This window comes from Sylvia atricapilla, chromosome 14 (genome assembly GCF_009819655.1).
Source record: "Sylvia atricapilla isolate bSylAtr1 chromosome 14, bSylAtr1.pri, whole genome shotgun sequence".
NCBI classification, from domain to species: Eukaryota; Metazoa; Chordata; class Aves; order Passeriformes; family Sylviidae; genus Sylvia; species Sylvia atricapilla.
Window position 1 is genome coordinate 1,771,729 of NC_089153.1, and position 140,023 is coordinate 1,911,751.

The following is a 140,023-nucleotide window of genomic DNA, read 5'->3' on the forward strand; positions in this document are numbered from 1 at the left end:
TTCAAGCCCTGTCTAGAGGCTCTCTAGGAGGCTCAGAGCCATGCCCTCCAGCCAGGAGGGGTCAGAGCCAATTGCCTGGAAGCAGCAGCTCTGCCCAGGGCTCAGATGTCCAGGTTTCAAGGGCAGCCTCCAAGTGCCCAGTGCTGGCTGGAAAACGGGTGAGGGGCTGACCCCAAACCATCTCCCTGGACCCAGCAGAGGAGGAACACACCCTGGCCCTGGATGAGGGATGGGGGCCTGGAGAGCTGCCAGGTGCCCACACCTGGAGGCTGGCACAGCCCGGGGCAGGGCTGAGGGTGAGGTGTGCCAGCCCTGCTCCAACACATCCCATGGGAGCTGCTCCTGCCCGGCTCCAGGGCTGCTGCCACCTCCTCCAGGCAGCTGTGGCTCAGGGCCATGTGGCAGGTCCTGGGGACAAGGCAGGGCATGGAGCAGGAGGGAAGGTGGAGCAGGCAGGGGATGGAGCAGGCAGGAGGGTGAGGCTGTCAGGGGGAGGAAGAGAGAGGGAACCCAGGCAAGGCAGGGAGATGAGGCAGGCACAGGGATGAAGAGGAAGAGGAAGGGAATGAAGCAGGAAGGGGATGAAACAGGCAGAGTATGAAGACAGAGAGGATGGTGGAGACACCAGGAATGAAGCAGCAGGGAATGAAGAGGAAGAGGATGAAGCAGGCAGGGGATGAAGAGGCAGGGGTTGACGAGGCAGAGGATGAAGAGGCAGGGGATGAAGAGGCAGGGGATGAAGAGGCAGGGGATGAAGAGGCAGAGGATGAAACAGGCAGGGGATGAAGAGGCAGGGGATGAAGAGGCAGAGGGTGAAGAGGTAGGAGATGAAGAGGCAGGGGATGAGGCAGGTTGATTTTAGTCCAAGCAGCCAAGCCCTGCTGCTGCTGCTGCTGCTGCTGCAGAAGTTTCCCTGCACTGATTTATCCCGGGCTGGCCCAGATCCCTGTGTGCTGCCTGGGACACAGGGTGGCCTGCAGGGGCTGGAACTCATGGGAGGCCCAGGTGAGGAGGAGGCAGAACCCTGGGCAGCAGGGTGGCACTGAGAGTGGCACCGAGGGTGGCACAGGAGGTGGCACAGCCAGGTCAAAAAGAGCAGGCCTGTGCTGAGGAGCTGGAGCCCGACCACGCAGGGACACGGTGACACTCACGGGCCGTGCACACCAGTGTCCCTCATGTCCCTCTCATTTGGTTAATGGCCCCTCTGGACAGCTGGAGAAATTGTTGGACTCTGCAGTGCAAGAGCAGAGATTGGCAATCATGTGAAAAATAAGGCGAAGGGTTCAGTGAAACCCTGGCACTGTGAAATTAATGGAATTAATTCAAAGGCAGCCAGGCCACGGTGTCACCATCACCACGGGCAGGCAGTGCCCTGCGTGGGGAGAGAGCAGAGCCTGGGGATGTGGGCATGGCCCCATGGCCACCCCATCGATCCGGGCAGGAGCCTGGCCCTGCAGGAATCCGGGAAGCGCCTGGAGCTGCATCTGGCAGCTTGAACAGGGGCGGGAGCGGATGTGTGAGAAATGCCGAGGGCTGGGATGCAGAGCTGGGGGCCAGGGCAGTGCTGAGGCACAGCCTGAGGGAAAACAGCCCCTGTGGGGCTGCAGGAAGAGATGGGGACATCGGGGACAAGGAGGAACTGCCACAGATTTCACCGAATTGCCCCTCTGGTGACAGGATTGGGTTGGCAGGTGAGCCACGAGCAGGCTGTGTCCCCTGCAGGCGCTCCAGCAGTGTGACACAGAGTGGGGATGTGCGTGGGCAGCGGGGTCAGGCTGTAGCCAAGAGCTGCAGTGACAATATTTGCTGCTGCTGCTGTGTTTGTCACCTCAGAGCAGCTCCGAGTTCCTGGCTGGGCACAAAATGATTCCATTTCACGAGAACGGAGAGAAAAGCCCAGAGCAAAAAACTCATTGAAGGACAAAGGGGAGCTGTCAGCACTTTGGAAATGAAAAGGAAAGCAGCACCAAGCAGTTCCCAGGATGCCAGGTGGGCTCCTCCAGCAGGATCTGCAGGACAGCTGGAGGGGTGCAGGGATCCAGGCACGGATGGGGTGGTGAATGAGGGCTGGGGGATCTCATGCTGGAGGATCCCCCCATAAAGCCCCTAAGTGTAGCCCAGCAGGGCTGGAGGAGCACGGGAAGCTCCTGGGATGGTCTCTGCTGGGCTTCCCAAGATGCCTCCTTGGATATTTAAATCCCCTCTGGCAGCTGGTTGCTTTCCAGCCCTACCCATGAGGGTCTCCAAACCCTTCACTCTTCAGACCTGCATGGATTTGATTTCCAGCCGTGGGCCATGCCAAAGGATCACAGGGCTCCTGTGGCAGGATCAGAGCAGGGCACGGTGATCCCAGACTCTGGGATGGGATCCAAAGCACTCCTGGACGGCTCCATCCTGGCCCTGCCCGTGGTGTCACCCCAGGTGTGCCTTGGGGTGTGCACAGGGATGGGGGCACTGTCCCTGCTGGATCAGCTGCCTCCCATTTGGAAGTGGCAATGGGAGCAGGGAGGAGTCAGCAGGAGGAAGGATGGACATTTCAAGCTGAACATCCCGGTTTTGCCGGCTGAGAAATGGGAAGTGACAAAAGCCAGGCTCATTTGCCGAGGCAGGAGATGTTCCTGGCACGAGCAGGCCACTCAGCATTCTTCAGGGACACATTCCCTGCCCCAGGCCCTGCCCTGGAGCTGCTGCCACCACGGCACAGGCAGCACCCGAGGATCCCCTTCCCTTGCAGGGATTTGCTCCTGCAGCCGGCCAGGCGTGGGATGTGTGCGGATCCTGGCACCAGTGACAGACCTGCAGGTCCTGCGTGTTCTGTGTGCTCCAGCTCGTGCAGGAATTTTGTGTCTCCAGCCCAGAGCACTCAGTTTAGCCCCAGAAAAATGTGGCTGAAAACTCCAGAGGTACCCAAGTCTCCTGCAGAAACTCCAGAAGAGACCAGGATCTGTCTGCGATCTGAACATGGAAGCTGAATTTTCCAGCCTTATCCCGCTCCTCCAGCCACTCATACTGGGATGTGTTTGGAGGCTGCAGCCTCTGCTCCCAGGGAACAGGGACAGGAGGAGAGGGAACGGCCTCAGGCTGGGCCAGGGCAGGCTCAGGGTGGACAGCAGCAGGAATTTCTCCATGGAAAGGGTGCTCAGGGATTGGAACTGCCCAGGGAGGTTTGGAGTGCCCATCCCTGGAGGTGTCCAAGGAAGGGCTGGAGGTGGCACTGAATGCCCTGGGTGGGGACAAGGTGGGGATGGGGCACTGCTGGGACTCCATGGGCTGGGAGAGCATTTCCAACCTCAGGGATCCTGGGATTCTGTGCTTCCACATTCCCTATCCTCACATGATAGAGAGAAGGAGGAATGGCAGAGGATCCAGGGATGGAGATGTGCAATGGGCAGGAGCTGCTCCCCATGAGCAGCCTCTGCTTTGGAGCTCCCTGTGATTCTTGACTTCAGGAGCTGCTCCAGTTAATAGGCATTTCCAGGCTTTTGTTGGGAAGATGTGGTGAATCCTTCCTGGCTGGAGAGCACACACAGGAACCGGTGTTCAAAATCCAGGCTCTGAAAAGCTTCAGGAGCTCCTTTGACCCCATCAGAGGAGTTTCATCCCCCAGTTCAAAGCCGTGTGATGTTCTCAGCACTTGAGGCTGCGTTGGGAACCGACCAGAAATTCCACCTCATTTATTTATAATCAGCTCCGAGTTTTCCCCGGGATCCATGGAAGCTGGCAAGGGGACATGGCTGTTTATTCACCAGAGCTTTGCAAACACAGAGTGCAGGGGGAAGGGGCTGGGAGGCTGCAAATGGAGCTTCCTGATCCAAATGTTTGCTCTCCCTTTCCCCCCTGGGTCTGCACACTGTGGAAAGAGGGTCAGGGAAAAGCGTCCCTGCTTTGGTCACATTCCCATAGGAAGCATCTGCTGCTAAACATATGGTGTGGGATAAAACCCATCCCAGAAACACAAACACAGCCTTTCCCTTGGTTTCTGCCTCACAGAAAATTCAGGAAGGAGTTCTGGGAAGAGGGGAGATGGCCTGTGGGATGTAGGTGGCACAACAAGCTCAGAGTGGAACCGCTGGGGGCGGGATCAGGATCAGGGGAACTCCCCATGGATCCATCAGCTGGAGGTCAGGAGGGAGCCCTGAGCTATCCCAGCTGTGCCAGCTCCCCACAAAACAGAGCAGGAGGAGATGGGAATGCTGCAATGGGAAATCCAGGGGCTGTCCAACCCAAAAAGGGCCTTTGTCCCCTTTGGGCACAGGGCTGTGGCTGCTGCTCAGACCTTGGTGTCCTTGCCCATCACCCAGAGGTGGGAACACGATTTCCATGGAAGCCTGGCCTGGGTGTGCAGGGATAAGGCTCTGCACCCTCAGAGCCTCCTGCTGCAGGTCCTGGACTGGGAACAGAGCCAGAGCTGTCCTCTCCTCCCTGTCCTTGGCCAGGCACAGCCAGGCTGACCAAAGGGAATTCCACCCCTGGAACATCAGATCCAGGGTGGAAATGGAGGAGTCACTGGGAAGGGGCTGATCCAGGTTCCAGAAGGGGGCCTGGCATGAGCCAGGGAGTGGTGAGCAATTGTTTTGTGCAGCACTTGGGTTTTGCCATTATTGTGACGGTTCTGGCTTCTTTTTCCCTGCTGACCTTGGGATTAATACACAAGAAATGCAGATTTCAAGTTTGGACTTGGATGTTTATTGTTTCTTATCTATTTACAGACTCACAAGCCATGAGCTGTAACGAGGAGGGTAGAGAAAGGAGGTAAAATGGATGCTTCTAACTCTGTCCAAGGTTATTTAAGTGCTAATCACCCAAACCCGAGGTGACAGGTGACACCTGTTTTATTTATATTTCTGACCCAATAATGACCACTCAAGGCCCACAGTGGGGACCTTTTTCACCCAATTACAGAAAACCACCCAAACCCATGGAGAAGAAGGAAGAAAAAGGTGAAAAAGAAGGACTTAGACACTGCCCAAAGCCCTCCATCTTGACTGACACACATTACTATATACTAAAACCCCAAATTCTCAATTTCCAGAATTCCAACTATTTATTATTATTATTATTATTATTATTATTATTATTACTTACCATCACCATTTACCGTAATTACTGCAATTTACTTTTTTTTTCAATTACTGAACTGAAACACACAACTTTTATTTTGATTCTCCCCATTCCACCAGAGTGGGTCACATCTGGGAGGCTTCTCCAAGCTCTCCAACCTTGCCCAGGCTGGGTTCCAAATAATTCCCTTTTCCTGTGCTGTGTGCCTACAGGAATCCTTCCCTGGGATGAGGAACTGAGTGACCAGAAACAGGGAATAAACAAAGACAACTTGAGATCTGACCTGAGCAAGAGGCCAGACTTTAGGACAGACTTTAAAGGAAACTGTAATTAAAAGCACGGAAATAAACAGCAAAAGGGATTAATTCCCACGTGGATTTACCAAAGGCACTCCATGGCAGGTTGGCTTTTTTTAGGAGAGTAGCTTTTTTCCCAGACAAAAGAATTCCAGGAGATCTCATCTCTCTGAACCTCAGTCAAGCATTTGATGTAAGGCACAGGAGAAATTATTAATTAAACTGGTGAGGATGGGGATTAATGGAGAAAGGAACCTGGGAAAGCTGGGAAATGCCCGGAGGGGAGGTGGCAATGGATGGAGTTAAACCAGCAAGCTCAGAGCTGCAGGCAGGCTGCTAATGGAGTTCCTCAAAGATCCATTTGGGCTCTGATTTTCCTTAATATTCCCACTAATGATCTTTGCACAAAAGGTAGAAGGTTGCTGATAAAACCTGTTGGGGATTCAAAGCAGAAGCCAGCGATGGCAGCAGTGGAATATCAAACAGAAGAGCTTGGGTGACCTCAAAGGCTGCAGGAAGAGGCCTGGAAGGGAATTAAGGAGCACAAATGGAGGGTCAGGGGCTCAGGAACTGATCCAGGGACTCCAGAGCTGCTCCAGTAAAGGAAAAGCACAAGGAGCTGCTGGGGAGTCACTCAGAGAAGGGCCTTCAACTCTGCTGGGAGCAGAGGGGAAAAAGGAGCTCCAGGAGCTCCTGGGACAGAAATCCTTCAGCTCCAGGACCAGTCCTGCCACCCCTGCTCCCTCCCAGCCTCTCCCTCTTGGAAGGATTTGTCCTCCCTGCCCACCAGGATTGCTCTGCCACCCCAGAGAGCTCCAGGGAGGGGATGGAGGAGAATCCCCTGAGCTGAGGGGGCACAAAGGAAAGCAGGGTTGGACAAGTGATGAGTCTTGGAATAACAGAGGGAAGAGGGCGAGTTCCAGCAATACCTGTTGGACATTTGTGTGACTCTGGGAGGGCTCTGGGATCCCTCAGGATCTCCAGCCCTGTGGCCACACAGAGATGTGAACCCCATCCTCCAGGTTTGCATAAACTCAGCAGGAATTTCTCCATGGAAAGGGTGCTCAGGGATTGGAACTGCCCAGGGAGGTTGGATGCCCGTCCCTGGAGGTGTCCCAGGAGGTGGCACTCAGTGCTCTGGGCTGGGGACAAGGTGGGGATGGGGCACAGCTGGGACTGGGTGATCCTGGAGGCCTTTTCCCACCTCAGTGGCTCTGGGATTCCGGGAATGAGCCATCGGGGGCAATGCTCTATCACTGCTCTCCTCCCTGCCTCCTGCCAGAGGTTTGGCACTGAGCTGGGCACAAGGGACAGCGATCAAAATGTGTCACCCCCTCTGTGTCACCTGGCTCTGCTCCAAACCTCACAAGGTGACGAGGTGGCCCAGTGTCAAGGTGGGCCAAGGCCAAATCCCTTCCCTGGCCACTCCTTGGGAGCGCCTTGGCTTCTGCCGTGGGTGACAAAGGCCCAGTGGTTCCCTGAAGGCCACACATCCCTGACACCCCCTTCCCTGGGCTGGGGCTGGCCCCTCTCCCGGCAGCTGGAGCGGCACAGGCTGTGAGGTGACAAGGCTGACATGTCCCCGCGCCATGGAGGTGACAGCTCTGGAGATCCATCGGGGCTGGCAGGGCACACACGGCCCGGAGCCGGCGCCAGCTGCTCCTGCTTCCACTCCATCACTCCTTGGAGCCGCTCCCCGCCGCTGGCAGCAGCTCCGTGATCGGGAGCAGCTCCTGGAGGAGGCCTGGGCGTGTGGCAGGCTGGTGACAGTGACAGCCGGGCTGCCCACGGTGACACGGCCCCATCGCCGGGGCAGGAATGTGGGCTGGAGGGAGAGGGAAAGGGCAGGAGAGAGCTCCAGGTGCTCCCAGGGTTATCTGGAGGGGATGTGATGCCTCGGGAAGGCTGCCCTGGAACTGAGACTGGACAGAGCTGAGAATAAAGCAGAGATTTATTGAAAGGCCTTTAGGGCTCACCTTGGGCAGGACAGAGCCTGGCCAGGGCCACACCCAAGGTGGACCCAAAATGGGCACAAAATTGTCACAAAATGGACAAATGGTCACGAGGTCTCACATTTTTATAAGTTTTGGTCCATTTCCATATTGAGGTTTAATTGTCCAATTCCAGCTCCAGGCTGTGAGGTCTCATCCTTCTTGTTCCTCCCCTCAGCCCACCCTTGGTTGTGCTTTTGGGCTGAAAGTTGCCCTTGGTGTGCAGCAGGAGAAGGATTTGTTTCGTGTCCCTGCTGTGTGCAGAGCTGAGTGACACTGACTGTGAGCTCAGAGCTGCTCCCTGGGCACCACAGAACATGGAATACATGGAAGCTGCAACTGAAGGCATCAGATGGGTTAGAGGAAGAACCCTCTCCCTGGGCAGAAGGTGCTCCTGTCTCCAGGAGATTTCCTGAAGGGAAGCCCAAAGCCTTCACCTCCTCCCTTCAGGGCCTCTCCCTCCTTCCCTGGAGGACATTCACTCCGTGTTTTCAGCTGGAAACAGTCCCACTGTCACTCCAGTGATCCCAAAGTGCCATTAGCCTCGATTGAACAACCGCCCCTGGGCTGCCTGGGCCCTGCTCAGGGGAGAGAGGAGCCTCCCAAACATCTTGAGGGAACAGTGTGATCCTGTGGGGTGCACATCAGGTGGAAAAGGAGCTCCAGGAACCCGCTGAGTCTCACCCTGAGCTGTCCTTAGGCTCTTCCAGCTGCCAGCTCAGCAACGCCATCCTTGTTTGCTCCAGGGAGAGCTCGGGGATGGGTGTGGATTGTGAGATGTATCCCCGGTGCCGAGGACACGCCACATCCCTGTCCCCTCCTGCAGCTTCCCTGGCACCCACCATTCCCATTCCCATTCCCATTCCCATTCCCATTCCCATTCCCATTCCCGTTCCCGTTCCCGTTCCCGTTCCCGTTCCCCTTCCCCATTCCCATTCCCATTCCCATTCCCATTCCCATTCCCCATTCCCGTTCCCATCCCCGTTCCCGTTCCCGTTCCCGTTCCCGTTCCCGTTCCCGTTCCCGTTCCCGTTCCCATCCCCATTCCCGTTCCCATTCCCATTCCCATTCCCGTTCCCATTCCCGTTCCCGTTCCCTGAGGGATTACCCCACTGCAGCTGCACTGCAGCGCGTTCCCCTGCCCCTGCAGCCCTGTTCCCACACCCCTGCTGTTCCCCCAGCACCAGAAATGGGAGCTGAGCTGCTCGAAGCCTGGCTGGGGACTCAGTCCCACACCCACCACGTGCTGTGTATCCCAAGGAGGTGAGAAGCAGCAGGGAAGTCATTCCATGGATCAGGAATTCCCAGCAACCTCCTTGTGCCAGGAGCAGCAGGTGTGCAGCTGGAGTGGAGGAATGTGCCCTGGGCACGGGGAAGAGCTGGGAATGAGCCCTTCCCAACCTTTCCAGCCCGTCCTGCCGAGCTGACGGTGTTTGCACAGCGGTAAATATTGATCCGCGGGCTGAGAGGCACTGGGATGACGTCTGTGCTGGAGCAGGGAAGGGACTGCCTGGAATGAGGCTTGGAGTGACGCATGGACCTGCCAGCACCTGGTGTGACATTGGCTTGTCACAGCCCTGCCTGTCACCAGCGTGTCACCAGCGTGTCACTGCCCTGCACTCACACGGGCACATTGTTCCTCAGGGTGCAGCGAGCCGTGAGCCAGCCCTGAGGGGCATTTTCCTGCTGCTTCCCTTGGCCCTGGAACTCCAGCCCTTTCCCCAGACCAGTCTGCTCCTCTCCCATCCATGACTCCCTCTCCTCGTTGTCTGCTCATGCTTGGCTGCTGCTCTCAGGGCATCCCAGTCCTGGGTTGATAATTCCTGCTTTTCTCCAGCTGGAAATAAATCCCTGGACGCCCTGACGTGCCAGTGTGGCCCCACTCCGGGCCGCAGCCACACTCCTGCCCGCTTCCAGGGATGGGATGGGGCACAGGAATTCTGCTCCTGTGGGAATGCTCTGTGTGCCCCACAGGGCTGTGCTCGTCCCGTTCCTAGTGGATGTGCTGGAAATGGGAATGGTGTCTCCTCAGCTCCACCAGCACGGCAGATTTGTGAAGGGCCAGGACTGGAATTCCAGCATTTCCCATGGGATTTGGGCTCCTGGCTGGCTGCTGCCCAGGATCCCAGCCGGATCCATCACCGGGGGGATGCAGGGAGCAGGGAAGCAGGATGCTCCTGGCCTAGGGCTGGCTGGGACACAGGGCTCCCTCCAAGGCAGGGGCTGTGTTTTCCAGCTGCCAGCAATTTCCATGAAAAACCTCATCAGTGCAGTCAAAACACATTGGCTGAAACTGCGCAATTTTGAGGGGGAAAAAAAAAAAGATATTTTAAGCAATGTCTTGGTCAACAGAAAGAAAACTTGGGGAGCCTGGAGGAAGAGATGTGGGATACAGTGAATTTAAGGGGAATTTTTGCGGGCAGGGGAGCTTGTGCGGGTGGCTGAGCCCACAGAGGGTTGAAGACAAGGCACAGTGGTGACAAAGTGACCCAAACCTTGGTGTGGGGACAGGCACTGCAGTTGTGAGGAGCTGTCACACGTGGGAATTCCCAGCTTGGGAATACAGGGATGGATCTGATATGATCCTGAGCAAATCCCATGGGAAAGGAGTCCCAGCTGCTGCTCTGCTCTGCTCATTCCGGGCAATCTGCGAACACAATTTCGCTGTGACGGGCCCAGTTCCTGATAATATTTTTCTCTCCTAACCTGACTGTGCTCTGGAATGAAGTGGCCCAGGAGTTCATCAGTCCCACCACACTGGAGCTGTCCTTGGGAAGCAGCTTTGGAGCTCCCAGGGTGCCCAGCTTGGAAATGAAGGAGCTGCAGCACTGGTGAGATCCAAGGTGCTGTGACACATTTCTTGCTCAAGAGATCAGCATTTCAAGGCCTGTCCCAAAACAAGGGAATTTTTTGGGGGTAGATTATTCCAGAGATTCCTCAGCACATGGTCAAATATTGGATTATGCTGTGGGGACACCCAGGACACCGGGGCTGAGCTGGATCCTGCAGGATGAGGGAGTGGAGCTCCAGAGTCCCTTCCCCTCTCCTGACCAGACATGGAATAAGACACCCAGAGAAGCTGTGGCTGCCCCTGGATCCCTGGAAGTGTCCAAGGCCAGGTTGGATGGGGCTTGGAGCAGCCTGGGTCACTGGAAGGTGTCCTTGCCCATGGAGCTGACCCTTGAAGTCCGTTCCAAGGCAAACCAGTGTGGGATTCCATGATCCGCTCATTGCCACAGCCCCAGACGCCTCCAGCACAGAGCATTCCTTGGAGCATGCATCATCTCTCAAACCATTTAGGATTTTATCTTTTATGGTGATTTTGCCCAAATCAAAGGAAAAAAATACTAAAATATGTCTATTCCCATCTTATTTTATTTTAATAGGATTAAGTATCCTTGTGCTATCAAAATGTCTGTTTCAACATTTGCAGGCTGAGGAATTTCTCTCTCTGTTGCAAATGACATTTAGGAACAAAATTGAATCTAAGTGTTCCTTCTACTTGTGTTTGAAACAGTCCAAATTGCAGTGACGTATTTGGGCTTTGTTGACACGGAACATTTGGATTAATCCAAAAGAAACACTTCCCGAACTTCATCTCCAGAAAACACTCAGACTTTGATGGGCCTGTTTCATTTGCAAATGAAGGGAGAATAAAAAAAAAAAAAAAAAAAGGGAGAAAAAGTCACATCCTCAGCATTTCCTGGGAAAGTGCAGCTCCTTTCCTTCCCCGTGGTGTCTGAGCACGTGGGATGTGCTCCAGGGAGGAACCAGCTGGATCCTGACCACGGGATCATGGATCATGGGCAGCTGGGGCCGCCGTGCTGGGCGGGGTGGGGGGACAGTGCAGGTGGCACGGGGCACACTGGGACCACTGGACCTGGGACTGGTGGCCCCATCCACCAGTGGATCCCAGTCTGATCCAAGCTGGTTTTCAGCAGAAGCCCAGAGAGGCTGGAAGTGTCCAAGGCCAGGCTGGACAGGACTTGGAGCAACTTGGGATAGTGGAAAGTGTCCCTGCCAATGGCAGGGGCCAGAATGACATGCATTTTAACATCCCATTCCATGATTCCATGGTTCCAGGATTCCAGGATTCCATGGTTCTGTGATTCCAGGATTCCAGGATTCCACAATTCCAGGATTCCAGGATTCCAGGATTCCATCATTCCATGGTTCCATGATTCCAGGATTCCACAATTCCAGGATTCCAAGATTCCAAGATTCCAAGATTCCAAGGTTCCAGGATTCCAGGATTCCAGGATTCCATGGTTCCATGATAAGCTGTCCCAGAAGACGCCTCCCACCCTTCTCCCAGCCCTCAGACCCAGTTCCGGCAAGCTCGGCCACCAATGGATCAGCCATTGCCACATTCCAAGTGATGAGAAGCTTTGGATACTACTTCAGCCAGCCCTGGAGCGCAGCAGGAGCATTTACAGCAGCTGGAATCTCGTGGCCAGCAGGGAGCATGGGGCAGTGATGGATCCAGTGAATATCTCTGCTGCTGTGGGTCAGTCTCAGGGTTCCTCTCCCACTCCAGGGGTGTTGTTTGCTTATCCGTGTGCTCCATCCATCAGCTGTGACCTCTGTGTGCCAGGGCACGGCTCTTTAGGAGAGATTTCACACAGTCCCAGGATCCCTGAGGCTGGAAAAGTCCTCTGAGATCATCCAGTCCCAGCAGTGCCCCATCCCCACCTTGTCCCCACCCAGGGCATTCAGTGCCACCTCCAGCCCTTCCTGGGACACCTCCAGGGATGGGCACTCCAAACCTCCCTGGGCAGTTCCAGTCCCTGAGCGCCCTTTCCATGGAGAAATTCCTGCTGCTGTCCACCCTGAGCCTGCCCTGGCCCAGCCTGAGGCCGTTCCCTCTCCTCCTGTCCCTGTTCCCTGGGAGCAGAGCCCGACCCCCCCGGCTGTCCCCTCCTGTCAGGGGCTTGTGCAGAGCCACAAGGTCCCTGAGGCTCCTTTTCTCCAGGCTGAGCCCCTTTCCCAGCTCCCTCAGCCTCTCCTGGGGCTCCAGCCCCTTCCCCAGCTCCGTTCCCTGCCCTGGACACGCTCCAGCCCCTCCAGGGCTCTCTCAGGAGGGCCCAGAACAGGACACAGCCCTCGAGGTCCCCAGCAGTGCCAGCCCTGGGGACAGGCCGTGCCCTGGTCCTGCTGTCACACTGGGTTTGATGCAGGACAGGTGCCCATGGCCCTTGCCCACCTGGGCACACCTGGGCTCGTTGCTTCTTAAGTCTGATGCTGCTTGACCTGCTCAGGCTGGGCTGGAATTCGCTGGAATTAATAAACCAGGGAGGCACAGCCCCTGTCCCCACCCCTCCCTGGGTGGGACATGTCACCAGGAAGGGGTGGCATTTTTGGGGTGGGATGAGCAGAGCCTGACATATTCCCTCAACAACAGGGCAGCTTGCAGCGAGGCAGCGAAGCAGGAGCAGAGCAGGCAGCAGGAACTGCTGGGAGCTGTGATGGGCTGGGACGTGATGTCCTGGAGACAGGGGGACGGTGACTCACTGCGACCTGCTGGGCTGGGGGAGGGGAGGCAGATGAACTCATGCGGCCAAAGAGGGGAAGGGGAATCAGATGGGTTTTACAAATATACCAGGGGAGTCTCAAATACTGGCGAGAAAGTAGAAGCCATTAATAAATTAGGAAGAAGATTAAATTAATGATGACTCTCAAATGGCTGAAGCACTGCAGAGCCTTCTAAAATCTGCCTTTAACCAAGAAAAAAAATAAAAAAAGAAGAAAGGGAAGAGAAGAGAAGCTAAAGAGTTTCTGTGGACAATAAAAAAACAAAGGAAATCTTGTCAAATTGTCACATTTGAATCTTAAGGAAAGGCAGATGAAGCTGAGCAGGGCTGGGGCAGGCAGAGGGCCCGGGGTGGGACCAGGCTCCTGGAATAAAGCAGAGCCCCACAATAAAGTCGTTTAAGTTACAGAGGAGCAGGGAATTACCCGAGGGGCTGGGGAGAGGAAGTGCAGCAGCCTGCATGGAAGGACAGCAATTCCAGCAGCGATAGCTGCACGGCTCCATCTCCAGCCCAACAATGGGGAGCCGAGAGCCAGGGACAATTCTGGAAAATACATGGATTGGGGCAGCATCCCAGGGCACTGTGGGGACACAGGGGACCAGCCCAGCACCCACAGCCCCTGCAGATGGCTTTGCTCCAGGACTTCCCCACAGAATTCCTGCCCTCTCTCCACACTGCCCAGGGAATTGGAGAAATGGCTCTTCCTTCCTTTTTCCTTCTGGAGCTCCCAGTTCAGTCCTGCTGCTTCCAGTGGAGCCACTCTGGGCTGCTGGGTTTGGGAATCCACTGGGGGATGCAGACAATCAGAGGAGAAGGTGGAAAGCCTTCCCTGGGTACAGAGATGGGAATAGCAGCTGGAGGTTCAGCTGCTGGATGGTTCTGGAATAGGAATGCTGATTTCCATGGCACCTGGACAAAATGTCTTATTGCACAGGAATGGGAGAATCACTGAATGACAGAACATGCTGAGCTGGAAGGGATCCCCAGGGATCATCAATCCAACCCCCGACCCCGCCCAGACCCCCCAACAACCCCCCCTGGGCATCCCTGGAATGGTGCCCAAACCCTCCTGGAGCTCTGGCAGCCTCGGGCTGTGCCCATTCCCTGGGCAGTGCCCAGCACCCTCTGGGGGAAGAAACTTCTCCCAAAATCCAGCCTGAGCCTGCCCTGGCCCAGCTCCAGCTGCTCCCTGGTGCTGGCCCTGTCCCAGAGCAGAGCTGGAGCTGCCCCTCGGGAGGAGCTGCAGCCCCCAGAGCTCTGTCCTCAGCTCCTCTGAGAACGAGCCAAGATCCCCCAAATCCCTGACCCCGAGGAGCAGGACAGATCCCATTCTCTGACCTGCTGGGTCTCTGCAGGATCCTGGCTGGATCAGTCCCACATCCTCCCCTCCATCAGCCTTCACATCATTTCCCATCATTTCCCCCACAAACACAAGAACCGTGGCTGGCTTTAGCCCAGAGCAGGGATTTTGGCCCGGATTTGCAGAGGGAAACCTCTGCAGGAGACAATCCCAGGGACTGCCCAGGAGAAGCCCTGCAGTGCCTGGAGCTCTGCTGGGGACAGCAGGATGCTGTGGCAAGGAGGGGATGCTGCAGCACCAGCACGGAGAGAGGGACGATTCCAAAGTGTCTCGTGGTCTCTCTTCCCACTCTGGTGCTCTCCAGCGGTTCCCTTCAACACTCATCCCAGCACAGGAGCTAAAAGTGGCCTCAGGAGGTCACTGAGGACCACCCATCACATCCCAGGGTCTTGGTGCTGGCAGAGAGACTCCTGCAGGCAGAGGGGACAGCACCGGATGTCCCCAGGCATCCCCGGGGACCCAAGCACCCTGCAGGGTCAGGCCACACACCCCCAGGGCTCCCAGGGGTGCTGCTGGCAGCAGCATTCCCACCCTCTGTCCCCAGGAGGTCCAGCCACACCAGAGAGCACCAGGGAGGTGCTGGGGGGGCTGAGGGCTGGGATTTGGGAAATGAAATGAGATGAAATGAACTCAATCTGTCCAGCTCTGCTGATCAATCACACAGGCAGAGCTGGATCACTGTCTCCGAGTGCCTGAAGGGTGGAAACAGAGGGAGATGGGAATTGCTCACTGCACCGGGGGGTCGGGGGAACGGGGAATGCCAGGGCTGCTGACTCAGCTCCTCCTGCCCTCCTGATGGTCCTTCGGGGGCAGGGGTGGGGCTGAGCCCCAACCAAACCATGCCTGGGCAGCGGGGGAAGCTCCTGGCCCACGGCTGCAGGCCAAGGAAGCCATCTGGGATGAGGGGATGGGAAAATAGTGGAAGGAGAGAAGTGGGGTGAGGAAGGTGGGATGGGACAGGGAAAAGCTGCAAAGGTTGGACAGGTAAGACTCTGCCCAGATTGGAATTTGTGTGGGATGTGTGCTGTTACAGACCCCGATTTGGCACCGTGGTCCTGTGGGATGTTCCATCAGCCCTGCAGGGAGCTGCTCCTGGGGATGTTGGGGCAGGAAGGCCCAGGAAAAGGGAATGGGGTCCCTCCGTGCAGAAATCCACACAAAGGGATGGAGTTATTCCAATACCACAGGAGCAGAGGTCACCCCAGTCCTGTCACAACGGGAACATCATCCCAGGGGTGTGGGGAGGGCTGGGGTTTGGATCCACCCCTCCTGGCACCACTCCCAGTCCAGGCACATCTCCAGTGCTCTGTGTGCCCCCTTCCCTGTCTGGAGCAGGACTGGTGGCTTTAAGGTGTCCCCCCCTCAGTGTCCCCCCCTCTGCCCCGCTGCTTCTCGGGGCCTCTGGCAGAGCTCTGCCTCGTTCAGGCTCTTTATCTGTTTTCATTTTCTATGCACACCTCTGGGGCACTGCTCAGACATAAAATAATCAACATGACAGTCCCCAGATAAAGGCCACTTCTGTTAGGAACACACCAAGTTCTCGTGGAAAAGCACACAAATGGCAGTTTATTTTCTACCTCAGCACCTCTCGGGCCTCGCAAGTGTTGGATCCAAAGGAAAATCTCCTGGTCAGCTCTTTCCCACCTGTGAAACATGGTGCAGTGCATAAAGTTCAGAGGCAGGAGTGAATAACAGCGACTTTCATTAAGTGTCAAGTGAAAGCAGAGCCACGCTGGAGCCTAATTCCAGTTGGGACCCGTTCAATAGCAAATTAACCTGCCAGTGATCTCCCAGGAGGCTACTGAGCAGAGCAGGAGGAATAATTTGAAACCAGGTTTGGAGAGCGAGGTAATATCTTTTTTATTAGATCAGCAGATAATTTGTAGCCAGATATTTATTCCGCGAGCCTCCGTGTTCGTGAGGAGCCCTCTGCCTCCCCCTCTCCCTCCCAGATCCATGAAAACCTCTCCGGATATTCCATCGCAGAGGCAAAACCCGGGCAGGGGGTCGGGGATGCCCCGGGAAGGGCACGGGAACACTTTTGGGCTCTGGTTTCTGTGACCCTTCCCTGGCCGTGCCCGGGGGACGGGAGGCAGAGCGAGGATGGCCTTGGGGATGGCTGAAAAGGCTTTTTCCCCCCGATTTTTGGTGGGTTTTTTTTTTTTTTTTTTCCTTTTTCCCTGGATGCCGGCAGGGAGAGGCCGGGCAGGCGGGCAGTGCCGGAGCAGCATTACCTCACCAGCGCCGAGCCGCGTTGGCTGCAGCGCCCGAGGAGGAGGAGGAGGAGGAGGATGTTATCTCCTGGCAACCCCCGCGCCTGTCACATCCATCACGGCAGTGGATGCAGCGCAGGACCCGCACCCGGGTGCCACGGGGGTCCTGCTGAGGAGGGCTCCTCTCCCTTGGGAAAAAAGCCCTTGGAATGGGCTTTGCTGGGGCTGTGGGCGACAGGGATGGGATGGGCAGGGATGGGATGGGCAGGGATGAGGGCAGCAGGAGCGAGGGCAGCGTGGAGAAATCGGGCTGGAGAAGATGGGTCCTGCCCAAAACTGAGCTTCGGGGGCCACGGTGGCAGAAATCCCGAGGTTGTCCCAGCTGATGGGGCAGGACCCCCCTTCACCCTCAGGGAGGGGCTGCTGAGGGTCCTTCCTGCAATTCCAGCCGTGATTCTGTCCGTGCCGGGACACAGAGAGCTGCCAGCACTGTGTGCAGGATCCCTGCAGGATCAGGGAGCCAGCAGATCCCATCTCCACCAGCCCGGGCCGGTGGATCCATCCCCAGCCACAGCCCGGCCACTCCATCTTCCGAGTCCTCCAGCACCGCGGGTCCTCACCTCTCCCTCCCCAAAGGAGCAGGGTGGGGGGAAATATTTGTGCCCTGTCTGCTGGGGGATGCAGCCACGTCTGCAGCCGCCCTGTGCCTTTAGCCACAGGCTCCTTCCTGAGCCCCCAGCCCCGGCTCTGAGCCCCCCACGAGCGGTGGGTGTCTGCGGGGCCCTGCCGGCGGGAGCAGCACAGACCTGCGGATGAGAGGCAGGAAAAGCTGGGGATCGGCCTCTCCTGGCCACTGGCAAGCTGCCTTCAGCCTCTCCCAGTCCTCCAGCACCAGTCTGTGAGTGACTTCAGCGGACAGGGGAATGGGAATGAGGCCCCAGGCAGCGCTGGGATGGACTGGAGGAGGAGAGGACGGACGGGGAAGCAGCAGCAGAGCAGATCCGAGGGGATCCAAGGAGATGTTGGCTCCTCCTGAGCTGCTGCGAGCCATGGGCTCCGTTTGCAGCCGATTCAGCACCATCCCCGCCAGGGCGGCGGCTGGAGGCGCTCGGCATCCCCGGGATGCTCCTGGCAGCTCCTGGGCAGGGCTGGAGCCGGAGCCGGAGCTGGAGCTGAGGCGGGCTGGCCCCGCACTCGCTGAGCGTTCCACGCCGTGCGGGAGAGGGGATGGCAGCGAGGGAGGAGCGGGGGAGGGAGCGCCTGATGAGGAATCCGGGAATGGGAGGCAGACAGAAAAACTAATCGGGGATGATTGAGGGAGAGCAGGAGGATGAGTGAAAGATTGAGACAGAGTGATAAAGAATATGTCAGACGGACAGGAAAACTAATAAAGAATAATAACAGCCCCTGGCCCTGCACAGCAGCCACGGCTGCCTCGGGCTGTGCGGGGGGAGCCCAGGCTGGGTGTGACACCCGCCTCCTGCCCAGGGGACACACGGGGACAGGCTGTGTGTGTGTGAGTGTGTGTGTGCGTGTGTGACACCCGCCCCCTGCCAAGGCGACACACGGGGACAGGCTGTGTGTCCCCCCGGACATCTGGTCCTGCACACAGCAGCTCAGCCTTGCACTCACAGCCCTGTCCGTGCCCCTGGGGAGGACGATGGGGGTGTGTGGGGATGTGCAAACCCCGGTGGCACTGTCCCCACATTGTCACTGTCCCCAGGCTGCTGTGGACACCCCCAGCCCAGGCAGTGGGAGAGGCACTGGGGGAGCTTTGCCCTTGCCAGGTGCATCCTGGGGGTTGGAGGCACAGCCAGCTGGCCAGCCCAGCATGCAGGACCCCACAGAGCCCTTCCCTTCCCTTCCCTTCCCTTCCCTTCCCTTCCCTTCCCTTCCCTTCCCTTCCCTTCCCTTCCCTTCCCTTCCCTTCCCTTCCCTTCCCTTCCCTTCCCTTCCCTTCCCTTCCCTTCCCTTCCCTTCCCTTCCCTTCCCTTCCCTTCCCTTCCCTTCCCTTCCCTTCCCTTCCCTTCCCTTCCCTTCCCTTCCCTTCCCTTCCCTTCCCTTCCCTTCCCTTCCCTTCCCTTCCCTTCCCTTCCCTTCCCTTCCCTTCCCTTCCCTTCCCTTCCCTTCCCTTCCCTTCCCTTCCCTTCCCTTCCCTTCCCTTCCCTTCCCACAGATCCCATCCCATCCGGCTCTGTGTGTCCCTGGGGTTGGCTCAGGGCACTGGGGTGGCTGAGATCAGCCTGGTGCCAAAGGACAGGGATGGGGGACAGATCTCAGGCTGGCCAGGCTCCGGCTGGTGGCACATTCTGTCACCGGGGCTGGGGACACCCTGCCAGGAAAACCAGGACCTCTCCAGGGGCCAGACAGGCTCTGGGGACCCTAAGGAGGGGATGGAATGACAAACCCAGGGATGAAAGGCAGGAGGGACAAAGCTGGAGGTGACATCCCACAGTTCCAGCATGAGCACTGTGGGATTTGGTGTTTCCTGGTGCTCCCCAGGCAGGGGAGGAGCTCAAGGAGTTCACTTTTCCCTGGACAGGGGAAAACCAGCGCCCCAAAAGCTCAGGAGGAGCTGATTTTCCATCACATTTGTGACTTGTCTGGGATCCCACTGTGTCCCCAAGGCTGCCTGAGGTCCCAGCGTTGCCTCCTGTGCACCAGCCCTGCCTGTGCTGGAGCAGATTCCAGCATCCATCGGCTGGAGGTGGAGCCCTGGAACAGCGAGTGGGATCTGATCATCTCCATCTCCTGCACGTTCGAGTCAAGAGCATAATTCAGCAGCTTCCAGGCTATGGGGAGGCCGGGGAAAACAGCCCCTCCTGGGCTTTTCCTCCTCGGAAATTGCCTGTCCTTCCCCACCTGCCGCACCCGAAGCAAAGACGTTTGGGGTGCAGAGGATGCTGTCACCTTTGGGATGAACTCCTCCACACAGCGAGGGAGCTGTGCCATGGCAGAGCTGCCCTGGCAGCCAGAGAGGCCCTGGGAAAGGTGCCACCCTCTCCAGCAAACTGGGAAAGGCCTGGGATGTGCAGAGATTTCCCAGGAAAGGGATGCCCTGCCCTGATATAAATTGGTGCTGATACGAATCCTGCAGGACCCACACATGAGGGAGTCGTGGATCTGCTCTCAGGGAGCTGGGATCTGTGTGGGGGTGGAGGACCCAGACCTGCCATAGTCCCAGAGAACCAGAGCCAGGAGCAGAGACTGGGATGGGACGGAGAGCATGGGGAAGGATTTAGGGATAAGGAGGGCAAGAAAGCTCCATCCATCCCTCCTGACACTTTCCCAGTGCTTCCCCACACCCCTGCCCTGCACACCAGCCCTTCCCAGGGCTTTGCAGATCCATCTCTGCTGTCCTGGCTCCATTACACTGAGTTCCTCTGGCACCGCGCCCTTCGCTTCCTTCCAGGCTTTCCTTGAAGGCCTCGTGTTCCTTTTAGCTGGCCTCACGTTTGGAGCACTCAGGATGCTCAGGGTGGGTGCTCAGTGAGAGGGCCAGGCCAAGGTGGCCTCTGTTATCCATTCCCTAGGGATGCACATCCTCCTTTGGCAAGCCCCTGCTCTCTTTGGGTAGAACGAACTGAATTTTGGGGCTTTTCCTGGATTTGTGGGTGGTTTTTGTCGGAGATTTCCTGGGTGAAGGAGGTGCCACTGGAATGTGGTGTCACCATGCGGGTGAGGAGTTGTGAGTGGGCAGAGCAGCCTTCCCTGATGGTTCCTGCAGATCAGATCCATGCAAGGAAACTGAGGAATGATTCAAGCCAGTTGATTCCAGAGCTGTTTCTCAAAACTCACACAAAGTCCTGGGACCACTTTCTGCTCTGCCACATTCCACAGGAGCAGAGAACATGGAATCGTTTGGAGGCAACCTTAAAAATCAGTTTGTTCCACCCCCTGCCATGGCAGGGACACCTCCCACTGTCCCAGGGACACCTCCCACTGTCCCAGGCTGCTCCAAGCCCCAGTGTCCAGCCTGGCCTTGGGCACTGCCAGGGATCCAGGGGCAGCCACAGCTGCTCTGGGCACCCTGTGCCAGGGCCTGCCCACCCTGCCAGGGAACAATTCCTGCCCAATCTCCCACATGTGGCAGTGCCAGAGGAACAGAAATCTCTGCCCTGTGTTTGCAGGGCGACACCACAGTGGGTTATGGGGGATTCCTCGATGTTAGAACAACACTAATTAATCACTGGGCCTGGCAGTTTTCCCATGGGATCCTCCCCGTGCTTCCCAAACTGAGCCTCGCAGGTCTGCAGAGTGTCCCTGCAGTGCTGGAGCTGTGACAAGGCTGCTGCAAAGAGGGAACTGAGGAGGGCTTGGATGTCCAACCCCTTTTAAAACCTCCTTTTTAAAGGCTTTGGGAAAGAATGTTCTTCCTCCGGGGTCAAACTTTGCAATCCGGGGCTGTTTCAGGAGCGCAGGACTGGCTCAGCTGTGTCCATAATGAGCCCAGAGCGGCGAGATGGGCTCAGGGAGCCGGGAGATCGCATCCATCGCCGGCGTTAATTTGGAGCTCTCCAAAGCTGCCTTTCCCCAGGAATGTGGGTGCTGGGATGTGATTGGCACCTGCGGGGCTGATGGACGGGCGGGGAGGGAGAGTGGGCACAATTCCCTCTGCCGGCTCCCACTGCCGCTAATCCCATTAGGGCTGCTCGCAGTAAGCCCCCCGAGCCCCGCCTGCCCCACGAGCGGCTGGGCAGGGACGGGGACAGGGCGGGGACAGCCCTGGGGACAGGGCGGGGACAGCCCTGGGGATGGGGACAGGGCGGGGACAGCCCTGGGGATGGGGACAGAGTGGGCAGAGAGCTCTGGGGATGGGGACAGGATGGGGAGAGAGCTCTGGGGATGGGGACAGGATGGGGAGAGAGCTCTGGGGATGGGGACAGGGCGGGGAGAGCCCTGCGGATGGGGACAGAGCGGGGACAGCCCTGGGGATGGGGACAGGACGGGCAGAGAGCTCTAGGGATGGGGACACGGTGGGCAGAGAGCCCTGGGGATGGGGACAGGGCGGGGAGAGAGCCCTGGGGATAGGGACACGGTGGGCAGAGACCCTGGGGATGGGGACAGGGTGGGCAGAGAGCCCTGGGGATGAGGACAGGACGGGGAGAGAGCGCTGGCGATGAGGGCACCGGGACAGCAGTGTGGGGGATGATCAGCTGGCCATGGAGACTCTCCGTGTGTTGGAGGACGACAATTCCCTCCTGCCCGTGATTAGCTGCTGGTGGCAGCACCCCAGCCTTGTCCCCATCAATCTGCCTGTGGGAATAAACGGAGCCGTGCGTCCTGCCGGGGCTGCAGATCCAGAGCCCCCCGGAGAGGGGGCTGGGCTGGCTCTAAATCTCCTAATCCCCTTCATCAGAGTGCCAGACAAGCAGAGACACCGAGCAAACTGCCTGGGGCTGGGCCCCCTGCCTCCTCTGAGCTGCTGCAAATCCCAATCATCCTGCGGGCGATTACAGGGGCTTCTCCTGGAGCACAATATCCAATCTCCCCCAGAGGCCACCACAACATATGCAGGGCCAGGCTCCGGGGCCACGGCGGACTTGTCTCTGGCTCATCCTATTACCGGAGTGCCTGCGGGGCTGTGGGGGCCCGGCACCTCCCGGGGCCAGCGGGGGAAGGAGGGAGCGGCTCCTCCGGCACTCCGGGCTCCGTTCCCGGCTCCGATCCGGCCGCTGCAGCCGCGCCCTGCCCTCTCCATGGTCCTGCTCTGGAGGTTTCACAGCTGCCCGTGGGAATCGTGGAACAAAACACATCCCGTGATAAAAAACCGTGGTGTCAGCTCTTTGGTTCTTTTGGAACCTCTGCCCTGAGCACTAGGCTGGCTCAGCGGAGATCCAGAGCCCTGCTTCCACGCCAGGAGGGATCCGTGGCCATCAGCACAGCACAAAGAGCTGTCCCATCACTCATCCAAGGAAAAGTCCACCCTGCTGGCCACTCACTGCTCAGGCAGCTCTGGGCAGGGCTCTGCTTGGCCCAGGAACCAGCTCAGCATCTTTGAAATTCAGTGAGGATAGATCAGGCTGCTCTGAGGTTCCACCTGGCTCCCTGTTTCCAGCTGCCAGGAATGCCCATTGCTCTGGGAGCGAGGAACTTGGAGAAGGGAACACCAAAGCACAGATGGGAATGGGGGTGGGGAGGCCCTGAGGGTTCCCAGAGAAGCTGTGGCTGCCCCTGGCAGTGTCCAAGGCCGGGCTGGACAGGGCTTGGAGCAGCTTGGGACGGTGGAAGTTGTCCCTGCCCATGGCAGGAGTGGGACTGGATTATCTCCAAGGTCCCTTCCAACCCAAACCCTTCTGTGCTTCTCTGATCCTTTGGCCACTGAAAACACAGCTTTAAACCTCTCAGTGCTTAGGGCTGAGAAAAATCCTGCTGGGAAAACCCTCAGGAAAGGCAGGCTGGGAGGAAATGGTGCCACTGCACTGCTGGAGGCAGCCAGAGATCCCAAACCTCGTCCCCATTACCATGCAAGCCCTGGGAATGACCCTGCCAGGTCTGTGCAAGCAGCTGGACAGCTGGGGCTGCAGGGTCAGGCCCTGGGGCAGCACAGGAATTAAATTTCCCGTCAAAATGGATGTGCCTGGCCTGGCACATTCCCAGCTCCTGCTGTAAGCCAGGACCCAATTAATCCAGATGTACCTGGAAAAGCCAGGTCACAGCAGGGCTCTGGCACCAGCCCAGCCCAGTCCATCCCCTGTCACATGCTGTCCCCACCAGCCACCCTCACCCCTCTCTGTGCTGCCCCAACACCAGGGGAGCCACCAAGGGGTGGCCAGGAGCTCCCATCTCCTCCCCCTCCAGCCAGGAATGAATCCCCATGGCCTGAGCAGGGACACCGAGGCCACATCACCTCACCCCACAGAGCCCAGGCAGGTGGCACAATCCTGGGGTGGAACATTCCCGTTTCCCAGCCCTGCAGGGCTCCCTGGGCACCCGATCCCATGGCCAGGGTGGTGCTGATGGGATCCCTGTGTCCATTCCCGTTTCCCAGCCCTGCAGGGCTCCCTGGGCACCCGATCCCATGGCCAGGGTGGCGCTGATGGGATCCCTGTGCCCGGGCTCTGGCCGTGCTGGGCAGCTGCAGCATCGGCAGCACCAGCAGCACCGGCAGCATCGGCAGGCCCCTTCCCAGCCGGTAATTGATGTGCGCTGCCATGGAAACCAGAGCGTTCCAGCCCGGCTGGATGCGAGCTCAGGGCTGTGCCGGAGGAGCGGGAAGGCTCCGTGTGCCAGTGTGGGGTGAGGGGAGAGCAGAGGAACGGGGAGGAGAGGCAACGAGGAGATGGGGAGGGGAAGGAGCAGGTGGGATGGGTGGGAAAGGGCCAGCAGAAAGGGGCAGGAGGCACAGAGGGGGTCAGGGAGGGGTCTGGATAGGCTGAGGAGGAAGAGGAGGGAATCTGAGGAGCAACTGCAGGGCATGGAATGTTCAGGAAGGACACGGAGGGCTTGGGACTGTCTCTGCTTAGGAAAACGCCCTTTGGTCATCTGTCCTGGGGGCAGCTCTGCCCCCCGTGCCAGCTGTGCCAGCCTGGCACCATCCTCAGCGTCCAGATTCTCTTTCCTTGGGATGGCAGCAAAGGGCACTGGGCTCCCCAGGATCCCTGGAGACACATCCCTGCTCCCAGCTGGTCTGGGCTGCCCAAGGGGCGCCTGAGACCCCCCAGCCCTCACCAGCAGGGGTGACCCCTCTGGAATGGGGCCATTGGATCTCCTCTCACGGCCCTTCAGAGCCCTGGGCGGGGGATGGCTCCAGAGGAGTCTCTGCAAAGGGGAGGGGAGGCTGAGCTTCATCTTCACATGGGAACTCTTCCTCCCTGGAGCCTTCCAAGCTGGGAAGGAGTCCTTGCCTGGTAGTCCCACCGCAGCGAGCCCAGAGCTGAGCAGGGAGAGGTGCAAGGCTGTGTGTGAGCCCAGCACAGCCCAGAGGTGTCACATCTGTATGGAACCCACCAGAGAGGACAACAACTCTACCCCGATCCAGGAAACCTCAGGATCACGGGATCCTGTGCAAAGGCAGGCAGGGAAACCCCACAGCCAGGGCTGGAGGAGCTCCCTGCAGCTGGGGTGGGAAGAGCTGCAAATGTGCCCTGGTTTGGAGTGGCCCAGATGTTTCCAGAGGGTCTGAAAGACCCAAAAACCCGCAGCCATGCCTGGGAAAGGAGATGGTGAAGTGGTGGGAAATGGAGCAATCCTCCAAGGAGTGTTGCTGGAGGTGAGAGGGGATCTGGAGAGCTTTGATGGGATTTTCCCTGATTCCCACCTTGGCTGGTGACAGGCAGGTGGCCTTGGGGCTGGAGATGTTTTTTTCATTGAAATATTTGGGTTTCAACCGTAGAATCACAGAATCATGGGGTGACTTGGCTTGGAAGGGGCCTGGGAGCTCATCCAGCTCCAACCACCTGCCATGGGCAGGGACACCTTCCACTGAATGATCCAAACCCCATCCAAGGAGTCTGGCCTGCGGGAAAGTGCTTTGGGGGCTTCTCCTCCTTGTCCCTGTGCAGGAACTTCCTCAGGCTGGAAAAGAGGGAGCCAAGAGCACGGCAGGAAGGCAGGTAGATCCCAAAGCCTCCCCAGCCCTTTCCTCCCCCCAGGGTGCTCAGGGGGACGCGTGGGAAGAAGCAGGCAGGCCCAGGCAGCCGGGTTTTCACACTTTTATTGTAAAGCTTTAGGAAGGGCTAATTACAATGGACTTGGTCATCTTGACAGCTCAGCAAACGAACGGAACAGGGGAGAACGGAAAGGGGGCTCACGACGGTGTCATGCTCACGGCTCCGAACAGAAAGAGTTACAAGGGAATCAATTGTGCTCACAGCGCCCGGGGAAAGCCAAGCCCAAGGCCCGGGGGCTTCCCCGCACAGGGAAATGCATCACACATTGAGCAGTACAACCTTAGCAAGAGGCGTCGCCTTAGACATAGGGCACCATCTGAAAAATAGTGGGGGAACTTTACTCTGCCATAGGATTTCTCCTTTTAGAAAAGCTACACCTGCATGTACATAAAACTGTACAAAAAACAAGGCATCACAAGCAAGGAAATGAAATCTCGTATAAATAGAACCAACACTGAAGAGCTACAAAGGGGTCGCTTAGATCCTTCCCACGCAGCCCGCCTGCTCCCTGGCTCCCACCTTTGGTTTTCCCCCTGGCTTGTCCTAGTGCAGTGTGAGATACAGTGAACCCTCCTCCTCCCTGTGCTTGTCTAGACCGGAGCCCGTGGGGAGCTGTCCTCCCCCCACGTGCACAGAGGCTTGATCCTTCTGGCTTATAATTGTGCAAATGAGCTTCTTCTTCTTCCCACAGCACCTCTTCCTCGCCCTCCCCCAGGACTGATCCCCAGCCACACTGGCAGCTTCCCCCCGGGACAAATCCCCCCAAACCCCGCTCCCAGGACTGGTGTCCAGCGCCCTCTGTTCCCCAGGGACCCCCCAGCACCCCAGCACCCCACTGAGGCCCCACTGCCCCCTCTGGCCTTCCCCACACACCCGCCCAGTGCCCCGAGACCCCCGAGCCCTCTGCACCCCCAGACACCCAACCCTGGCCCCACTGTGCTCCCCTTCAACCCCCCCAGCCCTCTGTGCACCCCCCCAAAGCCCCAAAGCCACCCCCAAAGCCCTCCCCACCCCATCCCTGGGGCACCCCTCGGCACTCCCCCCTGCCCCCGCACCGTGCTCGCACTGAGGACATCGCCAGCTGCTCCGGGAGACAACACAGCGATTCCAGCCACAGGAATTCCAGCCTCGGGATCCCTCCGGAGAGCCCAGCACAAAGCAGGGAGCCCACCCGCCGGGATAAGGTGGTCTTGGACAAGCCCCCCTCGCCCGTGGCTCTGCCGGGGGTCCCCAGGAGGGACACCGGACACTGCCACTGCCTGAGCCCAGGGGAGGCGCGAGCAGCCGAGTTGGCAGTGGAGTCAAAGATCGTGGCCAGCACGGCCAAATTGCACATTCTGCCCAGTTTGGCCCTGAAACTACAGAGCTACAATAAAAACAGGTCAGGAGCGGCACCTGCTCAGGCAGCGGGGCCGGGGAACGGGCCCCGCCGGGCAGAGCAGGAATCCGGCCCGCATCCACCGGGAGCATCCCGCCCGCAGGGACGGGAGCGGCAGCGGGAGGCCGGGAGGAGGGTCCTGCCTCCTCCGGGGGGCACCGCCGGGTGCCGGGGCCATGCGGGGTGGCAGCGGTGCCACCCGGGGAAGGCAGGGCTGGGGCACGGGGGACACGGGGGACGCGAGGCGGCGGGCGCCTTCCGCCGCCCTTCCTTTGCGGCCCGGGCTCGGCCGGCAGCGCGTCCCCTCGGGGAGGCGGCCGCGTCCTGCCACCGGCCCATCCCAGGGAGAGGAGCTGGAGAGGAGCTGCTCAGAGCGGGGAGGAGGCTGGGCACGGGGTCCCGACAGGCACTCGAGCTCTGGCCTGGCCCCGCGGGGACGCGCCGTGCGCCCGGGGGTGACCACAGCGCACCCGTCCCGCCGGCCTCGCTCCCTGGGGAAGATGCCGGAGCTGGAGAAGGGAAGCACAAGGGCGCGGCACGGCCCCTCCCGCGGCCCGGCGGGCCAGGACCGGGGAAGGGCCACCCAGGAATGAGGCGCGAGTGGCCCCGACCCTCCGGCCAGGGGTGCACCCCAAAGCCAGCGGCGTGCCCCGGCCGCCGAGGGAGCAGGGCCGGAGGCAGGGTCCCCTCCGGGGAGCCCCGCGAGGGGCAGGAGCTCCGCTCCGCTCCGCACGGCAGCTGAGGGCGGCGGGGACGTGCCGGGGAGGCCGGCGGGCCTTTGACAATGGAAGAGAAAGCTGGACCCCGTGAGAGTGGCCCTGCGGCCTAAGGGCAGCGGAGTCCAGCGGGCAGGGGCTCGGCGGCCCCCGGTGTGACCCTGAGACAAAGCTCCTCCTCACAAAGGCAATGGTGGCTTTACAGGCGGACGGGACGGAGGCGGAGGGCACGGCACAGCCCGGCCTCGTGGGCATCCCCTGCCCCGGAGGGGGCCCGAGGCGATGCGCGGAGAGCCGGAGCCGCCGCCGCCCTCCCTGCCAGCAGAGGCGGACTGAGGGCTTCTCCGGACCCTTCCCGGGGACGTCCCCTCCCCGGACCCAGCCGGGCCCTTGACGGGGGGCTTCCCCAGCCCTCCTCCCCCCGCCAGGCGCAGGGCCACCACCGGGGACCCCCCCGCCCCCCAGAGCAGCCCCCACCTATGGCACCGGGCAGTCCCTAGGGACCCTGCAGCTTGTGGGCACAGTGACAACGTTCAGAAAGAGATCCAGGCTGAAAAATAGCAAAGTCCCTACAGTCCAGCCAGGATGCTGCCCCTCTCCTCCAGCTCCCCAGCTGCTGTTTCAGGGACTGATCACATCTCTATTTACAATATAGAACATGAGTGCGGGCTGGACGCTGCGCTCCCAGGGGCTCTTCCACGCAGGAAACCATTCAAAGCTGGAACTTGCTCCCTGTGGTTTGTTTTTTTTTTTTTTTTTTTTTTTCTCTCTCTCTCTCATTTTTTTGTTTTGTTTTGTTTTTCCTCTTTTTTTTTTTTTTTTTTGTCTAGTTTTTTTTTTTTTTTCATTTTGTTTTCTCTTTAAACGTCTTTTTTGTTGTTGTTGTTTGTTTTGTTTTGTTTCAAGGACAATAAAAAGTTGCGATCAGGCAGGACTTGAATGTCATTCCTATAAGATTCGTATTTACAGGAGTCTACAGCAAAGAGACAGGCAGCTGGCTCCCCGTGCTCGGGGACACTCCTCGTCCTATGCCCCAGGAACTCCACCAGCTCTGCGTGGACCTTTGGTACGTAAGCCCTTCTCTCCCTTCTCCGTGCCCTCCGCACCAGGAGCCTGCCCAGCCCTCCCCGGCAGCAGTTCGGGATGCTCGGCAATCGGGGTCGGGATGCTTTCCATCCTCCCCACCCACCCCCAGCCCCGGGCAACACGGCGTTAAAAAGGCGCTCCTCTCATCCCTGCCTCGCCCTGCCCTGCTCCCCGCAGAGCGCCCAGCCTGGAGAAGCGGCCGGAGCCATAAAGCATCGAAGTGGAAAACGTTCCTCTGGCCTCTGCTCCCTGCCCCTCTCGCCCAGCCTCACAGGTAGATCTCCCTCTTGGTGGTCTGGGCCGAGGGGGTGGTGGCCGGCTGGAAGTCCGAGGTCTGGGTGAGAGGAATTTCCTCCATGGGAGAGTCCTTGCAGGGCTCATGGCTACTATTGGAGAAGGCACTGTACGTGGGGAGCAGGCGGAGGTTGGCCATTTTGGTGCTGCGCTCTTCAGACAGTCTGGGGCTGCCGTTCCCGACTTGCTCTTGGCTCCCTCGGTCTTGGTAAGGCACAAAAGTGGAGAGTTTGAGGGCGTTCTTGGGCCTGCGGCTGGGGGAGGACTGCCCAGGCATCCAGCAGGTGTCGGAGTGGCCGAACTCTGTGCACTCCCGGGTGCAGGTCCCAGTCATGGCTACATCGGGCAGAGGCCGGAGATCTGCGGGGACAAGGGACAGCGGCGTCACCCTGGGAACGCCCTCGGGATGGGGGATGGAGCGCAGGGACCAGCGGCAGGGACGGACACCTCTGTCCTACCCACACTGCGAGGGACAGCTGGACCCACAGACACTCTGGGAGCAGGACCCACGGACAGCCAGGGAGCTGCACCCACAGACACCCTGGGAGTGAGACCCATGGTCACCCCGAGAGCCAGACCCACAGACACCCTGGGAGCTGGACCCATGGACTGCCAGGGAACTACACCCATGGACACCCTGGGACCAGACCCACAGACACCCTCGGAGCTGGACCCACGGACACCCTGGGACCAGACCCATGGACAGCCAGGGAGCAAAGCAGAGCTGGGAGGAAAACCCAAAGCCATAGAGAGACAGGAGACAGAGCATGGGGCAGAGCTCCCTCAGCTCCTTAGGAGACCAGGACTGCACAGGGAGGCTCCACAGCTTGCATTTGCACAGCAGCACACATGCTGCCACACCAGGCTTGTGACCCCAGAAGTTTAGGCACCACCTGGAACCTACTAAGCTCCAGGAATTCCCACTGGGCACCTGATGGCCTCACAGAGACAGAACTGCCCTGGACTCAGGCCCAAGGCGCAGCTGTGTGTCCTGGGCAGCATCCTCAGGCATCCCTGCCCTGCTCCCATCAGGCATCCCAGGCCACATTCCATCCTCCCCTGGCACCCTCAGCAGGAGCCACGAGCCCAGCCAGAAGTCCTGTTCTCCTGTGAAGCCTGAAATCCCTGAGCACATGGAGGCAAAGCCATGCCCCCCTCCTCAGAGGCTGGAGATGCCCTGTGGAGCAAACCCCAGCACCTGAGGGCACCACAGTTGCCTGCTCCTGGCCCAGCCAGGTCACTGAGCACCAGTTAGACCAGTCCACGGACTGGTGTCCTCACACACCAGCCACCCCTGCCCCAGGTGTCCCTGAGCCTTGGCCAGGTGTCCTCGGCACAGGCAGCACCTGGCACGAGGCTTCTGCGGCCGAAATTTGGCACTTCCGTGAGAGCTGAGTGTCCCTCCAGAGCCATCCCAGTCATGAGCCATTCCTTGATTTCTGCCCCAGTGTGGGACACCACGCGATGTCCTGGGACATGTCACTGCCTGCTGCCACGAGCACATCCAGCCTGCTGCTGATGCTGGGGTGGAAGCCGCAGCTGCTCATGACCTTGAGGCTGCTCAGACTTCCCGATGTCCCTGTGGTTCCCAAAGATCCTCTCCATGTCTCCACCACCGTGGAGCTCTCTGCACTGACAGACCGATGGAGGGAGATGCTAAGGAGCTCTGGGGGCCTGAGACATGTGGGGCACCCCTTTCCTACTGGACACACACTGGTGCACACAATTCCCACCTCCCAAAAGCAGGGCACGCCCACGGGCAGTGCCTGAGCCCTGGGAAGAAGCAAACCAGAGCACCACGGTGGGGTTTCTGCCCTGGCCAACGCTCCCTCCTGCCACCAGTTGGGGACTGCCACACACCTGAGTCACCCTGGCACAGCCCTCACACACAGGATGCAGGAGAAGGCTCCAGACAATGCTGGGAATGTTTGACACCAGCATGGATGAAGGGCCAAAGTCAGCAGCCAACCATTGTGTGAGCACATCTTGCCCTAAAACAGCCCCAAGTGACTGTCCCCAAAGGCAGCCCTGTTTCCCCCACGAGCCTGTGCCCACGTCCCATCCCTGGCACCCACAGGAACTCCCCCTGGAAGCTGGGATACCCTGGCAGGAGGCACACGGACATACCTGCTGGCAGCCCCCCTTCACAGCCTGCTCCGCTCAGGGGACTCTGATGAGGGGCAGAAAAAGGACGACAGCGTCACGTCAGTGCACAGCCCCTCCACACCCCCTTCAGCCTCTGCCACCCCATGTCCCCCCTGTCCCCACTGCCTCCTCAGCCTCTCCTGGCCCTGTCCGGCCTCCTGGAGGCCACTCAGCCGCCACTGCTCCTCCCTCACGCCTTGCTCCAGCTGCATCCTGATCCCTGATCCTGGTCCCTGGAGCCCCGTGGCCTTCATGGGACCCACACGGGGACACTCAAAGCCACCTGGGTGGTGACAGCAGAAGCTGAGGGGTTGGGGCTGTGCACACACAGGGACACTCACATGGACACACACACATGGATACATCCCAGCAGGATGCTGAGCCATGCTCACATGGCGGGGACAAGAAGCAGCACAGAAGCAGCTCAGGGGACACACGGCAGTGGCACGGGCAGCACGAGAGCACAGCTCGGCAGGGCACGTCCTTGGGGCTGGCCATGCAGCAGCTGCCCTGCTTTCCTGGGGAATGCCTCCATTCTCTCGCCCATGTGCGGTACAAACCCAGAGGCACCACAGCTCCGTTTTCATCTCTGCTCTGGGCAGGTCCAAGCAGAGGATGGAATCTGAATCCAAGAGGATCCATCAGGTTTTCCTCTCAGGAGCACAGTGGCCAAGCAATGGCTTGGTCACTTCGAGGTCCAAGAGGGATTACTGCCATCCTTCCCTGCTTTCCTCCTGGACATCCTTTCCTCCTGCAGAAAGGCCCTGGTGCTCTGTGCTCCCAGGGGGGTGGATGGGAGCCATCCCCTCTTCCTGGGGCGGGAGGAGCTTTGCCGAGCCCACAGAGGGGACTGGCAGGGCTGAAATAAAATCCACCTCTGCAGGGAACAAAGCGACGGAGATTTCCTCGTGCCAGCAGCAGCTTGGGAATGGCAGGATCAAGCAGGAACGCTGTGTTCAGGGTCTTTTATTCTGCTTTGCCCATTGTCTGCTCCTGGCACTGAAGCCTTTTTCCAGCATTGTCCCCTCGCTTGCGGAGCCACTGAGCAGCGGATTCTGTGCCATGAGCCCGGAACGGGGCAGGGTGGAATTCCTGAATAGCTGGGACTGAGGGAAAACACGACCCCGTGGCCTAATTCCCAGCACATGCTGGTGGCTCAGGGACTCCCATGTGCCACCAGACAAGCACAAATCCCTCTTTGCTGGGAGTTTTGCCCATCCATTTTCCCCAGTTTTGTGGGGTGGTGAGGCCGGCCCACACCTCGGGGTGCACAGAGGGTACTCAGGGTTTCGGATCCCTCCTCCACCCAAAATGCCCTTCTGTGCCTCTGAGGCCCTGGAATGTGACAGCATTCCCAGAGGATGGAGAGGATGGCCGTGCCCTCTGGGCTATCAGGGTGTCCTGGCCACACCAGGTAAAGCTTCGTGCAGCTGCCGTGTTTTCCTGAGCTTTGGCCCATCCTGTTATGGAATACCAGGCCACCACACTGTGCTCCCCAGGCAGGGAAGTGGTGGATGGGCACCCACAGCCCTCACATCCTCCTGGCTGCTCCAGTCCTGCAGTTTTGCCTCTCTCTGGTGTCCCCTTGTCAGCTGCCTCGGGGCTCTCCTCCTTAGGGATGAATCCGGGCTGGAAAAGTTGGATCCCTTTGGTTTCCTGAGGGCCACGGTTGGGGGTTTACACCAGGATCTTTACACCCTCAGAGATGCCAGGTTGGCTTCTCTGGGAAGAGGCACTAATTGGCGCTGCTGCTAATTATTCCTGTCTCCCTCTCTGCCCACATGGGGCAGGAGCTCATCCGGTCACAGGCCTCCTCCAAAACCTTCCTGGAGATTCCAGCAAAGCCCTGGGGCACTTTGGGAACATGAGGAAAGCAGCAGCCTCAGCCAGCAGTGCTTCCCTCTCCTGCAGGAGACGGGCAGAGGTTCCCTCACCCTCTGCAGGCCTGGGAGCTCCAAGCAGAGGCTGAGCCAGCCCCCAGCACGTTTTTTGTGCCACCTTCTGCCACATCCCTAGCCCGGTTTGGTCCTGCTGTGTCTTCCACTGGTGTCAGTGCGGGGAGAGCAGGGATGGGTGATGCAGCACAGAAGTCTTGGAAGGGAGGGGATGTGCTGGAGCAGCTCTGGGAGGGGAGGCAGTGGGGCTGTGACAGAGCAGAGCACGGCAGAGGATGCAGAGAAGCCCAGGAAAGGGGAGGAGGGAAGCACAGCATGCCAGGAGGGGCTGGAGAGGCTCGGCCGTGTGGGGAAATGAGGAATGAGAGTGTGGGGAGAGCAGCTGGGAGGAAAACCAGATGCTTTCCCAAAGCTGGGATGAGAAAGAGCCTTCTTCCCTCCCCAGGGAGAACTCATCCCAGCCAGCTGCCCCAAATCAGAGCCCCAGAGCCCCGACCTGTGCTGGGCCTGGCCTCAGAGGGACGGAGCAGGGCCCACGCTGCACCCTGGGGTGCCAGGGATGCCAAAGGTCTGTCCTCAGCCAGGAAAGGGACAGTGTTCCCAGGAGAGGCAGCTTGGCCTCCGTGCTCTGGACACCTGGGAATGCCCCTTCTCCCATTCCAAGCCCTCAGGGCTCTGCAGACCCCTGTGGGATGGTGGTGGCCTCCTATGCCATCGCTTCCCAGCAGCACTGTCCCCTCTCCCTATGCACCAAGGACTCCCTTCCTGCCCCGCAGCTCCTGGCAGCCGGCACCATTCCCTATTCCAGCATTCCTGGTGCCGTTCTCCTGCCCCACTGCTCCTGCAGGAGCCATTCCCAGGAATCCTGCTCCCCTCTGCCCAGGGCAGAGCTGCTGGCAGGCCCCATCCTGCCATGTCAATGTTCTCCATGGGTGCCACTCTCCCACAGCGCCACTCCCCACAGCTGTGTCCCCCACGGGTGTGTCCCCACAGGGGTGTCCCCACAGGGGTGTCCCCACGGGGCACTCCCCAAGGCAAGGCTCTCCCATGGCGCTGCTCCCTCCAGGTGCCATCTCCCGCGGCACCATTCCCGGGAAGCGCCATCCCCCACGGCGCCGCTGCCTCCAGGTGCGGCTCCCCCGCGGTGCCACGTCCTGCAGGTGCCACGTTCTGTGCTGCTGCCGCCTCCAGGTGCCGCCTCCCCCCGCTGCTGCCTTCCCTGCAGGCAGCGCTGCTGCAGTGCAGCCATTTCCTCCAGGTGCCATGTTTTACAGCACTGCTCCCTCCAGACATCACTTCCCTGCGGAGCTGCTTCCTCCAGGCACCCGCGCTGCTGCTCCCCTCCCTCCTCAACACCCTGCGGAGCAGCTGGGATTGTGCAGCCCAACATCCCATGTTCTTACACTGGCTAGCCCCATTGCTGTCCTATCCTGTCCTATCCCATCCTATCCTATCCCATCCCATCCCATCCCATCCCATCCCATCCCATCCCATCCCATCCCATCCCATCCCATCCCATCCCATCCCATCCTCCACACCTATGAAGGAATGTCCTGCATTATCCCACTCCTTTATTCCCACCTCTCCATACCAGGCCCAGTAGCCTGGAGAAGTGCCCACAGCGGCACAAGAGATGCTCATCATCCCAGGAGCTCTCTGCAGGGAACAGGAGCTCCATGGCTCATTCCCAACACGTTTTCCCCTTGCCAGGGCTGTTGGGAGAGGGGAGCTGTGTTTTAGCTGCCCCTGGAGCCAGGATCTCCTTCACAGGGCTCAGAGACAAGGTCCGCCTTCACAGTCCCCAAATGAGAGGGGCACAGGCAATGCATTATCCCAGCAGGGAATCATGGAATATTCTGAGCTGAAGGGACCCACAGGGATCATCCAGTCCCACCCCTGGCCCTGCCCAGACTCCCCCACCAATCCCCCCTGGGCACCCCTGGCAGCGCTGTCCAAACGCTCCTGGAGCTCTGGCAGCCTCGGGGCCGTGCCCATTCCCTGGGGAGCCTGGGCAGTGCCAGCACCCTCTGGGGGAAGAACCTTTCCCTGCTCCCCATCCCAAACTTCCCCTTCCAGCCGTTCCCTCCTTCCCCGAGCTCTGCCCTCAGCCCCTGTGCTGCAGCTGGACCAGCCCAGTGCCCTCACCGCTCCTCGGGTGGCCCCTGCAGACCCTTCCCCAGCCCCGGCTCCCTCCTTTGGCCGCTCTGGAGCAGCTTTGGCTCTCTGATCTTGTGGCACCCAAACTGCCCCAGCACTGGAGGTGAGGCTGCCGCAGCCCAGAGCAGAGTGGGACAATCCCTCCCTGAGCTGGTGTCCCCAGGACACCCTTTGGATGCAGGATCCTCACCCGTTCCTGGCCCATATTCCCAGGTGGACAAGCCCAGAGCTCAGCGATGTCCCTGCGGGAAGCGGGGCTCGGGATGCCCGGGGGCACGGAGCTCCCGCAGCCCGGGGCAGCCGCAGCTTTTCCCAGCCGCGGTTCCCTCGCCCCCTCCCCGCTCGCAGACGGTTTGCAGGACCATTCCTAGCACTACAACACCCAGCCAGACGGCTGCGGGACCAACTCTAGCGCTACAACACCCTGACAGATGGCTCCCCAAACTTCCCACCCTCGCTCCAGATGGCTCCCGGTATCGGAGCCCGACCCGGCACTGCCCACCGAGGTGCTGACTGCGGCTCCGAGCCGCACCTCCGGCTCCCGGGGCAGGAACGAGCAACACCCGCTCTCCCAGCACATCCCCAGGGCTCCGCAGGCTGCCGCACAGACGGGGTTCTCCTGGAACACACCCCCGGCATCTCCCCCGGCCCCTCCAGCCCCGCTGCCTCTGCGGAACAGCAGCAGCCCCCAGCAGCACAGACAGCTCGCCCTGAAGTGCCCGGGCCGCCTGCCCCTGCAGGATATCCCAACACTCCAGAACTGCAAACGGCTTCCCAGCTCCTCCCAGGGGATCCCAGCACGGCCCAGGAATGGATGAGGACAGATGCACCCACCAGGCCCAGCAAAGCCGGCACAGCTGGGGCTGGAGTGCTTTGCCTGGCTCCCAGGGGATGTGTTTTCCCTTGCCCACTCCCAGGAGATGTGTTTTCCTGTACCCACTCCCAGGGGATCTGTTCCTCCCTTGCCCAGCACCCAGAGAATGTTTTCTTCCCTTCTGACCCCCTGGGGATGTGTTTTCCCTTTTTTTCAGCTCCCAGGGGATATGTTTTCCCTTTGCCTGGCTCCCAGGGGATGTGTTTTCCCTTTTCCCGGCTCCCAGGGGATGTGTTGTCCCTTTTCCCGGCTCCCAGGGGATGTGTTTTCCCTTTTCCCGGCTCCCGGGGGATGTGTTTTCCCTTTTCCCGGGATGTGTTTTCCCGTGTGTGCTGGAGGAGCCGCCTCCCTGCTGCGGTCACCCCACGGGCACCGTGTGACAGCGGCCACATCGCCACGGCAACGGCAGGCAGAGCACCCAGATGGATGTCCCTGGACACTGAGCGTGTCCCTGCAGGGCCCAGCAACACACTGAGGGCTCCCAAAATCCCCCTCACCCCACAGCTGCCTTGTGATACCCAGGACACAAATTCCACCCCCCTAAAACAGATTTTGTGCTCGTGGTGCCACCCCCATGATCCCCTACCCTGGCAGAGAGGGGTTTCAACCTCCACCGGACTATAAAAAGCAGAATTATTACATTAAACTGCTGAATAATTATGTTAAGAAGCACCTTAATAGGATTACAGGGTTCAAAGGTTAGGAAATGCCAAAATTAGGATTGTCCAGGCAGCCTTAATTCTCCTCCTGAAAGCGCTTTGTGATGCAGACCAGAGTCACACTCTGGTGGGAAATATTTCCCCTGAGGTCCCTTTGTGGCTTCCAGGGAGAGCACAGAACCACCCGGGAGATTTAACAGGGAAGGAGCTGCCTTGCCAGTGAGACTCTGCCCCAGAGGCTGCAGAAACTGGGGAAGGTACAAGGAAAGGCTCAAGAGATCACAGAAAATTCCTCCTCTAAAAAGGGGCTGGAGAACAGCGGGTGTTGCTCTCCTAATGAGAAAAAACAGCAATTTTCTCTCCTCCTTTTGGAAAAGAAATATCTGGGCACATTTCACTGGCACTTCTCAAAACATTTGGTACCTGGCACATGCCCCGTATGAAAAATGGGGTCCTTGCAGCTAAAACTCAGAGCAGCCAAAAGCAAAGGCAAGGAATGAGCATTGCTGGGCAATCCTCCTCACTCACATTGCACAGAACAACCCAATCCAGGTCCAGAATGAAATCCTGGATCCATTAATATCCCGACATTATCCTCTGGATCCATTAATATCCCGACATTATCCTCTGGCCGTCCAGATGAGAGAATCCACGAATATCCGCCAGAAAGGCTGGGGAGTCCAAATCAATCCACGGAATCGCCAAACCCTCTTCCCAGCACTCACTCCTGCAGCATCCCGCTGAGTAACAACGCCTGAGGTGCCTTTAGGAGCGCACAAAGATCCCAAACCCGTGGAATTCCGGGCAGTGGAGCTGCCCTCCTTCCTTCCCTGCCCCAGGAGCGGGGCCAGGTGGGAGCACAGGGCTCTCCTGGCTCGGCGCGGTCTAATGATGGTTATGTAAATCCCACGGGAGCCGGCACCACCTGCCATCCCCGGGGGCTGCCAGCTCATGCATACCTCGGATGCGCATTCCTGCTGCCCAAATTCCTCCGCGATTGCTCCTGCCTGCGCCCTGCATTCCCACCTCGCCTCTGCCGATGGATGCACGGGATTCTGCCCCCGGGGGGCTGTGGGGATGGCCTGGCCCCCCTCCAGGCAGAGGCTCCCTGGGGACACGGGAATGGCCCTCCCAGAGCTCCCTGGGGACACGGGAATGGCCACCCCAGAGCTCCCTGGGGACATGGGAATGGCCCTCCCAGAGCTCCCTGGGGACACGGGAATGGCCACCCCAGAGCTCCCTGGGGACACGGGAATGGCCACCCCAGAGCTCCCTGGGGACACAGGAACGGCCACCCCAGAGTTCCCTGGGGACATGGGAATGGCCACCCCAGAGCTCCCTGGGGACACGGGAATGGCCACCCCAGAGCTCCCTGGGGACACAGCAATGGCCACCCCAGAGCTCCCTGGGGACACGGGAATGGCCCTCCCAGAGCTCCCTGGCACACTCTGGGTACCCTGTGCTGCCAGCCAGTGTGACCACAAGGAGCCAGGTCACCAGGGCAGTGTCACCAGTGCCACTCTGACCACCCACTGACCTGGTGACACAGGGGCCACAGCCCAGGTGTCCTTCCCAGCCCTCTCAGCTGGACCTGGGTGAGGGACAGGTGGTGGCCCTGGTGGCACCAGGTCCTGGGGAGCTTCCAGTCCATATTGTCATGGGTTGTGACGCAGATTCACTCTTACCCCATGTCCCCAAGTGCCCAGCTCCCAGAGCATCACTGCTCATGGCTCCAGAGGGGCTGGAGACCTGAGCCATGGCAGGATTGTGCCCTGTGGGGCTGGGGACGGTCCCCCCACCTGGCAGGGGGATGTCAGAGCACCAAATGCTGCTCCCAGGAGGAACCTGAGCACATAATCCTTGAGCTCTGCCTTGTGCCTGAGCCTGGGAAAGGCCAGCTCTGACCCTCCCGGACCTGTCCCGTCTGCCCTGTGCAGGGGGAGACACAGAGGGTCCCCATGGCACCATGGCACCCCTGGGCTGGCCTGGGCACCCTCCTCCCGCTGCATCCCAGCGCTCATCCAGCACCTGCAAGGGTTAATCTGCCTCTCCAGAGCTTCTCAAAGCTAATTAGAAAGAGCCTGGGCAAGTGTGGTGGCAGACACCAGTGCACTTATCTCCCCACTTCCGGGGCTCTGCCCTTATCATTTAATTAAAGCTGCAGCCCTGCTTCCCCGGCTGGCAGCAGCTCATCACAGAGGGCACTGGAGCTTGAGGCAGCCTCTGCCAGCTCGCCGGGAAGAGCAGGAGAAGGGAGGGAACAGGCCCCAGGAAGGACAGTCAAAGGGAGAAGAAGAAAAAGGAGGAGTCCCTTTGTGCTGGCTGGGGACTGGGAGGACAGTGAGGGGTCCCAGTGTGCCACCTCTGTGCCACGTGTGGGGGGACGTGGGGCTCCAGGGGACCTGGACAGTGTCACAGCCTGGGAATGAGGCAAGGAAAGGCCTTGGTGGGAGGCACTTCTGGCTCCATCTCCCAGAACCTGAAAAGCAGCTCTCTCACACAGTCCCAGGGTCACTGAGGTTGGAAAAGTCCTCAAGATCATCCAGTCCCAGCAGTGCCCCATCCCCACCTTGTCCCCACCCAGGGCATTCAGTGCCACCTCCAGCCCTTCCTGGGACACCTCCAGGGATGGGCACTCCAAACCTCCCTGGGCAGTTCCAGTCCCTGAGCGCCCTTTCCATGGAGAAATTCCTGCTGCTGTCCACCCTGAGCCTGCCCTGGCCCAGCCTGAGGCCGTTCCCTCTCCTCCTGTCCCTGTTCCCTGGGAGCAGAGCCCGACCCCCCGGCTGTCCCCTCCTGTCAGGGGCTTGTGCAGAGCCACAAGGTCCCTGAGGCTCCTTTTCTCCAGGCTGAGCCCCTTTCCCAGCTCCCTCAGCCTCTGCTGGGGCTCCAGCCCCTTCCCCAGCTCCGTTCCCTGCCCTGGACACGCTCCAGCCCCTCCAGGGCTCTCTCAGGAGGGCCCAGAACAGGACACAGCCCTCGAGGTCCCCAGCAGTGCCAGCCCTGGGGACAGGCCGTGCCCTGGTCCTGCTGTCACAGTGGTTTTGATGCAGGCCAGGTGCCCATGGCCCTTGCCCACCTGGGCACACCTGGGCTCCCAGCAAGGCGTCCTCAGGTGCAGCCTGACCCCAGAGTCCCAGGGCAGGGCCATGCTCAACCCTCCCAGAGGAAAAGGACAATCCCTGCCCGCTGTACCCAGCATTCCAAAGAAAACTGGGGACCACAGAGCACTGGGAAATGTCCAGGAGGGAGGCCACCAAGCAACTGGATGGATTTAAATCAAGGAACAGGATGGATGTCCTCGAAACAATGGCAGCAAACCCTTGCTGGTGTCCAAAAGAGAACATGGATCACAGGATCATGGAATCACAGAATAGTTTGGGATGGAAGGAACCTCAAAGCTCATCTTGTTCCCTGCTGTGGGCAGTGACACCTTCTACTCTCCCGGGATGCTCCAAGCCTGGCCTTGGATACTGCCAGGGGCAGCCACAGCTTCTCTGGGCAACCTCAGCCCTCCACCACTCTCACAGGGAAAGATTTTTTTCCTGATATCCAATCTAAACCTCCTCTCTGTCAGTTGGAATCCATTCCCCCGATGGAAAAGCTCTGGGATGCTGTTGTGTGAAGGCCACACAGGGCAGTGTGGGCGTGGCCCCCCAGGGATGTGTTCTGCTGTACATTCAGAGCACATTTTGGGACAAGCAGCCCCCAGCCGCTGCTGGCAGCTCCCATGCCAAATTCCACACCTCCCTCTCAAAGCGTGGTTAAGCTAATGGGTCTTGAAAGGAAATTTTCATAATCACTTTGTTAGCAGGGCTGAGGCAGCACGGCGTGTTCTCCAAAACCAGCTGGAACAGCTCCGCTAAAATTTAGGAAAAACAGAAGAAAGAAATCAACCTGAGGGAAACCCAGCATGGAAAATTGAAGCCATGGTGCTGGAGTGCAGCTGAGGCGATCAGCGATGGGAGAGGAGCCTGAACAGTACAAAATGTCAGAGCCTGAGGCTGCGCAGTGCAGGGAGTGATCCTCGCTGCAGCCTCCAGAGCTGCTCCCAAGGCACAGCCCGCCTGGAGCCCTTGTGGAGCAGCCTGGGAATGGGAGCACCGGCCTGGGGAGCAGCTGAGAAAGGGGCTCAGCTGCAGAAAAGGAGGTTCAGGCAGATCTTTGTGGCTCTGCACAGCTCCCTGACAGGAGAGGGCAGACAGGGGACATCAGGAACTGCTCCCAGGGGACAGGGATAGGATGAGTGGCCGCAAGTTGCACCAGGAGAGGTTCAAGATGGACATCAGGGAAAATTTCTTTGAGGATAAGGATGGAAAAGGCCTGGCAGAGCTGTCAGGGCAGTGGTGGAGTCACCCTGGAGCCACGTGGATGGCTTTGTCACCCTCAAAGCCACGTGGATGTGGCACTTGGGGACAGGGGTTAGTGGTGGTTTTGGCAGTGCTGGGGGAACAGTTTGACTGGATGACCCCCGAGGTTTTTTCCAACCTTAATTCCATGATTCTGTGCAAAGGGTGGTTTCTCCCGCCCCCTGCTCGTGTCCTAATCACACAAGCCAGTGTTAGCGGGCAATATTTGTACTTTTTAAAATCAATTTTCAGCAGGGCCAGTTCTCTCACCTCACCTACAGCCACGGGGCGCACTCCAAGGAGCACCAGTTCATGTGCTCAGGGATTTGGGAACACTGGCCTGGCTTTGTGAATCCTCTCCAGTGTTTGCTCCTTGGTGGCTGCCTCTCATTGTTCCCGGGTATTAAAGCTCTTGTGTCAAGGAGAAAAGAAGTGGCGTTCGCATGTCTGCCTTTGAACAAAACCATTGTTCAGCTCCATCAACAATTTAATAATCCTTCCCCGGCAGGACAATGGCTGGGGGGAAATCGTTGATGCAGGGGGGCAGGAGCCACAGAGCCAAGTGCTGTTCCCGGCCTTTGAAGTCAGGGAGGTGTTTAAGTGACAAAAGAAATCACAAGTTTATGAAAAGGGCTCATCTCAAGGAGGGGATCTGCAAACAAAGGGAACCGAGACCACTCGGAGGGAAGCAGAGAAGGGAGAAGGAAGAGCCCTTGGAAGAGAGTCAAGCCAAACCCCAAGGAAACCGGGAGAGGAAATGACAGTATGGATTTGCATGTGGACGCTTTGTTTCCTTGCCACCGATCTTTCCTGGGCTGCTTCCGAGGAAAGGGAGCACCCTTACATCACTCCAGCTCTTTTACAGCCTGTCCTGAGCCCGCCTGAGCTGTCCTGCAGACACTGAGGGGGAGGAGGGAGATGCCTGCAGGAATTTTCGGTGGCTGTGAGAAGGATCAGAGGACGGGCACTAAATGCAGGGTGAGGCTCCTGGGCTGTGCAGACGGGGAAATGTCTGTCCCCGATGGAGGCACACCGAGCCCTAGGGAACAAAACCCACCTGAAATCCCACACACAGCAGCCCAGGTAGCCTTAGGGCAGGGACACGGCCGGGGAACTCGGCAGGAATGATCCCACACCAAACGGGGCCGTTTCCCTGCTGATTGCTCGGAGCTGCAGAGCCCGAGCCCCCGGACTGCCGAGCCCCTTTCTCCGCAGTGCAGCCGTGCCACAAAGCAGCAGAAAACGCTCCTTATTGACGCCTCCAACGCCCACGGACTGCCAGGCTGGAAATCTGCAGTGGGAGCGCCACGGGGAGAGGTTTTGTGGCTGGCACGTGGCAGGAGCAGCGCCGGTCACATCCTCCCGTGGTGCGGGCAAAATCCACCCCAAGAAATGAACCTTGCCGCTTGAATTGGACCATCTGCCCGCCTGCTGTGATTCCCCAGCAAGCACTGAAAGGATCCTGCCCTAATGGCCAGGGCTGGGGAGAAATCCCCTTCTCCTGGAAAAGCGGGAGGGATCAGCACCAAGGAGCTGAAGGCGCAAACACGGGATACGGGGAAGTTTAGGAATGGGGCAGCTTGCTGATGACTCATTTGGGAAAAAAACCCCAAAATACCGATCCTGATGAATTTTGCTGTGCCCTGTGTTTGTTTTTAGGATGGCAGCAAGAAGCCCTTGCGGGAAAGCAGGGAAAAGACGGATAATCGCTTCCGATCGGGAAGATCAACTTCCAGCTACCCCTGGGTGCTGCAGTTTACACGCTGCTGGAGGAGAGATGCAATAAAGTTTGCACCACTCGAGGGAGGCCCGCCAGAGGCAGTCCTAAAGGCTGCCATGAATAAAACACACTTTAAAGAGCCAGCGAGGATTACAAAATCCTAAAATCCAGGCGGGACAAGCGGGATACATCATCCCCCACCCCCACATCAGAGGCAGGTTGGCAAAGGGGATTTGCCCAGAGCACAGCGCCAGGCAGCAGCAGGATGATCACGAGAAGATTTGGATTTCACGGTCCAACAGAGATGGATGAAAATTTCCAGAATCGGTCCAAGGGCATCATTTTTAGCAGTTATTTTTCCAAAGGGAGGAGACTGGCAAGAGCAGGTCTGCTCCTCATGCGAGGGAAAATCCATGTGCAGCACGGAGCAGAGCGGCGTCTGTGCCCAGGTGGGGAGCTCCGAGGGATCCGCGACTGGAGAGGTCCAGGCCGGCAATTGACCCTCTGAAGGAAGCCGTACATCATCATTAAAGAGCTCCGCGTCCCGGGGGACCCGGAGGCAAAACAACCCCGGCGCTGCTGTCCCGGTGCGGGAGCAAACAGGGCTCCGGGAATGACAAATGGAATGAGCGTGGGCGGCGGGGTTTACCTGCAGCCCCGAGCACGGGAAGGGCTCGGGATCCGCTCCTCAGGGAAGCTGATAGGGGAACAATAGCCTGCAAGTGGTATTGTTTGCAGGAAAGGCGAGATATTTGCCTTTTCTCGCTGATGTTGCTGCATCTCTGTGGGGGCCCCTTCCTGCGTGGCTAATAAACAGCAAGACGCCAGACGTGCAATAGAAAAAAATTCCTTTGGCTTTGATTCGTTTTCTTTCTGGATAGAGTCAGCCTTACTTTTGTCAAGATCCCTGTTGTCTGTGTAATTTCATCTAGAGATCCTCAAGGAGCAGAGATCTCCACATCACTCCTAGTTTAATATCTCGGTTTGAGCTGGCATATATTCCAGCAATAATTTATACAGCCAAAGAAGGGGGAGAAGAAAAAATTACTTCTGTCTAATTGGCATTACACTAATTACCAGCAAAATACATCAGGAAAATATCACATCTCCTCAGTCTCTGTCATTTTGCATTCCCTGCTCCATTTTCTCTTTCCTCGGCAGCAATAAAACAACACAAACGCCATTCCGACATCCCTGAGCAGGGATCACATCCTGACCTCCTCCTCCTCCTTCTCCTGCCACCTCCTTGTTTCCTTACAGCCAGGCAGGTTGTTCTAACCCAGACACACACAGCTGTTCCTGGAACCTGAGCATTCCAGCACCCTGCTCTTCCCTGCTGGATCCCTTCCCCAGCCTCTCCCACGCTTCTTGTCCCGAGGGTTCATCCTGGAATAGCATTTTATACCTGAGTAATACAGAGCACAGACTACAGCAGAGTCACAGGTCTCACCCATGGGCCACCTGAGCTGGTTTATTCCTGATTCACAGCATCCCTACCAGTCTACCGCAAATTATTGGAAAAATGATGTTATTTTAGGCTGACAACACCAATCTCATGCTGGAGTAAAGGTGCCAAATGTAAATCCAAGCATGTCCAAGACCTACCAGGAGCAGAGTCCTCCTCACCCAGCTCATTCTGAGCTCCCTGACAGACAAGAGCCCTGGAACAGGGCACTTTGGAGGGATCCTTCCCTGTTCTTGTCCCCCAAGCCCAGGAACGAGGTCTGCATGTTTGTTTTTAGGGATACAGCCCTGGAAGGAGCATCCAGGCAGGACTCGATGTCCATGACACCCTGGGAGATTTCCATGCTCCCACCAGTGAGGTTCAGCCCTCGTTTTCCACGAGGATTGAGGCTGAAATGCCTCACAGGGATCATTTGGGAACCTTGTACCCCGTTCAGAGGCACAAGCCCCTCTCCATCCCACTGGGGACAGCACACACAGACAGTGTTCCCTGCGTGTCTCTCCTGGGACAACGGAGCCTTCCAGCCACCAACACAACAATCTCCCCCCTTCCTGCTTCTTGGAAGCTTCTTGTCCTGCTCAGAGGTGCTGGAAAGGGAGCCCAGCTCTGGCCACACTGGCCAGGGAACAAGGACTGAGCCCCACGTGGCCGCTGTTGTGTCCCTGAGCGAAGCGTGGCCGCCTCAGCTCCCGGGAAATGAGCCCTGGATGCTGGCAGGGAGCTGAGCTCTCGGAAAGGAGAGGCAAACGCAGGGGCTGCCACGGTTTGATAACCTCTGAGGCACGGCAGCCTATCCCTGGGATGGCTGGCCACATCCATGACTAATGGGAGATTTATGGAGTGTCCTCTCCGCCGGGGAAGCGCAGCACTGGCGTTCCAGCCACTTAACGGAGGGGACTTCAAATCAGGATGGATGAGAGCCCGTGGGAAGGAGACAGGAAGAGAGATTCTTTAATGGTGAGAGCACAAAGGATCAAATCCCGGGGAAGAGCCAACAACTGAGACTGACACCTGACCTGTCTCAACAGCAGAGCTGCCATTGATTTCACCGGGGACAGGGATGAATCCCTTATCCTCCATCTCCTGCCGGCGAGAGGGATTTTCCATGTGAGGGATCCACACCTGACCGATCCTTCAAACTCAGCCACCTGCTATTTTTATGAGAAAGAAACCGCGGTGTGGAGTCCACAGCAAGCTCAAATGGGAGACTTTGTAAGCTCCTCTGGCATTAAGTTTAAATCCCACTCTAATGCAGGTCCCTTGCACGGGCAGAGGCAGGCAGGTTTATGGAGACATTCCCGAGCATTGGGAGGCAGATAAAGGGGGAATAACTGCGGTAGATCACACAGGAGCTGGAAATGGCACGTCAAATTACTTCAAAAGGAGCTTTCTAAGGAAGCAGGTCTTTGAAAACAACAAATAGTCTGGAGCTGCTGAGGGATCCTGCCTGTCTGTTGCTTTTACACTCGGTGGCTTTTTCTGGTTTAGACGTGTTCTAAAGCTGAATGCCAAGCTCAGAATCCCTGCCTCCCGCAGAATCCCGGCTTCCTGCAAGTTCAGCTCTTTGTGGAGCCACGGAGCAGGCAGGGTGGGAAAGCTGCTCTGTCTGGAGAGCAAAAATGGCCAAGAAATGTGACCCAGCAAAACCTCAGCCTGGTCACTCCCCTGTCCAGTTGACCATGGAGCTGTGCTGGAGCAGCGGGATGGCACAGGAACAGGAGTGAGCCAACCCAGACAGAGAGGAGGACCTTCCTATTCTGCTCCCAAAACACACAGAGGGTTGTGGCTCAAGAGAAATCATCATTTCCATTCCTGGCTGTCTCCCACCTGTCCAAAGGAACGGCAGCAGGTCCCAAGTTCAAGCGTGTGTTTTAAAATGGGCTGGGAAAGACAAAAGAAGAGCCTGAAGCAGCTTCACCTAACCCCTCACTGGAAAATGAGGGGTTGTCCTCTCTGGAGAGGAACATGGGACAAGCAAAGGAGGGCCCCATCCTCCTGTTCCCATCGAGGATCTAATTCGGAAAACTCTTCCTGGAACTGGGTTTAACGAACTCGAGCTAAAGCCACGAATAGTTGGAGGCTGATGTAAATTATTTTTGGGAAATCGACTTTCTACCAAAGAAGGGATGTTGAGATTGGGCCCAGAGATAAGAATAGCTGTGCATGACCATTTGCATGGGCATTTGCATCGGAATTTGCAACCGTTGCCAGGGAAAAGGAAAATGTCAAGTCCTGTGTGGGTTGGGTTCCCCGTTTTAATGTCACTGGGGTCATGTTCTGCCAGGTGAGAACCCTTTCCCAGGCCTGCTGAGGTGGAATGTGATGGAAAATGTTCCTGCCTCGGACTGGAGGAGTTTCATGACACAGCTGGGCCTCCCTTGTCAGGGAGATGGGAAATAATCCCTTCCCTGGGACAGCAGAATTTGCCTTCCCTCAAGGAGCTCATTTATAATTCCTAGCTAAAAACTTCCATATTCCCATTTGTTTGTAGCTGATTCCCTTAAGGAAAGTCTCAAAGTTTGCCATGGAGCTGCCTGAGCCTAGCAGTGGGTCCAAGGAGCGGGGTGAGTTTGGGGTCAGCAGCTCCCAGCCCCGGGGGCTCTGCAGGATTGCACAGTGAGGGCAGGGGCAGCTCCCCGAGGGGACAGCACCATCCTGGGGAGTGCTTCCAGAGGGAAGGAGGAGTAAAGATCAGGAAAAAAGATAGAATTTTCTCCACTCAGTAAATTCAGAGCAGGATGAATGTGAAGGACGTAACACAAGCAAAGGGGCATTGGTGGATTTCCACCGGCTTGCCACAGACAGCAAGAGGGAATGGAAGAGATCCCAGCCCAGCCCAGGAGCACAAAACCCAGCAGAAAACACCCAAAATCCAATCCTGAATGCAGCAGGCTCATACAGAGTCATGGAGACCTAGATATTCTCCAAGAGGACACCTTCCCACTGAAATACGGAGTTTTTGTCTCTCGGGCGTTGACTCTGAGTGACTGCACTGCCTGGACCTTTCACAACCACACCTCAGGGCTCAGGGACAGAAAAGGGGAAAAAACCCAACCAGAATCCAACAGGGAAGTTTGGGTTCTTCAAATAACTTCTCTAAAGATGTCCAGGATCCGTCAAGGATCTTTGGAGAACTCGAGGACAGCCTTATGTGTGCGCTACCACATAATCCTGTGAGGCAAGAGAGGCAGATAAATTATTACAGCTATTTCGGACAACGTCTGAAGCGAGGAGCAGCCTTCTTAGAAGGTCTTGAGAGGATTAAAGGCACTCTCTGGAGCTGGGAGCAATGGGTTTGCTCCTGGGGCAGGGGAGCAGCCGTGCCCTGTTTACCCCGGGCTCCTGGGGACAATTAAGGGAGATGACCTGGCTGGTGGCAGGACAACTGCCCTGCCCTGAGCAGCTCTGGCGTAAGAGTCTGCCCAGACACGGCTGCTGGAAAACATGGAAAATAAGGAAATAGGGCTGGAATTACAGCTCAGGCAGAAATGTTGAAACCGGGATGGGGTAATCCAGGGCGATTTGCAATCTGCTGGATGTTGCCTGTCCTGATAAAAATCTTTTCCCAGCAGTGATTAAGCAAATCAGGAGCGAGTTTTGAGGATGAACCAACTTTAAGTGTGGAAAGGAGAGAAGGTCCCATTTTTTTCTGAAGAAATGCAGGTGCTGAGGATTGCTGAGGGACCCAGAGAGAATTTCCAGAGGCAGATGAGGAGCAGAACGTGGTCACAAAGAATGTGGACGCCCTAAATGCAGGCAGGAGTGAGAGCTGCTGCAGGACAAAAGGAATTCCAGCCCTGAAGTGTTTAAAAAGGGCTGAAGATCAGTTACAAAAACCCCAAACCCACAATGTCTCAGCTAGAGAGGAGTCCGAGCAGCTGCCAGACCTCAGCTCAGCTGGGCAGATGTGTGACCTGCTGGATCCCAGTCAGCAAAGACCAGGAATGGCATGGAGTCCCACATCCCAGACAAAGCCCACTCCAAAGCATTCCTCAGCCTCTGCAACAAAGCAGAAGTGCTGCATGGTAGATTTGGAAAGAAAACAACCGAACAAAAAACAACTCCACAGACTGCAAATGTGCCTGGAACTCTTTCTGCAAGACAAAAGGGACATTTAAAGATAATGTAGGAAAAAGAGAATAGGTTTTAAGATCTAGAGGAGTCTCTGTGCCAGGGAAGGAGACAGAATGTAATTTTTTTGTCCCATCTGTTGGCTGCGAGGAATTGAACAACAATCGCAGTGAGAACCTTAAAAAGCAGCTCATGACTGGCACTAAAGCAGAGGCAGGAGGCAGTGACTGCCCAGGGCTGCAAATCCATCCTCGTGGTGAGCAGGAAAGGAGGATGGTTGGCTTGGGAATACTCTAAGCCTTCCACCTTCTCAAGGAGCTCAGAGCTGGGGGTGCTCAGCACTGAGAAAACTCCAGGGAGAGCTCAGAGCCCCTGCCAGGGGCTAAGGGGGCTCCAGGAGAGCTGGAGAGGGACTGGGGACAAGGGCTGGAGGGACAGGACACAGGGAATGGCTTCCCACTGCCAGAGGGCAGGGCTGGATGGGACATTGGGCAGGAATTGTTCCCTGGCAGGGTGGGCAGGCCCTGGCACAGGGTGCCCAGAGCAGCTCTGCCCCTGGATCTCTGGCAGTGCCCAAGGCCAGGCTGGAGCAGCCTGGGATAAGGAAAAGGTGTCCTAGCCCATGGCAGGGGCTGGGACTGGATGGGTTTTAATGTTCTTTCCAAGCCAAACCATTCCATGATCCCACGGCCCTGCAGGGTGCACACACAGCCAGGTGCAGCCACATTTCCATGCCATGGTCACACTGTGAACACAAACACTCCCAGACACATCATCCCTGCACCTGGAGCTGCTGTGGATGTCACCAAGTGCTGCTGGGGGGCTGTGGGACATCACCTGGACACATCCAACCCAGCAAAAGCTTGAGGGGAAATTGGAGACCATGCAGAGAGGAATATGAGCTGGAGGAACGGAAGGCTTGAACTATAATCAGAAGTTAGCAAAGAGGAGGAGGGAAACTTCTCCCCAGACTGCCTCTGCAAGGGTTGCCAAAAAGCACCACACACATCCAAGATGTGCCAGATGTTGCTGCTGCCCAGGAATGAGGCTGCAGGTCTGTGGTGGTGGCAGCAGCAGATGGCAATGGCTGGGAGGAGCGCGAGGAAGGGTGGGAGGAGAGGAAGAGAGACCCAGCTGCCAAAATCTCTTGCCTTGGCTCTGCTCACAGGGAGGGACTTGACTCAGTTTTCTTTCAAAGGGATCTTTAAATGTTGAGTTGCCTGAATGGGATCTCCGAGTACACACCAGGAGAGGGAATTCTGGTGTTGTGGGACTCAGTGGGAAGAAAAGGGAGGAGCTGAAGCAGAGTTTAAGTGTAGACTGGTGAACCTGGGAGCAGAGAGGACCTTCCACTGGGAGGGCTCACCTGGCGTCTCACACACTGTGCTAACAAAGTGGGAATTCCTGAAGGGATGCTCCCAGCAGAAATCATGGGCTGGGATTTCATGGCTGTGTCACACACGGGTAAGACAAGCTGCTCCTTCTAGCTTTGCACTGCATCCCTCTAAATCTTCCCTGAAACCACGGAAACCCTGGGCTGGTGGGGTTTTATTGAGCCCAGCAGCCAAACCCGGGAAGAGGCGTCTCCATCCATCCACTCCAGCCGTGCCGAGGGGTTGGGAGGGCTGGGACAGCACCAGGAAAGGCTGGGCTTGGCAAAGCCCTGCTGATGAGGGTTTGAAATCAGCTCTGCCACAAAGTCCCAAAGCCAAGCTCTGCTCCTGCCTCGTACCTCAGCAGCAGCCTGGCTCTGGCATTCCTGCCTCTGGAGCACCAGGATCCCGACAGGGCAGAGGGAGGAGCTGCAGCTCATCCAGGGTCACCCAGAGCAAGCAGCCACCTCTGAAAAATGCAAATTGCCATTTCCTATTTCATTCCCCACCTATGGCGGAGTTTCTTCCCTGGAACTGTGAAGATAAACTCATGAACATCTGGGAAGTGCAGATCCTACGGCACCGAGAGTGTTGGGAAAGCTCATGAGGTGTTGTTAATTCCATACTCTGATCAGGGTTGTAACTGCATGCATTAAAAATGGCATGGGGTCTCCACTTCAAATAACAGCCATAAAACAGATTTTGGGGGTGGAAAAACACGAATCAGAAATGCCTCATCCAATAAATCACAATCTCAGACACATTCGCACCACACAGGGACAGAGGGAAAACAGGCTCAGGGTAACAATTCCTAAATTGCTCATGCTCAGTCCTGAAATCCTGTTAAATTCCCTTGATGGCTGAGGGAGGGTGACTGGCACTGCCCCCATCCAAGCCCTGCGTGCACTGTGGCAGCAGGGCAGAGCCTCCACGGAGCACCAGCACTCCCAGGCTCCTTCCAACCAAAGCAAATCTGGGATCTGGGGGGAACAGATGTCTTTGGGAAAAGCACCGGGTGGCCAAGCAGGAGACTGAGCTTCATTCCCAGCTCACCGTGCCCCACCAAGGTGGGGAACAGCTCAGGGAAGTGATGGGGAGGGAGCGGTTGGCAGTGAGGGAAAATAGCAGGGATGACAAACGCCCGTGATGACTGAGGAGCTGCCACGTCAGTGCCAAGCTCCTGGAGAAGTCTTCACCAGAACCAGCGTAATTCCTCCTGCAAAGGGCCTGGCTCAGCCCCTGCAATACAGCATTTTACTGCAGTCTGCACAGCAGAAAGGGTCCAAAAAAGGAGGACACTGAGATGTGTGTTAATCAAGTGAAGAACCATCTACAAAGAAAAGGCATGGATCTGTCTTCCAGTTGAAAAGCTATAAATAGCCTTGCATACTTGCTTATCAGATTGGTTCGGCTGCAGGGATAATCTCCTGGAGAAAGCAATGGAAGCCCTGTTATGTTGGATATTTATAACCAGATGAAAGCTGAGAAAATGCACAGCCGTGTCAGCCTGGCGCTCGTGCCGGGGATGGGGGAGCGGGATCCAGCGCGGCTCCGCGGCTTAACAGAAGGTCAAGAACGGCTTAGGCTGCCCAAAAACCCAAGATCAGATCTCTTTGAGGGGCTGGAGCTGCTGATGAAGCCAGGGCAAGGACATGATGGGACAGTCCCCAGAATGATGGTCCCACATGATTGGAGAGGCTTTGCAGGAAACAAGTCATGATCCTCCTCTGGACAAACAAGGCCTGGTTGGAAGCACGGATGTGGATGTGCCACACCTCGGGCAGGGGATGGAGCAAACAACTCTGGTGAGCTGATCTAACACCCCCAGCACCTCCTAATCCCCAAATCACCTGTTCCAGTGCCAGGGGTCCCCCACAGTCTGATTAGAGGATCACGACCCTGACCCCAGCTCCTCAGGTCCCCTCTGAAGTGCCATGACGATTATCTGCAGAGCACCAGGACCAGCTGGGGATAATGCTGCTGGATTCCCAAGAGCCCTGACCTGCCACGGCCTCTGCACCCAAAATAGGTCAGGACAGATGCTGGAGCCACTGGAGCCCAATTCCCAACCACTGCCATGGGAACAGAACCAAGACAGGACATTTTGGGGATGGAGAGAGGAGCAGTGTTCTGGTTCTGCCCTGGGAGCCTCTGCAGTGTCTGTACCACACATGGATCTGTGGATCCATGGGTCAGGGCAGGGGTGATTCCTGCTCTCCTGGGAGGTGAACATACACAAGGCACCTTGTGCCAGGACAGGGAGCTGTGATGCAGGGCAGGTTTGTGATGCTGTGGGCAGGGAGACATTCCTGGGGGCTCCAGGCAGTGTCCCTTGGCCTTCCTCAGCCTTGTTCATCCCTGTCAGGCACACAACAAACATTCCAAGGAATATCCCAAGACAATCCTCTCTCCATCTTCCAGGTGCTCCTCTCTCTTTCCCCTTTCTACTTTTAGTCCTGCTCCTTCCTCAACAGCTCCGAGTTTCCTGTCACATTCCAGGGCTCAGCCTTTCCTCTTCCAGGTCCATCAGCCCCATCACTTCACTGTATCCCTCAGCTCATCCATGAGGCATCTCCTTGCTCACCACCCTTCCAGCCTCTCTTCAGGGAAGCCCAGTACTGTTAGTTCATGCCAGGGCTCCAGGAACTCTCCAAGCTGCTCTCCCCAGGTGACTGACTGCCACTTCTCGGGAGAAAGTGATCTGCACAACACTCGTGGCAGGAGGGTGAATTTGGGAACCCCACCACGCCTTACTCCAGTGGTTGTAACACAGAGAACTCCAGTGTTACTCCAGGAATAACCTGGGAATTGGGAATAACCTGGGACCTGTCCATTTCCACAACAGAGGGACCCAGCAGGTTTGCAGCTCCCTAAAAACCAGCTGAACACACGCTCAGCCATCTTCCCACCACACACACACCTGTCCCAAAGGCAAGGATGCTCCCAGAAACATGAGGAGACTTCAGGAGAACCCTCTGCCACCTCCTCTTCTTCCCTCCCATAAGTTTCTTTGACCCTGCCACCTCACAGCCACCTCCCCTGGGGACACGAGCACAGAAGGCAGCAGGTACAGGAGAGAAGATGTTATGTGCACAGCCAGAGCCAAATCCAAGGGAGCAATGGGAGCTGGCCGGAGACGACAGCTGGGGGTGGGCTGCAGCCAGGCAGGGCAGCACAGAGGCAGCACAAGCAGCATGACCGCGGGTGCCATCGGGACAGGGGGAAGCAGCTCTCTGGCCGTGACCCCACAGACACCTCCGGGGCCTCCCAGGGGCAGCTGCACCCCACTGGGAGGTGACCTGAGGGGCATGGTGAAGGACACGTCGCTCTGGGGTTTGCCACCACACTCCATGAGCCTCCACCCCGCGGATCTCCCAGCCCAGCCTGTGCCACTAAACCTGCTCTGCCCCCCGCCATAGCTCTGACCCCAAACACACCTGGGGAGCTCCAGCACACCCCAACCCCCCTGCAGTGGGGACGGGCACCCGTGGGACCCCTGAGTGCGGCACACGAGCTCCCCACGGGCTGGGATACAGCCCCTCTGCTCACCCCTGGGCTGTCATCTCAGACCACCCTCTCGGTGGTCATTCTCTCTTTAGTCATCCCAAATCCACCTGTCCCCCCCCACCCACCTGCTTCCTGCCACACCCACCTCCTGCCACACCCACCTGCTTCCTGTCACACCCACCTACTTCCTGCCACACCCATCTCCTGCCACACCCACCTGTCCTCTGCCACACCCACCTGTCTCCTTGACTCTCTCCATCCCACAGCTCGCCCAGACCTCCCCTCCCTCACCCACCTCTGTCCTCCCCACCACTCCTTGCTGCTCTTGCATTGAGCCTCACCTCCATCCTCCCATCCCCACCAAGCCAAGCATGTCCCAGCTGAGCTCCGTGTCACCCACAGCGGGGACATGGATCATGGAGGACCAGGAGCCTTGGGGACAGGTCGCAGGGGAGGGGACAGGCGCGAGGGGCAGGCACATACCGTTCTCAGGGTGCTCCATCTCCCCGATGCTGCCATCGGGCGTGGTGCGCTCATAGTGGTCCTCGGGCAGGGCCAGGGGCCCGATGCGGGGCCCTGATGAAGATTTGCTGCTGGGGGTCTCGGATTCCTCCAGCCCACTGTCGTAGTAGCTGTGCTGGGAGGGGTCCTGCAGGTCCTGAGCCTGGCTGGCTGCAGAGAACGTCACTCGGCGATGAGGTAACTGCAGACAAAAGAGAAGCTGTTGCATCACCCACCCAGCAGGTGAAGGTAAAGCGTGGGGTTATCCAACTGACCCCATCCTCAGCCCCCAGAGCCCTCCTGACAGACCCAGCACCAGGCTCCAGCCCAGCCAAGAGCTCCCCATCACATGTATGGACACACTTTGCACGGTCCCTGTGCTCCCCCAACCCATCACTCTCCCTCCATGGCTGCGTCCCGGCCTCTTCTGTCACCCAGATGTCCCCTCCCGTGGCAGGACAGCTCTGGAAAGGTTTCCCCATCACCACAGCCTCCTGAATCATTGTCCCTACTCAGCAGGTTCCCAGCGTAACCCCAGAGCCTCGTGTGGCCAAAGCCACCCCAAAGCCTCTCTGATGGCATCACTGCCAACACAGAGCCACGGTGACATCCTCCCTCCCCTGCCGCCCGTGGCCTGACCCCATCTCCATCCTCAGGGTTCTCCACTCAGGGCCACCCCCAGCGCCGCTTTGGTGTGCTCGTTAAGCGTTTCAAAGACCCCACCTCACACTTCCCTCCCCAGCTCTGCCTCCTGCTCCGAGCAGCTCCCTGCCAGCAGCCGCTAAGCCACATCATTATCCCGCTCCAAATCCTTCCACCAAATCCTTCCTTGGCGTGATTACCAAGGAGTGGAGAGGGCAGCATGAGTTCAAGGGGCAAGAGCGAGGAATGAAACACAACCACCGAGAGCAAGGAAAAACCCACCACAATATTTCTCCACCAGAAACGCAGGAAGAAGCCCAAGACAGGAATTATTTGGTGGGGATCTGAAGGTGATGAGGTGAGAGAGGAGCCAACACATCGTTTAGGCTGAATACCTTTTTTGTGCTGGTGTCTTTACTACAAATCAGTGGCAATCAGGCGTCCCACACACAGCGAGCACCGGCCAGGAAGGGGAAGGAATTGAGACGAACAGAGGGAAGGAACACAGAGGGAGCATTTAGATGAGCTGCTTTAAGGTTGGTTGGACCTGATTAAATTCACCACAGATGCTTAGAGACCTGATTTAAGTAACTTCAGAGCTGTTAGGGCTGCTGCCTTTTTTTTTTTTTTTCCCAAGACTTTTTTTTTTCCTGAAGAATTTGTACAGAATCAGGGAGCTTCCAGAAGACTGGGAGCGAGCTAAAATAGTGCCTGTCTTTAATGATGAGAAAAAAGAAGAGCTGGAGAATTATAAAACAGTTAGCTTAATTTCAGTTCCTGGAAAAATACTGAAGCAGATAAAAGAACTCTTTGTAAGTACCTACAAGATAACAAGGAAATGAGTAACAGCCACTGTAGGTTTGTCACAAACAAACATGTCAAGCCATTGAACTCCTTCCTTTGAAAAGACAGCAGGCCTCGTGGAGGGAGGAGGAGCAGTAAATGTTCTAGCTCGACTTGAGGAATTTTTTTTTTTTTTGACACTGTTTTAGCTGATTTTCTCATAAGAAATGCAAGCAAGCAGTGGAGGTGCAGCATGGTACATCCCTGCCTGGGTAGTGTGGGTGCAAATCATTTGGAACTATGGAAATCATGGAAATGAAAGGCAAATCATTCGGCATCATGAAATCATGGAAAGTGTTTTTCCCAAAAGAAATTACTGCAGACAGTCTCTTCAGCTGGGATCATGGATCAAATTAAAGCTCTGAGTGCCCCGAGTCCATCGCTGGGATATGTTCTCATTAACTGCTGGCATGCAGATGTGGGATGGATCTGCAACATCTGCACCCTCGTGAGGAGTAATCACAGCTGGCTGAGGATCACTGCACATCACGGGCTGGGGATCCACCCCCGGTGCCAACCTCCCACCCAAAAATGCATCAATATCGGGATGTGTGAACGGGCTGGGTGTGCCAGCTCTGCTGGGTGCCAGGAGGCTGAGCTGGGCTCCAGTTCTGAGGAGAAGTTCTGCCCCGTTTCAGCAGAGAACAGACAAGCAGTTGTTAGAAAGCATGACAAAATATTAAAAAAAAAAAATGAAGAGAGAATAATTAGTTGAGGGAAGAGAAGGTTAAGGGTGAAAAGAAAAAGCCTCTGCTTGGGACCACTGGCAGATAAGAAGGAGTAACCTTACCCCTAGGGTTAATCACTATGGCAAAAACCCCACAGCGGTAGCTTTGGCCAAGTGCAGTCACAGAATCATGGCACGGTTTGAGCTGGGAGGGCCTTAAAGCTCATCTCATCCCACCCCTGCATGGGCAGGCACCTTCCACTACCCCAGGTGCCTCCAAACCTCGTCCAGCCTGGCCTTGGACTCTTCCAGGATGGGACACAGGCACCCTGTGCCCTTGGGTTGCCAGAGCAGAGGATGCAGCCCCTGTCACTAAGGCACAGCCAAGCCTCTCTCAGAGCGCTGTGGAGGAGCTGAGGACAAGGCAGCGCTTCCCAGCTTCCAAGGACCTTCTGGAGTCCCATCCCAGCTCCCAGGGATGGTGTAAAGCCTGGCACTGCCCTCCCCCCGCACGCTGCCCACCCTGCTGAGCCCGATTCCCTGCCTCGCCACGGCCCATCCCGAGCCCCTGTGTTCCCTCCGTGCTGGCAGAGGGGCCGGGCTGCTCGGGGCGCCGCAATAACGGGAATTATCCACCTCCAAAGCCTGTGACAGCCACCACCCCCCTGCCCGAGGGGCTCCATCCCCACTGCAGCGCTTTTACCTGAAAAAAAACAAACTCAAACCTCTAAATGTCACCTCCTGCCAGGCAGCCGTGGAAAGGGCTCCTCTCACTGCGGGGCAGCCAAGGCTTGTCCCCTGCAGCCCCCGGGCACTGGCATGGTGAGTGCCATCTCCCCTGTGCCCAGCCCCACCAGTGGGTGCCCCGGGGAGCTCTCCCCACAGCCCCGCTCCGCAGCCGTGGAAAGGCACGGAATCCATGTGTCTGTGCCTGGCAGGAGCTGGGCTTGGTGTGACCTTTCTGGGGGAGGTTCAAGAGCCTCTGAGCAGCAGCAGCCCCTGCACAAGGAGCTGCTTGCGCAGTGCAGTCGAGGCAGGGCAGGGCCTTCTGTTTGAGGAGCTGAGCACAGCAGGTCCAAGTCACAACCTGCAAACAGCAGATCTGTTTTGGGGCCCTCATCTTTGCTTGGCCCAGTTTTTCCCCGTTCCTCATCAGAGGTGACCTTTTCAAGTGCCATCTCACCAAGGCTTTCTCCAGCACCTTCCTGCCCCTCCACCTCGCAGGTTTTTCCACCTGAGGTCTGTGCCAGCCTCTTAACCCTGAGCTACTTGTGCAGCGTGACCCTTGGATCCATTTTAAAGCCAGCACTTCCCAGGATATCGGCCAGCATTCCCTGTTTCTCCGCACAGCTTTGTGCCGGGCTGCGTTAAAATGCACTTTGTTTAAATGGACCCAGTTTACCAAGCAATCTGGATTGCTCTGCATGACTGCGCCGTGCTCAGCACCCTCTCCCACTCCACCAGTCTCCGTGGCAGCCACAGGTTTATCAGCAGTGATTTCAGATTTCCTTCCAGCCCATTGATTACGGCGGTGAATGGCAGCGGGCACGGCGCCGCTGCTGAGGAGCAGCTCCAGGAGAACCTCGCATGAGGAATCCCAGCCAAACTTCCCTTCTCTAAGCTCTGGATAAACCAGATCTGCCTCACAATGCTGTGCTGAGAATCCCAGAATCCCAGGGAGGAAAAGGCCTCCAAGGTCATCGAGTCCAAGCTGTGCCTGATCCCAGCCCAGAGCACCGAGTGAACATCCAGGTGTTCCTTGGACACCTCCAGGGATGGGCACTCCAAACCTCCCTGGGCAGCTCCTCCCAATCCCTGACCACCTTTTCCATGACAAAATTCCTGCTGGTGTCCAACCTCAGAGCAGTGTTCATGCAAAAATATTCAAAATAATAGTAATGATAATGATAATGATAATGATAAACCCCCATTATCAACTGAGCACATCCATCAGTCTCCAGCTGCTCTGTACCCAACACAAACCAGCTCTGCCTCTCCAGCCCCACAGGAATGCCTGGAGCAGCCCTTGTTCCTCACGGAGGCCAGGACCATGCCTAAGGAAAGGTTTAAAAGCCAGACCTGTCACGTAATGCCAGTGCCCAGTGTCCCCTGCCATCAGCCACAGTGACTGACGTCAGTGCTATTTCCATCAGCCATTCCCTGCTTTAGCCATTAATCCAGTTGTTCCCTGGGGCTGCCGAGGACAGTGAGCACTGCACGGCCCCAGCCAGCTCTTCCAGCTGCTCGTGGCATCACTGCCCTCCCAGTCCTGCCCATCCCGGCCTCCTCAGCTCCATGGACACCTCCGGAGCAGAGACATTCCCACTCTTTGATATTAATTATTCCATCCAATTATGTCAAAGATCTCTATTTTCAATGCCTTTGCTGGTTCCCACCACATGGGCAGGTCCCACATCCTACATTGTTATGTCTCAGCCCAAATTACTCCAACTATTTAGTCAATACTTTTGCATTTTTCTCCATAATTAACAATTCTGCAATCTCCACTTGGAGTTGACAGTTCCTGAATTCCACCTCTTCCCAGTGCATTTTTTAAAGTACTTATTGTGTTGACTTTGTAATAATTGATTTTCCCCCAATGTCTTTGGCTTTGCTTGTTAATTTTCTACACTCCAGAATGACTAATTTCTCCTAATTGCTGTAACTCCCTCCTTATACCCCCAGTATTTATTGGTTTCCTACTTCCCACTGCTGCCACTGTGCTGGAATGAGTTTTGGGGCAGAGCTGTCTATTTTCTCAGCTGAGAAATTGTGGCTTTGGATAAAAAAAACCAAACACACATTTTCAGGGCTCTCCAGTGCTCGCTGTGATATTCCTGATGGGGGCACTTGTGCCAGCTCCACATCTGAGGGACAGAGCGAGCCCCTGTCCCCTCTTCCCACAGGGATGCTCTGATGGGGATGTTCATCCCCAGGAAAATCCTGCAGGTTCTGTACTGCCACAGCTCAGGGATTTTTCCCAAGGAGGAATCATTGGCAGCTCTCCCTCTAGTGACCCCCATCTTCTGTGAAGTGCTCTGCTGCTCTTTGAGGCTGTGCCTGCTCCGGCCTCTGTGGATTCCAGCAGCAGTGAACTCCCGGCCCATGTGCTCGCTGCAAAAGCTCTTCCCTTTGCTCCTGCCTCTGCTGCCTGCTCACTCTGCCTTGAACTTCTCCTACCTGCAGGGTTGTGAGGGAACAGCAGTAATTGCTCCTCGCTCTGCCCCTTTCCAATTCCACAAATCTGGGCTGCATCCTGCTCTGCCAGGTCCTCCCGCAGACACCAGGCAGGTCTGGCCAGCTCTGCTGCCCTTCCCTGTCCCCTTTCCTTCCTGTGCCCCACCCCTGTGCCCCTTCCAGCTCTTCCCCAATTTTCCAGCCACAGGGAAGCCAGGCCCAAACCCACGGCTCCAGTTTTGGGGCTTGTCTGGCAGTAGCAGGAACTCGTTTTGGTGAGGAGTTTTCCTGGGCTGTCCCTGACCTGCCTGGTCCTGGCTGCAGAGCCCAAAGCCCCCAACACCAATCCCTGACTGTGCCGATTCCTTCTGCATCAGGGCACATTAGGAAAAATTATATTGGGAGAAATTTCTTCGTGGAAAGGGTGGTCAGGCATTGGAAGGAGGGTGGGGAATCACCAACCCCGAAGGTGTTCAAGGAATGACTGGAGGTGGTATTCAGTGCTCTTGGCTGGGTGACACCAAATCTTGATCTTTTCCAACCTTAATGATTCCATGAGGATTCCCACTCACGGATGCTGGATGGGGCTAAGGGGACCCCACACTCCTTGACCCCTCTGATCCCTCCTGCCCCTTCCTTCCCTCATTCAAACATCTCCAGCTCCCACAGGACCTGCACCAGGCTGATTCTCCTTTCCAAACCCAGGGAAGACACACTCAGCCCAATTGACAGCAGTGCCAGGAGGGAATGGGAATTTGGGATGTCACCATGTCCCCACAAACCCACGGCATCACCGCCTGTGCAGAGGGCAGGCACCGAGCAGCAGGAGAAATTCTATTGTTCACAAAGGAAACCATAAACTCTGCCCTGGGCACCCTTTTCCTGCTGCCAGGGATGGAGGGGAGCCACCCTGCTCCCTCCTCCCGAGCTCAGCGGGGAAAATCCAACCCTTGTTAACCGGCTCACTGCTGATCCCAAGGCAGGATCCGCGGCTCCTGTGCTCCTCTGGCAGCTCCTGTGCCTCCCCACACGCCAGAAGCTCCTTTCAGGCAGCTGCCAAAGGAGCTGCTTCCCCAAGAGCTGCCACAATGCAGCAACTCACAGGGCCGGGAGTGAAAGGCAATGTCAGAGCCAGCGCCCGGAATATCAAAATAAGTGACAAGGGGGCCATTGTGGCACGGGAGTTACTCAACTTCAGATGGATTCATGAACCCCTCTCCTTTACAAACCAACCTGGAGCCATGCAACATCCCTGGATAGCGAGACAAAGAGAGAAAGATAATCCCGGGGACCATGCTCACAACGACCCAGAGCCAGCTCTCCATGGGCAGAGGATTGGGAATTATTCGCTTTGCCTGTCGAGGAGCGGGGCTCCGGTGCAGTGCGGCACAGCCTTTGGAGCAGGAGGCTGAGGGGAATATTATGTCCATGGAAACCAGGGCAGGCCTCGAGGAAAGCTGGAGCTGAATTGCCAAAAGCACCCAGGGCAATGCTCAAGCTCCAGGAAACAGGACGCAGGCTCAGCTCATCCTGAGCCGACCATTTCACAGCTCATCTGGGCCACGAGAGCTCCTGCTGCCGTGCTGGGGTGAGCATGAAGCTGAGACAGCTCTTCCCGTCCTTTTCCATGACCCTCCAGCAGCACACTGTGCAGCCACTGCAGTGATTTTTGGAGGAGAAGCCCCCCAAGAGCCCTCCCTGCTCGTTCTGCACTCACCCTGCAGGTGATGGGAAGAGCTCAAGGCATTTCCTGGCACAGCAGCACCCAGAGGGACAGGGACAAGGGACAAGGCAAGCCCTGCCCTGGCTTGGTGTCACCTCCTGGCATCTACAGTTCCCCTGTGCTCCTACTCTTGGTGGCCTGGGGGTCCTGTGTGCCCCAAAGGTCCCTCCCTGCCCTGCCCCACCATCTCCAGGTGTTCAGTTGGTTAAGCAGACCCAGCTGCATTCCCAGGGTCGCTCCCTGTTTGCACAACACGAAGGAATTGAGGGAAGGGCTGGTGCTGAGCAGAGATCAGGTCTCAGGGGCTCTGCCTGCTTTGGACAAGGGAGGGAGATGGCTGGGCCCATCTCTAAGCCAGGATGTAGTCTGTAAACACGTGTGAGACCCACCCTTTTATTCAAAACACTCCTTCAGGCCCTGCCAAGATTCTGTCCCTAGGGTGGTGTCTCCCAAAGAACCCTGGCAATCCTGGAGCACAGTTAAAGGCCCAAATGTGTGACCTCCCAGTCTGACTTAACTGGGGTCACCTCCAGCACAGCCCTTGGTCTCACAGGGCACATCACCATGGGGTGACAGCTCTGGCCTGTGATGCTCACGGGCTCTCCTGTGGTGGCTGTGTCCGGCCCCACAAATCCCTGTGTCCATCCCCAGTTCCCAACAACCCTTCAGCTCTTTCACTGTTGGCAAACCAGAGAAGGAATCCACAGCTAGAGAAAAACCACATAGGAATCCATGGAATCCCACCTCCCAAACCCAGGTATTACCCCGAAAAGCACCTGCTCCCCCTCCTGAGTGGCTGCTCAGCTGACAATTAGCGAGTGCTGACCTTGCAGTCAGCAGAGCCAGTCTCCAAGTCCTGCCGAAATAATGATAGCAGAGCAGCCAGCCTCAAATGGACATCAGCTCCCGAGGCACTATTTAATGAATAAATCCAGGGAAAATGCGGGCTGACTCCACATAGGTGCCCCGAAGCCTCCTGAAATTTGCATGATGCTCAAAGAAGCCGCCAAAGCCCGGTGCCAACCTGCCCGGTCAGATCGAATTTATCTAACTCGGAGCAAGATCTAACGCAATTAGAAACCCATTTAGGCAGCCTGGGGACAGAGCCTGCCTAACCTCAGCCTATCCCAGCTCTGAGCCCATCCAGGAGGTGCCATTTGGCTTTTCTTTGGGTGAAATGAAGATGGGCAAGGAAAATACAGAAATAAATCATCAGAAGGGCGAGCGGTAAAATCGAAAGGGGTCATTATCTTTGTGGAATGATGTCTAAATTGGCCTGGCCGTGCTGTCCTGGAATGTCTGTCACCATCCAGCTGATAATGGAGCTATTCTGGAGATGGTTGGTGTGGAGTGGAAATTGCCCTGGACGCAGCAGGAGGCCTCATAATCACGTTAAAACCATCTGAAGATCCCAGGGAGAAAAAGCTTCCGGAACCAGGAGCAACACTTGAATAAAACCCTCGAGGAATCCAACAGCTGCAGAGTGGGAAAATAATGCTGGGAAAATAATGAGCTAATCTGGCTCCCAGTTGCACCCAGTGGAGCTGACAGGGAGGGCTGAAGGCTCTGGGGAGAGCAGGGGGTCCGAAGCTGTAAACTCAGGACTCCATTAAAACAAAGGGAGATAACCAGGAATGCTTCCATGGAAAACCTGTCAATTTGCTGAAACCAGATCATTATTCAAGCGAGCTCCTTGTTTCAGGGTTGGGGCGTGGGGGGAGATCTTTGCTGACACGTGAAAATGAAAAAGTGATGCTCTTGCAAAGGTACCTTTCACTTCAGGACTCCAGCCAAGTATTAATTATGGAGCTCAACTCAAAAAGGTCAGGAAGAATCATGCCTTTAAAAATTTCTAGGAAAAAACATTATCTATAATATGTATTCTGATTGACTTGGGAAATGGGGGGAAGAACTGTCAATTCTTCCTGATTTGCTTTCAAATTGAAAATTTTCCTCTGAGGGCAAACTTGTTTTGCAACCAGCTCGATTTCCACAGGCGAAGGGCAGCAGCTTTTCCTGTTTGCCCAAGGAATTGTGCCTGTTCCAGAGGTCTGGGCACCCACACCCTGCAGAGATGGGCAGAGCCCTCACGTTAGTGGTCTGCACCTCCTGATGAACGGTGATACCGGGTGAGACAAACCTTCCTTTGGAGACATAAAACAGGTAGGACAAGTCATAGGAAGGCTTCTTGGGGCCACTTATCTTGCCTGCACTGCTCCAGTTCCCATTCCCACTGGCAGGGACCCCTGGGATAGCGAAGCTCCTCAAATCCCTTGATTGCTGTCACATCCTTGGCCAAACCAGATCCTGGCTCCAGACAAATTTCCAGCACATTAGCAAAGCTTTCTGAGCTCTCTGGGCAAGAGACACCCTGATAGTCCCTAATAAAACTGTGATCCACTGGAAATCCTTGGAAAAAAAAAAAAAAAAAACCCACCCAAGCTCCTCCAGTCACTTGCAGAGCCTGGAATCACAACACCCCAAAAGGTCTTGCCCAGCCTGAATGAGAACAAAAGGCTCTTCAGACACCTGAAACACGGGTTTTGCTTCCACGGGGCTAAAGTGCTTTTGATGAGCGAGCGGGAGGATGAATGGAGGAGGGTGAGAGGAGCATCACAGCGCTCCAGCAGGACACTTCCAGTAGGATCTCACTCCAGAGCTCAGCCACCAGGTCCCCCCAGCAGGGCCAGATCTCAGGCAGCTGTTCCCGAGCGCGGGGAGCTGGGAGGATGTGGAAAGCAGGCCGTGTGGGAGAGGAATAGCTGCAGGCTTCCAAGTTGCTCAGGCCTTTCAAGATGTCTCCGAGGAGCTGAATCAGGGCACGCTGCTCTGACAGCTCCAGAGCGGGATCAGCTCCCAGGGAGAGAGGTGGGGGCTCGCTGCCCTCCCCAAAGGACACCCCTGAACTTGGATGGAACGTGTCAGGATCCCTGGGCCACGTGTGGATGGGAGATCAGGGCGGGTGTTTTGCAAGCTCAGGAGGATGTTTACATCCCAGGAAAGGGGCATCCTCAGGGATCTCTGGGCAGGACCCACAAGGCCTGGCTGTGAGTGCCTGAAGGATGGAAAGGATGAGGTGCTGGAGCTTCCTCCTGCTCTCCTGGCAGGTCACAGCCCAAGCTCCCACCACAAACACACCCACGCTTCCCTGCAAGCAGATGAAGGGCTGAGGCAGTAAACAGCTTCCACCACACAAGGCATTGATGCAAAACAACCAGGAATGTTTTGTAAGGGATCTGGGGGAGTTGTTTTCTTTCTGGTCCTCTGCCTGACCTCCTCTTCCTCTCCAGAGGGCTGGGTTGGGAATCACAGTGGGAAAAGAAGCCTTTACTACAGGTAGGACATGGAAACCAGGTCCTCAAGGGTGCAGAGACCTCCAGAAAGTTCAGAAAGTCAGAGAACAGAATCATGGAATGGTTTGAGTTGGAAGGGACCTTAAAGCCCATCCCACCCCTGCCATGGGCAGGGACACCTCGCACTCTCCCAAGCCCCAGTGTCCAGCCTGGCCTTGGGCACTGCCAGGGATCCAGGGGCAGCCACAGCTGCTCTGGGCACCCTGTGCCAGGGCCTGCCCGCCCTGAGGAATCATTCCTTCCCAGTATCCCATCTAAATCACTCCTCTTTCAGTTTAAAAGAGTTTCCCTTGTCCTATCACTCTCTGCCAGTGTAAAATCTCTCTCCGTCTTTTTCGTGGCTCTCTTGAAGTACAGAAGGGGTCAGGACAAATGATAAGGTCAAGGAAGGACCTGCTGGGGGAGAAGTTGAGTCTGAGTCGCAGGTCTGACTCCAGAGGTGAAGCCAAGGCTGAGCTTCACCCAGGCTGGACTGGTGGGTGCTATGGCACAGTCAGAGGTGACAAGAAAAGGGACACCAAGATGCCAGAGGGTGACCTCCTCACCCCTGTTCAGTCCTCCTGTGCCCCAGTCAAGCTGTCTGTCCTTCCTGGGATGCTGAAGGATCAGGGCACTGCAGGAAGAGCCTCCTTTGGAATAATCTCCCCTGACCATCTTGGTTTCTCCCAGGAGCAGAGCTGGGTTGTGCAATGGCAGCACAGCCGTGCCCTGGGGATGGGCCGTGCCCAGGGCTCCTGGCAGGTGCTCTCACAGGACAGGGGTGTGGGGGTGAGGGCGGAGGGGCAGGAAGGTGATTCTGGCCTGGCATAGGGCTCAGCATTCCAAAGGATGTGCCAACCAGAGGGAGAGTTGCCAAGGCATCACAGGGGCTGAGTGTCCAACACCCCACAAACCACAGAGGGACTCTCTGGGAGCTGCCCTGGCATGGCCCCTCACAGGGAGATTCACTCTGGGGGTCCCAGCTGGCCATCAGCTCCAGGGACACCAGAGCACAGCAGCCACCCCTTTGCTGTTGTCCCATGGCTGCCAGGGCAGCCCTGACACAATTCCAGCCGCTCTGTGCCCTTTGCTCCAGGCATTCCTTAGCCCTTGTTCCCTCCCTGGCCTGTCCTACATCCTACACCCTCTCATTACTCCAACCTCCTTCCATCCCATCCCAGAACATCCCAGCACATCCCAGCTCTGCCCTCACCCAAAACACCCCACCCTCCACCGCCTCCAGCTGCATCCCACCCTCTGTGCTTCATCCCACCCACAGCCCCTGGGTGCTCCGGGGGCTGAGAGGGCACCGAGTGCCTGGGGACACGCAGGGACCAGGGGACACGCAGGGACCAGGGGACACACAGGGACCCGGGGACACAGCCTGTGACAGCCCCGGGTTCTGCCCCAGCGTTTGGGTGTCGGGTGAAGCAGCCTGCAGGGCTGGGCCCCGCTCCAGGGAACAGCACTGCAGCTGAGAGCCCGGCCGAGCGGGCAGAGCAGTGCTGGGAATATCAATCAGGGAGGGTTGGAGCGGGCGGCTGCACACACAGCCAGGGCTTTCATCCCCCAGGATCCACAGCTCGGCCGGCAGAGCCAGCCAGGGGCTCAGCCCTGCGCTGGGAGGGCTCAGCATCCCTCTGTACTGGGGCCAGCACGGTCAGGAGAGAGTGGGGAAAGCCAGGGTGAAGGGAGAGATCAGGAGAGAGGGTGGAGAGGAGCAGACACAGCTGTGAAAGACGCGGGAGGATTTGGGGGGGATAAAGGAGGAGTTCCCCAGATCCAGGCTAGGAAAGGCCAACGCTGGCTCCAAGGCATCAGGAAGGAGAGAGGCTGAGGCTGTGAGAAGGGAGGGGAAGAGGAGGGCAGGGAGCAATGAGAAGCAGGGAGCAGTGGCAAGAGGGAAACTGGGCAGTGCTGTCACCCAGCCCCATGTGGGGAGCCCCAGGCAGGGAGAGCAGGCTGGGTGAGCCTTCAAGAGAGAAAGGACGAGATCCCCAGCGCTGGTGGGGCCAGGGACTGCCAGGCAGGAGGGACCCTGGTGGGTTAGGGACGGTAAGAGCCACTGTCCCTTTGCAGACACTGCTCACAGAGCCGTCACCTGGCCAAGGCTGCCCACCCTGCTGTGACCTGCTGTCACTGTGTCCACCCCACTGCCACCCTCCACACAGCACAGCCTCCCTCTCCCTGGGGCTGTGCCCCCTCTGTGTCACCTCCTACCACAGTCCAGGCTGCACGGTCCCCACTGCCACCTCTTTGGGGACAGGGGTTGTACCCTGCCCTGGGCCACCTCCCCCCGGGGAGACTCCGGCTGCATCCCCTGAATTCCCTGCCCCTGACACACAGCATGTCCCTGCCCCCGTGTCACAGAGACCGTGCTCCCCTCCGTGCCACCCGCACAGGGTGCTGGCAGTGGCATCCCGCTGTCACCTCCCACGCAGGGGCGCGGGCTGGGTACACCCCGCTGTCACCTCCCCCTGCAGCGCAGCCTGCGCACACCCACGCTGCTCTGGCTGCACACCCAGCCTGTACTCGGGGGTCGCTCTCCTTCCGTGGCTGAAGCTCCTCATTTTGAGGTCCCAAATACCCCACGGTGCTCTCACTCCCTGCCATCAACCCATGTCCCCAGCACTGACGTGCCAGGCGCCACCACACCTTCTTCTTGCCTTGCCCGTGGTGCCCCCAGCATCCTCACCAATGCCTCAGCACAGTGCACGACCCGCCCCCGACCCCGTCCTGTGCCCCTCCAGCTCCCCCGGGCACCCCAGGGATGCTCACAAGCTGCTGTGCTTTGACGCAGCCAGTCTCCCAGCAGATCCAGGGATCTGCAGCCCCTCAGCGACACCTCTCTCATTGGATCTCAGCCCGGCAGAGCCACATCTGACCTCAGCCCCGTGGATCTCAGGAGCAGGAGCTGATTCACGGTGTGGAGGAGCTGCTCCCAGCACAGCATGTCTCTGAAACTGGGGAAAAGCAGGGCAGGTCCCCCATGAACCCTCAGCTCCATCTGCAGCTCCATGCTGGATCCATTTATCAGCTCATTCCACGTGAACGACCTTGAGAAAACCCACTGACCCAGGACAGTGGGAGACTTTCCCAGACATCTGCCAGCACCTAAACCTGCAATTTATGGAGACTCTGAGCTAAATTCTCAAACAAGACGATTTCATTTCTGTCCATTACAGCTACAATGTTCCTCTCCTCCCCTCCCGCAGAGAGTAATTAATGCTGCACCGCGCTCCCAGCCCGCGGGCAGGTGCAGGAACCTCTGCTGAGCTCGCTCAAGTTCACACCACTCCAGCCACCTTCCCGGGTGGTGGGGGGCTGTAAGGACCCGGGGCAGCTCTCGGGAAAGGATGTAGGATATCCCCTCCCGGTAAAAAAGGATGGAGCCTGGAAGCCAGGCAGAAGAAAGAGCCCCTCCCCACGCCAGCGCCTGAGCTCTCACCCCAGGTTCATCAAAGAGCTGCTGAGGACAAGGAAGGAAGGGAAACTTGTCTCAGAAAGTTCCCAAAGGGAAGCAGATAGCAGGGCTGAGCCAAGCCCCCAGACTGCCCTGCCCAGCCCTGCGGGGAGCACTTATTGAGGTGGTTGTTGGTGTCTCCTTTCCTCCTCTGCAGCCATCACATCTCCCCGCGGGTCCCAGCCCTGCCTGCCCAGGAGGCCCAGACACTTCCTGGATGGTTCAAGATAAAACCTTATGCTGTTAGCAAAACAAACGAGGAGGCTGTGAGAGCCAAGGCTGGCACAGGGCTCAAACCACCGAAGCCAGAACCACTGGTTTCCCCAGCTGATCTAATCTCTCCCAGCGCCAGAGCTCCTCAGGCCCGGCAGCCTGGTGAGGCCACTGGAGGCCCTGGGGAAGAGGTGAACTGGTGTGACAGGAGCAGGGATGGGCACCCCAGTTTGGAAGAAAAACCAGGAGAAACAAGAACGGATGGCCAGGGAGGGGGTCCCTGAGATGGGATATTGGGATGGTGGGAGAGGGCTGTTGGACTGTTCCTGCCTACCAGGATCCATCTTTTCTCCAAACAGCTGGAGACAAGACCCTGAGCGAGCCCCATGGCACTGGCATCACCCCCATCCATCCCGCCAGGAGATCCCATACAGGGCACAGCCATCTGCATGGGGAGCAGCAAGCCTTCCTGAGCGGATCTCTGCTTCCCATCACCTGGTGGGGTGGGGGAGTGCCGGGATCCAGCACTGCTGACACGCCGAGGCTCCATCTGCAACCGCGTGCGCCCTCATTGCAGCACTGCGGCGCGCGGAGCCGGCGGCTGCCAGCCCGCACCGGCGGGATTTGGGTCAGGCTAGCCAGGCACAGGGATCTGCTCCACACGCTCAGGCTGTGGGACGTGGGTGTGGCTCAAGAGGATGTGGGCATCAACCAGGAGAAGCTTTGAGGGAGGATGTTGGCGTGAAATGAAATGATAGCTTGGGCAAGCCGGGCCATGGTTCAGACTGCGTCCACATCTGAGCCTTTGTGTGTGTGTGTGTGCAGGTGTTGGGAGCCCTGTCCTGAAGGAACATCTTCAGAGGGCCAGGTAGTGACTGGACATGGGACATGTCAACCTGGGGATGAAGGGTCAGCATCATGAGGCCTCTGGACTGACCACGCTGGGATGTGCTGGAGGGTTTGTGAAGATGGCCGACACACATGAGCATCACTTCTGGCCTCCATAGGGCCTGAGTGCTCCAGTGGCCAAGGACATGGGAAACATGCCTGGGAAATTGCTGGGAGTGAGAGCCTCCTCAGGGGCAGCAGGGAAAATAAGGCACAACTGGTCAAAAATAGAAAACTTTATTGAAGTCAAATCCAACAGGGCAGCTGAGCTCAGCCCCACGGCAGGAGCCCAGCCTGCCGCTCACTGGGGTACAAAGAAAGGGGCAGGGATCTCATGGGGCACAGGGGGTACAGCACTGGGGGGGAGTGGGTGGTCCTCACCCATGGGGCCCCAGGAAGAAGGCAAAGCCACAGGCACTCGCTCCCCCTCTCCCTCCCTGGCTGGTTAAGGACAGAAGTGCCAAAGCAGAAACGTGGTGCAAGCTCCTAAGTGGCCAGACAGCCCGAGAAGGAGGGTCCTGCAAGCTCTGTGCTCAGCCCACGACCTCGTGGCTCAGCTCCAAGCTCCAGTGCACACCAGCGAGCAGCCAAGACCTGCCTCCGCCCTGCCCCGCACGCAGAGAACCCCCCGGCGACACCAAGAGCAGTGACCCGACCGCAGCAGGGACCCCAGTGCCCCTCTCCCCCAGCCCCCAGCATAGCCCCAGCCCCACCACATGGATGGGCCCTTCCCGTGCCACCAGGATCTGTGGACCCTCTCCCGCAGAGCCACAGCTCCAGGCCCAGTGCTAAGAGAAGCCCGGATTTCACTGCACCGGCTGTGGCAGAGGGCCCGTGCCTGGGGGAAGCCAGAGCCTGAGCCTGGGAAAAAGGCAGAGCTTTGCTCCTCCACCCAGCCCCACCTGCCCGGGCAGCCGCAGCGGGCGCAGAGCTCCCTTTGAGGCGCCTGGTGCAGGGATGGTGGCAGGTTCAGCCACACCAGCAGAGCTGGGCTGGCAACAGTGAGGCCAGAGCCTTCCCAACCGCTCCGTGGAGCGGGGCAGAGCTGGAACCCGGCTGTGGCAGTCCCTCCTCCCCATGAGCCAGCCCAAGCAGAGGGAAGGTTGGGAGGGTGGGCATCACCCTCCTTGGTGCTGTTAGATTGGTCCCCAAAGGGGATGCAGGCTGGTGGCATTCCCTGCCCGGAGCCCCACATGCAGAGCCACACACATGCAGTGCCCTTCACGTCACCGCCACCCAGGCAGCGCCACCAGGACCCAGCCCCGGGAGCTCTGACAAGGGCTTGGACAGTTTTTGGCCTCTCCCACACCATCCCTGTCCCCTCCCTGCACCACGCCCAGGCTCTGTGGCTCGGCTCCGGGGTAGTCCAATGCCAGCCCCCTGGGCCACACATGCAGGGCTGGGGGCGAGTCCACGCTCACTCCCACACCTCTGTCCAGATGGCTCCCCGGTGCAGCGGGGGCGCCGCTGCCGGCCTCAGGATAAGCTCTCCTACCTGCTTGTTGGTGTATTTCTGGGGGTTGGTGCGGTAGCTGTAGTCCGAGTACTGCTCGGAGCCCGTCGAGTTGTTGTCCCCGGTGCCAACAAATGTGTTGGTGGCCGGCAGGTCCTGCACCACTTGGTGCTTCTTGGAGGCAGAGGGTGACTGAGGCTGCAGCTGGATGGAGGGCAGCGGCGAGTTGGAGCGGTAGTGGCGGCCCAGGTCCGGGCTGCCCGGAGGGTAGTTCAGGGGCAGGTGGATCCGGGGGCTGTCGCTGACGGAGTCGTTCATGAGGTTGAACTTGAGCGATTTCTGTAGCCCTGTCTCCTCCTCATCCTCCGTGGGTTTGGGTGGCTTGGGAGACTTGCTCTTCTTCACCTTGCTCTTGCTCTTCCCGCTCTTGCTGGCCTGCTTGGGTGCGTACAGGTCCTTGGTCTCCTTCTTGCCCGCCTGGTAGCCGCTCTTGGCCTCGCGCTGCCGGCAGTAGCGCACCAGGACCACCAGCACGATGACCAGGGTGACGGCCACGATGCCAGCGATGACCCCGAAGAGGATGTTGCTCCGCTGCTTGCTGCGCTCGTACTCAGGGTCGCCAGCGATGTCGATGTCCAGCGGGGTGTCCAGGCTGTGCCCCACCAGCGTGTCCAGCAGCGTGCGGTTGGCCAGCGTCTCGTTGACGTAGAAGTGCACCAGGGCCGTGCCGTGCCGTGAGGGCTTGCCCTTGTCGTTGACGCGCACGACCAGGCGGTGCAGGCCGTGGTGCTTGCGCAGGATCTCCTTCTCCAGGGTGATGTCTCCGCTTTGCGGGGAGATCTGGAAGAGCTCGAAGGGGTTTCCTCCTGTGATGCTGTAGATCAGCTCGGCGTTGATGCCAGAGTCGATGTCCTCTGCCTTGACCTTGCTCACCTGCTGGCCGGGGCTGGTGTGGGGCAGGATGTGCTTGTAGGTGGCGTTGGAGGGGGAAGTGATGAAGGGGGCGTTGTCATTCTCATCCAAGACGTTGATGGTCACCCCCACGTAGGCAGACCTGGGAGGATCCCCACCGTCCACCGCCTTGAGTCGGAAGGTGTAGGTGCTCTGCTGCTCCCGGTCAAAAGAGATGCTGGAGAGGATGGTGCCAGTGCCATTTTGGATGACAAAATCCCCGTTGTCTTGCTCCACCGACAGCTGGATCCGGGCGTTTTCTCCTTTGTCAGCATCGATGACCGTCACCATGCCCACGGGGCTGAGGGGTGGCATGTTCTCCATCACTGAGAAGTTGTAGCCACTCAGCATGAACTTGGGGTCGTTGTCATTCCTGTCCATGACGTTGATGGCCACAGATGCTGTGCCCTGCTTGCTGGGGCTGCCTTTATCTTCTGCCACCACCAAGAACTCATAGCGTTCCCGCTGCTCTCGGTCCAGCACTGCCTTCACCCGGATCTCCCCTGAGTCAGGGTCAATGGTGAAGGCACCCTTCGAGGAGGGGTCTGTCACCAGGGAATAAACCAGCTTGGCGTTGGACCCGCTGTCAGCATCAGTGGCACTCACCTCCATGACCAGCTCATCGGGCTCGTTGTTCTCAGGGAAGGCCACCTCAGTGAAGCTCTGGCTGAAGACAGGGGCATTGTCATTGACGTCCATCACCTGCACCTTCAAGGAGTTGGTGCTGGAGAGGGGCGGGTTCCCCGAGTCCACGGCCACAATCTCAATTGTGTACTCCTTCACCGACTCATAGTCCAGCGGCGTGGTGGTCTGCAGGAAGTATTTCTTCTTGCTGTCACTCCCTGTCTCACTGGCCTGGCGCAGCTGGAATGGGACGTCACCGGCCACCACGCAGGTCACCACAGAGTTTTCACCCTCATCTCGGTCAGACACCTGCACCAGAGCCACTGCTGTCTCTACTGGCACGTCCTCCGAGATGTTGGCCATGCCATCCTGGTGGGTGACCAACCCTATGCCTCGGATCTCTATGGAGGGCGCGTTGTCGTTCATGTCCTTGATGGTGACCACCACCTGTGTGCGGGCGCTCTTGGGGTTGGCGCCCTTGTCCTTGGCCATGACGGAGAACTTGAGGGTGCCGATGTCCTCGCGGTCGATGGGGCCCTGCACGGTGATGAGCCCCGTGGCACGGTCCAGGCGCAGCAGCCGCCGCACCATATCCGAGGCCTGGTGGAAGGAGTAGTCGATCTCGGCGTTGGCACCCTGATCTGAATCGTTGGCTTTCACCTGGGGACAGAGGGACAACCCGTGAGCACAATGAGGGCACGGCGGAGTGAGTCCCTCCACTAACTGCCACAGCCTTCCCTGAGGACAGCCAGGGGAAAAACCAGGATTTCCTCTTCTGGGGCCAAGGACTGTGGGGCAAAGACCCTGGGACCGGCAGAGCAGCTGGGAGCCGCCCTCAGGCATGGAGGCTTTGCCTCGCTCTTCCGGAGAAACCGGCTGAGCCGGTTGGCTGCACTCCCCTCCCGGCCGGCTCCGGCATGCAGGGAATCCTCTGGAGCCATGGAACTGTGCTGCTGAGACCCAGCCAACAGCAGGGAGGGACAGCTCCAGCTGTGCCCCCGAGGAGGGGCTGGAGCAGCTGCCTGGCTCAGGTGAGGGCGAAGAGGGAGGCAGCGATGTGTGGAGCTGCAGCAGCTCCATCGTGGCATCCGGGGATGCAGCCAAGCAGGGATTGGGGCTGCCTGGGCCCTGCACAGCACCGTCCATCCCTGCCCGCCCGCCAGGAGCCCTGCATCCCCATAAACCTGCCTCTACGCCTATTATTTGCTTTCTAAAGAAGATGAGGTTTGTCTAACATTTGCCTCCCTAATCGGCTCTCTGAGCAGCCTCTTCTCTGCACCATTTGCTGCTCTGCCGTTATCTTGCTCAGCAGATTTGGATGGAGAACGAAAGTTGTTAAATGTAAATTCCACCTTTTACCTCCACTCACAAAACAGGCGGAAGTCATTTTCCCCCTGAAAGATAAAAGCTGAGCAATGGCAGCAGCGGCGTCTCAGCCCATTCTCCTCCCGGCCATGCAGCTCCCTTATCTGCTTCCAACTCCCATTCTCTTAACAGTGAAAAATGAATTCTTAAAAAATTCACATCAGAATTAGCAGGCAGATGAGAGCTGGCCGCGCTCCGCTTATTAAGATGGCAGCTGCAGATAAACAGATGTCAACTACTATCATCTCAATGCCCCCTCCAAGCCAAATCCACCAAGATCCAGCCCCTTGGGCTCTCCAGGCCAGTTCGCAGCGCTGCCGGAGACGAGGCAGAGCTCCCGCTCCCCGCAGACAGCAGGGCACCTCCGGAGCCATGGCCAGCCCTGTGCACAGGCAGCAGGGATGCTCCCTGTCCCCACCTCCTGAGTTTCCATGGAGCGGCCAAGGGAATGCAACTTATGAAAGGGTCTATGTCTTGTTTGCAGGCAGCACTGAGACCACCCTGGCCCCAAGCCAGACTCCTGGTGGCCCTCAGGTCCCAGCCTTCCCAATAACTCAGAACCCTTCTCCCTGCAGCCTTGCTGCTGCCCCTCAGCCGTGTCCTGCAGCCCCACTCCAGCTGTGCCTTCCTGCTCATCCTCTCCAACCTCGCTCGAGCAGATGTGACATCAAAGGGACCTGCCTGCCCGCTGGCCCCGGGTGACACTGTGGGCTCCTCCATCCAACCCTCCCTCCTCCCTGGTGGAACCATGGCTGTGTGGATGCTCCTGGCTTGTCCCTGCAGCCAGGCAGGAGGAGAAACAGTGAAGAGTCCCTTGCACTCACCTGGAGGACAGAGTGCCCCACAGGGCTGTTTTCAGAGAGCTCTGCCTCGTACAGGGCCTTCTCGAACTTGGGCGCGTTGTCGTTCATGTCCAGGATGGTGATGCGGAGCAGGGCGCTGCTGGCCCGCGGGGGGTTCCCTCCATCCTGCACTTTGATGGTCAGGTCGTAGGAGTCCCACTGCTCCCGGTCCAGGTTCCCCATGACGATCAGCTGAGGCTGCTTCTCGTCCTGGTCCTCGGCCACCTGCAGCCCAAAGAGCTCCTGCGCCTCCGGACCAGCCATCAGCTCGTAGGAGGCAACGCCGTTGGGGCCCGAGTCCCGATCCATGGCCAGGGGGATGGGGAAGAGCGTCCCGATGTTGGTGTTCTCGGGGATGGAGAGGGTGAGGACGGGCGAGGCAAAGTTGGGAGTGTTGTCATTGATATCGAGCACCTCGATCTTCCCCTCGAGCAGGCGCGGGCTGCTGTTGGCGTTCAGGTTCGTGATGGACACCTCGAACTCCAGGAAGCAGGGCTCTCCGGGCAGCAGGTGCTGGCACTCCCGCAGGTTCTCCCGGTCGATGGAGGTCTCTGTGGTGTAGATGTCCCCAGTCTTGCCATCCACACGGAGGTACGGGGCCCCCACCTCCAGCTTGTAGAGGTGCCCCATGTCTGGTAAGCCGTAGTCAGCGGCCAGGCTCCCTATGAGGCTGTTGGGGGGTTGCTCCTCCTGCACTTTGTAGACCACACGTGTCCCCGAGGCCAGGGCAGGGAGCTGGCAGAGGAGCCACAGGCCCAGGCAGGATGCCAGTGGGTTCATCCTGTGCTGCAGGGGAGCTGGAGGAGACACAGACACCGGAGGTTAGGGACCAGCCCAATTCCCTGGCTTATCCCACTGCGCCATGTGGGGCTACACATGGTCCTGGCATGGCTCCCGAAGGGAAGGGGCTGCTGGCGCTGCCTCCTGGCAGCTTCCAGGGCCCTGAAGGACCCGTCCCAGCTTGCAAAGTTCCTGCAACGCCCTGCTGGAGTGAGTAACCCTGTCATTGAAACCTCAGCCCTGTCACTAGCAGGAAGCCACTCCTGCCACTGTCCACCCTCTTCGTCACCACACCAACTGTAATTAGACCCAACGAGGCACAGTAACAGGGTGGACTGCAGGCAGCCTGCTGCCAACAACCCGATGGGAGCCGGCCAGACTCCGAGACAGCTTCTCACCACCCAAACACAGGAGCATTGTGTGCCACCAATGCAGGGGCACTGCCTGCCACACACAGCAGGGACAGGCAGGCACTGCACGCAGCTGCCAGCACTGCAGAAACAGGAGCACCAAACGGGGAGTTCTGCCTGCCCTGTGGGGATGTGGGGCTGACACCCATCCAGCCCTGCAGGGATGTGGGGCTGACACCTATTGGCCCTGCAGGGACATGGGACACTGAAGGGATACAGGGCTGACACCCACCCAGGGACACAGGGCACTGCAGGGATGCAGGGCTGTCACCCATGCAGGGATGGAGGGCCATGGCTCGCTGCAGGGATGCAGGGCTGCCATGCACCCAGCACTGCAGGGACACAGGGCACTGCCAGCATACCGCTCCCTCCCATCCATCACTGCCTGCACTGCAGGAACAGCAGCAGCCATCACTTCGAGGACACAGGACGCTGCAGGAATGCAGGACTGCTGCCCATCCAGCACTGCAGGAACACGAGGTGCTCCAGGGATGCTGCCTGTCCGGCACTGCAGGGCTGCAGGGCAGTGCAGGGCCACGGGGCGCTGTGGAGATGCAGGGCTGCCACCCCTCCAGCACTGCAGGGCCATGGGGCACCACTGTGGTGGGACAGGGTAGCACTGCCCTTGTTGCACTGCCAGCGCAGTGGCACTGCCAGCCTCGCACTGCGAGGTGCCTCGCACAGAGGCACCACCCACCCGGCACTGCAGGGATGCAGGGGCCCTGAGCATCATCCCTCCTGCACTGCCTGTGGAGCACTGCCACCCCCGGTGCTCCTGGCAGTCAGAGGGACAGCGGGTCCCTGTCCAGGCTGTGCTGCAGTGCAGGAACCCCCCGGGCAGCCCCCGACAGTGCCCAGCCCTGGTGCACTGCAACGGCAGCACAGCATCCCCCTCGCTGCACAGTCCCTAGGCAACCCCACACCCTGCGCCAGCAGCTCCTGTTCCCTTCCTCACTGCAGACACACTGTTCTTCCCGTTCCCTCCCACTCCAGTCTGGGACATGGCACGCACTGGGTGCCCACCCTGTGCCAGTGCCGCCCCCCGCTGCTGCAGCGGCGCTGCCGGGAGCGCTGCCCCCTGCATTGCAGAGACACCCCTGCACTGCTGCACCCCTGCACCGCTGCCCCTGCCACTGGCACCTCTTTCCTGTGCCCACACACTGCCCGGGCCATGCCAGGCACACCGCCAGCCCACAGACTGACCCCTCCTGTGCCAAGCCTCATGCCCTGCTACCAAGCCCCTGTCTGATGCTGTGCTTGGCCACCAGCTTTCCCTTTCCCTGGTTTCTGTTCTGGGAACATGCTTTCCTCCTCCAGGGTCCAGAAGCACCCACACAGCTTCTGCTGAGCCGTGAGCATAAAGGGGTTCAACGTAACTCACTGGCACCCAAAACCAGGGATTGGGTGCCCTAAAATTACCAGCCACAAACATCTGGCAAGGCCCACAGCATCACCCTGCTCTCACTGCTCCCATCGCTCCCTCTCTCCATACTCTGTACCCAAGGATAAGCAAATGCTCTATGGCCAAGCCCTCCATCACCACCCCCCTCCGTGGTGCCACACAGCAAGTGCCCAGTTCCTGGTTAGCCTGGCACTGTATGGACCATCAGCGAGTGGAACACGCTGCACTGTCCTCCTTGGTACTGCCCACAAGCCAACAGCTCCCAGTCCCTCCACCTCTCAGCTTTCCCAAGGACATGGGACATGGAAGAGATGAGCCTCTGCCTCCACAGTGAAAATACATCTCCGTGCCTGGAGAGGAGACAGTGGTCCTGAAGCTTGCCTCTGTTCTGCCACTTCCTTCGTGTGCAGAGCAGAGCCATTCTCAGCTGGCTGAGGCTGTGCAGAACTGCCCCCGCTGGCACTGGGATGTGTGATTCCAGGAGGAAGGGATGAGGACAGCAAAACCTCTTTCATCCCTAGGCCAGGCTGAGGATGGAGGAGGTTAGGAGCTGAGCAGAAACACAACAGATCTCTGCACCAGCACAGGCAGTGTGTGCACACGTGTGTGTCTGTGTGTGTCTGTGCTGGGTGTGCACTGTGAGCACTCCAGGGGTGTGCACCTGCCCGGAGCACAGCTCTGTGTCCATAGGGAAAGGCACATGTGACACCTGTGCTCTAGCAGGGTGTGCAGGTGTGTCACACAGGGCAAGGAGCACATCCCTGCCTGCCCTGGGCCAGTGCCCCAGGTGTGAGCCAGCGCTCCTGCACGTGTGTGTCCCCATGGTGTGTGGCCCCCCACAGTGTGTATGTCCCCCACAGTGTGTGTGTGCCCTCACGGTGCATGTGTCCCCACAGTGTGTGTGTCCCATGGTATGTGTGTCCCTCATGGTATGTGTGTCCCCACGGTGCGTGTGTCCCCACGGTGTGTGTGTCCCCATGGTGTGTGTGTCCCCATGGTGTGTGTGCCCCCTCATAGTGTGTGTGTGCCCCCTCATAGTGTGTGTGTGCCCTCATGGGGTGTGTGCCCTCACGGTGTGTGTGTTCCCCTCACGGTGTGTGTGTGCTCCCAATGGTGCATGTCCCCCTCACAGTGTGTGTGTGTCCCCACGGTGTGTGACCCTCATTGTGTGTGTGTCCCCATGCTGTGTGTGCCCACATGTGCGCATGCCGCTGGCACGCTGCCTGTGGATGTGTGTGATGTCACCGTGCGGGGGCACTGGCACCTGGGTCACGCTCGTGTCTAACACACCCGTGGGCTGTGCTCACTCCAGACCCCCCATCCAGCTGCCTCCACGGGCGAACCTGCCCTGGGCTCCACCAGCCCTGCGCTCTCACCGGGGATGGCTGTGAGTGGGGACAGGGAGGACGGCCAGCTCCAGCTGCTGGGAAAGGGCTCCCAGAGGATGCCCAGGCTGGGAGAGGCACCGTGCCCGCCGCTGGGCTGTTTGCTCTGGGCTGGGCTCTGGCTTCTGGTGACGTAGCCACGTCCTGACTAAACCCTGTGCCAGGTGAAAGATCACAGGGAAAGGGGAAAGTCTCCAGGCAGTGCTGATGCCTCACACGGCTCAGGGAGCTGGGAGGGACGGCCTAGCAGCTGAAAACGCCACGAGCCCTGTGCCAGCCTGGAGGAGGAAGGGTGTCACCCAAAGGTGCCCAGCACCCAGGATTTCTGCTCCAAAACCAGGGCTGGAGTCTGAACCCAAGCCCCATTCCTGCAGGTGAAGGAAGGAACCCTGCAGAGCAGGGGGGTGGGAGGAGGAGAGGGGCTGAGAGCCTGAGGGGCAGTGCTGGAAGGCACGAGGGGCCCTGGACTCGGCAGGATAAGGAATCAGCAGGGTCAGGAATCCTGCTGAGCACCCAGGGGTGCAAACGACACAGCGCAGACGTGAGAGCCCAGAGCTGGGCGTGAGGAGGAGGAGGAAGAGGAGGAGGAGGAAGCCTCCACAAGCACGTCTGTGCAGGAGACACAGGCTTCCCAGGGACCAGTCCAAGGCACCAGGCTATTTTCCCATGGGATCTAAGGACCATCCCACACTTTCTTCTCTAGTGCCAGGCACCTTTTTCCAACCTGCTGGCAAAGCACAGAGCACTTAAAAATAAAAACCCCTCCCAAAACAACTATTCCTCCACACACACAATTCTCCCTACGGGGAGAGTGTGAGAGAGACTGAACCACATGAGAGAGGCGTTAGTCACGCTGCTTAATGCATGACTGGGAAGCTCTCCGAGGACAGTGGCATGCAAAATCCGACAGAATTCAGCCGTCCCCACCAAAAAAAAAAACAACAAGCCTAATGAGAGAGAGGTTATAAAGCACCGCGAATTTAAGCAACTGCTTGAACAAGCCTGTGCTCCCTGTGATTCCCACAGCCTCTGGCCCCGTTCCACGGGAGGCAGCACCGCTTCGGGAATGGGCACCAAAGTCCAGCCTCTCCTTGCTCCCAACGGCTGATTGCGTGGCTCGCAGCCACGGCTTACAAGTCTGTCCAAACCCTGCGCTGAGCACACAAGTGCTAATCCCTCGCCCCACGCTCCCCCCAGCCCTGCTCCGACACCCGGAGCTGGAGCAACATCCCAGCAAGCAGCAGCCAGCTCATCCAGCTCCGCGCGGAGATGAGGGATCGTGTGAGCCGAGAGAAAGGCCGCTGATGGTCAGTCCTGCGCCGAAGGCACGGCTGGGCTGAATCCTGGGTATTCCGTAGCACGTCCCAGGATTTGCTCCAGCTCCGGCGGCCACTGCGGCTGCTCGGCGTTTCTGCAGGCTGGGCCCGAGCGCCCGGAGCCGGAGCACCCCGCGAGGAGGAACCCACTGGCCTGGCAACAGCGTCACCCCAGAATCATCCCTGAGGAGCTGGGCAGTGATGAAACGCCAGCGAAGCCCAGGGCCCTCCCTCCTCTTGCTGCCTTCTCCACATCCCTTCCAACTCTGGCAGCCAGCGAGGCAGAGACCTGTCAGAGCCTCCCTGGAGCGGCACCCGCCATCCTCCCACCCGTGCGTCCCCCACAGCCACTCCGGGCTCCTGTCCCCTCCCGCTGCCATCTCACCCCGGCTGGAGAGGGGCTCTGGGGGAAGACAAAATATCGCGGGCCTGAAACACCCCGGCAGGGCCGCTGGGAGCTGGGCACAGCGGGAGCGGCTCTGCCCGGGGATGCAGCCGGGAGGGTTGGGGGACCTTGGGGGAAGGGGGACAGGGTCCCCGCCGGCCTCCCAGCGCGCCGGGGGAGCCGCTGCTGCGGCTGCGGCGGCCGGGAGGGAGGATGGAAGCCGGGCTCCGCCTGCCGGCCGCCGCGCCGAGGCTCCCCGGTCCCCGCGGCGCTGCCCGGGCTGAGGCTCCGGCTGCCGCCGGCTCCGGCTGCGGGCACGGAGGGGAGCGGAGACCTCGCTCCTCCAGGCGGCTCCGCCAGCCCCGCGCACACGCACAGAGACACGGACACGCACACGGACATACACACGGACACACGCACGGACACACGCGCAGACACCCGTGAATAAACCACGGCAGCCGCTCTGCCGGCACCGGCTTCGCGCTCAGCCTCGCGTATCGGGAAACAGGGATCCTCCGCGGCGCAGGCACGCGCAGCCCGCTGACACACTCACCCGCACACACAGCCCGCTGGCACACTCACACACAGCCCGCTGACACACTCACACACAGCCCGCTGGCACACTCAGCCGCACACACACAGCCGCTGACACACTCACCCGCACGCTCAGAGCCAGCTGACACACTCACCCGCACACACACAGCCGGCTGACACTCACCCGCACACACACAGCCCGCTGACACGCTCACTCGCACGCACAGCCCGTCACAAACACACAGCTCCGCACACAGACACGCGCAGCCCACTCGTGTCCCCGCACCCCGGTGTCACACGCACCCCGCGGACACCCCGGCACGGCCCCCGGCAGCGCCCCGCGCCCGCCGCTCCGGCTCACGCACAGCCCCGCTCCCAGCCGGCTCCCGGCTCACCCGCAACTTCTGCGGCTCCCACGCAGCCGCGCACCCCGCGGGCGCACACACCCAGGCTGGACGAGGGACACACGCCCAGGGCCAACCCCACGCGGAAAATAAACACCCCGAAACACGCGAGAACCCCCCGCCACAGCCGCCCTCCCGCAATCACCGCCGCCCCTGCGCTGCGCGGGGCTGTGCGGGGCTGGCCGCGCTCCCCTCCGCTCCGCTCCGCCACAAAGTGGCAGCGCCGGGCGGGACCGGGGACAAGCGGGAGCCGCCCCGCTGGCCGCGGAGCCCCGCGCAGCCCGGCGCGGAGGGGAGCGGAGGGATGCGGGATGCTCGGGAGCGGGATGCTCGCCAGCGCCGCTCCCGCCGCCGCCCGCCCGCGCTCCCGCCCGGCGCCGAGCTCCGGCGCGGGGCATCCCGCACCCCGCCGCGGCTCTGCCCGGCTGCGGGCGGGGGTCCCGGCCCCACCGCAGCTCTTACTTGGATGGTGCCGGCGCTGCGCTCCGTGCCGAGCCCCTGCGCGCTGGTCCCGCGCCGTCTCCATCGCTTCCTTCCCGCCGGGACCGGGCTCCCCCCACCCCCCCGGCTCCTCTCGAGCGTTTATCCACGGATGAAAACCAAACGGAAAAAAAAATTAAAAAAAATTAAAAACAAAAAGGGGGGGGGAGGGGGGGCAAAAATATATAAATGTCCCGTGGGAACCGCCCCCCTCCCCGGGCCGGGGCTGCGGCTCCTCCGGCGGAGCGGCGGCTGAGGCTGGAGGCAGCCCGGTGGGCAGCTCGGTCCGTGCCCGCCTCCGTCCTCGGTGTGTGTGAGGATGTGCAGGGGAAGCGCAAGCGCAGGCACGGCCCCTTTCCCCCCCCCGCCCGCCGCTGCCTCCGCCTCTCGCCGCCACCACCATGGGAGGTGGAGCTCCGGCTCCTTATCAGATCCCGAGCCCGGCCGGGCTGCCGGGACGAGCGGGCAGCGGCTGCCGGGCAGAGCCGCCCGGCCCCGGTTGGCGGCACCGCGCCAGCGCCGGGCTCGTGCAAAACGGGGTCCTCGGTGCCCCCCGGGCCCCTCGCCCCGGGGACCCCTCCGCTCCCTGCCCGCACACGTGCGGCTCGGGTCTCCCTTTTCACTCCCCTCTCGGCGCTCTTAATAATTAATTCGCTCGTTTATTCTTCCAGCCGGCGCTTCCCAGCCCCACAGCCCCCCTGCACAGGGCCGGAGACCCGGGCCGGCGCCGCCGGGAGAGTCCCCTCCGTGGCACCGAGCTCCCCGGGGGCTGTGCCCACCCTTCCCCGGCCCTCCCAGCCCGGCAGGGCTGCGGACAGGCTGCACAGCTCCTGTGCTGGCCGCGGTGGTGGGGCTGGAGCGGCCGCTGTGCCCTGCCGTCCCAGCTCGGTGAATCACGGCTTTATTTATTGCGGGGTGTCGGGGCGCAGGCAGGCACGGAGCACCTGCGACTCCCAAAGCACCCGCGGGCTCTTGTGATGCCTTCACAAGCTGTTGTCCCCCAGCTGGCTCCTCCGCTCGGCACCGGGGCTGGCCGGGCAAAGTCTCCCGGGGGCCTGGGGACAGCGTGTTCCGGGGCTGCCCCTTCCCTCGCCGCCTCCGCCGCCTCCGCGCTCCCGCAAGGAGCGGCCTCGGCCCCTGCCAGGGGCTGGAGCTGCAGCCCGACCCTGCCAAAACCCTCAGCGCCCTCCGAGGGTCGCGCAGCCCGTGGCGCTGCCCCTCACCCGCCTTCCGGGCCGGCTGCGGCGCGGATTTCTCGCCAGGATGCTGGAAAGTCCTTCCCGCTCCGCCGCAGCGAGGATGGGAGCGCGTCTCCCCGCTGAGCTACGCCAACCTGTTGCGCAGCGCCCTTCGCTGCACACATGCTCAGCTCGGCTGCATGACTGCAACATCTAGAGGCTGCGCCTGCCTGCTTGGAGCAGCCCGGCTCCATCTCACCCCCTAAATCACCCCGTTTTCCCCCCCAAACTTGCCGTGCTTTTCGCCCAAATCTCCCCGCTTTCCCCGGCAACAAGCGGGTTCAGCCGTGGCAGGGCTGCGTCCCGCCAGGCAGGACAAGGGGGCTGGAGTCATCCCTCAGGATGGAAACCCCAGCTCTCTCCTTCCAGACTTTCGGCTCCTCCGCGTCCGTGTGCGGGGCTTTTTTTTCCGAGTGTCAATTCACATGAAGCCAATACAGCAGGAGATGTGAAGTGAGAAGCCAGGGAAGGTCACAGCCCAACCTTTGGGGCAGGGAGAGGAGCTGTGGGGTTTGTCAGCCTGTGCCGTGCTGATCCAGCCTGAGCTGGGCAGGGAGAGGGAGCAGAATTCTCTGGAGACAAGGGGAGATTTGATGGATCGGTAACTGGCAGCCCTCCTCGGAGGGACGGAGGGCTGGAGCAAAGGGAGAATCCAAGGGAGTGACCCCCGTGGATCCAAGGCTGCCCATGAAGCAGGACGGCAAACTTTAGCGATTGCTGGGGACCAAAGGTTTGCATTTCACAAGAGTCACGGGGCAGTCGATCGGGGCGGCACAGGGAGTGCCGGGGATCACAGGATGCCGCTGATTTGTGGGACACTGGTGACTGTTACCTCAGCCTGTGCTCAGACACGTTTCTGAGGGACAGGTGCAGGCTCTAGGAATGCAGGGCAGAAGTGTCCTGGCACCAGGAACCACTCCTGAGCGGCCCAGAGGAGCAGCCTGGCAGAGCCCTCTGCAAGTGCCAGCAGCACCTGTGGCCTTGCTGGGCTGTCCTGGGGGGACACCATGTCCAGGCCACGGCTGGCCTGGCATCCAAGGCTGCCTCGTCCATCTCTGCTTTCCTCCTCCACCCCACTGCTTTGGAAAGCCCCTCCCAAAGTGCTCCTTGCCCTCTGACAACACAGGAAGCTTCGCCATTCCCTGTACTTCCTTCTCCTGGGCGTTATTGAAGAATTCAGAATGGGTTGGTTGGAAAGGACTCAAAGACCATCTCATTCCACTCCTATCTGGCGGGGCACCTTGCACCATCCCGGGTGCTCCAAGCCCTGTCCAACATTGCCCTAAACATTTCCAGGGATGGAGCATCCACAGCGTCTCTGGGCAACCTGTGTTTCACCACCCTCACAGGAAGAATATTCCATCCTGATATGTACCAGCTCAGATGAGTCACCCATCCTCACCTTGTCTTCACCATTCCCAGAAAGCAGAGCCAGTCTGAGCAACAAGAAACCCTCAGGCTGCAGCTCTGTCTGCAGAGTTATTCCATGAGACCCTCCAGGGCTGCCAGTGCTGCTGCCCCTGGAGCTGCTGCTGGAGGCTCTGGCTTGCCCCGAGCTCTAGATCCCCTCGTGCTGGGCTGCTCCAGGTACCTGGGCTGCTCCAGGTGTACCCTGTGCTGGGCTGCTCCAGGTACCTGGGCTGCTCCAGGTACTTCGTGCTGGGGCTCCAGGTACCTGGGCTGCTCCAGGTACTTGGTACTGGGCTGCTCCAGCAGCACACGGAGGCAGCTGCTCCGTGGTACCGATGGGGCCTTGTCAGAAGAACAAAGCCTGCAAGGGAAGAGCATCCAGCTAAATCTCTGGGAAAGCGAGAAGAAAGGGAAACACAGAGAGCAAATGAACCTTACAAGAGAATAAATACCCCCTCCCCAACACACACATGCAGCAACCTGGCTGCCGTCTGCTGCTAGGAGTTCAAAGGCTCCTCTGTTCTCTCTCATCAGCTCTGGGCTCCGCAGGAGAAGCAGCAGCTCGGATTTGGGCAGCAAATGCTAATAACACAGATGTTCTGACAATCCGCTTGTTTCTACAATTAAAAACAAAAAGATCCTCAAAACCCAAATGCGAGGAAATGAGCACATTAAAGAACTTCTCCTCCGCTCGCCTCCTGCGTCACCGAGGGCTGCAGGTTTGCGGGGCAGGAGCCGGGTGGGCGCAGCCCCATCCGGAGCGTCGGTGGGACGGTGTGGGAGCAGCAGAGCCCTGAGCCCACGGCCCCGCTCCGGCCATGGGCCGAGGCCCCAGCCCCTGCCGGGATCCGCGGAGGAGCCGCGGGGCTCGGGTCTTCGCCGCCCGCCTTGCCTGTGGGATGCTCGCTGCCAAATTATTGGGAGATTGTTTTTATTACTGTTTTAACTCTTTTTTTAACCTTGTTTTCTCTTGGCTGCTCTTTCACTCACTCATTAATTTTGGTATTTTTCTCACGGTATATAACCCCTGTCACGGCTGCCATGGCAACAGGAGGGAATGTGCTCAGCGCTAAAATATCCTCTCAAAAATAACAAAAATAAGACAACAGAGGCAGCTTCTGTGGGCTGCTGCAAATGCAGATCTGGCCTGGCTTTGTGGTGACGGAGGATGAAAGATCCTGCAAGCTGGGGAAGCCCCTGAGCCCTGGGCCTCCCACAGCGCTCGGCCCACCCCACATCCCGGCTGGGAGCTCCTCCTGGGATGGACACTGGGGCTGAGCATCTCCAATCTCCTCATCCAGCCCTGAAAGCTCTTCCCCATCCTCAGGATCACTGTCCCTTGTCCCTCAAGGCCACATGAGCTCCACCATTGCCACACTGGAGGTGTCCTGATGGACATTGTGACTGAGCATCTCCAGTCTCCTCATCCAGCCTGAAAGCTCATCCCCTTCCTCAGGGACCTTTCCTCAGGGATCACTGTCCCTTTGTCCCTCAAGGCCACATGAGCTCCACCCCTGCCACACTGGAAGCTCCTCCTGGGATGGACCTTGGGACTGAGCATGACAGAAAGCTCCTCCCGTTCCTCTGGAAGCACCATTCCCCCGATATGAGGAGGAAAGGTGGGTCTAGGCTTGGAGAAGGTGGTGAGGGGATTGCTGAGGGGGGGTTGCTCGTGTCCCATGGGTTTCCATACACATGGATCCCTGACAAGGCCCACCTGGTGACGTGATGTCCCCAGGCTTGGGAGCTGCAGCCGGCGTTGGTGGCAGGGCCAGCAGGGTTGTCACCCAGAGCTGTTGTCTCTGTGTGACAGATCACCAGGCTGGGGGAGAGAGACACTTGTGTTGATAGAGCACACTCGGATCTCCCTGAGGCATTTGACTTCCTTCCACCTGACATTTTGATTAAAACTTGCATTAGAAGGAATTAACAGGGCACAGATGAAATGGATTCAAACTGCTTCCCTGGCAGATCTCCGAGGGGGCTGCTAATGGGGAGAGAGCAGAAAGGAGCATTATTCCCACCTCCCTCCCCCAGGGCCCGTGCTTCGTCCGCTGCTGTGGAACATTTTTATCAGTGATGGAGATGAAGAGATGAAATCTTTGCTGGGAAGGCTGGAAAATGACACCCAGAGTGATGAGACAGAAAGGGAAGAGGATGTTTTCACCTGGTTAAATGGTCAGAGGGTTTGACTGCAGATATCCGGAGTATGTCTGGGACTGAAGTTTGGATTTGAAGCCCTCAGGCTGGATCTTGGAAAGCAGTGACTCTGGACAAGCCCATACAGGCTGGGCAGAGGAACCCTGGCTTTTAACCAGCAGCCAAGGGAGCTGTAAGTTTAAGCCCTCCCAAGAATATCTGCCTGGTCCAGTGATGCAGACTTGTCTGTGAAAGAGTAATTAGGCATCATTGTGTACTGGTGTGTGGGGGCTGAAATCAGTGAATAGCAGCCTGCTGGAGCTCTTTGTCTGGCACCCACACTCGGGGATGTCAGGGGAACACCACGAGAGCTGCAAGGAACACCACAGCCCCGACCACAGGCTGGAAAAGCCAGGCTTAGGGGTGTGATGTTGCTAAAACTCTGTTATCAGGTGATCTGAGCTCCTGGCCTGTGTCCTCCCACGTGGAAAACAGAGCAGGGAACCCTTAAATCCCACAGCAAGGAGTAACAAGAGCAGGGCTGGAGCTGAAGAGAGGCAGATTCAGCCTTGGATTGAAATCCAGCATCCAAGTGGTGAGAGCGTTTGAAGGCTGGAGGAGCTTTTCTCGGGGAGATGATGGGCTCACAGCACTGCTGCAGCTTTTGTCACCAGATTAGATCTCACTTTAAAAAAGAAACCATTTAATCCTGGGAGCAGCTCTGAGGCTGAGGCAAGGAGGGCTGGGGTGAGTGACCTCCCTGGCCGATCCTCCACCTCATCCCTTCCCTCCCCGGGCCATTGGGAGCAGAATGTCTGCAGTGCCCTGCAATTATTCAAGCACTGATTAATCAATGCCCTGCTCCAGGGTTCAGGAAGGTTTCTCCAATCCCCACCCACCCTCTGCGGCACCAGAGATCTCCTCAAGAAGAAGCAGCAGGGCCCCTGAATGAAACCCTGGTGGCTGATGGAGCTTTAGTGCTCAGTGCCTGAGCTGATCCTGGGATTCAGACTGGAGAGGAGCTTTCCTGGCACTCCCAGGCTGTTGGAAACCTGTGGGATGCTCCAGCAGCTTCCCCAGGTTGGGAGCCACCCCCAAGGGGCAGCTCCTGCTGTTCCCAGCACTGTGCCCATGCCAGTGGTCTGGGCTGTGGTGGCCTCCCTCCCATCCCCTGTCTCTGGCACTCTCTTTATTCCCAAAATACTCAAATTCAAGCTCCTGGGGATAAGGAAGGAGAGAGTGGGATTGTACATAAGGTATGGGATCACTGAGTCATGGAATCACAGCATGGTTTGGGTTGGGAGCAGCCTTAAACCTCATCTCGGGCCAAACCCGGGGTGTCACCCACTAAATCACATCATTCAGGTCCCCAGGCCCCCAGCCGGGCTCCCCATGCCTGGCAGGAGCAGGTTTGGGATCAGGCACCCTGGCCGGGACTCTGGTGGTTCGTGTCCCGCTGCTGGAGCTGGCAGAGCTGGGGAGGGGCTGGGGAGCAGCAGGAAGGGGGGAGCTCTCAGGAAACGCAGCCCTGCAAGGAATGAGCCGACTCTCTGAGCTGGCCTCGCCTCCTCCCGGGATCTGCTATTCAGTCCTCCTCCAAAGGAGAATTACACCAATTTCCTGCTTTTGTTAGGGTCCAACGGTCTCCTGCCTGAAATCCCACCTCCAGCTGCTGCTGGGAGATGGTCCAGCCCTGGAGACCAGCAAGCAGGCACCGGGGAAGGGAGGGTTCCACATCCTCCCCTCGGGAGCTGCCGGGGAGCCGTGACGTCCCTCCACGGGATGCTGCGGTCCAAGGGAGCAGGAGGAGACTCAGGGAGAGACCAGACCAGACCTGCCCTGCCCGTGACTGGCACGGGGATGGGACACACAAAACCTCTGCTCAGGCTGCGACTTGTCCCTGGAGTCTGGGCTGGGCAGGAGGAGCTGCTCCGGGCATGGAGAAAGGGAGAGGCTCATCCCTCATCACTGGCGAGGAGGGACTTGGGACCCACGGCCAGCCGAGTTCTGTAGGGTCCAGGGACAGATGGGGACCATGGGGGGGTCCTGGGTGTGAAAAACGAGATTCACTTTTTGGTAGATTTTAAGAAATAGATTTTAATAAAGAAAAAAAGACAATTAGGAGATAAGGAAAAAAGCAAAGTACGGCCGGCCACCAATTGCTATTTCACAGGCTTTCTTTAAATACCCTTTCTGTTGTATCAGTCTGTTGAATATTCATATTTTTCCATAAACTAGCTTCCATATTCCAGGGACTGTTTTGCAGGGCCCACCTTGGGTCCGCCTTTTTAGAGCTGCGTGTTTCTGGGCTGTCTTCACCATCACCTCCAGCTCGGGCCTTGGTCCATGCTTTCTTCAGATGGGAGATGCTGATAGTGGTGCATCAATAGCAGAGTCTTCTTTACATGTTCACTGGATGTTATCCCAGCCAAACAGACAGTTTAAGCATACTCTATCACTACTACCACTGTGCCTAATTTTCTTTACTAACAGCAGAAATAAAAACTTATATCCTTACCACAAAGTTATTAATCATATAGCAAACATCTTACGAAAAGCCAACTTTATAACAGTCATTTATAACATGGGTGACAACAGCAGGTCAGGGACGGTGGTGGGGACAGCCAGGCCGTGCAGATGGACACCAGAGGGTGGAGAGCTCAGGGTGAGCCTGGATTTGGCAGGAGACGGCAGGGACAGACTGAGGGCAGTGCCTGGGGACAGCAGAGGAGGGGGCACCTGGGGGCAGGGAGGGGCCACAAGCACCAGCAGGGCAGGAGCAGATCCCTGTGGGCATGGAGGGCAGGAACAGGCAGCCCTGGCTCTTGGAGCGAGCTGGGAATGGGAATGCACCGAGGGCAGGCTCTGGGGCAGGTCAGTGTCCCTCTGGAGCTGGCACATGGCACGAGCACGGGGCCAGCGAGGGGCCGGGGTGGGAAGTGGTGGCAGCAGTGACAGACCTGAGTGACCTTTGCAGGGCTGGGGTTGTGTTTGCTGCGAGGGTTGATGCTGCCCCTTATCTCCTCTCTGTGTTTGCTCTGCAGTATCCTGGAGCCAACACTTCTCAGGGCAAAATCCAGAGGCGCTGGAGTGAGGATGGAAGGGGAATGCAGGGCTAAACAAGTGGCAGACAAGCTGGGACCTGCGGGAAAGGCCAGCCAAGATCAGATAGGGCACATCCTGAGGGGGAGGAGGGGCCTCAGTGGATGGCTGGAGGTCCAGAGTGGGGAATCCTGGTGGGGATCTTCTCTGGGGACTGGGGCACAGGGCCAGAGCTGACCCTGGGATGCAGTGGGTGGAATACTGGGGATGGGACATCGCTCCCATGTCCCCAAGTGCCACATCCACACATTTTTTAAAACCATGGAGTCACAGAATTATTTGGCTTGGAAGGGATCTTAAACACCACCTTATTCCAACCCTTTTGGTGGACACCTTCTCCTAGCCTTGGCTGCTCCAAGCCCCATCCAGCCTGGCTTTCAACCCTTCCAGGGACCCACAGAGCTCACAGCACATCCTGCTTCCCCCTGCGCCCAGGCTGGCATCCAGCGTGGACCTCCCTCCTGCTGAGGGACAAAGTCCGTCTGTGCCCAGAGACAGAAGCTGGGTGCCACACAGGCAGCGTGCCCTGCCCAGAGCAGGAAGGGTGGCAGGGCTGAGCGGGAATGGGGTGAGGCAGCTTTGGGGAAGGATCCTGAGGAGCTGGGAGCAAACAGGGAGTGCAGACTTTGCCCATGCTGGCAAACAAACAACATGGATCGCTCCAAAGCAATCCCTGACTCCACCGCCTCACAGACACAACCTGCGGGGCCCTGAACTTTTGTGTATTTATTTTAGGACAAAAGCATTAAGGGGAAAATACCAAACAACAAACAATCTCCGTGCGCACCGGCTTGCCAGACGTTCTCTGCTCCCCAGGGCAGGCTGGCAGCTACAGCCTGTGCTGCTGAGTGCCACATCACATGCCCACATCTGCTGTCCCCAGGCCCACTGCAAGGGTGGCGCCTCGCATTCACCCCTTATTCAGCCTCAAATCAGACCAGCCTGGGTGGGTTCCTCCAGAGGGCTGTTTATCTCCAGGCTCATTTCCTGCTCTGGCCCTTGAATTCCTTTTTCCCTTGCAAAAGGGCCCCGTGGGTCCTGGGGACTGGAGGATTTAAGCAGCCCCTCGCAGTGCAGGGTGTGCTTTGAACATCTCCAGCACCTCTACGTAATCCTCTCTGCCATCCCTTTGTTGGGTGCCTCTCACTGCACACAATTCCCAGCGTGGAGCCAGAATTCCGTGGGAATGAGTCAGGACAGCTCGGTGTTGGTGGGCTCTGCACGAGGGGCAGCTTCCAGCTGGGGGGCAGCTCCTGTGGCCACAGTGCCCAGCCCAGGGCACCCCCAGGCCAGTGCCCAGCGCTGCCCAGCAGCCCATGTCCCCAGGAGCTGCAGCTCAGCAGCAATTGCTGGCACTCACAAACAGCCTTGTTTCATCTCCAGAGGAAACTCTTCAAAGCCACCCAAGCACTTTGATTTCGGAAAGGTTTTCATTCCTGTGAAGATAAGAAAAGCTCCCTTGGCACGGTGCAAGGGCCCCCAGGAGGGACTGCAGCCCACATGCCTGGGAGGCAGCAGCCACGGGCTGAGGCTGAGCAGCCACACGAGTCCATGGCCAGCAGCAGCATCGCTGCGCCTGGCACAGGACAGGAGCTGCCACGGGACTGGGCCCTGCCTCTGCCAGGCTCGGGGATGTGATGGGGTGACCTGGAGAGAGGCTGTCTGGGATCTGGGGGATGGGGTGGGCACCTCCAGGCACTTGGGACAGGGAGGTGTTTCCTTCCAGCTTTCCTGGCACGGCCTCTTGCAGGGACGATGTGTTGGTGGCCCGGATGCTGCTCCCAGCTCTGGGCCCTGCTGCCCAGGGGCTTGGTTTGGAAACAGGTGGAATGTGTCAGGATGTGGGAGCAGTGGGATGAGGGAGCACCAGAGGAATGGACTGGAGCAAGGAGTTTGGTCTAAGAGCCATGCAGGGGCTGGAGAGGGAATGGAGCAGGCTCTTGGGACAGCCTGGGCATGGTGGGGACAGTCTCACCATGGGGGCGGATGTTCTTCCTGTCACCCCTCCTGCGGCCAGAGCCTCGCCCTGACCCTCCAACCTCATCCTGGCTCAGGGTCATCAAGGCTTTAACCACAGAAGAGGCTTTGAGCTGCAGGATGTGAGGTCAAGAAGCCGAAGCCCTTTTGGTGTCTGGGTCTTCTCCACAGCAAGGAGTAAAATGAGTAAGACAATTTGGAGGGGACATTTGGATGATGAGAGCCCATTTTTATGGGATAATGAGATCCCTGAGCCACTTCAGCTTGAGGCCCCTGGCAAAACCACCAGGAGCTGGCTGAAAAGCCTTCAGGGAATCAAGACTGAGTGTGGAGATGGAGCAGGGGGGTCCAGGGAGCTGCACTCTTGGGGAGGAGCTGTAGGAAAGTGAACCTGTGCTCTCCCATCCAGCAAATCCCACTGAGCTGTGCCGACGTGGAGCCAAGCTGGGAAGTGCCACCAGGGTTCGGGAGGGCTGTGCCAGGCACACCAAGAGGAGGGGCAGGGGGAGCAGAGGAGGGAAAATCATTGGAGAGTGTTGGCCTGGCTCACAGTGAGACATTGGGAGTGAGTCTGGTCACAGTTTTGCTCACAAAATGAATGCTCTTGGCCTGATTGCAGCAGGACCCCTGGGACCTGGGGTGGGCTGAGGGCACAGCCAAGGCACTGTGGAGTGGGCAGGGGGCTGCCCAACCCCTCTGGAGGGTGAGGAAAGGGAAGGGGCAGCGCTGGTGTCACCAGGGTGCTCAGTGACAGGAGGTGACACAGCACCAGACTGAGGAAGTCCAGGGCAGGAGGAGATCTGGGCTCCCTGCCCTGCTTCCCTGCTGCCCTGGGCTGCTCCAGCCCAGTGACAGCCCTTGGCCCTTGTGTGACACCCCAGTGTCACCTCAGGGAGATGTGGGATGGGGCAGCTGCAGAAAGCCAGGGAAGGACGGGGAGGACACAGCAGCTGTACCCCATTGCTGCAGTGCCACCACACTGCTGTGCCACTGCCCCTGTCAGCCCCACAGTGACACCAGCACCACATCCACTGCTGGTCTCGGGGTGACCATCCCCTCCTGGTCCCTCCTGGGATGTCAGGGGGTGCAGGAGCCTCAGCGAGCACCAAGAGGCCCCTGAGGGGTTTTTGAAGAGGGTGAAGGGGCAGTCCCCAAGCTGGGAATTTCCCACTCCTCTTCCCTGCTCTGCTTTTGCTCTGTGTGACCCCCGAGCTGCCGAGGGAGGCACAGAGAGGCCCAGCTCACAGGGCGGCGCTGAAATCGGGGCTCTGCTGGGTTGAGGATCACACGATGGAGCAGGAGAGGGCAGGGTTGCAGGAGTGAACTGGAGACATGCTGGGACTGATGGAAGGAGCACGGGAGAGCCTGGGAGACCTGTCCTACTTTTCCAACAGTGAAGAGCCAGGGCGGGGGTCCCTCCTGATTTCCCTGCTCAGGCCCCTGGGCTAATGCTGAGGGAGCTGCAGTGGGACTCCCAGCCCGCAGTCCCGGAGGTGCCCGGTGCCGAAGCTCCAGAGGAAGGTGCACGAACGCCCCGGGGCAGCAGGCAGGCAGAGAAGCCCTACAGGGAGGCGCTTGCTCTCCTTTCTGCCGAGAACAGCCTGGGGCAGAAACGCTCCCCTGTGCCCGCTGCCCCCACTCCAAACAACGGGGAGCTCCAGAGCACTGGGGCACACAGAGAGAGGCACCCCGAGCATCAGGATGATGCCAAGGGTGTTTTTCGGGGAGCTTTGTCACCAAAAATATTACAGAAAAAGTCTTTCTCAGCTGGGTTTTTTTTTTTTTTTTTTTTTTTTTGGTGGTTTTTTCCAGCCTGAGTCAGGTATTTAAAACCCTGTGGACCTTTCTGTGCCACTCCACCTCTTCAGGAAAGTGGGAGGGGAGGAAGCAATACAGAGGATCCCATAATTGAGTTTTGGGTTGCAATCCTATTGTTAGCAGGGCAAAAATAAACCCTGGAGCAGCAGCAGGGGGAGGCAGCAGCCCCAGCCCTCAGGGACACCCTGGTGCCTCAGGGGACTGCCAGGGACTTGGGCACTGCAGGGTTTGCTTTCATTTCCTTCTGTTTCAGCCAGGTTTTCTGAGGCAATGAGGTGACTTTAGCTCCTGCCTGATATCACTGATGTGAGGGAGCTCTGCAGGATTTAGATCCTGGAATCAGAGAATTGTTTAGGTTGGGAAAACCTCCAAGGTATCAAGCCCAACAATTAACCCAGCACCACCATGTTCACCATGAAGTCATGTCCCCAAGTGCCACATCTACACAATTTTTAGAACCATGGAGCCACAGAATTATTTGGCTTGGAAGGATCTTAAATACTCCCTTATTCCAACCCTTTTGGTGGACACCTTGGCTGCTCCAAGCCCTGTCCAGCCTGGCTTTCAACACTTCCAGGGACACACTGCAATTTGAGGCATCACCAGATGGGTGGCTGGATATGGAGAGGCGCAAAAGGTGCCTTGAAGGAAGAAAAGACACACCAGGAGCAAACAACAACCTCTGGCAGCATCTTCCTGGTGCTGCAGCCCCCCTGCAGCCCTCAGGGTGGGTTCCAGCACCTTGGCAGAGCCTAAACCCCTCTCAAACTGGGTCCTGCTGGCTCTGAGCTCTGCTCACAGCTCTCCTCGCCGCCAGCCCCTCCATCCTGGCCCCAAACTGTGCCTGCTGTTGCACGGGCACGACTCGCGTGTCCATGGGGGGAGGCAGCCCCAGGAATAAACCCAGCCTGTGCACCAGGAGCCTGTGTGCTCGTTTGAAGTGCTGGATACGGCAGCTCAGGAGCCCCTGCTCGCCAAGATTTCTAATTACGCTCCTGCATAATTGTTCCAAGCATTTGCTCCACGCTGAGCAAAGCTTATTGGTTTGTGAGCCGTGAGCACACCCCGGGGCCTGCTTCCAAATGTAGGCCCAGCCTTAGTGCCCCCGGTGCCATAGTGGAGGATGTGAATTTGTGTGTTTTGCTGAGAGCTCCGTCACCGCGCTTGGAGCTCTTGGAGGACTCCAGATGTGTCATCTGGGCCGGGGGATTTGCTGCCTTTTGTGCATTCCAGTGTCATGGCTGCGAATCCTCCAGCCCTGCTTGGCTTCCCTGCCTGAGGAGGAGGATGAGTTTGGGAACTCTGCTCCTGAATGAGGTTGTCCCAGTGTTTGGCTGTGTGTTCCCAAATCTCCACCACATTTCCTCCATTCCCTGCGCTCCGTGTGCTTCCAGCCATCTCCACTTCCTGGTTTCCATCCCGTGTTTTACCCCCTGCAGTCTCTCCCCCTCTCTGTTGGCTCTCTGTAGGTTAATCCCTATTTTCTCCACAGCATTTAGCTCCCTCTCATGCATCTGCCATCAGAGCAATGCAAACCTTCCCTGTTTCCCTTCCCAGTATTCCCAAAGCTCTGTTAAGCAAGCTCCAGCCCTGGTCCCATCACATTCCAATCCCTGCCCTTCCCACAGATCTGGGATTGAGCCATGTCCTAGGAAAGGTGGCATAGTGAGAGCTGCTCTTCCCTCGACCCCAGGCGTGGCATCCTGGCTCTGTGTCTCTGGGGTCGCCTTGTGGGACTCACAGCACCCTGGCAGGCAGCGGCAGAGCCAAAGTTAGGGCAGGGACTGAGATCAAATCCAGCTCTGGCTCCTGCCAGCCTTATGGGGCAGCTGGATGGGGCTTGGAGCATCCTGGTCTCTGCCCATGGCAGAGGTTTGGAATGAGAAGAGCTTTAATTCCCAGTCCAAACCAATCCATGATTCCATGATTCTGTGGGAACGTTTCCCATTTCCTTAAGCCGTTGTGGAGGGGTGGGAAGTGCTGAGCTCCAGTTTGCTCTGCCAGCAGGCAGGAATCCGTGCAGGGGGTGGGACACACGAGCTTTCCCTGCCCTCCCAGGTTGTTGGGAATTTAGGGGAGCCATCCCTGGCAGTGACTGAGGAGACATAGAAAATTGGGAATGTGTCCTCCACCAAAGCCTCAGTGAGCCTTGGGAACACAGTGACAAAGCCACCCATGAAGTCCTTCATGTGTTGAACCACAGGAACAAGTGACACCCAAAGGGCTCCTTCCACAAGCCCCAAATCCTGGGGCTGCTGTCCCTTGGGATGAGGGAAAGATTCCGTCTGTCAGAGCTGTGGAGGTTCCTGAGCAAACAGAGGGAGCAGTTTTGGGCTCCAAGCAGCAGAACCTCCAATGGGGCAGCAGCACCAAGGGAGAAATGTGCCCACAGCAACAACTTCCCCTCCCCCAGGGATGCTTCTCCACTGCTTCATTGGTGATCCACTTATCCAGGCTGGAGCTCCCAGTGCTCCCCTCCATGGACAAAGCCCCTGGAGTGTCTCCAAAGCAGCTGATTTTCCCCAGAGGAGCCCTGAGCACCTCAGCCAGGACACAGCCACCCTTCAGCTGGGCATCTCCAGGCAGGATCTCGTCCAGGACCAGGCAGCACAGATCCTGGGGAGCTCCCAGGTGTGGCTGTGCCATGGTGTTGCCCAGGAAAGGGAGAGGGGAGGAACAGCGGCCAGCCCTGCGCAGGTTATGCAGTAATATCCAAATCTGCTTACTGTCTGCCGCTGTGATTGAAGGAGTTTCTGTAATAATGTATTAGCTAAAGCTTCCAGATTATCCCAAAAACATCAGCTTTAACAAAGGGGTAATGCCTCTTTAATCCCCGCATGATCCCGGTTCCCAGTCTCTGCAGGACATTAATTCACGGCTAATACACAGACTCCAGGCAGGCTGCTAATGTGGGCTGCAGCCCAGCGGGGCCAGCCGGCCACTGCTTTGTTCACCCCACTCCTGGGAATGCCGGGATCTCCAGCCTGGCTCCTCTTCCTGAGCACAGCTCCTGGATGTGGCCGCTGCGGTTGGTCTGGGAGCGATCAGGGATGTTCCTGCTTTCCCTGCACTGTGGACAGCCCGGCACTGGGTGCTGCATGTGGGATGTGTTCCTCAGCCCCACGTCCCTGGAGGAGGTGTAAAGGACAGCCTGGAGCAGGCAGCCCAGAGAAGCTGTGGCTGTTTCATCCTTGGCAGTGTCCAAGGCCAGACTGGACAGGTGAAAGGTGTCCCTGCTCATGGCAGGGGTTGGATTGAGATGATCCCAATCCATCTTGTGAGTCTGGGGTTATGTGTAAATCAGCTGTGGTTCTGTTGCACTTGGCAAACCACTTCCTGGTGGGCAATGGCATGGCCAGGGCTGATGGGACCACCAGGAACTCAGTCAGGGCTTCACCCTGGGCCAGAGCAGCTGGAGCTGGGGCCAGGGCAGGCTCAGGCTGGAGAGCAGGAAAGTTCTTCCCCAAGAGGTGCTGGCACTGCCCAGGCTCCCCAGGGAATGGGCACGGCCCCGAGGCTGCCAGAGCTCCAGGAGCCTTTGGACAGCGCTGCCAGGGGATGCCCAGTTGGGATTGTTGGGGGGTCTGGGCAGGGCCAGGGGTTGGACTTTAGGGATCTTGGGGTCACGTCCAGCTCAGGACTCTGTGGGGTTTGGAAAGGACACTTCAGGCTCCTGAGAGCCCAGCAAAGGCAGCACTGCAGGTCCAAAACCCAGGGGTGTGTGTGGACAACTGGGAAACAGGACAGGAGCTGGATTGAACAAACAGCAGATGGGACCAGGCCATGCCTGTCCCCTTCAGCAGGACCTCAAGAGCCACTTTGTCCCACTGACAGGTTCTGCAAATTGCTGTTGTCACCCTGGTTTGCTGCAGCTGAGCCTCTCCTCCCGCTGTCCCAGCTCGTCCATGCACAGGGTGAGGATGGATCAAGGAGAGATCCCTTGTGGAACAGCTTCTCTGCTTTCTCCTTCTGCACCCCATTCCCATCTCCCCCAGGCCCAACTCCACAAGCAGAAGGAGATGGAACTGATGACCATGGTGTGAAACTTGGCTGTGTCAAGAGATTCGGCCGGCAAAGCTCTGGTGACAACCTCTGGTTTGTTTAGGCCAACTCTGCAGAAAGCTCCTTGTGTCCCTGGCTCAGGAGCAATTCCCTCCATCCTGCCTGGGGTGGGCACATGGAAGTGTCTGATGGTGGGAAGAACCCTGGAGTTTGGAGTTCCCCTCCCAGTGCCCATCCGCATCCCTGGAGCAAAGGCCGGGGGTACACAGCACAAAACAAAGAGCTGAGAACAAACCCCAGCATGGCAGAGAAGGCCTCGGAGGTGGTGGCTTTCCCACACAGATCTCTCCTTTCATCCCGCTGCTTGTTCCCTCACAAAGCCAAGACATCCACAGGCTGGAGTCTCATCTCAGAGCTACCTGAGGATGTCACAAATTGTCCTCCGGAGGTGTCCGTCCTCCCACGGCCTCTAAAGGGCCTCTGAAGGGCCGGTGAGCGGCGGCTCCGCGGGAAGGCAGTTTGAGGCGCGCGGAACTCGGCCCCACCCCATCTGCTGAGGCCGGCCGCCATCTGGGCCGGGACCCGAGCACAGCTCAGCCGCAACCTTCGGGCCGCCTTTTCTCAGCTCCCTCTTTTGATGTGGAAATGGGCAGCCACCTCAAAGAGCTGCTCCATGGCTGAACTCAGCAGCAGGGGCCTCTTGCAGAGCGCTCCTCTCTCCCCAATTACCTGTCTGTCTCCACGGTGACGGTGTCAGCCGGCTCCGGGAGGTTTCTGTGCCCGCTCCTCCCTCACCTCTGGGGCACCGCTGCCAGCCCTGCCCTGGGTCACAGCGACCCCATGGATGCTCCAGAGAGGGGCACAGTGACAGAATTGTGCAGGGGGAAAGGCCTGGGGGTGCTGGTGACAGCAGCTGGACACGAGCCCAGGTGTGCCCAGGTGGGCAAGGGCCATGGGCACCTGTCCTGCATCAAAACCACTGTGACAGCAGGACCAGGGCAGGGCCTGTCCCCAGGGCTGGCACTGCTGGGGACCTCGAGGGCTGTGTCCTGTTCTGGGCCCTCCTGAGAGAGCCCTGGAGGGGCTGGAGCGTGTCCAGGGCAGGGAACGGAGCTGGGGAAGGGGCTGGAGCCCCAGCAGAGGCTGAGGGAGCTGGGAAAGGGGCTCAGCCTGGAGAAAAGGAGGCTCAGGGACCTTGTGGCTCTGCACAAGCCCCTGACAGGAGGGGACAGCCGGGGGGTCGGGCTCTGCTCCCAGGGAACAGGGACAGGAGGAGAGGGAACGGCCTCAGGCTTGGCCAGGGCAGGCTCAGGGTGGATATTAGGGAAATTTCTTCATTGAGAGAGTGATCAGGCTCTGAAACAGGTGCCCAGGGAACAGGTGGAGTGACCATCCCTGCAGAGTTCAAAACCATGCAGGTGTGTCACTTGGGGACGTGGGTCAGTGGCGTCCTGGGCAGTGCAGGGGGAACACTTGGGCTGGAGGATCTCAGAGGGCTTTTCCAACCTCGATGATTCCGTGATTCTGTGACCTTCCCTGGCTGCTCCTGGCACTTGACTGCCATGGAATGCTGCCCTGGGGACATCAGGCAGCTTCCCTGGCCATTCCCCCATTTGTGTCACCTGGCTTTGTGCAGGGGGCCACTGGAGATGTTGGGGCAGTGATCGAGCTCCTGAGGAGACACACACATGGATCCAGGTGGGCTGTCAGCTCCCACCCACACGGGAATGTCACTTGGACCTGCACAGGACAAAGCATGGTGACTGAACCCTCTGTTCTTCCCAGGCAAGATGACAGCTCTGGGGTGGAGCCTGTGCTGCAGCTGGCAGTGAGGCACCAGCCAGGAGCCCTTACTGGTTATACTGGGAGCCTGGTGGAGCCGAAACCAGCCCTCCCACAGTGTCTGGGCTGCAGTGAGTCAGCTACCCCTGGCTGCTCTCTGCCATGTGGGACTGCACAGGCTGCTGCTGCTGCAGGTCCCTTCCCAGGGGCTTTTCCATGGCTGTGCAGTCCCAGAGCGGTGTCACTGCAGGGAAGAGACCCATGGACACAGCGAGACACACGTGTGACACAGAGGTGGAACTGGAAGGGGGAGCCCTGGCACAGGGTGCCCAGAGCAGCTGTGGCTGCCCCTGGATCCCTGGCAGTGCCCAAGGCCAGGCTGGACACTGGGGCTTGGAGCAGCCTGGGACAGTGGGAGGTGTCCCTGCCATGGCAGGGGTGGCACTGGATGGGCTTGAAGGTCCCTTCCAACCCAAACCATTCCATGGTTCCATGTTACCATGGGCTGAGCCGCAGAGGGTCTGGGACAGCAATCCAGTGGGAGCACCTTCCTGTTCAGGCTAAAAGTCACCAAGGTTCATTTTGGCAGCTGCCTCCCCAGGCTCTCTTTTGTCCCTACTTTGTGCTCCCTTCCCACTGAGCAGTTCCCACAGCTGGGAATAACACCGGGAATGCTCCCCCTGCATCTGCTCCGGGTTCCCAACACCAGCACGAGGAGCTTCGGCAGCAAATGTGGCCCGGTGCCAGCTGCTGGAATTCCGGCCCTGCCGTGCCACACCTGGGAATGCTCACAGGGAATCAGCCCCTGCGGGGACGTGGGAGCAGCACGTGTGGACCCGAGGTGTGACAGCCATGGATGGGGCTGGAATCACCACCTGCATCCCCCGGCTTGTCCCCCACACTGAGGGGCACTCCATGTGTGGACACAACCTTCCTGCTCATGCCCAGCCCATCCCAGAGCTGCATCCAGCAGGGCTCTTCCCCGTGCCAGGGAATGCGTGATCCTTGCAGGGAGGGTTCCGTGTGCCAAGGAGGCTCCGGCAGCCTGAGGAGCTTTGGGGAAGGCACCTGACAGGTTGGGTAGCATTTTCCTGCAGGGCATCATTTCACAGCTACAAGGTGTTTGCTCCACGGAGATTCGTGTGCAGGCACGGAGGAGCAGGAGAGGCAGGGAGCCTGGGAGTACCAGGAGCTGAGTCAAGGCACTGGCATGAGAAAAAGTGGGTCCAGTTTGGGCATGGGCACATGGAGAGGAGAAGGAGGAGGCAGCTCCCAGGAGCGGGATGCACAGATGCTTCCGCACAGAGCCTGAGCTTGACTTCCATGGATTTCCCTGTGCTGGCCAGGCTGGGTGAGGCCCTGAGCAACCTGGGCTAGTGGGGGACATCCCTGCCATGGCAGGGCACTGGAATGAGATGGTTTCCAAGGCCCCTTCCAAGCCAAATCGTTCCCTGATTCCATGATTTGTGACCCTGGAAGTTCACCTGTGCCTTCCCTACAGCTGATGAGCAGCTCACTGGGTCTCTTGCATTTCAGCCATGCAGCTCCCCTCTGCCCCGGGCAGAGCCCTGGGCTCAGGGTGAGGGGGAGAACCCATGGGACATCCAGGGATTTTGGGGTCAGGAGGGTGCCCTGAGCCCGTGTGAGCCCCGTGCCTGGGCTCGTGCCGCCTGCCACCCGAACTCCAAATACTTCCACGACAAATAAACGCCACACACCGCCCACAGCCAGAGGGAGGGGAGAGCTAAAAATACCCTCCCCTGGTGGCTGCCAGCAAACCCCAGCGGGGCCACCTGCCAGCGGGGAGCCAGAGCCACCCTGAGCAGAGCCAGCCACCCTCTGCACCTCGGGAACAGGAGGAATTCCTGAGGTGTGACCCAGCGCTGCTGGAATGGGCTCCTCGGAGCCGGGATGGGTGCCCAGGCAGCTCAGGCCAGCTGGCAGCTCCCCACGCTGCCTCCAGACACGGTGAGAGGCACAGATCCTGGGGAGACAGGCGAGGAAAACCCCAAGGGGGGGTGACATCCTTCTCTGCCACTTCCCCAGGGGCAGAGATTGCCAGACCAGGGCAAAAGGCATTGGCAAGGCCATGGAGCTGGTGGCAGAGGGGTGGGAGACAGTGCTGGGGACAGGGGACAGTGCTGGTGGGACAGCTGGTTGAGGCATTGCTCTGGGATTGGGACAGGGACATCGGAGCAGCCTGTCCCTCTCTGGAGAGAGGGATGAGGATGGTCTGGAGATGCTCCTGAGCCTCCATCACCCTGCATGAGGCAGCCCCAGTTCTGGGAGGTGGTGGCACCTTCCCAGGGTGGCCATCAGTGTCCTGTCCAAACAGGAGGGCACAGGCAGCTGCCCTGTCCCCAGGTGTGCTGCAGGCTCACCCTGAGCAGCACTCATCCAAGTGCCCGTAAAGAGCAAGGTTTGCTCCCCGTTTGGAAGCTCCTGGACTGCCGGGGTTGGTCCATACAGACTGAAATTCCCTGATCTCTGGGCAGGCAGCACCTCAGGAGCTGTAGGAAGCTGCTCCCTTCAGCTCCCCTGGCTCAGGACAGCCCCTGGGAGCTCGGGGACAGGATGCGACAGGGAGCAATGGGCCACACGCCGCCTCTCATCCCCCAGAAGGAAAACCTGAGATCCTGGAGGACACATTACAGTGTGAAGAGCGTGAAAGTAGAAAACATCTTGCAGCTCCCTGCCTGCCTGGCTCTGCAGAGATCTGCCCACTCAGCCCGAATCCGGAGCCATGGAAAAGGAGCAAACCAGAAGAGCTTTGTCTGTGTTCCAACCCTTCGGAGATTTGAAACTTGACAACAACGCAGGAGAGATTTTCACCCTGTTTTTACAGATTATCAGTGCATGAAAACGCTGCTGCACTCCATGCCAGACCCGTGGAGCAAACCTCCAATGCAAAACTCCCATTCCCACAGCCAGCAGCCCCCAAGCTGTGTGTGTGTCCTGCCAGCACCAGCACCCACAGCTCCTGCAGCACCCACAGCTCCTGCAGCACCCACAGCTCCTGCAGCAGCACCCCATGAGCAGGACCCACCCCCCTGCAGAGCTGCCACCAGCTCTGGAGTCTCCAGAAAGACCTGGAGCTGCTGGATGAGCCCAGAGGAGGCCACAGAGCTGCTCCCAGGGCTGGAGCCCCTCTGCTCTGGAGCCAGGCTGGGAGAGCTGGGGCTGCTCACCTGAAGAGGAGAAGGCTCCAGGGAGAGCTCAGAGCCCCTTCTGGGGGCTAAAGGGGCTCCAGGAGAGCTGGAGAGGGACTGGGGACAAGGGCTGGAGGGACAGGACACAGGGAATGGCTTCCCACTGCCAGAGGGCAGGGCTGGATGGGAGATTGGGCAGGAATTGTTCCCTGGCAGGGTGGGCAGGCCCTGGCACAGGGTGCCCAGAGCAGCTGTGGCTGCCCCTGGATCCCTGGCAGTGCCCAAGGCCAGGCTGGACACTGGGGCTTGGAGCAGCCTGGGACAGTGGGAGGTGTCCCTGCCCATGGCAGAGCCTGCGATGAAATGAGATTTAAGGTCCTTTCCATCCAAACCATTCCATGATTCCCAGAGACCCCTGAAAGCTGCAGAGGCTCTTGCTCAGGGTGGCTTTGCTTGCGCTGCTCTGCACCCCAGATGTGACCCCTCTTCCTCGTGCATTCAGGCTTTCCTGCCCTGATCCTGTGTTTGCCAAAACTGCCCTCCCCCAGCTCACCCCACCCCCGGCAGGACGGGCGCATTGCCCGGGGGAATCCAAGCCGGGAGGATCCCGCATTTCCCTCTGAGAAGGAAGGAATTTCCCCAAGGGAGAAATGAAGGTAGGGCTCTGAGCCGGTGGCAATCCTCAAGGCCCAGGCAGGCGCTGCAGAGGAGCTGCATTGCACAGGACTGACTCATCCACTCTTCCTGCTGCCTCATGCCGGATAGAATGGACACGAGGGGGAAAAGCAGGGTTACGCTTTCCCTCCTTCTGCCGGCCCCGATGCTGATGTGTGGCTCGGTGGGGCCCAGCCTGGCTCCCTCTGGGGCACAGCTCAGCCTTGAGAAGCCTGGCCAGGCGTGCCCTGGCTGTGTGCAGCTTTTCCCAGGGGCAGTGAATGTTTCCTGCCGGGATCGCCCCGGGATCAGGGTGCCCGCAGTCAGTGGGTGCCACACGGCGGGGTCTGAGCTGTCCCTTTGGCATGTTTGTTCCGCGGTTGAATACCGGGGTGAGGAAAGGCTCTGAGTCACCAGGTGGGCTCATTCGAGGGCAGCTCCCTGTCCCCGCTCCCTGCTCCACCCTCCGTGGGTGCTGCCCGACTGGTTGTGCCGGACAAACACCCTCGGGGCTCCTGCAGTGCCAGGGGCATTGCCAGCCCCACGGGCAGCCAGCTCACCCCACAGTGCCCCGGCAGCTGGTGGCAGGTCCCCTGCACTCCCGAATCCACCCCGGAATGCTCCTGCTGGAGGCCTCCCCGCTGGATGTGGAGCCCAGCACAAGTGCTGCTCCTGCCTGGGCCACCGTTTCATCCCTGGGCTGGAAATAAATCCCCAGCCTTGCTGCTGATATTCGCAGCTGACACAGGAGCCTGGCAGGGCAGTAAATAGCACTGAGGAGCCAGCAGCCCTCAGCCCAGGCTGATCCAAGCATCCCTATTTCATCCCCCAGCTGAGAGTTCGAACTGGGAACAAGCAGTGCCGGCTCTTCCTGCCAAACCGAGCCCGGCGTTTGGAGAAGAAATATGCAGGAGTAGTGGGAAGTGAGGTTTAGCATCCCTGTAAACCTGAGGGATGGGGAGAGCTGCTGCTGGGGGCTGAGAAAGCCCAAGGTGGGCTGAAACTCCCATGGAACAGGGATAAATGTGTCTGGAAGAAACAGGAATAGTGAAGGGGGTGTTGGTAGTGGTAGAGCCCTGGGGAAAATAAATGCTCCCGTTTGCAGGGAATTCCCATTTCCCCCAGGAATAAACAGTCGCAGTCCATCCCTGTTCTGGGAACTGTTCCCCTGGCCGTGGGGAGGCTGTGGAGCAGAGAGCTCGGGGAGAAATCCAGGGAGGAAGGGATACTGCAAAGTGAAAAGGGAAAAGGAGTGGTTTTCTCTCCCAACTGACTCATGTCTGCATTGCCGTGAGTCAGCATGGCAGGATCACCTGCCCAGGGCAGCCTTTGGATAGAAATGATCTGTAAGGCTCCTTCCCAAGCCGCGCTGGGATTCCATGGCCGTGCAGGGAGGATGGGGCTGCTCTGCCCCTCCAGGTGCTCCCGCTGGCTCGGCAGGGTGCAGACCCCTGCTGGTGATGGCCCTGAGTCCTGGCGTGTGTCCTGCCAGCCCAGGGGCCCTGTCCCACAGCCCCTTAGTGCTGCCCCGGTGCCACCTTTGCCCACTGCCAGGGGTCAGATCCCCATCCCCACCCAATCCTGCCCAAACCAGTCCTTTTTTATTGTGTGCTTTAGCTGGCTCCGTTCTGCAAGGAAGTTCCTCCAGTCCAGTGCCGTCCCAACCACTGCCCGGTTGTCCCAGTATGAGCAGGGCAGCAGTGGGGACAGTCCCCCCCATACGGGGGACACACGGAATGCCAGGAACCCCCCGGCAGTGGGGTCCCCTGGGTGCCCCCGGGCAGTGCCCTGCGCTGGGGGTGAGCAGCGCGTCCCCGCTCGCTGCCGCAGGGTGCAGAGGGTGACAAACCTCCCCTGGCCGCCTCGGGAGCAGAGGAGCTCCCGGATCCCGGCGGGAGAGCGGAGAGGGAGCGGGATTTGCGTCTGCCGAGAGCTGGGCACAGCCCCAAGCCCGACGGCAGCGGGGCCCCCACCTCACCCTCCCTCCCTCTGGAATTCTGCCTCGCTTTCCCACCCCGCTTTCCGCCCTCACTGCCTTCCCACCCCCTCCCACTCCAGCCGGCTCCGGGGCTGCATCCCGGCAGGAGCATCCTCCTCCTCCTCCTCCCCAGGCAGCCCCCGCCCAGCCGTGGCAGCTCCCACCCCGCTACCAGGAAAGCGCAGAGTGCTGGGATCGCTGCCAGAGCCCGGCTCCTGCGCCTCAGCTTCCAGCGAAATGCCAGGAACGTGATCTCCGGAGCCTGCCAGGTGACGGCAGGGACGTTTCTGCAGCGCTGGCACCGGGGTGGCTCCGCTGGGCCACTCCGGGCCCCTTCATTTGGGGTGCTCACACCGTAGGCTGAGCCCTTCCCCTCTGCTCCTGCCTGATCCAAAACCCTCCGGAGCCTCCCGAGCATCGCAGTCGCTCCCAAAAACAAAACCTGTGGTGGGCACCTGCAGGTCAGGGATGCAAAGGGAAACGCTGGAGCAAGGGGAAGGACCCTGCAGAGCGTGAGGGGAGCTGGGGTCTCACCCAAACCAGGAGAGTGGATCTCACCCATCCTGCTCCTGCCCTGGGCAAGCCCAGGTGGAGTTTCACCAAGGAACACCCAGGACGGGGATGGGGAGGCTGGGTGCACCCAGACCTCATCCCCACATTCCACTGCCCCTGTCTCCTGCTGTGAGCCCAGGGAAGCCATCGGGGAGTGGTGCTGTGCCTCAGAGCACCGCGGGACAGCTGTGGATCCATGGAAGAGGCAGCAGCAGGAAGGTGGCAGAGATCAGTCCCCACCACGCTCAGGCAGGGAGCTCCCCCAGGCTGTGTGGTGGAAACCTTCACCCAAGGGGTTTTCTTCCAGGCTTTTTCCGTTTTTCTCACCATTCCTTGCGTTTTTCCCACACCCCAGCACTGATCACTGCCCCTCCAGAGACTGCAGGTTCCCTGTGACCTGCACAAAGCCCTCTGTGCCCTCTGTGCTCCTGCTGTGTGGCAGTGCCATGCCAGCCTCCAGGGACATTTGGGTGATGTCCCCTCCCCACCCTGCCACCAGCATCCCCATCAGCCAGCTCTGTGAGGCCACTGGGGACATGAGTGACACCTGTCACCCGTCAGCTGTGGAGGGACGGTCCCTGGGAAGAGGAGGGAAGGACATGGATCATCCCTGGGTGCTCCTGGCAGTGTGTGCCCTCTCCAACAGCGTGTCCTTGTGTCAGAAAGCATCCAAAGATCAGGGGAAATACTGCAAAACGTCCCGTTCTCAAAAATGACCCTGCAAAAGGCAAGGGACACAAAGGTCTCTGCTTCCAAACCTCCTTCCTCCCCCTGGGAACAGGGAAGTGAGGGAAGAACCGGGAATTCTGGTGTGACCCTTGCACGTGGCATGCTAAGGAGAGGCATGAAAAGCTGGGCACACCTTGCTGGCAGTGCCCAGAAAGGCTGTGCCACCCCTCCGGAGGCCAGAGGAGACCAACTCCTGCCCTGTGACCACCCCTCGGGTACAACCTGAGTGACCACACTGCTGCTGCCACGAGCTGCTGCCTCTGGCTTGGTGCTGGGACCAGGTTTATTGCCAGAGCTGTGTCACCCTCTGCCTGCTGAGGGACACAGAGTCCACCTGATCCCCACGGCACGTGGCCCCTGATCTTTGTCACCCCTGGGCAGCAGAGCTGGAGCTGCCTGGGCTAAGAGCAGCACTGGCAGCACCCGCTGAGCTCCCTGAGGGTTTGTCCTGGCTCTGCTGTGGGAGAGGGGATGGCACCTGCAGCATTCCCGGCCACCCCACATGGGTGGGACACATGGGGCCCGAATATTTTTATCCTCCCCGAGTGTGTGTGAGTCACTCATTTGTCTCTCCTCCACATCAATCCATTCCAGCACAGCGCCAGCTCACAGGGAGCGAGCAGGGGAAGAGCATTTCAAACCCAGCTCTCCTCACGGGCTGGAGGAGGGGAAAGGATGGGAACCATCCCTGCTCAGCCCCCAACCACCCAGCCCTCCCTCCTCTGCAACCCCCAGCTCAAGGCCAGAGCTGCAAATCCCCTTTCTCCCAGCATGGTCAGTCCCAGAACTTCCTCCGCCTCTCCCAAAGAATTGGTTGGGAATGGGCTGGCACTCAGCAGGAGCCAGGCACCAACACATGGCCAGGAAAGATCTGATGTCCCAGTTTTCTGAAGGTCTGAGTGTGGCCGTGTCCAAAGCAGCATCGATGCATTTTCTTTGTAAAGAAAATTTCCCTGGATGCAAATTCTCCCTCTGTGGCTGGCACAGGAGCTGGGGCTGCACTGCCCTCGCTCCATCCACAGAGGGGCTGACAGGACAAGGGGAATGGCTTCAAAGTGACAGAGAGGAAGTTTAGACGGGATATTGGTAGAAAAATCCTCCCTGTGAGGGTGGGCAGGCCCTGGCACAGGGTGCCCAGAGCAGCTGTGGCTGCCCCTGGATCCCTGGCAGTGCCCAAGGCCAGGCTGGACACTGGGGCTTGGAGCAGCCTGGGGCAGTGGGAGGTGTCCCTGCCATGGCAGGGGTGGGATAAGAAAAGCTTGAAGTTCCTTCCAGCCCAAACCACTCCGTGATTCCATGACTTCCACCACCAAGGTCAGCTCTGGGTCAGGGGTGTCCTGAGCAGAGGCCTGTGTCCATCCCAGCTGACAAGGACAGATGGGACTTTGGGATCTCAGAGCAGAGACTTGGGGGCTGCTCCCGCCCCTGCAGCCCCCTGAGCTCTGCAGCTTTGGCCAGGGAGCCTCAGCCCTAAGGAGCTGCAGGACGAGGGACCCTCTGCAGCCCCTGGCTCAATTCCCTGGGGGCTGCCAGGAACGGATCCAAGTCCTCGTGGCTGGGTCAGGTCAGGGGCTGGGCTGCAGCACCGTGGGGAAAGCAGAGGAATGGGATGAGCACTGGGATGTGGGAGCCTGGCAAAGGTCCCTGGCACTGCCACCACGGTGCAGGGCTGCTGCCAGTGCCCCCAGCTCCGGAGCAACCAGGGACCCAGGGCTGAAGGCTCCAGCTGCTGCTCCTTGGCCATTCCAGCCTCTAACCTCGGGTGGGATTTGAAATTTCAGCTTCACTCCTGCACTGCAGAGGTGAGGGCTGTTCTCCTGCTCCCAGCTGAGCTGCAGCAGTTCCTACCCCAGAGTAGTGCTCCAGAGAGGGAGCTGGGGGCCTTGGGGACACCTGGGGAGCAAGGGACTGACAGGACAACTCTGGGGCATGCCAAGAGCGGCTGTGCTGGCACCTCCTGTCCCCCAGAGTGCTGCTGTGAGGGGCCAGGGTGGCACAGAGGGTCCCAGAGCTGCTCCATGTGTCAGGGATGAGAGGTCTGTGAGACTTGGGGACAGCTCATGGTGTCATTTTCCCGCATTTCCCTGTTCTCCATGATCTTCCCACGTGCTGCCCCTGCTCCCTGCCTTCTCCACGGGTCTGTGGGCAAGGATGTGCAGGAGTGGGGGAAAGGCTGAGAGGTGAGGATGGGAAAGGTGGGGTCAGGCTGGGCTTGGGCTCCATATGAGGAGGGTTTGTATCCCACCGAGGGGGCTGGATCCCACCGAAGGGGCTGGATCCCACTGAAGGGGCTGGATCTCACCAGGGGGATTGGATCACACCAGGGATTGGGTGAAGTTGTTTTCTGCAGCTCTCTGCATGGCCCTGACTCCCTGGGCATGGACCCATGTGGGACCAGCAGCCCTCAGAGATGGGAGCACAATTTTGGGGTGTCTCTGGAGCCCTCCAAGCCCCCAGCCCCACTTTTGGCTCAGTTTTCTGCACGGCACCAGCCTGGCAGCCCCGCATGCCACAGCATCCCCCCACTCCTAATCGCCCTAATCCCTTGAAACAAAGTCTTAATCCCGGGGAGCTCAGCGAGGCAGAGCGGGGTTCCTGCGCCGTGCCATGGCTAAACAGTGCTCTAATCCCAGAGCAAACCGCTCTAATCCCGGAGCACGGCTCCCTGCCCCCGCCTGCCCGCGGATCTGTAACCGATCGGCGCCGGGGCAGCGACACCGATGGCCCGGGGCCACCCTCGCTGTCACCAGCGAGGGCTCAGGAGCACTTGGGGGGCCCTGGACCAGGGACGCTGTGGCTGAGCCCCCTTCGTGCCGGGCGAGGGCCACGCTGGGCTCCTGCCCACGCCATCGATTGGCCTCAGCAATATTTAAAGCTCCCGTTTAATTTCCAAATGCAGAGGAGCGCCTTCCACTCGTGTGGCCGGCCGAGAGCGTTCCCGGCTCTGCTGGGCTCGGGCAGTGGGCACGGGGGGCCGCAGAGCGGGTCAGTGTCCAGAGAGCATCCCGGCTGCTGCAGCCCTGAGCGCTGCCGGAGCCGCAGAGCCCCGGCCGGCCAAACCAGCCCTGCCTGGCTGCGTGCCCGCGGGGCCACTGCGGAGCTCCGGCCCGTGGGGAGGGCTCTGCAAGCGGGAATTGCCTCCCTCTCCCCGGCAGACGGCAGGAGGAGGATTCCCCCGAGGCTCTGAACCCTCCGCTGCCACTGCTCAGCTCATCCTGCAGCAGCAAGGAGCACCCGGAGGGGCTGGTCCTGCATCCGCAGCACCCACAGCAGCACCGGGGGCTGCTCATCCTCCCGAGCCCCCTGCAGGGCCCTCACCCCCCATGAGGCTGCCCGGGGCACGCAGATCCCGCGGTGCGAGTGCCCCATGCTGCAAATCCTCAGCTCAGCATCCTCCCCAGGGCGTGTGGTGCGTCAGATCCCAGCTCCCAGCCCTCCCAGCCGGCAGGGAAAGTGGTTTTATCCCGCTGGAGCAGCTCCCCTGGGAGCAGTGTCATAGCTGGGGCCGTGCCGTGCTCTGGCCAGGGCCATTCAGTGCCTGTCTGGCTGAAGCTTCTCCCCTCAGAGCCTTTGAAGCCCACACACGCCGTTAAAACACCGCCTGAAATATTTATCGAGCCAATTTCCAACTCACATAAACTCCGTGCTTACTAAGGGGAAAAAAAAGGGGGGAAAAAAATCCCTCTCATTTTTCCGTGAATCCCTGAAATGCAAACCCAGCGCCCGGTGGGCTGGGTGCTGCCCCATCCCTCGGGATGTAGGACATGCTCTGCACTGCCACGCTGCCAGCTCCTGCTCCCCGTGGCCACATCGGGCCGTGTGCTGTCCTGTCCCTGTCCCTGTCCCTGTCCCTGTCCCTGTCGCTGTCCCCGCTCTCTACCTGGGCCACTCTGCTCTGGCACAGGGGAGCTTTCGGCTGTCCCTGGAGCAGCTGCGGGGGCCCTGCGCTGTGCACACCCCCCGGGCTGGCTCAGCCCCAGCTCCCCGAGCAGCCCGAGCCGGGCAGGAGCGCAGAGGAGCCTTTGTGTCCCTGCCCGAGCAGCGGGGAAGGGGCGGGGGGGATTTGCAATGAAAATGGAGCAGCCGCTGTTTGAACATCCCCGGCAGAAGAGCCATTAGCGTTAATAACAGAGCAGAGGGCGCTTCCCAGCCGCAGCCTCGGAGCACTTTGCACGGAGCCATTTCCCCCCGGCGGCTGTGGGATGCCAGGGACGCTCCTTCGCTGCCCTTCCACCGCCGGCACGGGAGGGAAAAGGGCTGGGATCCATCTCCGTGCCCCGCAGGTTCCGGCAGAGCCGGTACTTCACTCGTCCCCTCCTTCGAGGAGTTTTTGTCACCTCCAGAAGGTCTCTCGGGGGCTCTGGGGTTGGGGTGGGTTTGCAGGGTTCATCCTTACAAAGCCTTGCCTCATCTCCTGGGCCTGTGGCAGACAGGGAGCACAGGGACACCTGCCCAGCCATGCCGTCAGAGCCTGGCAGTGACCGCAATTCCATCCCAGCCAGTGCCAGGACGACCGGGGAGAGGGAGGGGGACAGGCAGGGAGCTGCTGTGGTGGGCACCTCACTCTCAGTGGGGCAGGGGCTGTGGGAAGGTTCTCCAGGCAAACCCCAGGGCTCTGAAGCTGAGCTGTTGCTGTGAGAGCTCTGCAGCGGGGCTGGGAGAGCAGCTCCGACAGGCTCTGGCGATAAGCAGGAATTAGAAATGCATTAGGAGCCGCTTCAAAGCCCTCCCCGATCGGAGCTGCAGCGTCTGATGTCACAGCTGCTCTGTGCTGAGGCAGGAGGGGCACGGGGCAGTCCCCGAGGCCACCACCCCAGTGCCAGGGCGGTGCCTCCACCCTGGTCCCGTGTGCCCCAGCCGGTGCCACATCCCGGGAAGAGCCGTGCCCCGCTCAGTGCCCGGCTCCTGGCAGCTCCCAGCCCATCTCCCTGGATGCAGGAATGTGTGGGTGCCCCCGGGAAGTCAGCCCTGGGTGCCGAGGGCAGGTGGGATCTGCTGGGCCCACGCAGGGTTTGTGTCCTGAGGCTGCGGCAGCGAGCAGGGCCCTTCTCCTGAGGCCAGGAGGAGGGGAGAGACGGGAAAATCCCCAATACTGCCGCCACCCAGCCTCTCACACAGCCGGGCCGCCTCCTGCGGTGGGTTTCCACCTGCCTTTCCCAGCCAGATGGCAGCGGGCACTGCGAGAGGCTCCTGTGCTGCAGCCCCGGCAGAGGATGTGTCCAGCTGGCTCGTGCTCCTCTTTGGAACATCCCAGATCCATCCAGGGACTCTGCTCCTCCCTCCTCCGAGCAGGACATTAACCCCGGGTCTATTTTCTAAACCTGGCCGGGGAATCAATGTGCCCCGAGTCCCGGCGGGCCGTGCAGAGGCACAGCGCTGGGATCCCAGCCAAGGATGTTTCCAGCGGAAAATCCCCTAAAGGAGAGATGCCAACCCCCAGCCCCCATCCTGCTGATCCCTCCTGCGTGGAGAAGGCAGAGCAGGCTGCAGTGTCGCGGTGCAGGGGTTCACTCCGGGGTGCAGCTCCTGCTGCCGGCCCCGGGGCCCCTTTCCACGCTGGTTATTTTTATCCTGCTCTTGATGGATCGGTGCAGGCGTCGACGTTGCCAGAAGATTTCCCCCCCAGTTCCATCACACGGCAATTTAAGGTTAGCCCTGCCTGCCAGAATGAGTCAAAAGCTTTTAAAAAGCCTGTAAAGCAGGCATCTCTCCTGCCCTGGTTTGATTCCGCTCCTTTGTTTATGGCTGAGGTCACGGGCTCGTGTCTCAGGGAGGAATCCAGGTCACCGGTGACGTGGGGCCAGGGAGGCGCTCCCTGCCTGCCTCACACACCTCTGCTCCTGCTGCTGCCACGCCGGGGGCTCGCCTCTGCGTGCTCACACCCCGCCTGGCACTGAGTGAGGGCACCGGCGGGCTGGGAGCTGCCCAGAAACACCTCCCCAGGGAGGAGTCTCCTCTGGAGGAGCTCACCTCAGCCAGGCCCCGGCGCTGGCCAGGGCGCCGAGGGAGGATTCCAGGGGGCAGGAGGCTCATCCCCATCGGGACAGGGCCTCTCCTGGTGGCACAGGGGGGTCCCCGGGGTGGGTTTGGTGCTGGGGGTGTCCCATGGGTGGGTTTGGTGCTGGGGGTGTCCCTGGGTGGGTTTGGTGCTGGGGGTGTCCCTGGGTGGGTTTGGTGCTGGGGATGCCCTCGGGCAGGATTGATGACGTAGATGCCCAGCTGGCAGATTTTGGGAGGCACAGGGGGTTTTGTGCCCAGCCCAGCGCTGTCTCTGTTGCCAGGGCAGATGTCACCCCCGCCCTGTCAGGCAGCAGCTGGATGTCCCTCCAGCCCGCTGCTGGAGCACAGGGACACCCACGGTGCTCCCAGCCCCTCGGGCAATGGCTTAGGATCAGCAGAGCCAAAGCGTATCCCTTAATCCTCCTCCCAGCCCGGCAGTTGCCATGGAGAACGCCACGGAGCACTTCTTGTCACCCCCTGCCCTGCCTGAGACCCTCCTCCCAGCCCTCCCGCTCCCATTCCGGCTGCAATTTTCCCATTCCAGATGGAAATCCTGATGGTTTCCCCAGTGCAGAGTCTCTGGGAAAGCTTTTCCAGCCTGGCTTTCCCCTGCCTGGGACAGTCCCCACCCGTCTGTGCTTCCCCCAAAGCTGCCAAAGCCATCGCGGCGGTGCAGAATTCCCGGGTTTTCCAGAAATCCCGGCTCCCATGGCCTGTGCACACCCATCTGGGCAGCCGGGAGGGCTCGGGGCATCTCGGGCTGCTGCTCCCGGCTCCTCCTGCTCGCCGCCAGCCCCTGCCAAGCCAGGCTGGGGATGTTTTGGAGAGTGCTTTTTAAGGCAGCTGGTTTGGGGCTGCGGCCAGCGCGGTCAGAGGGAGAGCAGCTGGAGCGGGGAAGGAGCAAGGGGATGGATGGGCGGGATCCCTTTACCCGGCGTCTCTGCCGGTTCCAGCCCGCCTGGCGGTCCGGGGAGGGCACCCGGGATGCGGCAGGAGGAGAGGACACATGGCCACGCGTCACCTCTGTGCTCACCTCCGGTGACCCCCGGGCTGCGGAGCGGCTCAGCCTGCGCCTGCCGGGCGGCCCCAGGGGAGGATGCAGCTGCCAGCAGCGCTGGGCCCGGCCCGGGAGGAGGTGCGGGGGGATGAGGAGCAGCAGCAGGAGCAGGGAATGCCCTCCGAGGTCTGGGCTGGCACCCTCACAGGTGGGGGGATGTGGGGGGTTACGGTGTGACACGGGGGAGTTGCTGTGACTCCCTCCCGGTCTGGCAGCTCAGGGGGTCGTTTGTGCTCTCACAGGGCTGTGGACCCCGAAATCCAGCCCAGCCCCACGAATTTGGTCTCTCTGCTCCCGCCAAGGGAAGAGGGGAAGCCACAGCGATCCCTGAAATCCAGCCCAGCCCTCTAAATTTCCTCTCTCTTTGGCCTTTTCAAGGGAATGGGGGAAGAGGCACAGCTGCCCCACAGCCCAGGGTGATGTATAAACTCCCCGAGAACGAGCTGCTTCTTCCCAAACCCCCCACAGCTCCCAGCCTGCATCAACTGCCCGGGTTGTGCCGTGGAGCATCCTCCCAGCCCCTGGCGAGCTGCTGCTCTGTCTGCTGCCCACCTCGGGAGGGACATTCCTGTGCTCCAGGTTGTGTTCAAAGCTTGGCAGGATGAGACATCCTGAGAGGATGAATCCCTCCCCAGGGATGCAGCTGCCCTGGAGCCGCAGTCTGGTGCAGGTGTGGGCACAGTTGCAGCAGTTTGCTGCACCCCCAGAACATCCCCAGGCTGTGTGTGAGGTGCTGCCTGCCCCTCCCCACCCTCCTTCCCTCTCCACACGAGTGGTCCCCAGGGGAATCATCGAGGAATCATCGACCCTGAGGTGCTTTTGAAAGAAAATCTGCCCCAAATCAGCTCCCCAAAGTGTCTGTGCAGAGCAGGCAGTGCGTGCTGGAGCCAGGGCATGGCCCGGAGCTCAGAAGGGAACAACAGCCGCTTCCTGCCCCAGCCCAGCATCAGGAACCAGGCCTGGAGCTCCCGTGGTGTCCAGTGCCATGGGAAGTGCTGGATCTCTGCCATGGCCTGGGCCAGGCTCTGACCCTGGGATCAGAGGGGATTTCTGTGCTGGCTCCAGCTGGGCAGTGCAGGCTGCCATCCTCCTGCTCCCTGGGTATTCCTGTTCTCCATTGCTGCCCGCAGACCAGGCTGGATCAGCCCAGGGCTGTCATCCCCACCGTGTGGGCATGTGGATTTTCCAGCCCCTGCTCCTCCCTGCAGCCAGGCAGCAGGGCCTGCCTGTCCATCCCACCACAGATGGGCAGCTCCAGGCCCTGGAAAGGCAATTCCTGCTGCAGGGTCTGGTTTGGGCCAGCACCTGTGATTTTGGGCAGTGATGGATAAGCAATAACCATCTGCACGAGGGCCTTCAGGCCCGCCCAGCTGCCTCTGCTGGTACACGGGGAACAGCAGGGTCCGTCCTGGGATCCTTCCTTTGGCCCCAGCAAAGGGCTGCATTTTTCCTTGTCCCTTTGATGAGCCACAAGGCCTGAGGAGTCACAGAGGGGTCAGGAGTGGCTGGGGTCTTGGCAGGGTGACCCAAACCCTTGTGACACATGAGGTGACACGGGTGAAGCCCCCCTATCCTCCCTAAATGCTCACTGGCCCCCAGCCATGGGCCCTGACATCCTTCAATAATCCCAAAACCAGGCATGGGGCTCCTCCACTTGGCTCCTTGTCACTGTGACCCAGTGATGCTGGCACTGCAGCTCTGCTGCTGGAGGGTCCCTGCCACCACCATCTCAGTGTCCCCTCAGTTCCCACCGCCCTGGGACCCCCCCCCAGCCCCAGCAGCCCCATCCTGGCCAGGGGCTCCTGCGGAGGGAGCAGGGAGCAGGGCTGGAGGAAGCACCGGGGGCTGGCAGTGCTGACATGTCCACCCATTTGTCTGTAATTAAAAGTTGTGTGTAGAGATTTCCTGTGACACGTCCCGCGAGTCCAGCTGCAGACACGGTGCCGTTGGAAGCAGGAGATGCTAATGAGTGCTTGTGCATATTAAATACCTTGTTTACACTTAGACAACAGCCGGTGGAGCTGGGGGAAGGAGGGGAGGTGGCTGGAATCTTCACTCAGGCTTTCTGCCCCTCAGCAGCTGCTGAGCCTGGGTTAGGCCAGGGCTCTCAGCAGCGATGCCACCACCCTGTCACTGGAGTGCCACTCAAGTCTGCCCAGGGGTCTCCTCTGTGGGCACTCAGGGGGGGGCTGGAGGAACCAGCTGCCCTGAAGTCTGCCAGAGGGCTGGTCTCACCTGACCCTGGCCGTGGGGGCCTGGGGGAACTGGGAAAGGAGAAGGCAGCAGGATCACGGGGACAGCAGGAGCTGCCCTGCCCAGGCACTGCCCTCGCTCGGTGGCCAGTCCCCCACTGCCCAGTGGCTCTGTTTGCACGGGATTCAGGAAAGGTCCCCAGCCCTCCCCTGGCCCAGGGCAGGATCCAGCTGCCCAGAGGGACAGCTCTGGCTCTGAGGTGCAGCCAGGCTGGGGGCTGCCAGCACAGCCTGAAATGCCCCAGCAGTGTTGGGAGCTGAGGTGAGGGCTCAGGGACTCTCCTGGCTGATGGTGGCCTTGGGCTGCTGCAGGGACACAGTCCCTGTCCCCTTCCCAGTCAGGTGCCCCCACTGCCTTGCTGAGACAGCAGGAACCCCCAGCCCAGGGCCCTTCAAGGCTCCAGGAGAGTCTTCATGTCCCTGAACATACAAAAGGGCAGGCACAGGGGCAGCAGCTCCAGCCCCGCTGCTCCCCAGGCTTGCCAGGCCGGGGACAGCTCTCAGCAGGGCAGGAATCAGGCAGCTCCCTCCACCTGCCCTCAAAGGGCTGGACAAACTCCAGGAGAGAGCTCCAAGGACATCGAACAGCCCTCAGTGTGACCCCAAGGTCGCTGCCCGGGCTGTGGGTCACCCTTCCCTGGGTATCCACGGTCTCCTCCCACACCCCGCCAGCTCCCAGGGCACCCAGCAATCAGGGCACCGTGGGCAGGAGCTCTGCAGCTCCCCCCTCTCTGGGGTGTCCTCAGGGGGCTGCTGGGTCCCTGCTGCCCCGAAACCACAGCTTCAGCTCGGCTGCTCATTGCTGTTTGCTCCTGGGGTGGTGCACGCAGGCCTCACCTGTGCCACCCCACAGAGCCTCCTGCTGAGCACATCCCGGGAGCCGAGCAGGCTGAATGACTGATGTGATCGCTGCCTGAGCCGGGCACTGTGGAGTTTTCTTCCCCCTTCCTCCAGGGACAGGCAGGCGGCAGCGCCGGGAGCTGTTGGAGAGGGCTGGAAAGGCTCCGCTCTGCAAAGACAGAGCCGAGCTGCGACCCTCGGGGACACACCCCCCCAGAGCCCACCTGCAGCAGCTGCACCTCGGCATCGCGGCTGTTGTGTTTTCCCCGTGTTCCCTGTAGTGCCTGGGGCAAGTTCCTGGAGTGTGGTCCCCAGCTGCACACGCCTGAGCGAGCCGGGCCAGGGGAGAGCCCCTGAGGGCAGCCACGGATGCCTCCAGTGGAGGAAAACCGGGAACGTGCAGCTGCCTTGGCTTGTGCCAGCCTGCCAGGAGGATCCCAGGGACCCCAGTGTGTGCCGAGTGACAGCAGCAGGGCCCTGTGACAGCACCCCTAGAGCCCCAGACACTGCTCTGGATGTCCAGAGCCCATCCAGACACTGCTCTGGACTCCCAGAGCCCATCCAGACACCGCCCTGGATGTCCAGATCCCATCCAGACACCACTGTGGACATCCAGAGCCCATCCAGACACTGCTCTGGACTCCCAGAGGCCATCCAGACAGTGCTCAGGAAATCCAGAGCCCATCCAGACACCGCCCTGGACATCCAGAGCCCATCCAGACACTGCTCCAGACGTCCAGAGCCCACCCTTGTGTCCCAGTGATGGTGCCCTGGGATCAGGGATGCTCCAGGGAACTCGGTGTGTCCCCACACGATGATCTCACACAGATCATCAGCCCTGTGCTAGCCGGGGCTGCTCAATGAATTCCCACCCCGTGAACTCCCAGTCCCTGTCTCCAGGGTGCCATCGCTCCCTCCCCATCAGTCTCACCCCTCCTGGGAGAGGGGGTCCTGTCTGCACCCCTGCCTGGTCCCCTCAGGGTGCTCCCCCGGGCACAGCTGGGTGGCTGGGACAGAGGATGGGTGGCACCAGGGGCACACAGAGGGTGTGGCACCGAGACGGGCTGACCCCGATGCTCATGGTGGCCGTGAGGAGTCTGCAGCAAAATGCCTTTTGGGGCTCAAGAAACCTTCCCCTGGAGCCCTGTGTGCTCAGCACGGGGCAGGTAGGTGTCCCTGCCTGGGTGACAGATGTCCCCTCCCCTGCCTGCACTGTCCCCAAAGGCTACAGCTCCCAGCGAGCAGCCGAGATGCCACCAAAGTGCCGCCAAGGGCCAGGTGCTGGTCCCTGCCCACGCCCCCTGGAGAGCCGGGGAGGATCCAATCCCCTCCCTCACCGCGGTGGGCTGGGGGCGGGCAGGAACCGGCTCAGTGCCACCCTCAGCGCGTGGCTCTTTAGCCCTGACCCCGTCAGCGGTTTCCCCATCCCACCTGCACCCTGGAGCTCTGCCCACCCCTCCCACAGCTCCCACCCAGCCCCGGCGTTCCACGGAGCTGCCAATCGCGAGCGTTTTAAATGTTAATGACGACGTTTCAGATTTGTAGTGGAAACTAATTAAAATTGTTATTGTTAGCGGGTTTGAATTGCCCAGGTGTGAATCATTATCCTCATTAAAATAATCAGGGAGACGGGGATGTGACAGGAGAGCAGATGGATGAGCAGCAGCCTGAGCCAGCGACCCGGCCGGCCGGGGAGCCTCGGTGCCCACGGGGAGGGGAGAGGAGAGGGGTCAGCGCTGCCCGGGCGGGCACAGACCCGGCTCAGCCCAGCCCAGCATCTCCTGCCCCATGGGACTGTCCCCTACACAGCTGCAGGAGGGTTCTCGGGAGTGTTTAGAGCAGCAGCGACAGCGGGGACAGGCTGCAGGGCTGGATTTGGACATCACCCATCACTCCCCCAGCATCGCTCCTGCCACCCCGCCGTGTCCTGGCTGCGCTGGCCCGTGTCCCCCCGGCCTGGGGACCGTCACCTTGCCCTGCAGGGTTTCCCGGAGCAGCGCGGGTGCTCCGTGCCCGGTGCTCCGGGAACGGGGTGACATTCCGGGGCTGCTGCTGCAGCTGCCAGCCTTGGGGACACGCGGTGGCTCCCAGCGCAGCCCCGCCGGAGCCAGCGGGCCGCTCCTGCCCCGGGGCTGCCCGTGGCCCGGGTGGCCCCGCGTCGCCGCAGCTGCTCGGGGCCCTGCGGTTCTGTCTGCAGGGAACAAGGGCCCCTTTCTGCCCCGTGAATGGGCTCAGTGTGCGCGGCCCCCGGCCGGCGGGGCTGGGGTCAGCGGGACCCCGCGGGCACGGAGCTATTCAGGGAAAGGGCACGGAGCTCCCGGCGCTCAAGGTCGCCTTTGTGCCATGAATCGCAGAGCCGCGGCTCCCCTGGGGCCGGGCGGTGACACCAAAGGGAGGAATGGTGGCACCCGGCCAGCGCTGGGGCTCTTTACAGCCGCTCTCCCCCTGAGGCTGTGTCTCAGCCCTTGTCCCCAGCTGTGCGCGGTGGCTCCCGAGATGCTCCTGCTGGTGCCCAGCATTCCAGCCGGGAAAGGTGGCACCGGGAGCTGTTTGCCAGGCGCTGGCCACGGGTGACTGCGGGGATGTGCTGGCCAGGTGGCACTCAAGACTAGTTTATCTGCTGATGTTTTCATCTATTGACAAATCTATTATTGATGATACATTTTCCTGGGCTTGGCAGAGCTCTGTCCGTGCTCCAATCGCATCCATCCAATAAATCTCAGCCGGGGCTTTGCCATTGCTGCTGAATTAATTATCCCCAGATTGTTTTTTCATAAATATTTGACAAGCACTAACAACGCGAGGCGTGAAGCCCCCTGGTAGTTCTGTGGCTCCAAATTCCCCTTCAAAGGGAGCTGTCACCTCCAGCACCGCGGGAGCGGGCTGGCTTTGGGAGACGTGGAAAGGCTGGGGCAGGACCTCGGATGAGAAGCTGCTGCTGTCCCCTGGGCTGGGGAGGGTTTCACACAGGGGCGCAGCACCCAGAGCCATTTAATTCCTGCATCAAAGGAGCAACAGGGACAGCAAACCGGCCCCAGCTGGATGGATGAGGATTGGACAGGACAAGGACAAGGTGTGGAGCTCCTGGGGTGCACAGCTGGGATGCTCGACCCTCTCTGTGACAGCACAGCCCGGCTGATGGATCATGGAACAGCTCCAAGGGACACACAAGGGTCATCCAATTCTGCTCCTGCTGCTGGACAGTCAATCCCAACAATCCCACCCTGGGCCTGAGGGCACTGCCCAAATGCTCCTGGAGCTCTGGCAGCCTCAGGGCTGTGATCATTGCCCTGGATGTCTTGGGGTGTTGGGAATTCTGGGCATTCTCCAGCAGAGAGTCTTGGCCTGGTGTTTGTTTGGTGTCACTGAGCTGTGACAAGGTGGAGTAGAGCCCCTGGAAGGGGTCTCCAGAACGGGGTGGTCTGTGGGGCACCTGTGCCTCTGCCCAAACCTCTGTGCACACCCGTGTCCTCAAACTGCTCTTCCTGGAGACACAACCTCCAGGCTCTGACCCTGGAATGGGGCAACGGGGAAAAAAGGGGAAAACTGGGATGAGCCTTGGGGTTGGGTTCCAGCATCCATCCTGTCCCACAGCAGAGCTTGCTGCAGCATCTGGGGAGGGCGCTGGAAGCAGGCTGGGACCCCCATGGCAGGAGGCTGATCCAGGGCTGCACAGCCTGGGGACCCCACGGAGCCCCAGCCATCCATGCTGCAGCCACGGGGAGGGAACAAGGATCCCAATGCAGTCAGGAGGCTGGAGAAGCACCACAAACCCAGGGCAAGCACTGGAGGCGGTACAAGGCCAGCTCCAACCCAATCAAGGAGAAAAACTGGAAGCTTCCCAGCAAAGCCTGCAGTCGGGAGGGAAATCTTTGCTGGGGCAGGAGCCAGCACAGCCGGTCTGCAGCTCTCCCTGCTGGGCCTGAGGGGCTGGAAGCAGCAGCCAGGATGCTGCTGGAGCCCAGCACAGAGCAGCAGGTACCCAGAGAGTCCCCAGGGACTCTGCAGAGCTCACAGAGCTCAGCAGGCACCAGGTCCTCGGCAGCTGGGGTGGGAAATGGTCTCATTCCGGCACTCAGAGCACAGCCTGGAGCGATCTTTGGGAAGGGCTGGGCTGTGCTAACCCCACAGAATCCATCCTCTGCTCTCCTGCCCAGCCCAGAGTCAGGCAGGGAGGGGTGTCATGGACTGAAACCCACCTGAGGAGGCTCTTCCCACCCGGCCCCAGCCCTGGCACCATCTCTGGGATGGGTCTGAGGTCACAGCTCCGAGTGGTGACACTGCTGCAGGGAGGGCTCTGGGCGGCCCCTGACACACTGCAAGGATTCCCGGCATAAACGGCCAGTGGAGCAAAGCACGGATGCTTAACTAGGCTGGGCAAATTAAACTGGGAGAAAGGAGGCCAAAAGCACCCGGGAGAGGCTGGGACTGGCTCTGAGGCCGGACTCTCCCTCGCTGAGATGTGTCAAGTGGGCACCAAGGCGTGCTGGAGGTGGGGGTGTGGAGCCCTCCCCCGGGGAAGGGGCTGGCACAGGGCAGGGTGACTCTCAGCTGGTTCCTGGAGTTATCAAACAATTAAAGAAGTGATAAATTTAGCCCGTGGAACAGGAAATTGGCAATAATGCCGAAATGAAAGGAAGCAGTTGAGCTAACTGCTGGGCACTCTACAAAATTGGCTATAAAAAAGAAGGACTGCCATAAATACGAGGGCAGCCAGGAAAGGACATTGCTGGTAATGAAACCCCCGCTCCCCATGCGGGAAATGGGAAGACACAGAGCTGGAGATGGGAAAATATCAACTGTGGCAGAAGGAGTGGGAATGGACGGACAGCAGCCAAGACTATGCTGGGTCCTCTCATCCATGAATCGATGGTGTTGCACTGAGAGGCTCCAAAAGCTACAAAATCCTCGGAGTGACGTGCTGAGCTCCAGCAGTGTCCCTGAGGAGAGGCGGGAATGGGCTGGGACAGGCCGGGGTAATGGGAGAGCCCGTTCCCTGGGATTGCTTTGCACAATCCAGCAGGTTACAGATGCCAGGATGGGCTCAGGCCGGTGCAGCCCACGGAAATGGCCTTGGAAGGGCTCTCCCCAGTGAGCAGCAGCCTTTGGGAAGCTCTGGGCTCTGCGGGGCCCTTCCCCTCCCGCCAGGCAGCAGCAACAACAGCTCCCCGACAAACCCGAGCTAATGAATTGTTAACAGTCACTGGAGCTATTCTCAGCTGATCCAGGACAAAACATTCAGCGAAATTCCAGCTACGGGAGGAAAAGGCCTGATGAGACAGCTGCCTTGTGTTCCAGAGGCAGGAAACAGGGATCCTATGGGATGCAGGAGCACCCAGGGCCCCTTGGGCTGGTGGCCACGACCCCTCCATCCCCTCTGCCCCTGTATGGAGAGGGCTTGGGGGGGTTTCACTGCTCTGCTGCCAAGAACTGAGCCGGGTTTCGCTGGTCCAGGCTGCCCTGGGTTGGTGGCATCCCTGGTGGGACACCGAGCTGGGAGCTCAGGCACGGCCAAGGTTTGTCCCGTGGGGTTGGTCACCACGTGTGGAGGAGCTGCTGGAATTCTGAGAGCACGGCTCAAGCACGAAGCTGCTCTGGGGAATGTCCAGCCCAGAGAGGGAGGGGGCTTCTCTCAGCACAGAGCTGCTGGGTTGTCCCACAGGCCCCCCATGAGGGATGGGACCTCCCATCCCTGTCCTTGTGAGGGGGAGTGGGGACCTGAAGGGGCATGAGGAAAGTTCTGGGGTCCCCACAGACCCTGACTCTGAGTGCCCAAGGCTCTGCACGTGGGCCCCCTCCAGGGCACTGTCCTTTGATCCCATTCCCAGCTCATCCCTGGCCATGGATTCCAGCCTGGCCCTGCAGTCATCCCTCAGCCCTCCCCAGCCTGCAGCAGGTCTGGCCACCTCTGTGGCCAAGAGAGCACCTGATCATCCATCCCAGGCTTCAATTCCATGGAACTGAGCTTGGCTTCAGGCTTGGAGACCTCGGGGAGAGGCAGTGCAGAGGAAATGCTGTTTTACAACACCCTCCTGCCCATCTGTTGTGATCCTGAACCTCAATCCCAAAAAAGGTCACTTCCCCTGCTCCAAGGCGGCCCCTCCTCAGCTCTCTGCTGTCTCCCCCAGCAGCCCCCAGCCCCTCTGTGCTGCAGCTTCCCCAGGCTGGGGGTCGTGCCCCATCCCAGTCTGTACGCTCCGTGGGGACCCAGGTGACCCTGGCAGTGCCCACACCTCCCCCAGCACTCCTGAACCTGCCTGCAACACCAGGGGGTACAGATGGGGGGAAAACCCCACCTGAGCCGGCTCCTGGCTGGGAATGGGGATGGATTTGGGCACCTCCACAGTCCAAGCCCCCGGACACAGCCAAAGGGGAGCTCCAGCCCCGGGAGGGGACACCAGGCCCCCAGCACAGGCGGGAAAGCTGCTCCGAGACGAAAACTCCTCTCCCCCCTCAGCTCAGGCTCCGCAGAGCAGCAGGCTCCTGCTGTGGCAGCAGCCGGGGCCGGGAATTTCCACGGGGCAGCGCCGGGCACGTGGAGCCGCCCCGAGCTGGGGATGGCTGAGGCCACCAGAGCCACACGAGAGCCGCTGCACGGGGGCTGCGGTGCCGAGGAGGGGACAGCTGAGTCACCCCGGGGAGCGCAGCCCACGCTCGCCCATCTCCCACCGGCAATTAGCGGCAGCGCTCCATCCAAACGCGGCCCCGTTAGTCAGCAGCGGGACGTGGCCGGGCGGCAGCGCCCAGCCTTCCCCGGCAGCAGCTTTCAACGCGAAACAAACTCCCACGTGGAAACCTCCAGCTCCTCTTGGATCTGCTAATTTATTCCCCTTGCTGCTGCTGCTCAGCCTGCAGACAGGCCCCAGCGTGTGGGATGAGTCCAGAGCTGCCTGTGCCCACCTTCTCCGAGAAAAGAGCAGCCAGGAAGGGGCAGGGAGAAGGGGAGAGCGTGGGGAGGGATGCAGCACCCTGCCAGGGATGCAGCTCTGAGGCACAGGGGGCTCCGATGGAGCAGGTAGAGAAGACCTGCAGGAGAACAGCCCCTGCCCGAACCACACAAGGCTGGAGCTGCACCACTGTGGCCCCAATCTTCCCTGGATCACGAGTCCTGTGGGTTTTTATGGATCACAGCTCCCTGCTGTCCCAGCAGGCAGTGGCTGGACACATTTTGACAGCTCACAGTGCTTAATGCAGCTGGTGGCTGTGACCCCACATTCCGCAGGAGCTGGAAATCAATATTTTCTCACCAGGAGCTGTGAAATCCGTGGGGTGGCATGAAAGGTCAGCCTGCTCTGCCAGGGTTATCCGGGGATGGGGCAGCACCGGTTCCCACAGCTCCCAGGAGCATTGCCTGGTGCCACGTGGTCCCTTGGGGAGCATCTGCTGTCATTTCATGTAAATAATGAGGCAGAACCCAGCAGGCCCTGTGCCACCCCTAGAGCCCATCCTGGGCTGGCTGGAGTGGCTGGTGTCACTGAGTGCCACCCTGCCCTGCTCCTGCTCCCCCTTCCTGCCATCTCCAGGCCGCCCTGTGCAGCAGCAGAGCAGGAGGAGCTGTCCTGGAGCAGGGACCCCGGTGTCCCACACAGAGCCACAGGACAGCAGAGCCCACACAGCCCCTGAGATGGGAACCCCTCTGGCTGCTGCTCATTCCACACCTCCAGAGAGATACTGGGACCAGTGTCGGGCAGGGACAGGGGGGTCCCAGCCCCCCTGGATCCCTGGGGTCTGGCAGAGCCCCCGAGGGGCTGTGGGACACTGGGAGCCGTGTCTGGCAGCCCCCACACACCCCTCTGGCAGCAGGGCCCAGCTGCCTGGGCACCTCTGGATAATCCATCTGCTGAACATGCTACAGGCCATTAGCTTTAACTAGAGGGAGTTGCGGGGAGAATCATTAAAGGAAAAGTTCACAACGCAATTAATAAAGCACCTCATTAGGTCTCCTTCCTCTCTGAGTGTGCAGCTCCCGCTGCTGGCTCTGGTGCTCCTGCTCCCCTGCTCTCAGGAGATGCTTTTCCTCTCCCTTTCCTCTCAGGAGATCTTTTTCCTTCCCTTTTCCCTCAGGAGGCAGCAGAAGGCTGGAGATGGCACTGACTTCTCTGGGAATGTGACAGGACCTGGGTGGTCTGACCCCACCAGGGTCCTGCCCGGGTGTCCCCCAGCTCTGGGATTGCTCAGGGCAGCTCTCCATGCCCAGGGCACACAGCAGGATGCAAATCCATGCCTGGAGGGGGGGGTGCAGGCTCCAGGCCCCGTCCCCTGCCCTCCTCTGTCTCTGTGATCCCGTTTGTTGTGGGGGATCCAACAGCATCTCCAGGGCTGCTGACACTTCAACCCTGTGCTCCTGGGGCTTCATTCCAACCAAAACCTGATTTCCTTACCCCCTCGGGCTCTCTGCGCTCCTCCACAGGCTCGTGAGAGCCAGGCAGTGCCAGTGCCCTGGGCCAAGGGGGCTCAGCACCATCCAGGGCACAGGGAGCCCAAAAGGGGCCGAGGGCTGCATCTGGGGACTTGGCATCCAGAGCCTCCTCCAGTGGCACACGGGGCTCTCCTGGCTGGACCTCGCCTGTGCCTGTGCAGAGGGTGTGGAAAGGCAGTGCAGGCTCCAGGCTGGCGATGGCGGCCACGGGCTGGCCTTTGTGTCACTTCAGCCACCACCCGACGCCGGGGCTGCTTTCAGGGACCAATTTCACATCTCCTCTCTGAGCTGCTCAAGGTCCCTTCTGCTTCCCTCTGCCAGCACCCAGGGGCACGTCCTGGCACCCGCTCCCAGCCGTGTCTGCGCAGCAGCCCAGGGGGACAGGGCTTGGATGGAGCACGGAAGGGAAGTGCCAGGAGGGGCTGTCATTCCTGACTGCTCTTTTTGCTTCCAGCCCCTGCCTCCCATCTCTGGCGGTTTCAGTTTCCTTCATCTCATCCTCACCCTTGAAAAAGCTCCAAGGTCCCGGCTCTCTTTGGGATGGAGAGTGTTCCCAGAGCCAGGGATGCTCCAGAGCCGTTTGTGCCGTTCCAGATTCCAAGGAGAGCAGCATCCTGATCCCTGCAGGGACCCCATGGCAGCGTGGTGGGGCTGGGGGCTTCTCCAGCAGAGAGAAGAGCAGAGATCCTGGGAAACAGGGGCAGTGCTGGGCAGTGGAGCATCCCCATGGGATTCAGGGCTGGATCCAGCTGCCCTTCCTGAGAGTGGAATTTCAAGGCAACAAGGGAATTGCACCCCTTGGAGCAGGGAAAGGAGCAGGCAAGCATGGGGGTGTCCCTTGGACACAGCTGGAGCTGTGGGAGCTGTGGCAGTACTGCAGATGGATCCCTGTGGGGAAGGGAAGCAGGAAATGCCAATTCCTTCCATCTCTTCTCATCTGTCAGCCCAGGAAGGGGTTTGTCCGGAGGGAAGCGAGGCAGTATCTACTGGGAAGCCATCAGGACTGATGCTGATCCTGAGGAAGGAGGTGCAGGCACTTCCAGCCACACACAGGAGCCCCTGAGAGGGAAAAGGAGCTCTCCAGGCCCTGGTCCTGCCCCCTGAGCTGGGTTGGTTCAGGACAAGCTGTTGCATTCCCGCACCACGAGCTGCTGGAATGTGTGGCCAGGGCTCCGAGGGGGTGCAGCAGATTTCCCATCTAAATCAGACTCCTTCTGTCTTAATCTCGGCCGGTACAAGTGGCTTAACCCATCGGACCAGCTCCAAATCCTCCTCTCCTCCTCCCGATCCCACTTAAGCCCCGAGTTTTCCCCCTCGATAATCTGTGATTCGCTGGGATCACGGGATTGCTCTGCCAGCTGCACAAATCCAGATGCTTTGCTGCTAGGCGGGCACCCAGATGGGGATGGATGCAGCTGGGGGATCTTGGGGGCTCCTCCCTTCTCTCCTGCCCTGCCCAGCCCTGCTGCTCCCCTCTGTGGAGCCCGGGAAGGGAAAGCCATGGCACTAAACAGGGAGAGATGCCCACATTCCATGAAATCCACAGGTTCCTGTGGCAGGGCACAGGTTCAAACATCCCTCTGGGAGCCAGGATGGGATACAGAACCTCCTGACCAGAGCTGAGATGGCTGGCCTGGGACACGGGCTGTGCATGTGCTCCAGAGAATTCCCAGCTAAGGGATGGAAAACAAGGGCAGGGAATGGAAGCCGAGGGCAGGGAATGCTCTGCTCTGCCAGGCTCATCCTTCAGCGTCTGTGCAATACCCTCTCTGCATGGAATCTTGCTTCTGGGATGGTTTTAGCCGTGCAGCTGTGGGCTCCAGAGGCACAGGCAGGGAGCTGGGAGCATCTCCAGGCTGCAGGAAGCTGGACCCTGCAGCACACGGCTCCTGCAGTGAGATGTTCTGATGCCAAGGAACAGACTAAACCACTCCAGCCCTTCCCCTGCTGCTCCCCTGATTACTGGGCAAAAGCAGGGAACAGGCTGGGAAAGAGCCTTCCTAGCCCAGGGCATGTCTGAGTCCCGTCTTCCCCCTCCAGACACCTTGTCCAAGGGGAAAATCCCGACATCAGAGGGCAGGGAGCCGTCACACAGGTGGGCAGTGCCCAGCCACACATTCCACACCACTCCTTCTTGTGGGGCAGCGTTCTGACAGTGCCACTCTCCCAAACTGCCCTCTCTGAGCTGGGAAATCTCTGCCTGCCAGGAGCAAGGCTCAGTGTTGCTGCCTTGCAGCCATTTTGGAGGCATTTCCTTCACGTCCTTCTGTGGTTTTATATTTTTGTTTTGCAGCCTGAATCCCCTACAATGTTTTCCACCCCTGGGAATGGGCTCTGTGTGCTTTTCCCTCTGGAAACGCAGAGTACCCCCAGCATCTCGTGTAGGGCAGGATGGAGGAGTGTGGGAGTGGTGTAGGAGCCTGGTGGGCTCTGCTCCCACATCAGCCTTCCCTTCATCTCTCCTACAACAGCCTCCTGCCTAACGACATTTGCCTAATTAGCAACGTGCCCAATTGTTTTACCCAGCAGGAGAACGGGCTGCTTGGCTGAATCTCACAGAGCTGAGGGGGACCCAGAGCCCCAAAACGAGGAGCTCCAGATGAGAGAGGAACATTCTCTTCAGGTGCTCTGTTCTGCCAGAGGGCCTTTGATTCGGGGGATTGTGCAGCATGAAAGGCCAGGCTGGTTCCAGCCTTTGTGTGCCTGAGAGGAGGATATTAAAGTTTGATGCAGCTCTCTGGGAGAGGCTCCGTGATGGAGAGAGGAGCCTCGCAGGAGCTGGGGGGGCTCTTGGATCCTCGGGGGCTCTTTGTTATATATTTCCTTGCCTAATGGGCTGCACGTGAGCGGAGTGCTGAGGTCGCAGCCGGCGTTGCTGCTGTGACCTTGGCTGATGATTTTCCCGGGGAGGAAGGCTGGGCTCCTCAGGAATTGCGGCGGTGACCCTGGGTGTCAGCGAGCAACCCTCACCATCGCATTCCTCCAGCTTCCCGAAGAGTTATGGCTCGGATGGGAGGGGTGTTCTCTCCACAGAGCCAGCACAGCTGGGGAGAACACTCCTCCTTGGGGATTCCTGCATCCAGCACTGGCCCAGGCTGGGGATGTGCCCCGGCAGCCTCCAAGAACAGCGGGAGCTCCGGATGTCCCAGTAACCCTGGGACACGGGGCAAGGACAGCAGGGTTTGGGCTTTGAATGGGTTTGCAGCAGGAACTCCCTGCCCATTGTGGTGCCTTAAGTTTGAGTTTTCCTGTATTTCAGGTTCTGTGGTGCCCAGGGGTGCAGCTCTGAGCTCACAGTGTCACTCAGCTCTGCACACAGCAGGGACACAAAACAAATCCTTTTCCTGCTGAAGACCAAGGTCAACTTTCAGCCCAAAAGCACAAACAGGAGTGGACTGAAGGGAAGAACAAGAAGGATGAGTCTGCATCACCTGGAGCTGGAATTGGACAATTAAACAACAATATGGGAATGGACCAAAACTTATAAAAATGTGAGATCTTTTGACCAGTCAACCATTTTGTGACCATTTTGGGTCCACTCTGGGTGTAGCTCTTGTCCTGCCCAAGGTGAGCCCTAAAGGCCTTTCAGTAAATCTCTGCTTTATTCTCTTAGTTCTGTCCAGTCTCTGTTCCAGGGCAGCCTTCCCGAGGCATCAGCTGGGCCCCTCTCCCCTTGCCCAGGGACGTGAGGGCTGTGGCCAGGGGCAGGACCCTGCTGTCACACACCCCACTGGGATCTCAGCGAACCCGTGATGCCAAAGCCTCTCCAGGCTTCCTGAATTATGGATCCTGGACAGCAGCAACCAGGAGCCAGGGAGGCCTCTTCAGGCCAGCCCTGGAGCTAAGAGCAGGGGCAGTGTGGCCATCCCAGAGCTGCCTGGTGACATCCCTGAAGCGTCCCGGGGTTCTGTGCCTGCATCTGGCTGTCGGTGTGCGGGGCCAAGCCTCCTCCAGCTCCTGCCCAGGGCAGGGCACAGGCAGTGGGTGTCCCTGAGCGTGCAGATCCTCCTGCTGCTGTGCCCACATCCACAGGGAAGCCTCTCCAACACCGAGCACTGCGGCAGCTCCATCCCAAGGGTGCTCCAAGGACTCCAGGCTCCGGCCCTGGAGCCGCGCTGGCCGCAGGAGGCGATCAGTCCCCAGGACAGCTCGGCTCTGACACATTTCTCAGGACTGAGTCTTCTCTTCTTGCTTTAACCTTTCCTGGTGACTCGTGGTGTCTGTGTTAAACCATGATATGCCTGCAACATGACAGTGATTTGTTTAAAGAGCCCACACTCGTCCTTGTTAGCGCTCACTCGGGGCTCTGACAGTCCTGTCAAAGCCTCGGCACATTTTTCTGTTCTCTCCCTCATTTGCTGCTGTCACCACGGGGAAATATCTGGATAACAACATCCCTGGTGGCATTTGAGGAGCTCAGGGCCCTTGGCTTGGCTCCTGGTCCCTGCCCAGCATCCTGAGCCTGGCCCTGAGCTGCAGCAGCAGCACCGAGGAGCCTGTGGGTATCAAAAGGTTTCCCAGCTCCCAGACTGGAGCAGGATGCTGATCCCAAGCCCCTTCACAGCCTGGATTTCGCATGGCTGGATCCTGGGAATGGCCTGGGAGAGGAGCAGGTGCTTCTTCCTGCCCGGGGGAGGGTGGTGGAGTTTGGGAACTGGGCAGCTGTCCCCAACCCAGCGTTTTCCAGCTAAAAGAGATCCCTGCTGCCCTCTGCCCAGTGGATGAGGGAGCAGACACGGGATGGTGCTGCCAAGGCCTCAGACTGAACAAAACCAGGGCAGGCAGAGCATCAGGGATGCAGAAACTGCTCCTCTCCAGGGGGCTGCCAGGAGTGAGGTGCCTTTCTGAGCGTTTAAGAGCTAATGCTTCAGTGTCCAGGGAACTCCCACATGGATGAGCTTCAGGGCTGAGCATGGCAGCGCCGAGAGGAGATTTATGCTGAGGTTTGGGTAAATCAGAGTGAGCAGGGAGGTGGTGTGGGAGGGCTGGCAGCAGGTCTGGTGTGCAAACAGCAGCCTGCTCCAAGCTGAGAGCTTCCAGCCTGGGAAAGGTTGGGAAACCCAAGTGGTCCCTCTGCTGTAACACCTGCAGATAGCCCAGAGAAGGAGGCAGGGGGAGGGCAATGGAGACTGAAGTGGGAGAGGGGTACCCAGGACTGACTGCAGGCCAGCACTGGGCAGAGCAGCCCTTTCCAATCCGTGCAATCCTCCTGTCTGCTGCAAGCACCACAGGGAATCTCCACCGGAGCCCCCCTCACACCCAGCCAGCCCCTGCAGCCTTCCCAGGGGATCCTGGCCTGTTCCCTGTGCTCCAACAAGGCTGCAGGGGTGTCACCTCCCACTGTGTTGCCTCACCTGGCACCTGGGACCCTCCATCCCATCCTGGCATATCCAAGACCCTCCTGGATCCATGGAGCAGCCCGGAGATGCCAAGCCCAAAGCAACCCATTTCCCAGAGATAATGTTGTATTTCCAGAGTGCGTGGAGACAAATCCGGCCAAATGTTCCCCTCCCTGCAGCCATCAAAGCCCGAATGACTCTGTAATATTTAATGGCTTGTTTTGCTCCCTAAATGATACAATGAAAAGGATTATTAATGTTAATAGCGTTCTTATCATATTTTAATAGCATCATGTATAACCCAAATGTCATCTCGGCACATATTTCTCCTGCTCTCACCCAGGGCGCGGAGCAATCACACTCCAGGGATGTGGAGAGGGAAGAGGCATCGGGCAACAGGCTGGAAAGGGGGGCTGGAGCCTCGGGAGGAGCTGGACTGGGCTGGGTGGAGAGAGGGGATGCGAAGATGCCTTGGGAACTGCTTCCCTGGCAGCAGGGGAAGGAAGGAGGGGATCAAAGGGCTGTGGGGGGAGATGGGCAGGGAAAGGGACACAGGGCGGGCAGGGGAAGGATGTGTGGGATGGCAGGAGAAGAAGGCACAGGATGGGCAGGGAAATGGTGCATGGGATAGGAAAGGATGCATTAAATAGGCAGGGGAGGGGTGGACGGGATGGGCATGGAAAGGATGCACAGGGGAAGTGTTTATGGGATGGGCAGGGGAAGGATGCCCAAGGCTGCTCCAGGCAGGCCCCAGGGATGCACAGGAACCCTGGGCATTGAAGGAATCGCTCCTGTCCTGGGGCTGAAAATGGCTCCCACCCCCTACAGCCACCAGATCCTGCTAATCCATCAGGCCTGGACAGACAAGGAAAGTCAGGCCACCAGTGCAGGGCAGGATCCCCCAGGACCTGCCTGAGCTGCTGCTGCTCCCAGTTCTCTTCCCTAACACCCAGGACTCCACCCAGAGCAGCTGTCAGTGACACACTCCAATTTCCAGCAAATCATTTCATACTCCGGAGATCATTTCTCTGTTTTTTTCCCCATCCAATCCATTTTCTAGATTAGTTTAACTAGGCTGAAATCCCCCATTTTTCACAGCGGGTTTGGTTTCCCTTGCATCCAGCCCTCACCTCCGTGCCAGGCAGGATCAGGTTGGAGTGCAAAGGGACCTCAAGGACAAAATTATTTCAATTTCCCATCCTCAAACCTTCAAGTCAGGAGGTTTTCACAAAGGAATTGCAGAGAGGAGAGCCAGAAAGACTCAAGGAGAAGCCATGAGCTGCTAAAGCTTCTAACTAAAGCTCTGCACCTGGAAGAGCTTTGGACATGTAGAAGTTTTTTCAGTGTGGTGTGGATGGAAATGGGGTTTCCTCCTTGTCCTGTGCCAAGGGCTGGGCACAGGTGCAGCACCAATCCCTGCACACCCCAGATGTTCGAGCAGTGCTTGTAGCAGCCCAAACCCACCTATCCGTGGTGCTGGGAGCGTCCCCCGTGGATGTGGGAGCGCACGGGCTCGCCAGTGCCAGCTCCCTCCCATCCAGCTGCTTTGTGCTGGGAGATGAAAGGGGGCAGCTCGGCTCTGACCTGCTCATATTTCACGAAAATGTTATTTTAACACTTAAAAGGGTAGAAAATACCATCGGCAGCTCCTCATTTATCAGATCGATGCGCGGGGAGCGGGGCACGCACGCGCTCCACATTAATGAGCCCGGGGGGAGCTGGCAGCTTCCCGGCACTGCCCGGGCACACGGAGGCTGGGGTGGCAGGGGGCTGGGGTGGCAGGGGGCTGGGGTGGGGTGGAGGCTCCTGTCCCCTCGAGGGAAGGCCACAAAAGCTCAGTGATTCCCATGGGGCTGCAGCAGGGAAGGGAGGGCAGCAGTGGGGGAGACCAGACGGCAGGACTGGATGAGATATTGGGAAGAAATTGTTCCCTGGGAGGGTGGGGAGGTTCCCAGAGAAGCTGTGGCTGCCCCTGGATCCCTGGAGGTGTTCCAGAACAGAATGGAAGAAGCTTGGAAGAAGCTTGAAGCACTCTGGGATGGTGGAAGGTATCCCTGCCATGGCAGGTTAGGGATGGGATGATCTTTAAGGTTCGTTCCAGCTCAAACCATTTCACGTGGAGGAAGGGCAGATGCTGAGCTCATCTTCCCACAGGGCACATTCCCACAGCAATGTGGTGGCTCCAAGATCTTGAAAGAGGCCACATAGACATTGTCCCATGGACAACAGCAGTGCCAGGCATTGCTCACCTCCAGACAGCCCCGGGGATTTTCACTGGCACAGGGATGGTCACTGCCCCAGGGATGGTCACTAACACAGGGATGGTCACTGGCACAGGGATGGTCACTGCTCCAGGGATGGTCACTGGCACAGGGATGGTCACTAACAAAGGGATGGTCACTGCTCCAGGGATGGTCACTGGCACAGGGATGGTCACTGCACAGGGATGGTCACTGGCACAGGGATGGTCACTAACAAAGGGATGGTCACTGCTCCAGGGATGGTCACTATCACAGGGATGGTCACTGGTACAGGGATGGTCACTGCTCCAGGGATGGTCACTGCTCCAGGGATGGTCACTAACACAGGGATGGTCACTGGCATGGGATGGTCACTAACAAAGGGATGGTCACTGCTCCAGGGATGGTCACCATGCCCAGCAAAGCCTCAGGCACTGCAGGAACTTTGTCCACACCTTCATCTCCACATGGATGTGTCTGCTCACCCTCAAAGCCGAGGACAAAGGACAGTCACAGAGATCAGGCAGTGCCAGGAGAGCTCCAGGGAGCAGGGCTGGCTTTGCTTGTTCAACACCTCCGTTAATAATCCTGGCACAGAGAGTAAACAGAAGCAGCAGCTGTGAGGGACTTGCAGGGACTTTCCAGTTTCAAAGCAATATTTGGAATTTTTCACAGCCCTCGGGGCACTTGCAAAAACAGCTTTGAGTCTTTAAGGTCTCACAGCTTTAGGACAACGATTTTATTCATCACTTTTTCTTCTCTGAGTCAGAAGGCTTCACCAGAAGGCTTCCCAAAGGGCCCCAGAGGACACGGACACAGGGAACTGAGAGATTCCAGCGCTGCACAGACACTGAGGTGGGAATGTCCTCACTGAGTGCACCCAGACCTGCCCCAAGGGTGGAGTTACCTGTGCCTGGTGCTGGCTGTGAAAATATCAGAGATGCCATGTCCTGTCTGCCGTCACACAGGACATGGAGTGAGTCATAAAACCTTTTTCCTTGAGATTTCCCACAATCTTTTCAGCAGATTTTGGGACCTGGGGGCATCCCAATATGGGTCTTGAAGCATCCCTGGGTGAGGAAAAGCTGGCACAATGAAGCAGAGAGTCCCCAGGGTCTCCCCGTTCACAGAACTTGCACTGGAACTGGTGTCACACAGAATGTTTTCACCCAGCAGAGTGAAAAAACAGTCAGAGAAAAATCAGGAGTTTTGCAGAAATGTAGAGGAATTTTTTTAAGGCAGAAACAAAAGTGATATTCCCTTGTTGGCTGGAAGGAGTGAGACACCGCTCCCCTAAATAACACATCCCTGAGATTTGCAGATGAAAACAAATTGGGGAAGAGCTCAAACTCCCGAGGAGGAGAGAGACCCCACTGAGCCGGCAGGCGGGATGTGATCCACTTGGAGGAACACAGCCAGGCCATTGAGGAGAGAATGATCCGAGTCCCGGGCGGAGGCACTGGCAGGGGGAGCCCCGCGGTGCCGCCAGGCTGAGCACGGCCGCTCGGGGGGTCTCACCACTCTGCTGCTTTCCTTCCTCCCCATCCATCCCACTTTCCAGAGGACTGGAGCCTGCTGAAAACCCTGCTGCTGTGGCAGAGTTTTGAGCCAGGCTGGCTCCCCACGAGCCCTGGGAGTGCTGCCCTGGGAGGGTGGCGATGCCTGCAGGGAGATGAGCTGGATCAGTGTCTAACCAGAGATTTTTTTAGAGTTGAACAGCTCAAAATGCAGCCTCGATCCCAGTTCCCTGGGATTCCAGGAGCCCTGGTGCATTCCAGCCTTGCCCATCCTGGAGCAGCTTCCCCCATCCAGCCTCAGACCCTGCAGCCACTGCTGGACCATCCTCCCACAGGTCCTGCATTCCCTGGAGAGTCTCTGGGTGGTTTTTGTGCCTGCTGGGGCAGGGATTCCCTGCAGGAAGGGGACAGAGCACGGCAGAGCCCCGGGATGGGGCCAGGAGCTGAGCTCAGGAAGCAGCTGCGCCAGGATCCGAGCGAGGGCTGTGGGCATATGGCAACCCATTCACTGAAGGAAAAAATTAAATTACCCAGGACTATAAACCAGTCAATTTAGAGCCATATCCTGACTGTAATCAGGCAATAGTGTTTCATTTACTGCCACTCCAGCGGTGCTGAGAAGGAGCAGAGCTTTAGGGGCGGCTTTGAGGGACACCAGGTTAAGAAGAGGGGTGAGGTGCCACAACTGGGGGTGTCCCAGCAGCCCCCACCCTGCTGTGGCAGTCCCTGCTCTTGTCCCGCTGCTCCCAGGCTCTCCAGTCTCCAGGAGGTGCAGCTTGAATGTCACATCAGCCTAATGGGCAGTTGCCTCATTTCCAGGTTCCACAGCCTCATTTTCCAAGCACAGATGAGATGTTTGTGCCACGGCTGGCGCTGCCTGTCAGCGGGAAACGCTGCTGCTCTGCCCTCTCCTTGCTGGAATGTGGGCAATGGGAGAATGCTTTGTAATCTGGTTATGTGGATCCGGAACATCCTTCACCTCCTGCTTTCTGTTGTTGTTGTTGTTTAGGTTTGGGGTTTGTTTTTGGTTTGGGGCTTTTTGTCTGGGTTTTTGGGGTTTTTTTATTTGTTTGTCAGGGGGGGTTGTTTTGTTCATTTGTTTTGGGGTTTTTTTGTTTTGTTTTTGCTTGAGGTTTTGGGAGTTTTTTTTGTTTCTGCTCATGGAATTAGGATGAAGCTTGGCCTGGATGGAGGGATGCGGGGTTTGCCCAGAGCAGCTGTGGCTGCCCCTGGATCCCTGGCAGTGCCCAAGGCCAGGCTGGACACTGGGGCTTGGAGCAGCCTGGGACAGTGGGAGGTGTCCCTGCCCATGGCAGGGGTGGGATGAGATGAGATTTAAATTCTTTTCCAACCCAAACCAGGTTGAGATTCCATGATGAGGATTCCTGTTTCTCCAGCGGTGTCATTCCTCAGGGAGCCCATCATCCCATCCCTCTGGGATGCACCTTTCCAGCGACACGGAGGCTGCAAACACCAGGCTGAGCATTTCCCACAAACTCCCTGGAGTGAGGGACCAAAAGCTCTTTAAAAGGAGCTGTGGATGAGGGGGCTGTGATCATCCCCGAGGCTCCAAAAGGAGCTGGGCAGGATAGAGAGGAGCAGAGAGGAGCTTAGGCCTCCCTTTGATGCTGCAAAGCACTCGCCAGCCTTAACCGGCTCTCCCCAGCCCTTCTCCCTTCAAAGCAGACCCAGGCAGAGTTCAGCTGCCATCCCCATGGATTGGAGGGGCCGGGCACCAGTTGAGGAGTGATTTTGGGAAGGTGTGATAAGGGCAGGCAGGGAACAGCCCGCCCAGGGCACAGCCCTGCGCTGGTCAGACCTGCTCTCCCTCTCCCTGCCCTTCCCAGGCTTCCTGCTCCTCATCCAGCCCTTTCCCTGCCCTTTGGCTGCTCCCTGCCCGTGTGGACGTGAGATTTGCCGGGTGCCACCGATCCCCTCCCAGCCGCTGGAATTGCAGGGTGCAGGCAGGAGTCAGGGCGAGGGCAGCGGCTCCAGCGGCTCGTTTTTAGGTCAGAGCACAGAGTTGGGTGTCCAGCAGCACCTGTGAGTGCAGGAGGAAGCCGGGCTGGCCGCAGGAAATCATCCCCAGCCACGTCCCATGGTTCTGGGGACCACGAGTGCTGGGGTTTGGGCGCTCTGTGCCCCGCAGGTGGCTCAGGGAGGGGACAGGAGGGACGTGCAGGCTCTGCAGTGCTCCCGGCAGTAAATTACCCCAGGGAAGTGCTCTGGAAGCCAGCTGGCCTGGCCACGTGGAATTGCTCAGCAGGAAGGAGAATTTACAAACACAACACCTGCAGATGCTGCCTGACACCTCACCTCCCCAAATGACTTCCCAGAGGGATGGGACAAAGTCAGGGAGAAGGTCATCTCTGCCATCCTCCCTCTGTCTCTGCACAAAGCCGTTGGGTACAACCTGCAGGGCTCTCCAGGGACCCTGTGGGGGACTCTCCTGTTGGCGAGGGGGTTCTGTGAGACAGGCTCAAACAACACCAGGTACAGGTCATAGGCTTATGGAATCATGGAATGGGTTGGGTTGGAAGGATCTTAGAGCTCATCCAGTTCCACCTCCTGCCATGGGCAGGGACACCTTCCACCATCCCAGATTGCTCCAAGCCCCATCCAGCCTGGTCTTGGTCACTTCCAGGCATGGGGAAGCCACAATTTTCCTGCCCAGGCCTTCTCCAGGCTGATTTCCTCCCACCTCCGCTCGCCCTTCACTGTCATTTTCACATATATGGAATTTTTCAGTTTTCTGACTTCCTTTTCTCACCCTGCTCTTCTCTCCACCCAAGCACAGCCAGCATTTCCCTGCTGAACAGGAGAGTTCCCCCTGACCTTCCCGTGCTGGTGCTGGGCTCAGCCCTCATGGAAGGCCTTCAGGAATTGCTGCCAACAGCACTCCTTGGAGCAGGACATGGGCTGGACTCTCCTCACAAGGATTTTCTTGTTGGCTGGCTGCAAGACCTGCTAACTGAGACATCTCCCTAGGAAAGGATTGGATATTATTCCCTATGTTCCCTGGATAATATTCCCTCTGCTCCCAGCCCCTGCCAGGGACTCAGATCTGCTCCCCACACCTCTGCACCAATCCCTTTAAACCAAGCTGAGCTCCCATTAACACCTGCACCTGGAAAGGAGCTGGTTGAGCTCTTCAGAACCAAGAAATCCCTTGTTCCCACCTCATGTGAGGAGCTGCTGCCCTGCGGGTCCTCACTGGCACTGCCACGTGCTGGATGTCCTGGCAAACACTGCCCTCATTCAGCCAAACACCCCCAGAGCTCACCTGTGGCACTGCCGGGGTGTGACAAGGACCAGGAGGGTCCTACCCACCCTCACCCCGACCCTGGGGAAGGGATGAAGGGGGCTGGGGCTGTGTCCCACACAGAGCCCTGGTGCTCTGGCTCTGCCCTGTGGGTTTGTGCTCCGGGGACCCTGAGTTCCCGGTGGGACACAGGGACATGTCTGCTCTCAGGAATGCACCCAGACAGCCTCGTGTCTCTGCTGGTGTGTGTGCTCTCCCAGGAATGTCTGCAGCAGCGTCCCCTTTGCTAACTCTCCCCGTTTGGGGCCGTTCTGAGGCGGTCAAGCCCCAAGATGAAAGTGTTTGGATCCTGACTCATCTCACCACTCACTGCAAACTCCGGATTTCTGAAGCTTTGTGTCGATTTGGGAGGAACTCCAGGGTTTGCATGCTCCTTTGCATGGCAGATGAATGGCTGGGGCTCCCCCAGGGCCAGGTGGATCCTCCTGGGGACACGCAGCCACCCCGTGCTCCTGCAGCGCTGGTGCCACCTGTGGCCGCTTCACCCGCCAAAAATCCCCTGGAACTTCAGGTTTAATGTGCTGCCAACTCCTCCAAACGATCTGTCCTTCCACAATAATGCCGTGTTATGATGGGTCCGTGACAAGGACATTAAATCCTGCAAGTTGATCCTTCCGTCCGTTTGACTGGGGGCCCTTTCATGTCAAAACTCCTCAAGCCACTGAGTGAGAGCTCAAAGGCTGCTGCTGAATTGTCAGCCCGGCGCCCTCGGAACAGGTCCAACGTGTTGTGCCGCTGGTTTTTTCCCCAGGGAATAATCACATCCCTTCTCCCTGTCCTGCGCATGCACGGGAGCTCGGGATTGTTATTTCTGATGAACTTCAAGGCGCCTCTCTCCGGAGAAATACCATTTCTGTGGGTTTATTTATTTATTGATCTGCTCCCTGCCAAAGCCAAGGGAGAAGAAGAGGCGAGGCGAACAGGCAGGAGAGAGGGAGATGAAGAAATAGGAGGGGGTGGGAGGCCAGGGAGATGAGCACCAGCTCAATCCCGGCTGCCACGGTTTAATCAAAGGTTTCTACAAAGGGAGACGAAATCTTTTCAAATTTGTCCCCAGCCCTTTGTTGTAGAGCCACAGCCCCCGTTTGCGGCGGCCCAGCCGAGCCAGGGCTGGGAGCTGCTGTCCCCAGAGGCCACAGCTCCTCTCTGAGGTGACAGAAGACTTTTAGCTCCCAGCTACAAGCAGGGACCGAGCTGGCAGCGGTGTGTGACCCCGGGGTGAGGGCTGGGTGCTGCTCCAGGTGAATCTGCTGGGGACGGCAGCGATTGCTCCTGGATTGCTGCCGGTGCCTGACCCTGGGGAAGCTTGGCAACGCTGCCAGCGCTTAATTGCTGATGGGTTTGAAGGCACCCTCTGCAAAGGGGCTGATTCCTGCTGCCAGCCTTTGGGAGGAGTCAGCTGCTCTTCCAGTAATGCCTCCTGCATCCCGCAGCACAGGTCCCGCCGAGCTCCCGGAGCCTCCCTCCGTGCCTCCTCCCAGCTCCTGGATTCCCTCCAGCTCTTTCATTTCCTACCAGAGGCCTTGATGGCAAACAGGGTCACCCCTTCAGCCCCGATGCAGAGCTCACAATGTTCTGCCGGGCCCCTCTCACCCCCTGGGCGGTGCCACTATTGATTCCAGGATGCTGAAGCTCTGCCAGTCGTGTCTGTGCCAGGGGAAACTCCAACAGAACAGAGAATCACCGAGTCACCGAGGTTCGAAAAGGCCTCCAGGACCATGGAATCCCAGCAGTGCCCCATCCCCACCTTGTCCCCACCCAGGCATTCAGTGCCACCTCCAGCCCTTCCTGGGACACCTCCAGGGATGGGCACTCCAAACCTCCCTGGGCAGTTCCAGTCCCTGAGCACCCTTTCCATGGAGAAATTCCTGCTGCTGTCCACCCTGAGCCTCCCCTGGCCCAGCCTGAGGCCGTTCCCTCTTGTCCTGCCATAGGATCCTGCCGCGCTCATGGCCCTGTCACCTGGGGCATGGTGGCCACACAACTCTGCCACATCAAGGGCAGGAGCAGTGTCCAAAGCGTGTCCTCCCCATGTTCTCCCAAGCTTTGGGACCTTCCTATGGAGCAGAGAAGGGTCACCAGCCCCACTTTTGGGGCACAGGAAGGCTGGCAGGGATCTCAGCCAGGCTGCTGCCCTTTATCTCCACGGAGCATCCACCGCTGCACTCCACAGCCCAAGAGCCTTTGAGTGCAAGAACTGCGATGTTTATTCATCCAGGGCAGACCCCAGATAGGAAAGGGCTGATAAGAGCCACCACAAGGGCTGCTGGAAGCAGCAGATAAGATCTCGGTTCTGCCATCCGCCCTGTGCAATGCAGCGCCTTCATGAATATGCAGCTCCATTGTGCTGCCCGGGACAACAGGATGGGTTTGAGAGCTGAACGCAACCCTTGTCTGAGAAAAACCCAGCCTGGGGGAATAACCACAGAGAGATCCACCCCAGGGCACGGAGCTAACCCTGAGATCCACCCCAGGGCACAGAACTGACCCTGAGATCCATATCCAGGGCACAGAACTGACCCTGAGATCCATATCCAGGGCACAGAGCTGACCCTGAGATCCACCCCAGGGCACAGAACTGACCCTGAGATCTTCGTGCCCATCACTGCAGAGTGTGGGATTCAGTTCCGAGTGACGCTGGGGGTTCCTGGAGTGGCAGCTGGTGGGGACAGGGTGGTGACCACTGTGCCAGGATCCTGCAGGAAGAGAATGGGACAGGACGTTACCAAACCAGCCCTTTGCAGCAGGATTTCACCAGGTTTTACTTTAGGAAGAAATCCTTTACCGAGGAGGAAATTTGTGATGAGAAAGAAAAACTCTTCCCCGTGGCGGCGGTGAGGCCCCGGCACAGGATGCCCAGGGAAGTTGCGGATGCCCCACCCCTGGCCAGGCTGGAGAAGGCCTTAAACAACCCCATCTAGTGGAAAATATCCCTGTTCACGGCAGGGAGGAGATGATATTCAAGGTCCCTTCCAGCCCTTAAAATGCTGATCTATGGGCTGGATTTCTCCCAGCCTGGGTGCTGACTCAGGAGGGTCTTGCAGGACGGGGGGAACTACCCCGGGGAAAAATTAGGATCTGGCAGGAGCTGGAGAGGAGCGGATTAAACCCTGCCCAAGGAGCAGCAAGAGATGGCCCATCCACACCTCCGAGCCACCTCCTGCCCTGCCACATCCCAGCAGCAGTGCCCGGGGGTCCCTGCAGCCCACCCAGGGCTTGGTGGCCCTGGGGACGTGTCGGGGTGGCCCTGTGTGCCACGGAACCCCGCTGGCAGCAAGGTCAGCCCTGCCCCAGAGGCACCCGCTGCTGCTGCCGGTGCTTTGCACCAGCGAGCCTGGGAGCTGGCTGGGAGCTGGGAACGAAGCATTTGTGAAATTAATTAAGACAACAGAGGCCCGAAGAAAGGGAAAGTTAATTAGTCACGGCAATCAGTTAGATTTGATCCAAAAGAACAAACAAAGAGTTAGAAGCGTGTCACTGGCGGGCTGCTTCTCTGGAAAAGGGATTACGCGGAGATTTCCACCAAAGGGAATGGCTTTGTGCTGCTGCTCCTTATGTAATTGGGGATTTAGAAGTGGCACAAAGAGTCATTACCACAAAATTTCTTTGTCAGAGGAAAAAAGTTGACATTTATGAAGCGCAGGGGGGAGCAGCAAAACAAGGCGGATCAGTGGGCACGGACGTGGGAAGGGGCTTCCCTGGGCCACGGGGGCAGCCAGGGCGAGGAGGAGGAGGAGGAGGATGAAGGCTGATGGTGGTGGCTGCCCTGGAAGGTCCCCAGGGCGTTATGGATGGATGGGCCAAGATGCAGCAGCACCAGCAGGGTGTGAAAACCAGCGGGGAGGCGTGAAAAGGGGCGGGAGATGGCAAATCCACGGGAACGCTGGGACACAGCAGAGACAGCCCCCAGGAGAGGTCTGGGGACACAGCAGGGACAGCCCGCAGGGCTGGGGACACAGCAGGGACAGCCCCAG

The 140,023-nt window shown here is 59.1% G+C and overlaps 1 protein-coding gene across 2 annotated transcripts; it reads right to left on the reverse strand.

Moving 5' to 3' along the window:
* Positions 1-28,043: 28,043 nt before the first annotated feature.
* Positions 28,044-80,673, reverse strand: PCDH1 (protocadherin 1). Of its 2 annotated transcripts, XM_066328881.1 has the most exons (6): positions 80,516-80,673; positions 73,420-74,234; positions 69,698-71,890; positions 53,237-53,456; positions 30,666-30,708; positions 28,813-28,898 (listed from the first exon to the last, which is right to left on the reverse strand). In XM_066328881.1, exons 1-5 carry the CDS (start codon positions 80,577-80,579, stop codon positions 30,683-30,685), a joined length of 3,318 nt encoding a protein of 1,105 aa, XP_066184978.1. In that variant the 5' UTR covers positions 80,580-80,673; the 3' UTR covers positions 28,813-28,898; positions 30,666-30,682. The 2 variants fall into 2 exon arrangements, with proteins under 2 accessions (XP_066184977.1, XP_066184978.1); XM_066328880.1 differs by lacking the exon at positions 30,666-30,708 and having other exon boundaries at positions 28,044-28,898.
* Positions 80,674-140,023: the final 59,350 nt, after the last annotated feature.

Bases quoted from the DNA above. Each gene is read 5' to 3' on its own strand.
- PCDH1 (XM_066328880.1), bottom strand. From the start codon at position 80,579: ATGGAGACGGCGCGGGACCAGCGCGCAGGGGCTCGGCACGGAGCGCAG. The intron at 71,891-73,419 runs GTGAGTGCAAGG...CTCTGTCCCCAG, and splicing joins TGGGGCACTCTGTCCTCCAG to GTGAAAGCCAACGATTCAGA. The intron at 53,457-69,697 runs GTAGGAGAGCTT...TTTTGTCTGCAG, and splicing joins AGAAATACACCAACAAGCAG to TTACCTCATCGCCGAGTGAC.